At 42.1% G+C, this 101,740-nt stretch overlaps 1 protein-coding gene across 2 annotated transcripts; it reads left to right on the forward strand.

The window, feature by feature from the left end:
* Positions 1-27,275: 27,275 nt before the first annotated feature.
* Positions 27,276-88,696, forward strand: ACER3 (alkaline ceramidase 3). Of its 2 annotated transcripts, XM_050891833.1 has the most exons (11): positions 27,276-27,378; positions 48,297-48,407; positions 58,159-58,211; positions 62,389-62,441; positions 64,634-64,715; positions 65,876-65,911; positions 74,033-74,091; positions 77,412-77,513; positions 80,272-80,376; positions 82,078-82,123; positions 82,352-88,696. In XM_050891833.1, the coding sequence occupies exons 1-11, from the start codon at positions 27,276-27,278 to the stop codon at positions 82,403-82,405; spliced, it is 804 nt and encodes a 267-aa protein (XP_050747790.1). In that variant the 3' UTR covers positions 82,406-88,696. The 2 variants fall into 2 exon arrangements, with proteins under 2 accessions (XP_050747790.1, XP_050747798.1); XM_050891841.1 differs by lacking the exon at positions 48,297-48,407.
* The last annotated feature ends 13,044 nt before the right edge of the window (positions 88,697-101,740 follow it).

Consider the following 101,740-nt stretch of genomic DNA (forward strand, 5'->3'; position numbering starts at 1 on the left):
GCCTATGACCAGCTCATTCATATTGTACGGTTTCCTTCCTGCTTTGGGTTGGACCTACTCTAAAGAATGGCCTCGCTGAACCTGGGCCATAGTCCAAAGTAACTTAATTGACTGTTAACACAATTGCAACTGATAGCAGAAGGCATTTCTCGGTCTCCCCTGAAGGTCCCATGCCTCTCTCTGCACCCATCTTCTCCGCCTACCTACTGCTGTACCTGGGTGGTCACACCAGCCTGCCTCCCCATCGGTCTCCTGCAGCAGAGCTTTGCACGAGGGGAATTTTCCCCATAAACCCACTTGTCTGCAAGCATTTCTGCCATCAGACTTTATCCTGAGAAAGACAGAAAGAGCTCAAACATGTGATGGAGATGAACTGGGGGGACCTCTGAGCAACAGAATGGAGAAAGACCAAAGAGCATATGGCAGTCAGAGAAAGAGACCAGCAGAAATAGGGTGGGCAAAGGAGTGATTGTGCATACGTGGAAGGAAAAAGTGAGAGCAAACACACGACTGTGGGAGGGAACAGCACAAAAGTGTGTGTTTGAAGGAAAGCAATCCCAAAACCCCATCCCAATTTGTTTCACACCAATTTCTCCCCACTCTTGTTAGAAGGGAGCACTCGGGAGCTGCCCTCCAGCATGCAGTGGCAACCAGCCACTGACGTTGCATGAGTTAAGCAAGCCACCAAACAACTCTCCCAGGGAGGACAATCATTGTAGATCTAATTAAAGCTTGTCACGCAGCTCTGCTCAGCTGACCAGCCTCCGTGTGAATGAGAGGACCTCCGTTAATTTTATCTGACAACGATCGTTGCATCAGGGCCAAATCCCTACATGGGACTCAACACCCGCCAAGAGATGGACGCAACAGCCGGAGCTCTGAAGGTGCAGGAGACAAGGAGGACCTGGAAACCCCAGTTGTGTACATGGATGGGTCTGGCTGTCTCTTGTCCCAAGGGGCTGAGGATGCTGCCTGCTGCCACGTGTGTCAGTTGGTGAGACAGCAGGCTGGCAGAGCAGAGCAGAGCAGAGCAGAGCAGGCAGACATGGCTGGAAAACTGGGTCTCCTCTATGCAAAAGCATCATCAGCCCTCTTCTAGAAACATGGGACCGCCTCCCACTGTCATTCAACTCCACCGGTGCAGCCTTTCAGAGAGGAGGTGGTTATTTTTAAACGATAAATCTACTTAGATGTGGAACGAAATATAAAGTTATGACTTACACTTTGCTAATAATCACTGTGCGGAAGTCTCTGTCTCCCTACCAGCCTCTGGAAAGGATTTTAAGGCACATGTCTCCTCTCCACCCAGGGCTGCAAGCAGTGCGGCTGTGTTCCTGTACCTGTCCCTGCACAGAGTTGTGTCAGGGCTCAGCACCGTGCTAACCATCTCCTGGTGGCCCCAGACAGCTTGGAACACCAGGGGAAATAGCAAAAGGCTGGTCTAAGAGAAGCTGTCCAGCATGGCAGAGATATAAATGCCTATGACATTGTGATACAGCCCCTGCATCTCTGCCTGTGCTCCCTGACGGTCAGCAGATGGAGGGATGAACGTCACTGACCTCAGCTGCCTATTGGGAATGGTTCCTGCCCCACGTTATCCCTTGAAACCTGCTCAGAAATTCAGCAGAGGTGTGAGCCAAGCCACAGACCAGTCTGGCAACGTAGCAAGAGATAATTGAATGGATGTTGCAGGCCCCAGAGCATGCCCTGGCGCTAATTAATTGATTAATCCTGAAAACTGGGAGTAGATTTTTGATCAAATTGTCCTTCATAAGATCCCTGAAGGAATGAGACTTGCATGAATGAGAGAGGAATCTCATTAACCGATGTCGCTTATTAGTAGCATTTAAATAATCTCTCTGAAGACACATGTACCCCTTAGGAACAACAAAGGACCAGGAAACTGCTGTGCATCTGGTGGCAAACACAGGCCTGGGTGACCTCTGGGAATTCGATAGATCTGTAGTGCATCTGAGGTTGAATCAGTGTGATGGACTTAAAACTGTCACAAATTCCCAGGTAAATAACAGGGAACACAAAAAAAGCATTACTCTGTGTGGCAGCAAGACCGAACTGAAAACCTCAGAGAGCACCTGACAACACGAGGTCTCAGCTTGTTATTCTCTTGTTAGAATGTAATTGCCTTTTTAATATAAAAGCTTTTTTAATATAAAAGCTTTTAAAATCATTTTCTTGGAGTCGCAATGCGGAGCCTGCATAAATCTCTCAGGATCGCATTGTCTTGTCCTCCACACCAGCATCCATAATTCTCCTCGATCAAAAAAAGAACCGCATTGCCCAAATCCAACGTTCTCATTAGCATGATCAGTTAATTAGCGCTCATCTCCCTGCGATTAATTTAACAGGTGTCTGTTGCACAGCGAACGCTTCACCTGCTCTCTTTCCTCTCTGCTTGCAACTGAAGGTCCCACTTGTGAAGGGGCTCAGCATCTGGACCACAAGCTGCTCTGCTGGCTCACACATCGATTGGATGCAGCAGCTGTATCTCCAAGCCATCCTGCCAGGTGGGCACTCAGCTGGTTTGTGTGACACCCATGGCCTGGGTTTTTATAGCACAACCTTGAGTATGAGAAACTGCAGCTGAAAGTTGATTAAATCTGGTAGTTTCCTCTCCGTGTCCATCTCTGTTCTCATTGCTGATGGAAACAGACAGTTTGCTGTTACTGCATATGGCGTCATTACAGATGATCTGGTCTTGGAATCCAGAATCCATGGGGATAATCTGGGGGGCTTCTTCTTTTGTTTTGGGTAGACACTCAGAGCAATCTGGTCTTGGAATCCAGGTTGCATCTGGTGAAGCAACAACTGATCTCATCAAGACACGGCCATCAAACTGTGGGGTCTCGTCCATCTAGGATGCGAGTGCATTATTCCTTGAGCTCATTTAAGCTGGTACAGGAAGATGAGAGCCTCGGGAATGTCTCAGGAATGACATGAAGACGGGAATGACATGAATGACATGAAGACCTTGGAAAAACATGAAGACCGCAAGGTGTGGAGCAATGCTCAGTTGCTTAGCTCAGGCAAAGTCACTTGACTATAGCAACATTTTTCTGACTCCTGATTATCTGTCTGAGAGTGAAATAATGAAATATTTTAAAGTCAACCAGTCTGAGAGGATCCTATGCATCCATTCAGATCCAGGTATTTGTGAGGCAGGGCACAGCAATTAGCGGGTACTTTGATGCTTCTGAAAGGGATTTTAAGAAGGCAGGTAAAACCTGTTATTGAAGAAGGTCTCCTGAGAAGCCAGCCTCCAAGAAGGTTGATTTGAAGCTCATTCCTTGGTGATGGTGATAGCCAAGATGGAAGACACCCAAGTTAAGTCTTTGATATGAAAGTAGGTAAACAATCAAAGGAAAGAATTTGGGAGGGAGGCAGGGGGTTTGCCGAAAACAATGGGCTAGATTCTTTGTTTAATCAGAACAATAGTCCCAGTTAAATCAATAGCTTTAGCTTTTACCTTACTGGTAAACCAACCAGTTTACCTCATCTGAAGATCCAGCCATATGATGCTACTCAGGCATCAAGCCACAATACTGCAATGGAAAATCAAGGCCACTTAATGCTGTTAGGTTTTATTACAGCAAAAATGTTCCTTTGAGTTGGAATTACAACAAAGATATTCATGTTCTGATCTGACTCCTCCAGCTCAATGTATTATCTCTGGAAGATAAAAAGATATTAATTCTATGTGTAAAGAATGTCTGGTAAACTGCCAAGTTTTCTTTTTTTCTTTTAATTACTGAAAAGGAAGATGGGGAACTGGCTCCCTACCTAAGATCTGGAGCTAAAAGCATTTCATGATGAGAAATAACTTGAGCAAACATCTTTCCCCTTATCTCTCACAGTTCCTCTAGGCTCATTTTGATTTATTTTTTCTTAAGAGCAAATCCTGTGTAGTTAATAAGCAGGGTGATAAAAAGAAATCAATGCTCCGTATCCAAACTGATGTACTTCTGCTCTGAGCACAATTTTGCCAGCATGCCTCTTAAGGTCTCAGTCGTCTTTCTCTCTGTTTTGTCTTTTCTTTGGTGGTCGCACATGAAATAAAAAGGGGAGAAAGGAAAATCAGGCTGAGAGGTGGCATGTAAGATGCTGAGACGTAGAGAAGGAAAGGTACAGGGCACGGTGCCTGCAGACGGGCTGAGGGAGAGGCAGCAATGGTCTGCAATAGGCATTGGTTTGCAAGCGTGAGAATTTCACAGTCGCTGCACTTGCCATCTATCCCAGCCCTGTCCCGGTGTTTAATGTCTCAACCTGCCACGACTCTGCCCTTGGGGTGAACAGGCGTTTTATATCATTATTGATGCCATTGATTGAGCCTTGTGCATTTCAGCTTTGAGTTCCTCTGTCTTTTCAGTGCTTGCATGAATTATTCCCCTAGGAACAGAAGGAGACTCCAGGGCATAAAGGGATGAGCTCCTACGTGGTGTGGAGGGGTCACCCCCAATTTGCTGCTGGCTTTGGGCTTGCATCTGTCTTCCATGAAGGTTCCCCACAAAGTGGTTATTGGTCTCAGAGCACATGGGCTAGCAGCCTCTACACGAGGACTTAAGACTCCTTCTTTGCTTTTGCTTTCAACCCCCAAATAAACAAGCAGCCACAGATGTCATGTCCCTAATGCCTCAAGACACGAGCACAAGGTCACGTTACTCTGTCTTGAGATACTGCTCATCAGCTGCCTGCGTGTGCTTTCCAGCCTACAGATAATGAGAGGTAATCTAGTTTAGGCTCATCCTCTCCGCTCATGAGCTAAGCTCAGACGAATAACAGTGCTTTTGCACTGGCGATGAGTTTACACCCAAGAAATTGCTGTGGCTCAGCTGATCTGTTGTAATCTGCTCACGCAACAAGCACCAACCATTTCCAAAGCTGTTGTAACAGCTTGCTCCAAGGACAGCAGTTACAGTTTGACAGTGAGACCATTTAACTTTAAAGCATAAGCTCCTCCAGGCTCCTCGAAGAGCACTGCTGTCTTTAAGGCTGGTAGTAATAGGCTCTTGACCTCCATTTGGTTCAACAGCTATCGCGGAGAAGAAATAGGACTCTAGTGCGGCGCAACGGATTGGAGATGCTGCATTCAGATGGTCCCTTTGCAGCAGGGATGTTTATGGAGCAGGGGGCAATACATGGAAACGTCACCCCTTTGTTTAATTCAGACTGTAAAATGAGAGCAGTTTCTTGCCTGCATTTTCATGAGCAGGCATTTCTGACTCGAGTGAATTAATGAGTTTCATTTTGTTCTCCTGCACATTTGATATCACATTGTCCTAGGGCATTTAAAGGAATTAGGTTGGGTGGCTGTTATTTTTTTTTTCTCCACAAGAAAGAGACGTGTCGCCTCTTTCTTTATCTTTGATTTCACCACAGGTTTCCATTTGTTCAGCCTATTAAAATCCAGCAAAGGGAGGCATTTGAAAACTCTGTTGTGCCTTGCAGAGCTCGGTCGCAGTGGATTTCACAGGCCATGCTGCCCCTATAAAAGAGGAACGGGGTTTAGTCTCGCAAGACCTTGCTGAAATCCATCAGTTTAATTAGGGACTATTTTGCAAGGGTGGAAAATAATTATTATGCATACAAAGTGGAAATGACCAAAAATCGCCTCATTAACGTTGATTCATTGTAGCCGGCACATAATGAGTAGAGACCGGAGCCCCTTGATGAATGGCGCTCCCTCCACACCAACACGCTCCACATCCAGAACGGCTGAACACGGCTCATTTTATGGGAGCAACGGTGCAGAGAGGAGGCAGGGCCACAGGCAGGCAACCTGCACACGGATCAACACGGGGGTGCCACCCGGCTCCTGTGTAGGAGCCCAGAGGTCGGAGCTTGGGCCATCTCTGAGGGGATGGCTCTTCCAACTCACAGTCCCCTACCCCAGCCTGGGGTCTGCCCTGGGGATGGGGCAAGAGCAGCAAATTAAGGGAAGGGGAAAATTTGGGGATTAAAATTGGGAATTGTCTCCAGTGAGGTCTTGGCTGCCCTTTTATTACCACTGGCCTCAGATACAAATTTTCCCTGGGTCAGGAGTCTCCGACCACTCTATAAGTCTTGGCCCATGGCTCAGGGATGGCACATGGTCCACAGCGCCTTTCAGCATCAGGCATAGGCCACACTGGGGAGGACACACCACCACCCCACACATGCTTCTCCCAGATGGACAAATCAATGTGCCCTGGGTATACAGCTGCAATGAACAGCAAGAACCAACACCCTCAACTCTGAATCATGATGGAGGACAGCGATTGCCATCATCAACCGACTTTAACACAGATGTCAGGACAGCCTAGAAGAGGACATGTCCTCTGACAGTGGTTTTCAACCCAGACTGGACAAATTCCTCCATGGAGCTACAGACTCTTGTATAACAGCTGAGACGGCTAAGCCTGTTGTTTCTACTTTCCACCAGCCCTTTGGGAGGTCTCATGGACTCACAAGCATCTGCAGACCAGAGGATTAAACTACTCTCCTGGTACACCGCACGGGAGTGTGACCTTCAGAGAAAATCAAAGCACTGCCCAATATGTCTGGGGTTAATATTTGTGTTAAATTGATCTTTATCTACATTCTTAAATGCTTGGGGAAAAATCCTTTTGCTGATTAGGCACATAAGGCTCGGTGAAGTTTTAGTGGGGCTGTATCTCAATCCTTTATAATTGGCATAGGCAACTCAAGTCAGTGAGGAGTTGTCTCATTTTATTTTAGAGGCACAATACATCATCTGACTTATCCTAAGGCAGGCACCTAAAATAGGTTGGGGAATTGCTTTAGCAGTGGCCATTTCTCTTCTGTGAGTAAAAAATGGGAGCTGAGGGTGACTCAATCAAATGGAGACGTTTCCATTTAGGTGTGTGAAGGAAAATGAAGTTAATCCCACCCTGTGATGGACGCGGCTTGTGTATAGCAACACAAGGATGGTGGGTAGGGTCAGGAAAAGGAGACCGACTGCACAAAACACGGTCAGTGCTCAAACTGCAGAGCTGCTGCTTACCCTGTCTGTCCAAGGGCTCAGAAACACTCCCCAAAAGAGTACAAGACAGCACTCAGACATCTCCTCCCTGCTTGCTAGACCACAGCTGACTCCTAATGCTCAGGCTTCAAAACGTGATCAAATGCCTGTGTTTGGGTCTGCTGGCACTCGCTGGCTGGATTTTGCCCTGCTAATTAACCCCCAGTGTTGTAATGACTACTGCAAACAGGAATAATAATAAAGACTCTTGTATTGTATGTATATATCACGGAAGAAGATGGAGATTGTATCAAGAAAGCAGAGGGCAAAGCAGGAAAGAAGAAAGGAGCGATGCAGCCTGCAGACCGCACTCACAGTCACCCAATGAGCCAACTGATCGCATTTGGAGCCCTTTTTGCCATTCAAATCATTGCAGCTGCAATTCAGTCTGAGTAACAACCAGGGCATCTTTATGACCCTTAATGGGTGGTTGCCCCTTTACTCTACGAAATAATGTCACCTTCTGCTGCAGCACAGCAAAGGAAATGTCTCTACTGCAAGCAGTTTACTGGGTACCTGTTTTCCTCCCTTCTTTCTTCTGAAATTAATTCAGCAAAAGAGACATCCTGGATAACGACCAGCACAAGCCTCGAGAACAGCTGAAATAAGCAGTGAGCTGCACTCTCCTCTCAGGACCAAAGTTCATCCGTAATCAGAAAAAGCAGAACTGGAGGGACTTTTTTTCCAGGGACTGAGTGTGATCTGAAAGCCTGGATCCCTCAAAATCCCTGAGGTCAGTACAAAGGTCAGTACACACCAGACCAGTCTGACACAGAAATTTTTAGCAGTAAAATAAAATCTTCCTGTCCATCCCTGAGCAAAATGTTTCCTTACCCAAGGAGAAGACCACTAATTTTCAGGCTAGTGATATTTTTTTATTTTGGGTTTTGAGCAATGGCAAGGAAGAATAAAAATGAGGAGAGCTTGCTGGCTGCACTTCTAAGTGAGCAGTTTCGGATCAGCTCTCTGTCTGATGACCTCCTCAGATGGATATGCCCTTTTGGAAAAAGCTATCCTTTCTCTTTTCCCAAGGAATGAATCAAAATGGGAACTCCACTTTAAATCGAATTCTTTCTAACTTTCTTCCTCTGAAGAGAAGGAAACCAATTTTCCTGTGTAGACAGGGTTTTATACACACACAGGCATCCAGAGCAGCCGACAATAACCCAACCGTCTCTAGTTTTCAGGCTCTACATGTCAGTCATGTGTTCAAAAATATCCACAGAAAAGAACAATTTTACATCGGGATGCTTAGAAAAGAGCTCTCTTTCTGCCCTGTTGGGAACTGGGTGGTGCTGGCAGGCCAGCAAGACCCTTTTCATCTCAAACATCTACGTTTCCATCTCTTTGCACATGTAATTTTGCACCTCATTGCTCCTAATTGAGTGGTTTTGAAAACCCATCCCATAGAGCTATCCATTACTCTGCCACGGCCACAGTGTCAAAGAAAATAAGTTCTCAGACACTTCTGTCTATAAATAATTCTGCTGTCATGAGGCTATCCACAGGGAGTGTTGACAGCTATCTCATTACTGGCGTATTTCTCCGTTTTCTATCAAATTGCTTGTTTCTTCCCCCAGCCTCTTCCCAAAAGCAAAGGTGCAGGAGGATTGCAGGGCTTCCTAAGCAGCATTTCCAGCATCTTCTTCCTCCCGCGATGGATGCCACAGCCACCGCGGGAGCTGTCATCTCCAGGATGGGACTCAGGAACGAGATTCATGTTCACCTGAAATCCTTCACAGCAATTTTCTGGAGTGAAAGGATGTTAGCTCTAGTCACACAGCCAAACTCCAGCTCTGGTAATTATATCCTGCTAACCCAAATTCCCCCTTACAGTTTCAGGAGGACGCATGAGTCTTCTTTGCTAAGCAGTTGCACAGCGTTAAACCCCTGCTATGGGTTATGTCAGAGACAGCTGCATTTTGGTGGGGAAAAGTGATTTCTGTAGATTTGGCCATGAAAACCAGTTGCAAGTTTTGGAGCAAACACCATAGTGTCGGCTTTTCTTGGGTAAGCATCAGCAGCTTGGTTTCCAGCCAGGAAGAGTTGTTACTGAAACGGGAGCTTGGGGGATCCCCCCTCAAATAGTAAATGTATTCATATCAGCTATTGAACAGAAGGACTCAGAAGCTGCAAGGGCACAAAACTTTCTGTCTGACCTCCCAGCCCAAACACCCACGCAACCATGCCCCAGGTAATGCAGGCAAACCTTCACCTCTTGCTATCGCTTCGCCGCAAATCATCGCCATAAAGCAAACAGTAGTGCAGCACAAATTTAAAGTTTCTACACTGCTTTTGTGCCAAGGCGTCAAGTACTTGCACGCTCTGATCTCTACCACCGTTATATTTAGTCCATAATTAAACAAGCAAGGGACATAAATAGCTGACAGCTTGAAAGCACTTTCTTACACTCTTGTTCTTGCTTTGTAAACACAGACCTTACTTCTCCCATAAACTACGGAGCACAGCTGTAACTCACTCTCCCCAGCACTGCCTTTTTCTGCCTGAGTCCAGGGTATATTGTCATCAGCCGAACGGCTTTTTTTGCCCTGAAATTTGTCTTTTTTATCAGAAGATGGCTTTGTCCACCCCTGAGGATTGCTGGGTACACCTCTGAGCTGGAACAGTCTCATCAAAGCACTGTCCTCAAGTCAATGCGGTACAAGGATATGCCAATAAGATGCGGGCCACAGTTTTTTATGAGCAAGTTAGAGGAAAGAATTAGTTGAGCTTCTCCAGAACAGATCAACTCTGATGAAAGAAGTTAGCGTCATTTTGTCGTAGCTTGGAAATCCCCCCCTGCCAAGGAAAAATGCTACTGGTACAAAAGGCCCTGGGGGATGGATGGAGCTAGAAGGTGTTATAACATGCATAACTTTGAAACTTCATCTTGAGCATTTGGCCCTACAGAAGCTTCAAGGTGCAGCGCTCAGGGTGGGAAAGGCTTGAGCAAAGAGGGTGCTGTGGAGTGCTTGTGCCCTGGGATGTGGGGCAGAAGAGCTAAATTTGGGGTCTTAGAGCACCATCTGCTGGCACCTTCCCCCAGAAGGAGCCGGGGTGGGCTCAGAGCCAGCCTTCACCACGGCCAGGACTGCTGAGGAGGCATTGCTGAGAGCAGAGGAAGGCTGCTGGAGAAACCCCAAGGTCTCCTTTGAGCCTCCATGGGGGAATGGAGCAAGGGAAAACAGGCAAAACCCACTCCTTTCGCTGCCATCGGAACAAGCATTGAGGTGGGGTGGGTGTCATCTCCCCGGCAGAGAGGGCAAGAGATAGAGAAGGGGATGATGGCTCCTGCCACACAGCAGGGAGGACCAGACCAGGCTTGTCTGGGTGAGCCCACTATCCCAGCAAGGATTTTGGATTGTTTCAGTAGTGCATCTTTGCTGTTGACTTGCTGGGCATCACTGGGAGGAGGGTAGACTGTTTCCACCCCATCCTGGGAACCAGCAGGCTGTTGGTAGGCAGATCTCCCAGGTCTGGGTAGAAATCCTTGCTGGAAGGGGAAGAAGTTGAATCTCTGGCTTTCCAAGGTGTTTCTGACCTCCGGGGCAGTAGATAAAGGGTGGAAAGAAAGCAACCACCTCCCTGCCTGCTCCACTTTGGGAGAGCACCCAGGCTCTATGTACCGTGTGAGGCAGACTCAGTGTGGCACATCTATCCCACAGATCAGGGGATTTTGCCCCGTGCAGCCGTGCTGCCTGCTGCCTGGCTCAGTGGTTCCCATTTTGTACTGCCTGCCTGCCCTCCCACTGCATGGGGATCCAGGTTTCCCCACTCTGCCAAGGTGACCTGACATCTGAGCCCTCTTCTGTGGCCCTTAGCATCAGTGTTGGCTTTCCTCTTCCAAGATTTTCCTGTTCCAAGATTTAGATATCTAAATTAGGTGTCTACATGCGCTGTTTTGGCCATTAGGTGCTTCAAAGCAGCTCATTCTCCACAGGGCATTCTCAATCATTTCCTCAACCATCTTTTCTCTCCTCTGCTCCCTTTCCATGCATCTCTCGCCTCTATCCTGTTTTTAAGGCCGCAATCCCACAGGCCATAGTGGCTTTCAACAACAGTTTGGCTCTTCAGCCAATAGTCTACTGTGGGGCAGATCAGATAGGACAGGTCTATATAAGGGATTCTTGACTGCTGGATCTCATCTTGCCCTCACCTGTTCCACCACACCTCCAAGACAGAGGTCTACGAACACCTCACAGTTGAGGTGTATGGTCAAAATTTGGTTCTCAGAAAAGCTTAGGTCTGTGTAAATAGAGAGGATATCCTTGTCCATGGGGACCGGTACTCTGTTTTCACAAGCCACGCATCTTGTAATATCCGTCATAAATCCTTTTCTCGCACCTATAATTTAGATGGGGCCATAATGTTGGAGCATTTCTTGCGTTCATGCAGAAAATAGCATTCTGCTTGAAGGAGGTAAACTTTCTGCACGTAATAGCAGAGCAGAAGTGTCTGGGATGACAGTCAGAGAGGATATGTAAGCGGCATATTGATTTTTACATGCTGCAAATAGCAAAAGGCAGTTGTCTCTTGATACACTTGGATTAACAAAGCACAACATTTGGCACTGGAAGCGTTGCTGCCACAAAGCAGAAGGGACCGTAGTCTCTCTGCCTTAGACACAAAGCGGGCTGAAGCAGTTAAACTACTGCAGTCCCATGTAAAGCTGGTTGTGAGGCATTCATCAAATATGAGTCACCAAATCATCATCTATTGAGCCTTTCACTGTTTTCATCTTCCTTTGTGTTACTGTGCATCCTACACTGCGGGAAGGTGAGGAGGCAGGGCTGGAAGGGGGGTGAGTCCCAGCGCTTGGGATTGTGTGAATACAGGGGATTCTCAGTCTGAATTTTTAAGTGCATTTCTAACTGTCTCGGCTGTGGGAAAAAAAAAAAGTTTGAAAATGAGAACCTGCTGCACCTCTTATGGGGGAAAAAAAAAGGAAGAGAAGTCCTACAGAATTTACTGGTGTTTTAATCTCATAACTGGCAAGGGGAAGCATGGCTTGAGTTGAGAACCAGTGAGCTGCTTCAACGACCTCTGTTGAGCTGAGATATGGTAGGAAGCAAAACCCCAGTTCACCCAGCTCTTCTGCAATGTGGGACATGGGTGTCAGCTCCTCTAAGATTAAGGTGGCGAGTAAGAAGAACTGTCCCAGGACCTGGGGCTCATATGGTGGCCACCGACAGACCATCCTGAAAGCACATCTGAAGCAGCAGAAGAGGAAACATGGAGAAGAACGTGTGCCGTTGGTTGGATGAGACTGGGCATCAGAGACAAAAGCTCTGGTCTTTTGGTCACTTGACTTGCTGTGTAGCGCAGGGGTGGATAACCCTATCTCCATGGATGTCCTGTCCCCCCTCACCTCTGTCTTTTCTGTCAAACCATACACTTTTGGCAGGAGGGACTACCTGTACATTGACCAGCTCAGTAAGACTCTGAGCTTAGATGCAAATGCTGGTCTTCAGTGCAAATAAAAAACAGTTCTAAGAAATGTTATGCAATTTTAGATGAATAAGTGCCTTTTCAGGAATCCACACCAGCCTTTGAGATGCACAGAGGGTTGTCCAATAATCAGTAAACAGTCCAGCAATATCGCATCATTAATATGACCACCTTCACAAGTGGTCCTGTCCCAACACAGGGCATTTCTTGCCGAAACACTCCTATTGGCAACTCTTTTGTATTTCCTGCTAGCCAATTTTAGACCTAACGCAGGCAAAAATACTTTCCCACTTAGCACAAAGGAGCTTTTGTTTGAAGCAAAGGTGGACTAACTAAACACCTCTGAATCAGCAGAGTAGAGCTCAATTAATCCTTAGTGGATTTAAACCACAAACAAATCTGATTCAGTGTGCTTTATCCTCATTATCCTACGGGAGAGCTTTCAGGTAACTATCCTCTACCTACCTGCTCACAGAATATTTTTAACTGTTGCAGTGTTACAGCATTTTTGCAATCTCTCTTTGTATCACTGCAGCAACCACAAGTCACAATTCAGTCCCTAGGGGAAGGTACCACGTAAAGTTACAGGCAGGGCCTGTCCTGAAGACCTATACATTGTGTAGGTGAGGGATATGTAAAGATTCAAGGCTATGAATGTGCCCAAGGTCAAACAGAAGGTTTTGTGGCTGAGATGGTGACAGACTCGAGAGCTTCTGACTGCCAGCGTTCACTGCATCACCCCACGATCATCTGCAATCCAAATTTCCCTGTGCATCTGTCCCTCCCCTAATTCACTCCATTTGTCTGTTTAATTAGAAAACGGAATGTGGGACAATTGATTAACACAGGCTGCACTGCGAAATGGCTGCTCTCCACTGCAAATTTCAATTTCAAATTAAAAAGGAAAGGAAAAGTTGTGGGTTTTCCTGTTTCAGTGAACAGTTGCCTTTTCATGCAAAGAAACTCTCTTGGAGGAAAGGCCTTTGGGTTCTCCCTGCCTGACTGCACTGGTAAAAGATGTTCAGCAGGGTCGTTTTCAGTTGCTAGCCTTGCTATCAGTTGCAGTGCACTGGGACCCATTCTCCATCCATAGGGTAATGCACATGGAAGATGTAAGCCATCCTGAGGGCTCCTGCTTGATGCTAGCCCTAAACCAGGAAGGGATGATGAACGGCAGGAGGAATGCAGGGTGGAAACCGCAGCCTCATGGAGAAATGAAGGCTCCAGAGACGTGGAAGATGTCTTGGGATGTGGAAGATGTCCTGAGATGCAGAAGATGCCAGAATTCAAAGCCTGATCTCTGAGCTGAACTACCTCTACTCCATCTACGCATGCTGCAGGGGGGTCCTCCAATATGGTGCTTTCTTCTGACAAGGCACTTGGAGTACCAGCATGAAAGATAAGCCCCTTATAATAGGAACCCATTTTCACAGGTAACAAGTGATAGGACAAGAGGAAAAGGCCTCAAGTTGCGCCAGGGGAGGTTTCGATCGGATATTAGGAAAAATTTATTCACTGAAAGGGTTGTCAAGCACTGGACCAGGCTGCCCAGGGAAGTGGCTGAGTCACCATCCCTGGAGGTATTGAAAAGATGTGTAGATGTGGCGCTTAGGGACTTGGGTTAGTGGTGGACTTGGTAGTGTTAGGTTAACGGTTGGATTCGATGATCTTAAGGGTCCTTTCCAACCTAAATGATTCTATGATTCTGTGATTCTATGATAAATCAGGGTCCAGCAGGGGCCCTGGAGAAGGGCTGTAAGGTCTGAATCAGACCAGGGCCAGGGCAGCAGGTCTTATCAGCCAGCAAAGGGAGTAAAGTAAATACACCCAATAAATGAACAGTGAGGGACTGATATGTTCAGTGAGAGATGCTTCAGATGGGTAGGAAATGATCTTCAAAGCCTCAGCTCCAGCCTAGACACACTCGTATGCATGTCCTTCCCTGGAATTGCATCCGTTAGCACAGACAAGCTGGTTTGTTGATGTGGCAGCTCTCTGTAACATCAGTGTCTCAATGGTCTTGGAAAGGAATAGTGTTTTCTGAGTATCAGGTCTTTTTAGGTGCCTCAGATTAGATAACTAACTGAAAAGTCACGCTAACAAATTCAGCCTGATATTAGGAAACTGAATGCAAGCGGAGCTGTTGCTGTCGTTCACCGGCATAGCTATGCCTATGCTGCTCAGGGTGTCAGCTGCAGCCTACATTCGCATCCAAATTCACTTATTTAAATAAAAGACCATGTTCTGGTGTTGGCTTGAGGAAACCTTGAGGAGATCCTAGCTTCCCAAATGGGGCCTGACCCCACTTGTTAGCTGCCTGGTCAGCTGCTTCTGCATGCCCCTTCTGCCCTTGCAGCAACACTACATGATCAATGGATCGCTCTGGGAAGGGTTTCCAGGATCCCCTGTCTCAAGGACGCCGCAGGTCTGCAGACAAAATCGTGTGAAGTCAGAACAGTGTGCACATCTGGGCTGGATTCACATCATTTCAAGACATCTGAAGTCTTAAACCAATTCCGTCTAAGCTAGTCAGCCTGGGTTCTGTGTATAATTAACAGAAAAAAAGGAGACAGTTTTACAGCATGATTCATCTGACCCCTTTTTAGACTTCTACTTTAAGATTAAATTATAGTCTCTGCTGACAATAATGGGCATCTGTGGTAACCAGCTTGGATGGCAACACCTACTCTGTAGATATTTGTATTCATCAAAAAAAATCAACCTCTGAAGTGTTATAATCCACATGTTGTGCAAGGGCAAAGAGGAAGCACACCATATATATAGGTAAAGCCAAGAACTTATTGTTAATAGAATTGAAAACTTAACTGTCTAATTCAAGACTCATTACCAGTCTCAATCTAATTATTAGAGAAAAAGAAAGAATAACAATTCCATACAGAGTAATTCTATACAGAAACAGTTTCAATAATAGTTATAATACAATTAAAATTGCATTATTTTAGTTTCTATCCCTTTTTCTGGTGTTACGCTCACTCTTCCATCGCTCCACTGGGTCTTAAAATCAGTAACTTTGGACTGCTGGAGAGGGTAACACCATAAGTCATCAGCCTCTGGTGTGCTTCATTGGGAAGAATATGCTGTTTATGTTACTGGTTTATCCTTTCTCACTCTAAAATCCACTCTGAGTCATTTTTATATCCTTGTTAATATGCCTTTACACCTTCCTCTTTCTTCATGAGTCTACAGATACAGGTTACATCCGAAATTACTATACGTATGTTATGTACCTTAGATACTATTTCTTTGTTTTCTTTGTTACCCCTAAAACTATTTTTGTCCAGATCCAGGTCTGCATTTCTGTAACTACCCATGGGTGAGCTGTTTATAGCCACAAGGTCTCCAGTCCCAGCCCATGCCTCATCTTCTCTCACACCACGCCTGCACTCCTCAGCGCCGCATCCTGTATCTCCGCTTCTCAAGGTCTCTGCTATCATACCAGCCCTGTATTTCTCTCTAATACATCATTGTGTTAGAGCTGTGTCTTGTTCTTCATAGAATAACTGCTTGTTACTGCTACTCATGTGAACTATGGTTATACAAAAGTATAGCAAATTAGCCATAGGCACCTGGTCAATCAGAGAAAGCGTTGTCACAGCTAAACCACGTAAAACAAAGTTTAGGCAGGTGAAAAAAAGTTCAGACAGAAAACCTGGCAAGGCTCCGTCCCAAGGCCTTGCAAACTCAATACCAAGCTGATGGTCTGTTGCTACCAACAGCAATACTGGATCACAGCGCACCTTTACAGAAGACAAGAAACCCCAGTGGCACTACGATGCCCAGAGTCCAGCAGAGCACTGGGCTCTGGTCTGCTTCATCCTACAGCATCCCAATATCTGAGAACAGAAAACCAAGGTGGACCAAGGCCCCCTGATGAGCCAGATCATCTTCCTGGACCACCAGTTAGTGCTCCAGAGAGTATTTCACAAATGCCGATTTAAAACACCCTCGAGTTAACTCTGAGCATTTTGGAAGACAGCTCGTGTGAAAGTCTCTGTATAAAATAAAGTGAGATCCCCTGTGGCAGCCCCTTGTTAGCAGCAGCATAGTGCAGCAAAGGGAGGAAATTGCAGGGTATTTTTCCTAATTTGAGACACCCACGCGGCACAGAACACAAGCTTGTCCTAACTACGCTCCCAAGAACAATGATGGGGGCTCCAGGGAGCCGCTTGTTTCAGCTCGCCCACCCGGCTGAACAGGTAGCTGCAGCAATTTCCTTGCCTCCAAAAGAAGCTGTTCCCCTGGAGTTCTCCCAAACACTTCCAAAAAAGCATATTCTTGCCTTTGGGAGAGCTCAGGCTATAGCAGCTTGCAGGTTTTTCTTGGGAACCCCAGGAAAAGAGGTCCTGCTGTGCATGGAAGTGCTCCCAGGGCTGACCTAGACTCAGATGGGATGTAAAGTTGTCCTACTTTCCTCCCTCACCAGCACAAGCCAGCAGGAACTAGTGCCCCTACTAAGCAGCAGAAAGATGAAGAGAAATCACAGCCGAGCCCAGAACAGCTCATTCAATACAGGAGCCTCATGTCCCTCTCCCTTACAGTGGTGGCACGTCCAAGTTATTCTGCTAACACCTAAACCAGCTATTTCTGACATATCTTTGTGAGCAAAAGGAGTTTCATGCTCCAGCTGTGGATCTGCTTCGTCACAAGATTTAGGAATACTGAAGGTCTTCGTCTCTACATGCGTTGCTCTTGTCCTGCGTATAAATAGTCCCAAAGACTGTTGGGTTTAAGCCCATTTTCAGGACCAGGCTGATACCCAATGTTCTTCACATACGTATGCACAGCCTGGGGCACAGCTGTGAAAGGAAGGCTAGAGCCCACGTTGGGTGTAGCCATGCAGGTCCCAGCTCTTGTTCACATTACCCAGAGGAGGACACGGGAACTGGCAAGGGAGCAGTTTTCTCGGCTCAGCTATTCCTAAACATGGCGTGGAAGTTTTGAACTGCTGCTGCGGGCAGGCTCAGAGCCAGCAAAGTGCCCCCACTGCCAGACTTATGAGTCCGAGTCCTCTTTTCAGAGAGCAAGCACAGCTCAGGAACTGCTTCAGCCTTGCAGCCGGACCCGTCGAGGACCACTCACCACCGCTAAACGAATGCAATCGTAAAACAGGTACCACGGAACAGCGGGGGTGGCCGGGGTGGGTGTTGTTATGCACAACGGTACCTGTTTGGTTTGTGCAGCGGTGTCCCACCTTTGAAAAAGAAGTAGGACTGTTCATTTAGTGACGCGCTATCTTTTTGAGAGGGGTATTGCAAACAGCAAGATAATCTGTTTTCCTATCTTACCAGAACCCCTAGAGAATTAGACATTAATCTTTCATCCCAGATTGCTGAAACAGGAGGTTTCCCGCATGCTGGCAGCAATCCCCTCCCTCCTACGACCACTTTCTCTGGGATAATAAGTAAGGCCCATTAAGAAAATCCCCAGACTCTGCTTCCTCGACTCCTGCTCCGATGCATAGCTGAGCTATAAGCCCCAGCCACCTCCTCCTGCTCAGCCAAGGGCAAACCATACTTTTCATGAGCTAAGGCAAAAATAAAAATCAGCTTTTACACCATGGCTCCCCCTCTCCTCTGCCTCCCTGTACCCAAGGTTCCTCACCGCGCTTTGAATTAGGAGGTATGTCAGGCTTGTGGAGCCAAGCCCAAACTTTCCTGAGAAAACACGAGAGTCAAAGGCATGTTTTGAAAATAAATATCAAAGCTGGCAAGCGAAGGCGACAGAAGACGGAACCGGCATTGTTAGAAGCTGGTAGGAGCAAAACGAGAGGGGCTCTGCACGGCAGTTTCACACAGGACTCAGCCTCCTGCCAACAATATCTGGGGAATATTGCTCAAAGAGCAAAAGAAAGAGCATTGAGTCTCGAGCAGGGAAGAAATTAGAAGTGTCTGTCTCTGCCACTCCGATAACATGAGGAATAATAATAGAGTGGGAGAAATCAGTGTGGAGGAAGGGGTTGAAAAAAAAAAGATCGAGGAGAAACTGGGCAACAGAAAAGCATGTCAGAGTTATAAAAAGAGATAGAGAAGGGAATTTTATTCATGAGCTTTCCAAACGCATTTGCCATTATTGCCGGCATGAGAATATTATTCTGCTGCTGTCAGGGGGCATGTGACTGGGGCTCCAGCCGTCAGAAAATCACTGCCAGCTGTCAGAGGGCCAAGCCATTAAGGGCGATGGGCCAACACCAATCACACTGTCAAGAAATACACTTGCTTGTCAAGAGATTAGCAGTCTGGCCTCCAAAGCCTTCAGAGAGTGTTGACTTCAAAAATGGAGATGGTCATGTGAATAGTGCAGTCTCTGGCAACGGGAGCAATGGGTAGAAATGCTCCTTTTAAAAGGGGAATACAAGAAGGAAGGTGTTAAACTGTTTCTGGTTGGCTCTGGTACATCAGGAGCACTGAGTAGTAGATAGCATCTTTGCTGTGATGGCATTTTTAAAAAAATTAATTCATCCAGAAACACTGCTTAGCCTTTGATCGAATGGGCTGATGTACAACACCGACCTCTGAGCGCATCGTAACTAACTTTCCTTGGGAAGACTGGCATGAGAGAGCAGCCAATCTGCGCTGGAGTCTTACTGAATTTTATTCCCGTTTCGTTCAAGCATCAGCAGTCCCCTAACCTATGTCAGTCGTACCTGTTCATGAAGGGGGCATGTGGTTTGGGTAGCAGAAGTGATGCAGACAATTCAGTCCTAGAGTAGTATAGTTCCCCAGCCTTGTTCAGCGATGGTCCTAGAGAAAAGCCAGCCCCGGGACCAGCAGTGCTTATTCTATGGGCCCTTTTCTTATTTTACAGGTGATAAACCTAGACTTGTTTTTTAAAGTCTAGCCTACAAGGGAGTCACTGTATCCCTTTCCTGAGACAGTCACACTCCAGGTTCTACCAGAAAGCTACAAAGCTATTAATGTGGATCACAGAAACAACTCAGCGTTCACAGAGGCTGCTCTAGGGTTTGTGCTAAGCATATTGGGTCAAGTTTAAACCACATATTAGCGTTGCCTAACTTTTAGGTCACACCTACTGTGGCATTTGAACTCAGAAAACCACTGAGTGATTCAGACCATCCACAGCTGCCATGCTCAGCACTCGGTACAAAGAGAATCATAGAATCATAGAATGGTTTGGGTTGGAAGGGACCTTAAAGATCATCTGATGCCAACCCCCCTACCATGGGCAGGGACACCTTCCACTAGACCAGGTCGCTCAAAGCCCCATCCAACCTGGCCCTGAACACTTCCAGGGATGGGGCATCTAAAACTTCTCTGGGCAACCTGTTCCAGTGCCTCACCACCCTCATAGTGAAGAATTTCTTCTTAATATCTAATCTAAATCTACCCTCTTGCAGTTTAAAACCGTTGCCCCTTGTCCTATCACTACAAGTTGCCTCAGACAGTAATTAAGTATTATATCACGTTGACTTACCATTGCAGCCATAATGCTTTAACACAGACAGAATTCAGAATATGATTCATGCACATGATGTAGCTTCATATGTTGTAATTAGGTAATTCACACTGTAATTAAATAATTATGTCACACTTCTGGATGAAACTTTTCAGAAAAGTGTGTCACGATGGACCAACTCTCATCTACAGTTTTGGTAGGACAGATGTATGAAGTTTGGTGTGTCAAACACATGGACACTACCATGCCAGAAGCCAACTCTCTTTCATATGAATACATGAAGCGTGAGGGCCTCACCAAGGTGGCTAAAGCAACGGCTTTCTGCAATAGAAGCTAAAGTGACTCACTTCTTGGGAGCTGATGCCACCAAGAAAGTAGGGTCAGTGGTACAAAAGCTCCAGAAAACTTCATTCTTTCTCTGTCTAGTAATGAGCTCTCCTACTGAGGTTGATCATCAAAAAATTAACTGCAGGAATGACCGTGGGACACAAGTCACCCCAGAAGAAAGTTGCATGTGGAAATGTATTACTGTATTTCCTTGTGTTTCCTTTTATCCCCCTTTTAGTTCACAGGTCTGAAATATCCAAGCTATGCTAATAAGTCAATTTGAACTGTCTGAGCAGTCTTCTTTATTAATGACTTGTTAAAGGAAAGCGTTTGGCTGAGGTGTAAGTTGATTAGCTCACTGGTAATTAACTGATAGCCAGAAAAGTAACAAAGATTTTTGCCAAGTAAATAATGACTTGATCTCTTTCCTCTCTTCCTCCTTCCTGCAGTAAATGAGAGAAATATAACAATGGTTTCTTTACATGAGCAGAACGTGCTAGGTAGAAAAATTTGCATCTGTTTGGGGTAAATATGCCATTTTCCCCGAGATCAAGGAAGAAAATAGCAGCTGCCTTCCCTACTGTAGGAGCAGTGCAACTGAAGGTATTTCAGGTGTTCAATTTTTTAAAAATTCTTTTAACATTTGACATTTTAATATATCTGTATCTGCTTACCACTGAGACTTTCTGCTTGCTCCTAGTGGTTTTCCCCTTTTGTTGCAGAGGTTTCCAAGAGCAGCAATACGAGGAAATTGCTTTCCCTATCCATGAGACCAAGTGCCAAGCAGGGCACAATTGGACGGGCAAGGGTTTTATAGAGCACAGGGTGGGATATATCGCCTTCCAGGTTCAGACACTAATTGATTCATTACACAAGATACAGTGAACGAATGGTTTGTGGGTGCTTTCTTCCCTAAACTGAAAGTTATAAGAAAAGGGTAAGACACTGGCAATAGCTAGTTCCTCTAAATCCATTCCCACTGGGGTTTTGGGGTAAAAAAGCTTCAGCCCTTATCCCTCACAGACTTCAGATTAGCCTGTCTTCCAGCCAATTTCTTGCTTCTTGACAATATTTTGCCTTCAAAATTTGCCTTAAGTCACCCTTATACCGTTGGGACTTCCATTCCTGCAGTAGGTGGTCACTGATCAGTCTTTGCCCAGTCTCCATCTGATCATACACCCAAAATGGTATGAGTAGGAAGGACGGATACACACCAGGAGCTGGCACTTGAAATCAGCGGTGCCAGAAACTTTAGCAGCACGAATGTAGAGGGGAGGAGGCCCCAGCTTGAGGAGCTTTAGCTAGACAGGTTAGCAAACTGATGCTGACACCCAAAAGCTTGCTATTTATGGCCACGTGTCTGCACAAGGTAGCTGCTATTACCAGGAGAGTCCTGCCTAATTCACCCAGTGGCTTCGGACACTGTCAAGTCACATAAAACATGGAGACTTCAAAATATTTCCTGCAGGGTTGAAAATATGTTTGGTGTACAACAACTGTGTTTCCTCTGTGCCATAGCAATATCATGCTACTACGTACAGATTCTTATTTTAACTGCAAGCTGCCAGTCGGCACTGGCAGAGAGAACCAGCGATGTGTTCTCCTCCGAACCCTTTCTCAGCTCCATTCATGGGGAGGGAGCTAGGATAGGAACAAAAAGAGAGGAGCACTGCTCCTGTTCTCACCATGTGAAAAAGGCTACTGCCATTTTTTGAGTCCCAAACGGACTCAGTGCTGCCTCTTCAAGTGCTGGAGAGAGCCAATGTTTTGTGGCTCTCGTCCTCCGGTATGTCTCTCCTCCCAGATTTTGTATAGGGAGCTTATGTCCTAAGGACAGGTGACTCCAATGAGTGGTATAATATCCAGAAATAAGGCTGCTTCCCATAAATGCCTCAATTCCAGCTAACTGAGGTCAAAGCAACTCCAAGAGTCGATTAGGTATGTACCTTCCATGGACGCTCTGAGTACAGAAAACGTAAGAGGCGCTTCACTGACCTCAAACCAGAGTGGAGTGCTCTTCAGAGAGAGTAAGGAGTTGGGATCCATGACCTCATCCAACTTCATGCAGCCAAAAAAGCCAGACACCTAAGCTCAATTCAGTTGCTAAAACATAGACATTTAGTGCTCTTGGACACAAAGCAGCTGAGAGCCATATGGGTTATGACACTGGATCTAGGGAAGATCCAGTGACCCCAGGGCATCCTGCCTGGCCTTCAGCTGCTGCTCTGAAAGAATCTCAAATGACACAAGATGCCAGCATTTAAGGAAGTGAACCGAGCCTTTAAGGCAGGATCCAAATTGAGATTAACACACTTAAATGTTGTTACAAAGATCATGCAAGTCTCTTCATATTGAGCTCTGTGTATGTAAATTAGCAGGCAGAAAAAGACAACTTGCTATATTTTTCCTAAAGAGAAAGCTGTTTACAAGTGTAGACAATGAATTGTTACGGCATTTGCTTTTGCTTTTTTAAAGCATGAGAAGAATTCCAAAACACAAAGGCAGACCAATTCCCAGATTCCTTTGAAAGTCAATGAGATTGAGGCATATGCCATTTGTGCTTTTGGAAAGTCTTCCTCCCATGATAGATTTTCATTTGAGATTTCAGCTTAAACTGGTATATATTTACCACAGACATTTTGCAGCTGATAAGGGCTCTGATTCACATATAAGGCTCAATTAAACTCAGATGACTGGAAAAGTTACTAAGCTGAGCTCTCCTTCCACTCTCTTCCCACTGTCAACTGCTTCTCCCTCGGGAATGGCTGAACAGCAGGTTTATCTCCTCCTGGACCAATTTGAGCCCTGCAAATTAGTGCAAACTGACATCAGTTTTATTTCATGCTAATACAATGGGTTGAAAGCTGCAGGTGCTTAGAGAGATCTACGCATGCTGTCTGCGTTCAGGGTAGTAACCACTGGGTGCAGATAAGCTTCAGCTTAATCCACTGCTACAAGAAAGCAAACATCCTGATTTTGGTAAAATGGGACCTGCTGTGGATGGTATCACCTGCTTCAGCTTTTGATTTGAAATGTTTTGGGATACATCTTGATAGACCCGATCAGATAGGCTTGTGCTAGGAAAAGGGTGGAGAAGAAAAATGCCTCCCTAAAATCTGCTTTGCGGACTGGATATAGGACTGAACTGTCCTCTGCATGAAGGAACGTCCTGTCCTCCACAGGTCGCACCTCCCTTCCTAAATACCTGCGCTCAGCAGCCCCTGTTTTCATCAACCCTTTGTAACATCATTCAGGTTGTTGTATCCATATCTGAGCCCTTCAGTGCCGGACTCTCACAGCATCCACAGAGCTGAAATCTGTGATGCTGTCATTCACTGCCACAGCCATTTGCCAAAATGCATACAACAGCCTTGAAAATATGGCTAACAACAGCCATATGACACTGGCGAGTTTATGAATATTTATATGGCTCCAGACTCGAGTCCCTTTGATGATGCTTTACAAACGCATGACTCCATTTAACTCCAGCGCAGACATTTCTGCCGTACCTAGCTATGAATAGGGAATCAGTTCTGCTAAAGTCCGCTGAAGTTTCTTGGATCAGATCCTTCTTCACGTTAGGGAACGACTTCTCTTTTTCGCTCATTCAGGTGCCAATAGATTTCTGTGATATTGCTTCAGGCGTAATTATCATCATCCCAACGACAGTGCTCATAAAGAGCCCTTAAACTTCAAGGCACTTTACAAAGAGTCTGATTCAGCCTCTTATAATCCTGCTTTTAGCATCTTACTCATGCTATCTGCATATAAATCAATGGGATAAATTACATATTACACAGGATCAGGCTTGCAGGATCTAGAGGTGTTAATGACCTTTTTCTGTAACCAGTACGGACTAGACAATTACCAGAAAGCTGCCAATAATGACATTTTGAGCTGCAGTATTTGGCAACCGACATTATCATGGGATGTGAGACTTTAGAGCCGAGCGCCCTGACTCAGGATTCCATGCCTAAGATGTTGCATATGCTGTGACCCAATAAAATAAGATCCTAGAAGAGGCACAGGTTCATAATTAATGTAAAATTTGAACAGGCAATTTGTAGCACAAAATTCACCTTTATTTATGCGACTGATATCTTTATTTTAACATTATTAGAACCAAGTAGTGAAAACGCCTTCAAGATTCTGTGTCAATTTTATCTCCCCCTTCGCACGCATATACTGATGAGAGGGAGTACGTACAATCTTCTCCAACACACGTAGCCATAATGAGTTCTAATCAATCTGTTTGTTAGGTCTCATTTTATGCAGAAATTAAACAACTAGCAGCACAAACCGTGATAAAGTGTTTACACAGGGCAGGGATGGAGAAAAATGTTCTTCTTCCAGTGTCACTCCCTGAATTTCAGGGATCACAAAGAGAAACAGCTGAACACGTGCAATTTTTGAACGGCAGCCCTTTCCCATTCCCAAGCAAAAACCTATTGGATCCACATACTAAATTTACAGGACATATCCCTCTAGTAGTGTAAACTGACATGACTCAATTAACCTAACTGATCAGTTAAGCCATGAGGTTTCAGGGCAACATAAAACTGTATGGAAAGAAGATCTTTTGCCACAGGCAACCTGAGGCCACGGGAAATTACTCCATTGGCATGTCAAGTACATTTTTAGTAATACTGAAAATAAACATTTCAGGAGCTCTATGTTCGTTTCTCTTCTTGTTTTTTCAGCATCAAGACATTCCCTCCATAGGTCGTACAGATCAGACAAAGAAAATCCAACACCTGGACATAGGTAGGTTTGACCGTCTAGTCAGATAGACCACATTTAGATGCAAATAACTTCAGGCTGTCACATTATATCCAGTGCAGTAATGTACACTACAAAGTCTAGCTCAAGCTTACATAGGAAAAGTATTACTTTTAATATGTATTATTTTAACAGCTGAAACGATTAAAGTTGGTTTTGTGGAAGATGAATTTACCTTTACAGAACAGTTTTAGGACAAAAAAGCGTGTATTATAATGGTTTGTGGCTGCCACTTCAATACTATCCTTCTGAGTGCAATGACTGAAAGGTTTGCCAGAGTTCAAAAGCAGAGAACCAAACCACAGAATAAGTCAGAAGTAAATGCATATTGTGACGGAGAATACTACAGAAACGTGTCAAATAAATAAAAATTCCCCAAAGATTCAAATTAAGGGCTAGCTCTACATTTTTGCCTCTCTATCTAGAAAAAACAGAACAGGTAACAACCCACATTGTTGTTGTTGTTATCTACCCCATACAATCTTCCATTAGTTTATCTTGCCCGGTTTTAAAGCCAGTTTGATGTCTGACTTCTGTTTCTATCGCAGTTACAAATCTTCTCATGTCCAGCGTGCACGTGATGAGAAAAGAAACAAGCATCAATATTTTTAATTATTTATTTAAAGCCAACTGTAATTGAGTATTATACAAATTGCCTCGTTTTTCATATTGTTCCCATTTTGTGCTCCTGGTGCGCGAACGGGATATTTAACAGTTATTTCTTTAGTTTCTGAACTACTGCAATTTCAAACTTTGAATTATTTTTCTGCTAAGAACTTTGAATCTTAAAATGGTTAACCATGATAACAAAAGATAGATCAGAGCCCTACAAACTTCCTTACTACATAAACCGAACCTTCAAAAGTCCAAAAAGCTTAAGTGCATCAAGCAGGCTAGAATCCTCCTCATTATTTACAACCAGTTTTGTGTTTCTGAATCAGTTTGGTACTTTTCCAGACCTCAGCCTTGAAAGTCTAAATCTGGGGAGGATAATCTATATCTGAAAAAAATAAAGACAGGTCTGCATAAAAAAATGCACAGTGATTTTGATGACGTTTTGACAATCTAAGTATTTTATCATTGCCATCACTAAAATCAGTTTTGCTTTGAAGGCTTATATCAATACGAAAAATGTTAAATACATCTCTACCTGACGCTGAAAGCAATTATATACAAGCTGAACTGCAGAAGGCAGGTTATTCTTCACGACAGATGTATACATTATGAAATATCAGCATTTACACTAGGAAAGGTCTGTGTTTAGATTGGAGTTTTTTAGCTTACAGAAGGGGAGGTGAGGAGAAATAAGACGTGGAAAAAGAAGTCTGGGTGTTTATATGCAGGTATAATAAATTCTGCTGACCAGCAGGGTATCAGCACTGTGTCTAGCCCTCAAGGTCTGCCTGAAGCTTCTCATCAAGTCTTTGGACCTTTTTCTGAGACATAAAAAACACATGATATTATTAGGCCTCTACTTGTGCGTTTTATTCTTTTCCCATGCGTTTCAAGTCTTTCCCTTTTTAGACTGTACTTGCCTTTGGATACCAGCTCTGCTTGAAAAGCACTTTGCATATTACGGGTGTAAGTATAGTACGCGTAGTAAGCGCTGAGGAAACTAAATAAGGCATCAGATGAGAGAAACCCCCCCGTGTAGTAGGCAGTGCTATAAAAAACCTCCTTCCTCCTCCCAGCCCACGAGTACGAGCAACACTTGCCTCTCCATTTAAAAACGTGAAGCCAGCGCGCTGCCTCGCTCGCGTTACAAACCCTCCCTGCAGCCTACAAGGAAAAACAGAGAGGGGAAACCGCCTCAGCGCCTCCACACCCACCCGGGGGAGCGGATTCTGCCCGAAAAGCGGGCGAGGAGAGAGCGGCGGCGGCAGCGAGGCCATGACGGTGCCCGTCCTGCCTTCTCTCCATCGGGGCATCGCGCGGGCCCTCTAAGCCAAGCGTCCTCCCAGCCGGCCTTTCCCCCCCGGATTTTCCCTAAATCTGCCTTTTCCACCTCAACATTTTTCTCCAAGTTTCCCCTCAACGCGGCCCGGCCCGGCCTTCCCACCCCCGCAGGCCGCAGCCCATCGCCATGGCAACCCGGCCCCCCCCGCCGCCCCCCGCGGCTCCTCCCCCGGCCGGGCGGGCCTAGCGCCGGCCCCCGCCCGTCGCTGCCGCTGCCGCCGCTCACCGGGCCCGGCGCCCTTCTCCCTCCTCCCCTTTTCCCCTTGCTGCGTGCTGGCCTGAAGCGGGCGCCGCGATGGCTCCGGCCGCTGACCGGGAGGGCTACTGGGGCCCGCCGACCTCCACCTTGGAGTGGTGCGAGGAGAACTACGCCGTCTCCTACTACATCGCCGAGTTCTGTGAGTGGCCGCCCCGGCCCCTGCCCCGGTCGGCCGCGTCCCGCCGCCGCCTCAGTCACCCCCCCCCCCCAGCCCTCCGTGCCCTCACCTCACTGACTAGGCCCCGCGGCAGGGAAATCCCCCCTCTTCCATAGCCCCTCTTTCCTGAGGGGGGTAAATGGCGGGGTAACGGGGCCCCTGCCCCGCAGCCAGCCCCGGTGGGTGGAAATGGGTGTTTTCCTGCCCCTTCCCCCCGCAAATCCGTGTCTTTAAGGAGGGGGTGGTGTAGCCCCTCTTTCCCCGTGCCCTAGCGTGTTGTTTGCTTCCCCCCCCCCAAGTCTGTTCCTTCGGCCTGTGTCCGAAGTGATGGTAAGGGCAGGAGGAGGGTGTCCGGGGGCTTGGGGAGGCATCGAGGTGGGGTGGCCGGGTGAGGTGGGTCTCCGGGGGGGCTTGGCACTGGAGCAGGGGTGCTTGTGTGGCATGGCTGAAGAGGGGAGTTTTCACTGAAGTCGTGCTTGGGGTGCCACGCTGTAAAGCTGCACAGGTCTGCAGCTCTGCTCGCCTTCAGAGGAGGTGGGAGCATCTGCCCAGCCATGGCCGGTCAAACCAAGCAAAACTGTTCAGGGAGAGAGAAGGTATCTTTGTACGGAAGAGACATCTTCATCCAGGAGAGATGCCTTCGCCCAACTGGTCTTTGGTGGGTCTTGACCATCATCAGGTTGCTCTGTTGCAGGTAGCGGGAGTTAGAATAGCTCGAAGGGTTGCTCTGTTGCAGGTGGTGGTCTTTTAGGATAGCTCAGAGCAATGGCAAGAGAGCAGGCCGTTGTTTTGACCTCAAAACTCTGTTATTCAGAGGCAGTCAGGAATTTAGATATATTCAAGTGCATTTTAGGGAAAGAAGAAAGTGCTTTGACTGCAAGGTCATCCAGCAGGTGCTTGAGAAGGGAGTATATTGTGGTAGCTGGTAAAGGATCAAGCCTTCTGTCACTGATGTTTTGCTGAAAAATTAAATATTTTTGTATCCTGGGCAGTGACTTTAAAGGGTGTAGTAGTTGTAGTTATGTGCTGCCACCTGACAGACGCCCTGTCCTACAAAAAGCTTTCACACGTATAAGAGAGGCGGCTGCTTTTGAAGTGTTGAGACCCTAGGAAAATAGTACTAAAGTGAACCGGCTCACCTACCCTGAAGTGTTTGGAGCGGGCAATCTGAGGAGGCCTTTCACATAGCTGGGATGCTTCAGCAGCGCTTTGGAAGAGCTTGGCATGCAGGAGATGGAAGGTTCTGGGCATCTATGCCAGGCTGTGACTCCTGGTTACAAACACTGACGTGGGTGAAGGACCAAAATGAATAGTTGTGAAAGAGGTTTCAGAGTGTGGGAATGGGAAGGAGTACAGGATCTGAATAACAGTAGCATAGGCAGCATAGAAACTCGGAGGAAAAAGGAAGTTGGTGTGTAGATTTATGGCTGAGAAGAGGCAGGCCGGCTGAAGAGGGAACAGAATTAAATACTCTTAAAACAGGACAAACTTAGAAGTTTTTAAATAGAGTGAGACTTTTGCAGAGTATGTATTTTTGTGTTTTCCTCATGGTAAAAAGTAATTTGTGAGATAATCGTCATAGGGAAGAGGAAGCTCTGTTGCTTCACCCACGTAAAAATAAATTTGACTAGCATGTAAATTTTTGAAATAATCCCCACATTGTTGGCCGTGTGAACTGATACTTTTCATCCGCTTCTGGATTATGCAGGAGAAGGAAGATGAGGATGAGATCAGTGGTGGGAGGTGGAAAGGTGTGTGTTCTGAAGAAAAAGTGACTAATTATAGAAGGTCTGGTCCCTCCTTACGGTTTTGGTGTTTGGGACCACAGTTTGTTGGTCTGTCAGTTGCACTGAAAAAAATGGGTATAAGGGCTGTGCTGTAAATTAAAGCATTTAAATCGTCCAAGTTTAAAAAGCAAAACAGTAAATAAGCCCACTTTATTTTAGGGTTAGCTTAACAGTAGATAATTTCAGTTGAGATTTGTAACTGCACTGTCAGGGTCAGAGGAAATAATGTCTTTTGGGGTTTTTTTTTGATGATTTGAACCCGCTGCATTTAAATCTTAGCCAGCAAAAGTTGGTTGGCAATGTATCTTTCATAAAACAACTAAGGGGTCTTTCCCAACTTGCTCTAAAATACTTAATGTGAAGCTAATTACTTTGGAAAACCAGAGAGACGTTACCCTCAAATCTAGTTCCTTTAGCAGAAGAGCTGAGAGTATATTCAGGGTCTGTGTGGCCCAGTGGTCTTCTGTCAGTTGCTGTGCCTTTATGGCCTCCTTATTCTGTCAAAAAATCAAATTCAGAGAGCAAACCAGAAAGTACAAAAATATTTTTCGCATCTCTCTCAGACTTCTCATTGTGGCCATTTTTGATGTTGCTGACACTGTTTTTAAAACTCATGCACAGCCTGTATTATTTTAAGTGTCACCTTACAGACGAGTGAAAATCGGTTTCTGACTTCTCACTGTCTTGGTACCACTCAGTTAAGCTGACGGTATTTAAAATTTTTGCGTCAAATGTTTGTTATAAATAATTTATAAGAAACTATTGGAGGCCCGAAGCTTGAAGGATGCTGGCAGGTCCAAATCAAATATTATGTTTTCCTTAGGTTGCAGGCTGAAGAGCCAAACTGAAAGCTTGTTGTACAAATTACATCTTTGTGCCATTTAGGAATTTGTTTTTAATATGCTAATTTTAGTACAAATTGCTACATTGTGTTCCAGAAGCCTACATGCAGTTCTATGCCATTCACGCCTTAAAGAACTCGCGTAAATGATGGCAGCTAATCAATTGTATGTATTCAGAGATGTGAAGGTGAGGTAAGGTGTTTTTGTAGCACTTCGTATTTACATTCTCTTGATGTACCGCAAACACAATGACCTGTGTTCAAAGATTCATTTTTTTTAATAATGAAAAATGCGTTTCCTTGCCTTTTTGAGTCTGCAGCTAGCCAGTTTTCCTCCCTTGTGGAGGTGGATGACTAACTGCTCTACATCCTTCTGTAGAATATTAAACCAATTGAAATGGAAGACCAGTTGAAAAGAATTGTTTTGCCAGCTTAACTATGTTAAGCCCTAAAACGACTCTTATATCCCTCACTGATCAAATCTATTGTATGGTGTAGTAATTCCTTCTTCAGGGTTTCTCAGGAGTTTTGGATTGACTCCTGTATGCTAGAGGGCAAGTAGTAGAGATGCTTTTTTTTTTTTTTAACTAATCTTTTCCAGCTCCCAGTGCTTGTATGCTGAATTACCCAAGCTTTTGTACACCAACTTAAGCAAAATAATAATAATAAAGGAAAAAAACCCAGCGTTCTCTCACCCAAGTAAACAGAACAAGGTCAAATATAAGTGCTATTCTTTAACACTAAGTGCTTAAATGTTACAGTTTACTCCTTATTTTAGCAGGGTTGATGTTTCAGGCCAGTTCAGCCCACATAGTGTTCAGTTTTGGGGGTCTGTTTTGATGTGAATGTCTATATGACAAGTGCCTTACCCTTCTTGCGTTCACTGTCATCCCTGTAGGAAGGGTTTGTCTTACAGAATATGAGGAGTGGATATAACTAATCTTCATGGATATCCTTTGTTGAAAACATAGAGAGTAGTATCAATTTAAACAAATATTTTAAATTCAAAGGAGCCCTGTGTGGTACCCGAGGGATTATAATTCTCAGTCACGAGAATCATGGGGGCAAATTTGTTGTTGTGATCAGCTTAGTGCTGTGTTTCAGTTGGATCAAACTTGAGTGATGTTTCCAGGTATGTAAAATACTGCCTTGAGCTATCCTTGTGCATGAGTAATATGCATCATCTACAACATGACTGCTTTTGAGATAGTATATCCTTATGTTGGCATTTACGGCAGCAATCATCTGCAATATAGCTTGGGGCTTCTCAAGGAATTGGTGAAATAATTTCTTTTTTGGCTTCTGGTCCTGTCTCAGTATGTTCTGCTACCTATATAAGAAAAGGTTTGTTTGTTTGTTTGTTTATTTATTTATTTACCAGAGTTAAATCCATTGCTTTTTCTTTTTATTAGAGATCTGGTAAACAAATATTTGTAACTGCACTTTCCTTATGGGACCCTTATTTAGGAAAAAAAAAACCAAACAAAAAAACAGATCATGAGAATCTGCCTGTGTTTCTAGCCACTTTTGCTGCTCTTCCTTAAATCCTTCCTATTTTTGCTTCAGACAAGAGATAAGAGATTGAGATGACTGTTACCTGTGTTGTTAGATGTGAGATATCTCATTAACACGTACACTGCCATCCAAGCTTTCTCTACATTGTGAACAGTGACACAAAAATACTGGGGTTTTTTTTAAGCTTTGCTCAAAAAAGACAGCTGTCAAAGATGCACAGATCTCTGTTTTGCATGGGGGATCATTACTTTGGAACTTAACAACTTGCAAAACTTACTTAAAGTTATAGTAATGTCATTAATATTCGATTTCGACTGCCACATTAAGAGTCCTGCTGTATTTTGCCTCTTTTGCCAGAGGCTTTGGGCTAGGTACTATCTGTGTGAGTTAAAAAAATAAAATAAAGCCAACTCTGTCTGGCTTCAAGAGCTGTGTCTGTTCTTTCAATAATAAAGTGGCAGGTGAAGGAAGAATCATCAGGATTAATTGGGTGTGATCAGCCCGACTGCCTGGCTGTGGCTGAATCATTTAAAGACATCATGATGCAGATGAGTTCTAAAGTGCGATTTAAGAGAAGACAATGTCACAGCCTCACAGACTTTAAGACTGAAAGGGATTTGAGTGTGTAACTTTAATGACCTAATTGCAGGAAGCCACATCACAGGTTTCCTCTTTAAATTTATCAGGCTCCTTGAGGGAGCTCCCTCAACTTAGGGGGCACTACAGCCGAAAAGGTAAAGGGAACATTAAACTAATTGATGGTGACTATGAAGTCAAGTGGAGTGTACAGAACAGCGCTCAGCTGTGGGATGCTTTTTAAGATGAACACTTCGAGCTTGCTTTTTGTGCCGCGGACAAAAAGAAGTTGAAAGAAGGGTTCTTCCTTCAAAGAATAATATAGCAGAAGTAAACTCATAAGCCAGACGGATGGTCTCTGCTGTCATGCTTTCTTATTTCTTTAATGATTTTAAGTGATTTTGAGTCAGTGGCAAATACTGTTGCATTAATTTATTTCCCTTCCCAGGTTGTAAATGCATATACTTGACTTAAGCCTGAAGATAATCTTGTGGCACTGTTTTGATGCATTTTGCCACAATGAATGATTTATATATCTTTAAAAATTCTTCCTTTTTTTTTTTGTCTCTTTGCCACTTTCTAATCCATGATGCAACTCTACCTTTCATCTCATGACAGCTTAATTTTCTGTTTTACCAAGAGTTTTCATTGAAAGGCAGGGTCAAAGGCTTTTGGAAAGTCTACATTTGTCCAATCAACAGTTCTCATTTATCCATCACATTATGGATATGCTTAAAACTTGCCGGATGTTGTGGTAACGGACCACATGTGTGTTTATCTGCTAATACTTGTGTAGTTATTAAGTGACAATAAAATTCTTAAATATGGTTTAACAAAGCATTTGATTACTCTATAATTAGTGCCTCATACTCAGTACTTGTACAGTTGGCAATTGGACATCTGCCACTCCAAACGGTAACAGAGCAGTGGCATTTGTACAATTTAATTTTGCTTATGTGCAAACTAAGGCAGACAGGTTTATGAACTGCATGATGTGAATTTGTAGAATATATATTTGTAGCTAGAAATAGGAAGATTAATGTAAAATGAATTATGGTAAAGGACACTGCTGACTTTTAAATGCCTTTAAATGAGCCTTTAGTCACAGATAAAAATGACTGTTGTCATAATTGAAAGACAAAAATGTCTTTAGTCTGGGGTTTGTTGTGTCTGTCTGTGTGTGTGTGTGTGAAACTGCTGTTTATGTAATGCATTTTCTATATTTGCTGGAACCTTTCACAGATCAGTGGGGAAGACGTTTTTTAAACAAAAGAAAGATTTAATAATCGCTGCAAAAATGTTCAAAGGAACTCTGGGAGTTGTCTCCAGTCCCAACAGCTCAGCAGTATGTGGTCGTTTTATCTTGCAATGCATGCAAGTGCTAACACACTTGACTGTTTCTCTGACTATCTCGAAAGCTTAAAGAGGATCATAGAAAGATTCATGGATCATGAAAGGTTAAGAAAATGCAGAGTTCTCTTAATTCAAAATATTTATCAAAAAATGAAATTTATAATGCTAGAAGGGAACCCACTTACAAGTGGTTATCAGGGAAAAGCTACCTACCTTTGATTGCTTTGAGTTTTCTAGGTGTGGGGCTCTTTACACCTGCCTCATTAATTACAGCCATTTTTCAGTCCGTTAGCAGAGAAGCTGAGCTGCTGCATGAATTAAAGGTGCTTGGTTATTCTGTGGTTGTGGAAGTACTACAAGGAAGGTAGGTGTCAGGAAGAGAGAAGTTTCTGGAGAATGTTACAACTCAGAAAAAACAGAGCAGCACTGCATTAGTGTCAATCTTTTACCATTAATTGTTCTGAATATCCCCATATAGGCAAGCTCTGGGTAGAGTCCAAGTGATTTTGCTGGGCACCGTTTAGATTTAAGGTTTCAGGCACAGACCCTTTTGTGCACTTGAAAGTGCAGCTGTAAAATACTTGGGGTTTTTGTGCTAGCTCAAAAACCTAAGGTGTCTGACCAGGATGTTTTTTTTTCTATCTGTTTTTAAAAATTAATTTCCTTGAAGAAATATGCTGCATATGCACTGTGATCAGTGACTGAAAAACTGACATCTTCTAAGTGATCAGGGCAATCAGGATCTGCAGGATCTTTATCTCCTTTACAGTAAGGTCCATCGACCTGTGGCAGAGTACGTACTTCAGCGTGCGTGGAGTTTGGGAGGCAGAAGTAGCCCTCTCTGTCAGTCCCAGCGGGGAGATGCACCCTTTGTGCTCCCCCCCCAGCCTTACGAGGTTCCTCTCCAGTTCTTTGCCTTTCCAGCAACTGGTGACTCAACCTGCCCTCCACATTGCAGAGCCTTCCTGAGGGAAATTCCAAACTTTATTTCAAAATTGAGATTAGTGTCCAGCAGCGTATCTATTTCCCAGCTGTGTTCTGGGGCTTTATTTTATTTTATTTGGGTTTGCATTATTCCTTGGTTCCTTTGGACTTGTTTTCCATATCCAGTGTCCTTGGAGTGACCCTGGAATGATGTGTGCAGAGTGTGTCTCTTAAAGGAGCTCCAGCTGGCCTTGTGAGCAAGAGGGTATTTTCCGTTGCAGCCTAGTCCAGACGTTGCCCTGATTCTCCTCTCTAACCAGAGGAACTGGAGAAGGGGACAAGAGTGTGGGCTGGTTCAGCTGCACAAGGTTCAGGATGTTAGTTTGAGACCTGACTTTTAGGTTTGAGGAGAAGGCAAGGCTCAGTCTTCTTTAGGGAGGAAAGCAGACACGCAGAATTAGAAAAAGACGTGATGTTGGGGGTGAGCTGAATGTCTGCCTCTACCTAACAGCACGAGGTGTGAAGCCAGGACAGTGTACACAACTCACAGTAGCCGTGCCTCTCCCTCAGTTTCTTCCTTCACATCTGCTTTTCTGTGAGTCATGGATGTATGGCACAGGACACCAGCGTATATTTTGTATGAATTCCAACTAGTAGGATTTCAACGTATCAACTTTATAGTCATAAAACATGACCATGGAAGCTCTCTGATTTATACAGTGCTTTAATGAGCTCATTATTTGCAGTGGACGCTCAAGTTGCTACTACTCCATAGGCTGGATTTTTAGTGATTGCTAATTCCAGTTGGATAAGGATTTTAATTTGGACAAGATCCAGCATCTAGGAATCAGATGCAGTATTAGATCAAAGAAGTAGTCCTGTAGAGCTGTGTAGCATAGTTGAGCATTAAAAATAGTCTGAACACTGACAATCTTTGGACAGAGTATTTCTGTATTAGGTCTGTCATTTGTTCATCAGGTTTTCTTCATCTTCCGTGGTCAACACCATTCGTTTGTTCAGGCAGAGACCTGCTTCCCAACTGGAAAGCATGCTGCTGTGATCCCTTCTAATGGGTGTTTTGACCTTACAATGAGGAAACCCAGGATACCTGAAAAATTACTTACGTGTCTTTGAGAAATAGGATCTGCAGATCTGGCTTTCTGTGAAATCAAATGGGTCACCTACAACAGGGAGCTAAAATGACCCAAAGAACTGATTTTTATTGTCACAGAGTGGAATTCACGTTGTACTTTTCCTCTACAAGTACTTAGGGTTTACTGTGTAAGAAAGGGTATGTTTGTGTGATTCTCATTATGGGCTTGATTGCTCTTGGAGGGAGTTTCCAGTGCTCTCCTCCTGCCAGAGACTGCCAGGTCTAGTGCTGGCCCCAGACTGCAGCAAGCAAGCTGCGGAGCCTGCTCTGTGGGTTATTACACTCAGGAGGAGAGCTGCAGGGTGTATTTCTACAGATATTCTCTGCATTCCTTCCACAAGATACAGATTTTTTTTTTTTCAGGTTTTAAATCTTGTAGACTTAAGAAAAAAAATACAAAATATATAAACTCAGAGTTGCTCCAGGTGATATTTTGCTCATGAATGAAAACTGATGCCTTTATCTTTTTTTTTTTTTTCTCTTTGGGTTTTTCTTGGTTTTTTCCAAGTCCTTTTCACAGTTGTGGAAGTGAACCATATAAGCAGAGAGAACTACCTGTATGCAACGTGCTGACCAGTGCATGAGTAAACAGCCAGGAAAATTGGAGAAGCAACACATTTTTCTTTATTTTTTCAATTTAGTAACAGAAATTTATAAAGAAGGTTGGCAATGCACTTTTGTTCATAGTGCCCTGTACCTGCAGATCTGGCTTCTGCAAATGGGTCCAGTTTAATGGCATCTCCATAAAGCTGCAGCTACCAGCAGCAGTGTGGAAGTTTGTGGCTTTCTTTGCAGGTAGCAGAGTGAAAACCAGATGAGCGTTGCCGGTTTGTATCGCTTGTGCCGCTTTCGAGCTGGTGAGTGCAGTCTCTAATAAGAATCAGCTCAATTGAATTGTGTAGATGCCTTGGAAAGCAGCAGAGAAGTGCACTGTGGTAGTGAAATCATACAGCAGATGTTGTTTTCGTTCACTTAAACAAACTGCTATGGCTTTGTGATCTGTGATATCACAGTTGCTTTTCACTCAGAGGTTTGGGGTTTGGTGGCTGTTAAATCCTCCAAGGCCCAAGTTTTATCTTCCTGTGAGGCCCCTCAGAATATAGTCTTCAGCACAATGTCTAACATCAGCATAGTACTCAAATGCTAAAACTCTTGAGTCTATCCCAATTTAATTTTTCTTGTCCTTTTCTTCTTTCTCTGTTCTATAGGCTGCAGAGAAATATTTTAAAGCTATTTCCTTTTCTTAAACGCATTCCCTTCCAAGCTCTTCAGTTCTTTTTCCTGCCTTTAAACTCTTCCATGCTGATTTCCACGTGGCTTTTGTATTAACTTTTTTTTTTTTCTCCTTTATGGTACTTTTTCCACATTTGTCTCAAATCTGTCCTCTGAAAGTTTCCTCTGCCAGTCTTTGGGCCACCATTTGTGCTGGCAACTTGGTTGATTTTGTATTCAGGTTTTGACTGTTTATTATTCAGTAAAATTGACTTCTGCCCAAATGCTTGCCACTCACCTTATGAACTGTTATTGGGTAGGTACTGTATTAAGTTATATTTATAACAAAAAGGCAGTGTTTAAAGCTCGAATCTTCAATGTGTTGTGTATCTCTTTCTGTATTTGGTTTAGATTGTGAGATACTTAAGATTTGGACTTTGATCTTACTGTCTTTGTGGAGAACAAGCTTCGTTTTCCCTCTAGATAAACAGCTTTTGGCAAGGTTTGTGGGCAGATAGGCAACTACCAATTTTCTTCTTTTCATTTTTCAAGCAAGAACAAGAAAGTTGTCTTGAAATGACAGTTGGACAGTGACTAAAGAATAGAGTTGGAGTTAGAAGTTGCCGACCAGGAGACCTTCGAGTCTTGCGTTAGTGAATTAATTGCGTACTGGTGAAAGTTCTTGCTGGAGGTTGTCTTATTAACTGGAAAACATTATGAGACTTTAGAGAAAAGTAGTGCCTACGTAAAAGAGATAAAGTTGGGTATTTAGGAGTGAAGAAGAAGAGTCCAAGTAATTTCTGAGATCAGGTGCCTCTTATCACATGTTCAGGTAGCCTTAGGGTTTTTCATTTAAGGCAGTCCTGCAAAAAAAGATAGTTACAGATGGGATTTTCTATTAGTACTGCTGATAAGAGAGGGCATATCACCAATCAGTGTTTGAATGGTTGCTGTATATCTGAATCAGGCTGTGGTTGCTGACTAGTTTCATCCCCACGTGCTCTGTTTTACATTTGTCACGTAGCATCTCGCCTTTAATTTCCTACCATCCAAGTAGGGCAAAATGCAAAAGAATGACATGAGTCATTAGTAGAAGAGACTTTAATCGTTCTGGACACGCAGAGGAAATCCACACTGATAGCAAGAAAGGGAGGAAAGCGAGAGGATTTGGATTTTGAAGAAAGGCTACTCAAACTAAAGCTACAAATACCTGGAAAAGAGCACTGACACATTATTCTCTGCCACATTATTCTCTGCCATCCACCATCCAGTGAGCATATTGGGCTCCCCTAATGCATAGCTTTCATATGTGGAAGAGTCCTACCAGAGTCTCTGAGATGATACCCACAGGTTACTGTGCCTCAAGTTGGTATCTCTGTTTGTGGTCAGGACTGACAGATGCTGGGCTGGATGTGCTCTGGTAGCTCGAAACTGTCAGCTGCCAAAAGCTGTGCTTTCTGCTCTGGACAGACCCTTAGGCTTAGAGGAGTTGGTGCAGACACTAAACATGAAGGCAGGATGCTGACACCAGCATAGAAGAAAGGTTGGAAGGAGTTAAGTGTGATAAAAATTAAATGGATGATCACTGTAACATCATATTGGTCACTGCTTAGTTTTAGCAGTGGCTGAAGAGTAAGCTTCGTCATCTCGGTTGTTTCCTTCCAGTCTGACATCATCAACCTGTCTTAAAATAACATTTAAAATACGTTTTATTTTGTTTTCCAGTAAAGGCTATAATAGAAGCAAATCTGCCCTTCAGCAACAAGCTTATTGCATGTAATATTCTAACTTTACATCATCTCAGCCTAATCTCTTTAGACTTTGATTGCATTTTCCAGCTGTAAGCAGTTGCTTTTAGTGAGCTTTCTAGATTGATATTTCAAATGATCTGCCTATGTCAACTGTTTTTACTTTAAATTTACTTGCAAAATCCTTCCAGGTGTACTTCAAAGTAATTGGTCTGCTTGCTATCATCTTAGGTGCACGTTTATCAGGGAAATGACGCTTTCTTTTCCATAAGGCTTACCATACTCCAGGAAAGCAACATTAAAATATGACAGGATGCCATGTCAGCTAATTGTCATGCAAATTTATTCCTTGTAGTCCAGTTAATTGTGGATATCTTGGATTGGGAATAAAATGTCCTGTAAAGGAGCTGTGTACTATCATATTTGTCCAGGCTGCTTCCTGCAATCTCAAAAAATGGCCAAGGATAGATTCTAGCACTTTTGTTACATCCTTAAATACTGCTATTTTTTGTGTAATGGTCCCTTCAAAACCCGTTTATTTATGCTTCAGAGTGCCTTGCACTTGTGACAGGCATAGGTGTGATAGACATAGTTACAGCCACAGTAAAATAATTAGTAAAACTGGCTTCAAAAGTGAGGAACATGCGTTTTTGATTTAGCTGTTGTAGCTATCTTTATTCTGGCCTGTCACCTCAGAAAATTTTCCTTGCAATTGCTTTCATAATTATCTGTTAAACTTCACAGTTGATCCTCCACATTTTGTAATCTGCCCTATTAACCCTCTTCTGAGGAACAGCATCTCGTGCAGACCTTGGACTTCACTCATGAAAGGCTTCAAGACAGATCCCTCTGAAAAAAAAAAATCAGTCATCCTTCCTCAAAAAAACCATCAAGCCAAGTTCTGGGTCTTTAGACACTTTTTCTTCATTTGTGATAGCCTTTAAGAATTCCAGTAGGAGAAGGAGGACTCCATTATGCTAAACATAAGAATTGGTAACAAAAACATTGTTTCTGGAAAGTACCCAGTTCTTACTCTGATGTACTTTCTACTTTGAAACTTTATTTACGAGAGTTGGTGTGGTGAACTCATTCATTTTTATTGTGGCAGGTAAAGCTGGTCTAGTGGCTAGAAGAACACTTTGGTGTTTGAAAGTCCTGGCTTCAGTTTTATGCAGGTTTCTTTGTGCCTCAGGCACCCTCTTCTTGCAGGGATATTGAGGATAAGTACACAGAAGACTGGGGTTGCTCAGTCACTGCAGTAATGGAGACAAAATAGGTAACCAATGTTTTAGATTTGAGGGGCAAGAGCAAAAACTTCTTAGCCCAGCAATGAATGTTTCACCATCTAAGTTTAAATCTGCATTATGAATGCAAATGTTGGATTTCTGGGATTGTAAGGGTGTCAGTTTCTTATGAAGAAACATGCGGAGCTTTAAAATTTTGATTTGTGTAGCATTAGCTTTCACTCATTTAGTATAATATACATAAAAAGCAAGATCAGCGTTAGTACAGACTCCTGTTAGGTTCTAATTTTCTAGTGTCTTTACTACACAGTAGCAAAGCACTTTGCAGAGAGGTGAGGGTAAAGAAAAGGATAGCTTAATTGTAACCTAGGGCAATTCAGAGGCAGTTCAATAATAAATGCTTTTATAAGATGTGCATACCAAAGAGAGGCTTGTGCATTAAAAAATACACCCACACTTTACAGGTTTGAACTGAGCTTTCTTGTGTGTGCTTTGTTAGTCAGGAGTGTCAAGAGCTTTTTCTTCTAATTACCTTTTGATTGTTTTGAAGAATACAAATGTAACACGAAATACTGTAATCAGAGTAAAACCATCTACAAAAATATTAGCTGAACTAGTATGATAAATGCCAAGGGAATGAATTCTGCAGCTGAAATATAAAGTGTAAGGCCATAAATCAGAATGTATTACTTGACACAGCATGTTGGAACCACTCGTAAATGAGCACTGGGAATAAAAATCAAATTGTATTGTTAATAATTAATCTTTTTTTCCTCCTAAAATTACCTCATTACCCCTCCCCAATCCAGTAAATCACTGAAATGGTTTACCTGTGCCATTTTTGTTCAGAAGGATATCAGTGTACATTTACATATCCTGGAGAAATGGAGGCCCAGCAAGGGAGAAGCAGCCTAGAAGATCTAGAAGCGCTGCCCTGCATGCTGACTGTAAACACGAAAACCTCCCAGTTGGCCACCAGCTCTGCAGCAGCAATGCTTTAGTGTTTTTGGCCTTGTCCCAGCACTTTGATTTACTGGAAGCAGCGCTCTGTTGCGGCTGGGGCTGAGACGCGTCCGACTGGAATGCAGCATGCTCACACTAGTGGTATGCATCTGTGTTGATGCTAGCATTGAGGAAGAGGCTGTGTTCCTGCCTCGTTTGCTTCCTTTCTTTGCCCATGGTGGACTGTTTTCTTTGTGTGTCTTGCGGCGTGTTGTCCACTCTTGTTTGAAACTGTTCCAGGATTCATGGCTTCTTTTGGGAGATGTTGCTGCTGCCAAATAAACTTGATTTCTGGATGTTCTACCTAAGCTTCCCTTTTCCTTGTTTCAGTCTGTTAGTGCTGATCAGAATGCTCTTCTTTAGTAATACAAATAATATTTTTTTTCACTCCTTCCCTCATGTAAGTCTGTTGGATTCCATGTAGCTTTCTTGTAGCTGCTGCCTGGCCAAGATTTAGGTAGCTGTTCGTTTGGTTTGGTTTTTTTTTTTTTTTTTTAAGATATTTCTTTTCCATTGTAGGGCTGCTGGCTGCTGTATCTGACCCCTCCCTCTCATTTGTCCTTTACAGTTTTTCTCATAATAGTATGCCAACATCTATACGGAGCTAGATTAATGCAGCATTCCTTTGTAATGTACTCACTTTATCACATTTTTCTATGGTGTTTTATCTACCTTTTAATTTTATGATTCCTATGATCTATATGAACTTGCTCTTTAGATTTCTGATTTTATTTCAAATACCTAGGGAGATCTAATAGCCCCTCTAATAACCCATTAGTTTGAAGTGTTATTTATCTGTACCCATTTTTATAGTGCTTCAGGAAGCTTTCATACATAGCTTATACAGTTCAGTAATTGCTTCACTATTTGTTTCCTTCAGTATTTTTCCCATTTTGTTATTAGAAATGTGGTGGCTAATACAAGTTGCAGCTGAATTGCTGAAGTTGCAACTTCAGTTAATGTCCAGGTACACAAAATTAAGGCTTGCTTAGTATTTGGAAAGGAGAATTACAGGAGGTAAGAAATGGATCTTGTCGCTTAAAAATAAACTCTCTTAAACACCCCCTGCCCCCATTTTTTATTTATTTATTTTTTTAAGTCAGCATTGGTCCTGTGCTCCAGCCTGGAGTAATGCTGTGTTGTGTTTCACTGAGTAACAGGAAGTTTATATTGATCCTTCATGCACATTAGCAAGTAGGGAGTTTAGTAATTACATGTTGGCAAAATTCCCGTTGGGATGACTTGGTTTTCTCCCCTTGAGGTCCTTCTGAAATATCAAATGCAGACAGGAGTTTTCATTTCCTGACACTCTGAAGTGCAGTTATTGTAGACTTTGAAGTGGAAGATATTAAAAATGGCTGGTGGAAGTGAAAATCTAATTGCTATACTGCCCTTCTGGTGATAAGCCGTAAGCGAAAACAGCACAAGATTGAAGTTAGTGGCCAAAACAGCTGATTCTGTGCAGTTGGGTCTTCTGAACAATCATGAAGTGCCTGTATTTTGAAATGTCAGTGATACAGACCTCCTCTGGGCTCTGGCTTAGTTATTATTGACTGGTAATACATAGCATATACTGTATGGAAGCGTGTTGGATTTTATTCAAATTAATTCCTCTGTTGACACTTAGAATGCTGTGATAGGTGAACTATGAAGTACTTGTATCTTAGCAAGGATGCCCATATTAGATTTGAATGAGTTTCTTATTCTTATAAGGAAATACTCTAGATTCCTTCCCAGTCTTTAAGCTGTTAGGCTACCTACTCCTCCAGTTCAAATCTAATTTCCATATAGCTTTTTGTCTTTCATTGTTTCACCGTATCTGGTGCTGCTGGGCCACAGGACTACCCTTTTTACGCAAGCCTTTTGCTGTTATTCTCTCTGTGTGTTCATCTTTGGTTTCATACCCCTAGAGATCCTTCCAAGAGAAAAATCTTTCTTTAAAAGAGAGGGTACCTAATGGTAGATGGTTATGCTCTCAAATGTGCCTGAATTGCGTTGCTTCGCAATTTCTTTAAATTTGGTAAACCCTCTAACAATGAGCTGTAGTTTGCACCAGAGCTGCTTGAGATGATTCCAGAAACAAAAGCCATGAGATAGAATTCCTTATATCTGAAAGCAGCTAGAAGGATGATTCAGGTTTCACATGATGCCATCTGACAGGCTTTGTTTTTTATAATCATTTTTATTTTCTTCATGCAATGATGGAAAAAGAAAAAGCTACGTGATCCAGGAAGTGCGCTAAAATTGGCTGTGCAGAGCACCACAATATCCAGACAATGAAATGGATGTTTTCAGCCTCAAAATCTTGTTTGTTTGCTTGCTTGTTTTACTTAAAGGGACACTTTGACTTTATTGCAACTTAAGTATCTATTTTAGAAAATAGCAGCCACTTTCCTTTCTCCTGTTTCACAGTGAGGTACGGTTGTCCTTAAGGGGAGGCTGAAAGCCTGTAATGAATGTCGTGTTTGTTAGTCCTGATTTTAAATGAGCTTTTAATGTATAGTCAACTTTTTTAACTGCAAAAATTTTCTTCTTTGCCCTCTGAGGGTAACATCTATTTCTATTGGTTTTGAGTCTTGTAGAAACCATAACAGAGTGAAGAGTCTTCATTTGTTCGACAGAGAGAGAAAAAACATTTTAACATTTGAAAAGATCCTTGCAGTTGGTAAACCTTGCAGTCATTCTGTGTACAAACATAGGAGAAAGGATCTCTTAACACTGTGTAAATCACATTGGTCACCTTGTCAAAAGCTGAAGATGATGATTTTTGCTGCTTTTTTATAATAGCACTTTTCCTCCCTCACTGAAATCATCACCTATGTTCTAACTCCCGGTGTTGTGTTCCTGATGTTTTTACATTCTGCGTATTATTTCTTTATGACCATGTTCTGTTACAACTTGACTTATTTACAACTTTACTTGTTTTATCCTTTTGACTCCTCATCCAAATTTATTGTAGAAATTACTTTCTAATGTAGAATTAACTACGTCTTTGGGGAAATGGAAACTTTATGAAAGTAAGGTCCTTCAAATTTGTGTACTCTCTAACTGTACCAAGCTGTCTGTATAACAGTAAGCAGTATATTGTGCCTGTGTTTGCCTGTAAATACTATTTTCTCTTTAAGTTTATATTTTTTGTCTTTGAGGTGGTCAGTCTTTGTATAGATCTTTGTGCATTTATGATAATATGCATACTTTTTTAGGACCTGAAGATGGCTCTGAATGTATATGCATCGTAAAAAAGACTTGTCAGGTTTTGCTGTTGTATTTGTGGAGCAGGGTGCAGATGTGGTTTAACACTCTTACAGCTGTCCTTCCCATAGACAGAGGGCTGTTGAAATGACGTTTTGCATAAATTTGATTTTGTTCTGGTGCCGTATGGCATTCTCTCAATGAATAAAACAGTATTTTGAAACAACGGTTTGCATTAAAACAGTCTTGAAAGACTTCTATGAAAATTTGTAAGGTCTGCATTTATCATGATTAGACATTAATTTAGCACTTTACCTAGTACCATGTATAATCTTTGTGGACATAGACTGTTTTACTACTGTGATGGGCCACCACATTATGTAATCTGGCTTTTGAGCTTACTGAGCTTCACCCTGAAAGCAGGTAGGTTCATCATGCTGCCCATTTCTTTTGGGAAGCAGTTGTAAATATCTCCTCTTCAGTGGGAAGCTTTCCTCTTACTTCTAGCCCGCCTTTATTTAGGGTTAGTTTATACCTGTTTATTCTTTTGTCAGTATTATCCTTTAGTTCAAATAGCTCCCTTTCATCCTTGACATTTACCCATGGTGTATTTACAGAGCGCAGTTTTATTCCATCCAGCCGTTGTTTTGTTAGGCTAGGTGAGCTAAGCAATTTTTGTCCCTTCTGATGTTGTAAGCTCCCATTCATCACTCCCATCTGAGTGACGCTTCTCTGCGCCTGATGTGCTTTCTCTTTTCTTTTATCAGTAACTAGAGAACAGTGTATTCTACTATTGGCTTGCATGAAGACATTACTATTTTCCCTGCCTCTACTGGAAATAAATTTAGGGGGTTTGGTGCCTACAGTGATGGCTTATGGTCAGTCACCATGCGATCTTAATTCACTTTTCTGCCTCTTCAAATAGATTAATCCTATATTTAGAATAAGGATTCATATTCGCATTGAAAGGCATGTTCTTGGCCATCATATTTAATCCCGTTCCTGTCATTGCAGTCCGTGAGTTCATTCATTTCTTCCTCTGATAATCTAGTCCTCCTTTCTGTTGACAGACATGCTGAAGATAAAATGCTGAGAAGCAGTCTTTCTAAAGAAAAATTAGTTCACTCCCTGGACGAGTATTCAAGGAATCCAGTACTGAAATATAAGAATGCTGTACAGAGTTAAGCCCAGGTCCATCCACATGCATTCATCTAATTTCTGATATACTATATTTCTTACAGGCGTAACCAATAATCTCATCTTTAATTATTTTGCATACCTTCTGCCTCGTGCCTTAGTTGCAAATTCTCCCATCTCTGGTTTTCCCAAGGAGGTCTGCTGCATTATTTTTTTTTCCTTTTTTTAAAAACAGAAAAGCTGGTGAAAAAGAAAAAGATTAGGTTTCTTGACAGTTTGACCTTTTTTCCCATTTTCAACTTCCATATCTATTTCCTTCAAGACTTTTTTCACTTCCTTGTTTGTTAATTAACTTTCGAGTTATGGGTCTGTACTTGTGTCACCTTTTTCTTCTTTCTTGGTATTGTTTGCAACATGTTGTGCATATCCCACTGCCATTTTTTGATGGAATTAGTAAAAATCCCTTTTAATGAATTTATAAGCTATTCTATCTGAGGATAATCCTGTAAAGACTAGCTAGACTTTTATGAAATACGCATTCCTAGGGACCTTGGGTTTGAAAGAGGCCTTGTAGTTTTTGTTCTTGAAAGAAGTAATTTTGCTAGCAGCACGCCAGAGGACTTCATTGTTCCCCCACCCCCATTTCCCTTTTTAAAAAATTTGCACAGCTTTCAATAAGTATGTTTTGCAAATAGGCTTGCCTAATCCGTGCTATAAACGTTCTGAATAATATGGGCCAAAAAGTGCAGAGAAGGAGTGGCAGGAATTTACAGCTAGATTAGGTCTATGGTATTTCCTCTCTCAGCAAGATGGTCCTAGATTAAATGCTTGTAAATTTTCAATAATTTAACATAATTATAGCTTTACAAGAAGTGTTGAAACCTTCACTTTCCTACAGAAGAATCTCTTTTGTGCATTCTTACATCCATCTGAAGTTTGTTATCTTACTGCAACTCTCTTCTAGAGTCACGTGCCTTCCAGTTGTGGATAGACATAATGGTATTTCTTTTGTTCAGCATTTTCATATTTGAATTTTTGCTAGGTTTTTGACAGTTTCATAATGAAGTGACCTTGGACCGTGATATTTATATAATGTCTAATAACTTCTTTTGAAAATGGGCATAGTTGAGAACTGCTTTAGAAAGCCGAAGATGCACTATCCAGGCTACATAGCCTTTACTCTACTTTTCGAGGCTGGATGAAATCTTTGCACGATTTGTGGGAGGAGGTGGTAGTGGTCAGTGTACCACACAATACTGAGTTTTAGTGGATTTCTTCCAAACCTGGTCTCCACTGAAAGTGAATCACTGTCCATTGCAGCACTGTGGGAATGTGGTAAAAGGTTAATGATTCCCCAAAGAATTTAAGCATGAAAAAGGCCTTTTATATTGGTATAAACTTGTATGTCTTTGCAGAGCTGTTTTGATTTCTGCTGGGCTTCTTTCACATGGAGGAACTTACTACAGAGCTGACTAGGAGTAAGATCGCTGGCACGTCTCTGTTTTGCTTGTTATAACTTGGTGAAATTCATGGTTGTGCAGGAGATGATGTTAAATCGATGAGGAATTGATTTAAAGAAGGTCTGATAAAAATCAGATGTGATTTGTATCTGGTCGAGAAGACTGTTTCAAACTGAGATTTTAATGTATTTTGTGAGAATTTAGAAGAGCTAACTTGTTAAAGTTCACTAGGTGCACTTCTGCTTCCTGTGTTCTGAAATAACCTTTTTTCCATTTGGGTTTGAATTTTCTGTAAAGCTGTAAAGTATGGATTTTTGTTCCCAGAGGTGCTGCAATACTTTGGGGTTGTATGATCATAGTTTGGTAGTTTTCACTTTTCTTTGGGATGGATCTTGGGAAGTAGGACTCCTGAAAAATAGATGCTTGAATTAGGGGAATTATTCAGACATGGTCTGCTCACTCCTGTTCTTTGTTTTAGAAAGTGAAACTCTTCTGAGATTTTCTACTGAATAAAAAAGCCAGAAATAGTTTTTTTTGGCCTCTCCATAGCCTCATACGTTGTACTTTTCATTGAGATATTTGGAAATTAGAGTTTCAATTTTATATATATATAACTGATGGCGTGTGGAAGTGTGCATTTTAATTTATGTAAGCAACATTCTGCCTTTTTTAATAGAATTGCTCTTTTTTCCAAATTGCACGTCATTTTATTCTCATTACGTAACCTTTATTCTCAAAATTATGATTTGTGGTCAGGCTAAAAAGCTGAATCTGCATCCCTTCTGCTGAGAAATGTACCATTTCCTTATGTTTCACTTAAACTTCTCAATATTTCATTGTACTTTTGCACAGGCCAGGAGAGTTGGAAAAAAACATCTAAATCAGAGTGGGAGAGTAGTCTTAAAGAAAACAAAAAGAAAGGTTCCTTCATCTTCCCCAGTGCTGGAAGAGTCGTCATGCCCCTGGTATGAGAGCTGGGCTCTTGGCTTGTTCTTGCTTTCTCTGATCTCTGCAACACGTGTCATTTCTTTGCGTTGCATCCCAGCTTCAGCAGGAGGGATGGAGAGCAGTGGTGTCTTGCTGAAGTTCAGGCTCTTGATAAGCTTTGACAGTTGCCTATCATGCTGACCAGTAGTGCCATCTAACTTTTTGCTATTCCTTATCGTACGATCTGTGATGTAGCATCCCATCCGGCTTGTTCTGTGTGTGCACAGTGACTAGCACACTCATAGTAAAGATTGAACTGGTTTCATTTGGGAATGAGTCACTCGGTGACCTTAAAGTATCTGAAGGGAGTGTGGAGGAGAGAGTTCCAAGAATAGGTTTAAGAAAACAACACCCAAACACACAGCTCTCTTAAAATACCAGGCTTGAACTATTTGGGGCTTATATCTCCTTAAGGAACTGGGTTTTAATTCATGACCTGTGCAATCAAGGTAACTATTTTTCTGCCTCCTGCCAAGAAAGTAAGCACCATCTAAGTCAAACTTTTTAGCTAAATTAGTATTTTATTACTATCCATACGTGTGGAAAAAAAGACAAAAGAGTTAAAATGCTCTTAGCCTTCAAGTAGTTAACTGTGTTGTACCAAAATTTAACTTTGTATTATGTGTGAAAGCAGAAGACAACTTCTGAAAAGGTGTAGCTTTCTGGATGAAAACTGTTGAACCTGTCTTTATTGCGTGAACACAGCTTTATTTATTTAAAGTGCATAGTACCCAATTCTAAATCTCTGCTTTTGGTTTCTGTCCTACAGGGAACACAGTGAGTAACCTGATTTTCATTCTACCTCCAATCTATGGTGCGATTCAGACCTATAAAGATGGCCTTGAAAAACGGTATTTAGCTGCATATTTGTGTCTTACAGGTATGTGTAAAACTTAATTTGCTCTTTCATTATAAAGAGAGCTCAGATGTGCAATGAACAATATCCAAATATTAATAAACCAAGTAGTTAAATCCAAATACTGTGTGTGTGAAACATAAACCTCGATTTGTTATACTTGTTAACGTTTACAGAAAATTGGTGTTTGTTGGAAGGACGTGAAGTTAGAACTCACTAAATAACATTATGAGATTTTAAAGCGATCCTTTTCTGGCTTTAAGTCCTGCTCAGTGCATCTTAGCTTACTGTGTCCTTTTATGATGATTTACAGAAGATGTCTTGTGTGTCCTACTTCCAAACAGTTTCACACTATATTAATATTTTTGTGACGTTTGTATGGAACAGTAATACAAGAAATGGCCAAGATCTCGAAGGAACTGGAAAAGCATTCTTCATGAGTTTGAATTTGTTTTCAGTTCCTCTTTGGCATGTATCACCCAACAACTTAACTGCCATCATATCTGGGAAGTTTTGCAAAGATGGAAGAACAGTGTGACATTCGTGCATAGGTGAACTTAAGGGCAGTCTGTTTTTTCTAAAACAGCAGAGTCCAGAAAAGAACCAACTTCCTTTAAAATGTTAATTATGCAACTAGAAGTCACGTTCCTTATGAAAAAAGAAGATGTTTGAAGACGGTTCAGATTTGGCAGTCGGGTCTCAAAGTAGAAACACAGAAATTCTGTGAAATCACAGGATTTCTATGTTTGCTATAGCTCCTATCTCTGTGGAGGCTAGCTTCCCCAGTCTTCTCAGTGGTAAGAGATTGGTTTATTCTAAATGTTACTTAAGATTGGCATACTTATGTATTTAGACAAACATTGTCAAAAACCACATATCCATATGCTAAATATATTCTTGATGCCAATTAAACTGTAACATATACTAGGTACAACTTCATGGTTTTTCAGTTACCTCAGCTTTGCTGATATGTGTGAAGGATAAGCAACAACAATGTACAGCTTTGGATGCTGTCTGAACACTTTCCAAATAGCCATTTGGAGGCTTTTTATGGTTTTGAGTAATTATTCATTTTTGTCTCAGTATAAAATAGTTTGGCGGAAGGAATTCTTGAAGGTCAGGGTTTACTTTTAAAAAGACAGGGAAAGAAACGGTGTGTGTTTGCTGAAGTTGACTCTCTGCATGTTCTTGAATCAAAGTATCCTATACTGCCATTCTTTTGAAACGTAAAAAAAAAAAAAGTAAAACTCTGTGTTTGTGTATTGGGTTTGCATTGCAAGGTTTTGGTAGCGGGGGGGGCTACAGGGGTGGCTTCTGTCAGAAGCTGCTAGAAGCTTCCCCCATGTCCGACAGAGCCAATGCCAGCCGGCTCCAAGATGGACCCGCCGCTGGCCAAGGCCGAGCCTATCAGCAACAGTGGCAGCGCCTCTGGGGTAACATATGTAAGAAGGGGAAAAGTTACTGTGCAACAGTAATTGCAGCCGGAGAGAGGAGTGAGAAGATGTGAGAGGAACAGCTCTGCAGACACCAAGGGCAGGGAAGAAGGAGGGGGAGGAGGTGCTCCAGGCGCCGGAGCAGAGATTCCCCTGCAGCCCGTGGGGAAGACCATGGTGAGGCAGGCTGTCCCCGGCAGCCCATGGAGGTCCCGCAGCTCCACGCAGCCGTAGGCCAGGGAGCAGGGGGATGCCGAAGGAGGCTGTGGCCCCGTGGGAAGCCTGTGCTGGAGCAGGCTCCTGGCAGGACTGTGGACCCCATGGAGAGAGGAGCCCAGGCTGGAGCAGGTTTGCTGGCAGGACTTGTGACCCCGTGGGGGACCCACGCTGGAGCAGTCTGTTCCTGAAGGACTGCACCCGTGGAAGGGACCCACGCTGGAGCGGTTCGTGAAGAACTGCAGCCCGTGGGAAGGACTCACGTTGGAGAAGTTGGTGGAGGACTGTCTCCCGTGGGAGGGACCCCACGCTGGAGCAGGGGAAGAGTGTGAGGAGTCCTCCCCCTGAGGAGGAAGGAGCGGCAGAAACAACGTGTGATGAACTGACCCAAACCCCCATTCCCTGTCCCCCTGCGCCGCTCGGGGGGAGGAGGTAGAGAAAATTGGGAGCTAAGCCTGGGAAGAAGGGAGGGGTGGGGGGAAGGGGTTTTTGGGATTCGGTTTTATTTCTCATTATCCTACTCTGATTTGACTGGTAACAAATTAAATTAATTTTTTTCCCCAAGTCGAGTCTGTTTTGCCCATGACGGTAATTCGTGAGTGATCTCCCTGCCCTTATCTCGACCCACGAGCCTTTCGTTATATTTTCTCTCCCCTGTCCGGCTGCGGAGGGGGAGAGATAGAGCGGCTTTGGTGGGCACCTGGCATCCAGCCAGGGTCAACCCACCACAGTTTGAGACTCAGTCTTCACCATAACTTGTGGCTATCTCTGTCAGTGACGCTTCATGATGGACAAAGTGTGCCACTATCTGACCAGAATGTCAGGCTCTCACACCAAGACTGCCCTGAGTGGGCATTTCTCATATACGGTTCAATGTTTAAAATGTTTAAAAAAGAAAAAAAAAAGTCTGTCTTTGATCACAGTAAATACCATGGACTTCAGTTTTATACTGTTCTTCGTGTTCATGAAGGGGAGTTCAGCCTGCGTATTTGACAGCAGTGCTGGAGGGCAGTCCTGAGTTCCAGCTGGGCTCTGCTCATCTGTGACTGGGATGCCTTTGACTCCTGTCTGAAGTGATAAATGCTTGCATGGCTTGATTTTTATCTCATATGTTGGAACCTAACGTTAAAGGTCACTCCCCAAAATGTTTCTCTTCTGTTCTGTCTCTGCTTCAGTATTTGTAACGCTGGACTGTTTTACAGCAGTTGAAAGATGTAAAGGAATATAGGAGGCTTTATAGTTTCTCAGTGAAGAACAGGATGGTTTGGAATCACAAACCTCTTAACATTTGTTCTACTACAGAATAAAGGCAGCAAATGAGAAGATACACAGAATTTTAAATATAGTTGAAATGTGCCAGGAACATTGACATTCTTTCTGTGCGTGTGACTCAAATGAGAAGCATACTGAAGTGGAGATAGAGTAAGTGTACAGAAATTTCTTTTTGTAAGAAAGTACCAGAGAATTCTTTCCCTTACAGTAGTTTTATTTATTAACAGATTTTACTCTATTTACTTAATTTGTAACGAACAAGTATAGACTTAATCTGCAAAGGGATAGTGGATTTAACACAAACTTCTGATTTTACTTCAGGCACCGTGCTTCATTAAAGACCATATAGCAGAGCTTCTAACTAGCTAGCAGGGTCTAAGGGTTGTTTTGTTAAAGTAGAAATTCTTTAACAATTCTGCTATGAAGGTGGGGGTGGAAGGGAGGGTACTTTAGTTGGGTTTTAACAACTTTGAATCATTACTGAGATTTTACAAGATGTTAAAAGACAGCTGTCAAAGCGGACATTAAAATTAAATCTGTTAGCATTTGAGAACATAAGAAGTGTTGTTTCTAGACATTATTTTGATCCAAATCAGCTGTTTCTTTTGGATGCTTCCAGACATTTAGCTGATTGTCAGTTCCTTTGTGTTTTACCACTCCATGTTCACTGCTTCACTTTATACCCCACAATTTCTGTTGTTGACATTTATTTCCTCTTTGAACCAAATGCATTTTGAATTAGGGAAGCACTGTTCATTTCACATACATGCTAAGATCCAAAGTTGGCAGGACAAGAAAGGGGATTTCTAAATAACTGCTCAAATTTCTTGTTCATACTGGTGCTGAAACTGAGTTGCACTTTTCAGCAAGTTCTTTGAGATACAGCACACTGTTCTCAGCCCTTATTTCTGCTGCCTTTCAGCTCAAAGGGCATGTTGTCAATGAACTCAGTAGGAACTGGATATGATTTTTAAGCTTTAGAGAACTATTTAATCAACCTATAAATTATGAAGAATAATCTTAAGCAATTAGCATCTCATGAAGTAGGTGGAACAAATCATCGGACTGTCACTGCCTCAAAGAATAAGCAGTTGGTTTTGGATGGTTCCTTATGACGCTGTGGGATTGTATCAGGTTCTACCATATGTCATTTCCTCATGCGTCCTGGGAAAGTATGATTCCCAAATGATTCATATCCTAGAAGGGTCTGATTCTAAAAAAAAAATAAATATATATTGTCCTGGTTTTGGCTGGGATAGGGTTAATTTTCTTCTTAGTAGCTGGTACAGTGCTGTGTTTTGGATTTAGTCTGAGAATACTGTTGATAACACACAGATGTTTTAGTTGTTGCTAAGTAGCGCTTATCTTATGTTAAGGATTTTTTCAGTTTCCCATGCTCTGCCAGCAAGCATGTATGCCAGAAGCTGGGAGGACGCATGGCCAGGACAGCTGACCCGAACTAGCCAAAGGGCTATTCCATACCATAGAACATCATACCCAGTATATAAACTGGGGGGAGTTGGCCGGGAGGGGCGGATCGCTGCTGGGGCATCGGTCAGCGGGTGGTGAGCAATTGCATTGTGCATCACTTGTCTTTTCCTGGGTTTTATTTCTCCTTTTTTTTTTTTGTTATATTCCTTTTCATTACAATTATTATTTTATTATTATTAGATAGTATTATATTTTATTTTACTTTAGTTATTAAACTGTTCTTATCTCAACCCACAAGTTTTACTTCCCCCCCCCCCCAGTCCTCCTCCCCATTCCACTGGGTGGCGGGAAGGGTGAGTGGCTGCATGGTGCTTAGTTGCTGGCTGGGGTCAAACCACAACATATATATATATATATATAAAGAGTGTGTAACTGTTTTAGACCTAAGAAGATAAGAAAAAGCAGTCAATGGAGTTACACATATTAGATGCTTTACTTGAAATTTGGAAGGATTGTTCTGTTTTGTATTTCTTTGGCCTGTTTAATAGGGTTCAGTCATTTAAGCTGTGCCAAAGTGGAGGAAAAAAAGGATGCAAAAAGTCTTCTGTGTTAGACATAGCCATAGGAGCTCATAAACACCTTACTAAACTTCACTTCCAGTGAAACTCTGTGTCTGTGAAAATAGTTGTTAGAAGCCCTTCGGTCAAAGTTAATTCCCTTATTCTTACCTACCAGCTGTAGAGAAGATGCTTAGGCCATGTCAACGTTAGTAAATCAAATGTGCTCACAAACATTCCTGAGTGCTGAAGCCAAGTAGCATGGAACAGCCTGTGACTGTTCGTCTCAACCTCCAAAACAAGGTGACCGCATACAAATTCCCTGCTGGGCACAGGCCCTGGACTCTTCTGGCTGCTGGGCTGTGCCTGGGAGCTGCTCGGGGAGAGTGCCAGTTGGAACAGGCCAGATTCACGCCGCAGACTGTTCTAACAATTCGCTAGCGCAGACGGTTGCATTATAGTGTCTGGGAACAGTCCCAGCCATGCTCGAGTTTACTTGTAGAGCTGTACCCTTGGCGTAACCAGGGTCTCTCCTGTCTCCTACGCTGTGGAGGGAAACCATTATAAAACAAAATAATTCAATAAAAATTGTTCCTTTAATTCTACTTTTTCGTCTTGTTTCATTCTTTGACAGTTTATGATGCAGTATGATGTTGTTTATCTTTAGTTCAGTTCTATCATTGTAGGAAACCATAGGTGGAATTTAGGTCCAGATTCAAACACCTAAACATGTGTGTCTACCCGTGCAGAAGTGTCTGTCTCCCACTGCAGTCAGTAAAGCCTACAGAATCATTTGGCTCATCCTAAAATATCCCCTTATATTCGGCCAGCTGAATTACTCCTTATAATGCTGTTCTCTTTAGTGGAAGCTTTGACACCGAGTTCATGTGTAGATACCTAAAGAAAGGTGTTTGCATCTGGAGCGTCCTTCCTTCAGAATGTTTTCATACAGTGCCTGTACAGTTTAAAGTCAAGCCACGTCTATGAAATCCTAATAAACTGCTTTTTCTATAAAGGCTTTAGGCTTACGATAAGAATTTTGAATGCTGATGGATAGTCTTACATCGAAATGAATTATCACTGATTCTGTGATACTTCTGATTCTTCCTAAAACTATTGAAAAATTCGTAGAGGATATTTGTGTCCCTCTAGGGTTCAAATCCATATATGGTTCATATATGGAGCTGGATCTCATGTATAATGCCATATTATTTCTAGCATGGATATTGCCTTGAAGTCTTTGATGGTGTTGAAGCACAGTGAAATAACTGTGTATGAAGTAAAGTTTGCAGATGCATTGCTTTTACATCATCACTAACACAACTGTTTTATCAACTGGCAGTAACCACACATTGTGTTTGCTGCAGGACAAAAAAGACCATGTTAGTCTACATATAGCAGCTAACCTGACTTTGCATTTCCAGTCTTTTTAAGTGCTATTCTGATCTCATAATATTGTGACTTAATGCGTCTTCTGTGCTTAATACATAATTTATGTATATCCCCTGTAACTCGAGAGGTTCGTTGATGTAAAAATGCTGAGTGACTTGTAGTATCTATGAAAAGTGAGTTACAGTAGTTAGAGAGGAAATGGTATTGCTTCAGATGGTGTTAAAACTTCCCAACCGATATGCAGCTTTTAGTGGGTTAAGCTCCTTTGCAAAAGGAAGCAGCTAAAATGAAAACTGTAACCCCAAGATAAGGAGCAAATCTATTGCTCAGTTTGTCAATGGCTGTATGGGAAAGTTGCGTCTATTGAAAATTGGTGTAATTGCGGTGATCATGTTCACTCATATTTGGAAAAGTACAAAGCTGGTAGAATGCCTCATTGCAGTAATAGTTTTTGTGAAGTAAATATTCCTCAGAAATGTCTTGATCCTGAAGTTATGTGATGAGAAATATATCTAAAGATAGCTGCATTCCTGTAGAACTGCAGGTAGAAGCTACATGTGAAGACATTTGAGCTTAAGTATTAAACCACTATTTACTGGAGACAAATACATGTTAAGCCCCTTGTAAGTTTACAAGTTAGACTTCAAGTGTGACAAAAAGGTAATGTGCTCCAGGCATAGCAGAGGAAATAAAGATTTCCTTGCAATCCTTGGCATGTGATAGACGTTTCTTCTTTTTACTTTGCGATGTTTTCAGCACCAAACACTAACCCTGCATTAAGCCACGAGATAGCAACTCTGACTAGCACAGCTCTTGGCCCAGTGAGTGCGGGATTAGATATTAGTTCCCTTCTGCTGAAGTTTGCCAGTTATATAGTGATGTTAGTGAAGCAGAGTATGACACATGCTTCAGCTGCTGCAGTTCAGTTCATCATCTCTTAATGCAGTTTCCTTCTTCCTCCTTTTTGAACAGATTCATGAAGCTTTTTGCACAATTCTGTGTTAAGATATAACGTATGCTAAAGGTAGCAAATGAGAAACTTGATTCTTAGCTCATTCGATGTCTAGATGTAAAACATTTTTAAGTTATCCCTCTGCAATATAAAACATACCTTTTTAAGTTATGCGTCTGCAATAAGCAGGTATAAATGGGATATGTAAAGAATCACGTTGCATTCTTTAGTCTTCATTTAAACCATCTCTTCAAAAAGGTGCTGTTGTGCATAGTTACCACAGTAGTGTTTGAGGAAATGTTGTCTGTGCAGTCTTGAGAGGGAGAGTGTCATCTGATGAATAATCTAGTCACATAATTTCTAGTCATGTAACATCCTGGGTTATCTGCTGAATGCACTTAAATACCAGACAGACTTGACTGTGTTCATGAGCTCTGTCAAGATTGCAGCAAGCAGTATTACAGACTTTTCCAGTAGAGGTTTTTATTCTAGGAAGGACCATATGATGAGTCCCTGTAAAGTTTTCTTGTTTCAGGTAACTATTTTATTGCTACACAATATAGCTAAAGCATCGTTCTCCAATGCGTAGTAAAATTGCATAATCAAAGAAACTCCAAGTGTGATCGTTACACAGAAACAAGAGGATTTTTAGTATTTTTAGGAATTAATTGTAGTCGTGGGATTAATGACCTGAAACACTAATATCTGCAGCATTCTTGATTTTTGCAAAGACTGGAGAGGAAAAATAATCTAGAAATAAGTGCTCCTAATCATATAGGAGGAAGGGGAGTAGTTCAGTAGCTGATTGTTGAGATTTATTAACCCCAATAACATCAACAACCCCCCCCCCAAAAAAAAACCCAAAACCAACAACCCCCTCCAACAATATATTTAATTAAATTAAAATAATTTGAAACTTCTTAGGCAACAATTTTGCCCATATTTGAAAATTACACTTGTTACAAATTGTAAGAGTTTGTGTCATGAAGATGCTGAAATCACTGTGACAGCCAGGTTAATGGATGGTACTGTTTTAATGACAATCTTAATGGTTGTTTTTCTTCAGAATGAACAGTAGTTGTAATATATTCTGTATACATAGAAAAATGGCTATGAGAATTTCTCATTAAATTCTCAATGAAGGTGAAAAACAGTTATTGCTTATTGTTTGGAAAGATTTTTCAGAAGCAAAACAATTTAATCAGAACTTACAGAAGTGCATATGGTTGTTTATGTTCTGGTAGACAGCCATGCTTAATTCTCCCAGAGAATTAATGACATTAAAGTATTTGGCAATACGTTTTTAAATGTAGCTGTATTACAGTTTTATGTTTCAGTAAAGTTACATGCTTAGGTATTTCATTGAGTACGTGTAATAATCACAATTCTAGTCTAATAGCATCTAAAGAAACATCTCCAGACATGTCTATCAACTGTCTTGGGAATCCTTTACAAAATGCAGTTTGTTAGATAGAGGTCTGTTTATCCATCAGTGAAATCTAGCTGTTGTGTGTAGGAAAGGTTATGCTCTTGCAGCAATGCATGGCAGCACTACCCAGTGATCAAGGCTTGAGTGCAAATTACTTGGCTTTCTCTGAAACTAGAGTCTGAGGTAAGACATAATTTCTTGGAGGAAGACAAGACATCGCATTAATGTACTTGTTCTTGCAAAATAAAAATGAGCTAGTGCTTAATGAGAGTGTTTAACTGATAACATTTCAAAGTAATGAGTGATACATTAAATACTCTACCAGCTTTGCTCTAAACAGTGAAATCTAACTTCAAATAAAAATTGTCCTTGTCTAACTGAAAAAGCTGTGTATAGGTAAAGTATATATCTCATAAATTAATTTCAGAAGTAAATTCAGAGTTTAAAAATAAAGTATTTCAAATAAATAGAAATCATTACATGGAAGGATGAGCTTCCAAGAAGAAGGCTCGGAAATGGTGATCTTGTTTCACAAAACTAATCCATACTGTGTGGGTTTTGTTTGTTTACCCTGAATGTCTAGTTCTGAGTTCTATTAGCAATTCATTTCTGCTTCTAGAGCTGACAAAAAGCTCCTTGTAAAATTTACCTTTTAGAACGGGACAATATGCAGAAATATCACAGGTTTTCAGGAGTACTAGCAGTTGAATGAACCTTTGCGTTACAGAAGGATTGAGACAGATAAATCTTAATGTACTTAAAATAAAAAAAGAAAAAGAGAAATAGAATGATAATGTTCCATTCATTCTGGGTTCCCTCCACTCCTGTCCTCATTGAGATTACACCAGTTCACAGGAGACAGTATTGAGAGGAGGGAAAGAGGACACCCACCCCGCAAAAAGCATAATTCAAGGACATCACTGGGTGACTAAACTGTGAAGTAGAAGGCTGTGGAAAACTGGGAGTTTGCCCCTGAAATGGGATGCTGATGTTCTAATTTTCTTTCCCGGTAAAGTTCATGCATTTAAGTTAATGTACCTGAAAGTTTTAGATGTAGACTCTTATGCTAACCATAGTTTTGATTTGTTTTCAGCTGTGGGATTGGGATCCTGGTGCTTCCACATGACCCTGAAGTATGAAATGCAGGTGAGTATTGATAAGTAGCTGTGAATCATTTTGTGTGTGTATCTCACTATATAGTCATATTGCCATTTCTTGACTAGATGAAATTCATATGACATGAGCTAATCTACCTTAAGTATCATTTTACATGACTCCTGCTCTCAACAAGAGAGTAGCGCAGGTCTTGTTTCATTAGATATTTTCCACTGATAGATATACAGGAATATATACTTGCATCTAAAGTAAGAGCTATAATCAATTGCTTACGTTGGTAGAAGACACTTTATCCTTTGGGAAATCATACTATCTTTTTATTTGAGTTGTTATTTTAAAATTCGTACAGCTTTGGCTTAATAGCACGCAGTAGAGACTAGAGTTACTGTTATTTATTGTATCCTTTTTTCCATCTTAATGTTTTCTATTATGTTTTTTATTTATCTAGATGTACCTGTAGCATTAATACTGAAATCAGTATCTTCTGATAGCAATAGTTGAGTCTTCCTCTCTCTCTCTCTTATTCTCATGTAGAAGGCATTCTGTAACAAATTACTGGGCATAGGGATTTGGTCCTGGTATTTCCTGTTTTCAAAAGGGACACAAGGAGTCTTGTCATGTTGTCCTGTTTTAGGTCTGAGAAGATAAAGGAAATTAATTTTTGAATAAAAGTCAGGGTAAAGTGGGATTCAGTTCAAAATTAAGAAACCTGCATTTAAAAGTGTGTGCTGGAAGCCTGTGCTCCCACCGTAGTCAATGGAAGTACAGTTAAGTCAGTGGAGTTTAGAGAGCCAGTCAGCTGGGTTGCCTCATTCTCCAGACTCCATTGGCAGTCTTAACTTGAATAGTATTCATTTAGGTGTTTAGTGTCATTTTAGACCCTGTGAGTGTTCTGTCTGGCCTCCAGCTGCGATCCCTCAAAGGTGCAGGTCTCTTAGATCCCCCTGTCACATCTGCCAGTCTTGGATGGGTGTACTGGAGATGACAGAGCATCTCAGATGGCATTAGGCGCCTATGCCGTGGCAACTGAACTGAGTCCTGCATTTCTACTGATCATAATGGGACCTGAGACACTGCATGTGTGGACACCAAAAGTTAGATGTCTTAAACTTGAACTGAATTACAATCTGCAGTGATGTTTGCCTCCATAATGCTCTGTTTTGTATCTCTGGCATGTGCTGGTGACTGTCAGCCTGCATGGACCATACTGTTGCCACCATGTAAGAATATTTGGTGCTTTTCTTGGCATGAAAAAGGTGATTTCTCTATCCATTTCACCACTCCCTCCCAAATTGAGGTGTGATTTACCTATATTCTCTTCAGCGGTGAAACTGCCTTGAATTTCCACCTTTTCATCTCTCTTCCCTCAGCTGCTTGTTCCCAACCCTGCCAGTGTTTCAAATCCTCTTTCTTACACTGATGCAGAGGTGAGCAAGGCCACCCTGAAACCCAGATCATTAAAATGATCCAGGCTTAAAACATTCTTATGTGATTTTTTTTTTTTTTTTCCTTTGGTGTGGAGGCTATTTTAATCCAAGTCACTTTGATGCTACTTACCATGTAGTTCTGGTGTTGCATCAGAACAAGTAAGGGGCCTATGAACTGTGGTGAGTAAGGGGTGGGCAGAAGCGTATGAGAGGGGAGCAGGATTGTCTTGCATCATCTTTCCAACTGGTGTTGGCTTTGTGTGAGGCAGAGAAAGTACACTTATTTTGGCAGCCAAGTGAAATCAACCAGTGGCCCATAATTACTCTGCTAGCTCACGAATCACCATAGAGGAGACGTTTCAATCAGTAAATAGTCTTTTCTTATTCACTTTATCTCTTGTTGTGATTAAAAGTCAGCATTGATAGCTGTTTGAAGAGATTTTTTTTTACATTTGTTCTGCAATTTTAATACTGTAAATGGTCAATTCAGATTGCTGAAGAGAAATGTGAAAGCTTCTGTTCTTGAAAGCAGTTATTTAGAATACTTCTGAAGCGATCATCTCTCTTTCTCTTATTTTTATGGGAATCTGCTTGATTGTGCATTCCTCAAGAATCCAAAATACTTATTTAACCAGCAAAATCGGCTCACCAGGTTTCCTTCTATCCATGTTTCTTCATTGTTCAGACATGTTCAGACATGCTGTTGACAGTATTTGTGGAAGCATTAATTCCTTTGGATACAGAAGCCATTGTCTTTTGCAAGCAAATTCTAAGTAGGATCTTTTGAGAGGCTCTTTAATGTTACCATTATGTCCCTGAGATGCTGCCCGCATATGAACTTAAGAGTGGAATCAGCTGTCCAAATTTGAAAAATTTCGCTATATTGTATTTCTTATTCTTTTTTTACCCCCTTTTTCTTTTATGAGGCCTTAAATGACTCGCACTCTTAAAGAGCTGCATGAATTAATCCTGCAGCTGATTCCTGTCAGACTTGGTAAAGCATATCACTGAACTTATAACTGTTAGTATAAAGCTGAATTCAGCTATTGCTTCTATTTTTTCCTCTCTAAGGCATCACAGCAAAGATAAACTAATGTGATGGCAAGGTGCCACCTAACACGCCTGTTAGCTTCAGCTGCCATCTATGTTCCTGATACTTTGTTTGTGCTAGCTGTTGCGGTCTCTGACCCTATAATGCGTGGATTCAGGGATTTAGACCTTTTTCTGCAAGGTTAGTTGTGTGCTGGATCAGCTATTGGAACTGGTTCACCGTGGGTCAGATGAGCGTGACTGCCTCACTCGGGAGAAGGAGTGGGGGTGAAGAAGCAAGACCTGCCCTTTCAGTGGCAGCTAGTCAGTAGATCTGTTTAGCAGTATTGTGAAACATTTCCTGGAGTTTCTATGATCAAAACCACGAAAAGCTAATAGTTCACACTCAGGATAATACATCTCTCTCCTTCTGTAAAGAACTAGATCACTTTTTTTTTTCCCAATGTGAAATTTCAAAACTAAAAGAAAGGTTTTGCCTGTACAGTTAGAAAAGTTCTCCCAAACCAAGCAGAATCAGGCTGGCTTTATAAAAGAGTTTGTGTAAGCTGCTATTGCTCTTAACGTGTCTCATTATTCAGAAAAAGGTGGTTGTGAACTTGTTAAGTACCCTGAACCAGTAGTAGGAAGCTAACTTCTGTACAGGCATGGCCATCAACAACTTTCAGAGTGATGATGGAAAAAGATCAAAATCTTGTTTGCATACAGTTCTTGTTTTTCTTAGGAAAGAGTCAAACCTGGTGTAACAATTCTAAGATGCGTAACTATTAACGTTTGCTTAACATATTAGAAATCAGAGGTAGTGGATCTTCATTGATCTATTTGTATGCTTTTGCATTTTCATGATTTTCAGTCCTTCATAAAAGGAGGTAAGTTTAACTATATATTTATGAGCAGGAATTTGTTAATGTTCTTTGAGAAAAGTTTTAGAAGAAAATTATGCTATGATTTTTGGTTTTTTTTCCCTCTAAAGATAAGTAAATGACAATTTTGAGTGTACCTGTTCTTGAGAAATCACCTCTCTTGTGATTACTGTTTTAATTCCATCTCCATTAAGGTGGCAAGTTCCTGGAGAAATAACTGTTTTAGCTGTAACACGCCAGTCATCTCCCAAAGTATAAAAATTATTTAAGACAATAAAACATTATACGGCAGTCATAATTTGGGGAAAAAAAAAAACAAACTAAGAACCCCACAACAAACAAACAAAAAACCCCTGTCTCTGAATTAAAACAATGTGAGAAATTTCCAAAATTAGGAAGTAAACATGCGAGCACATTGCAAGGTACTTCCTAATGGGCTAAAGTTCTATTTTGTTATGGAAAAAACTTATTTCAGTTTCTCTGTGGTTTGTACAGAAGTAAGAAAATGCTACTGGCTGTATTGAGCCGGCTATAAATGGGGTGGTCTTATTCAATCTGACTTTACAAAACTGATTCTTATAAATGTTTCAAGAGGTATGAACAGCAAAAATGGCATGATTCTTTGAAGGCGTGGGCTTTTTATGAAACGTAATATTCAAAAGATTCAGAGTAATAAGCTTATTAATGCAGCAAGCTTTCAGTAGTTGAATAGGGTTTGATGCTGCTGCAGACTGAAGTACAGTCAAGAAGGTGGATATCCAAATGACTTAAAAACTCCTGTTTTCTTAAGACTTATCTTTCCTTATTTAACTTACACAAGCGTGTGAGTTAAAAGTAGTTTTCATGTTTTGATGTCTCTGCTTTTTGTAGCTGTTGGATGAACTGCCAATGATATACAGTTGTTGTGTGTTTGTCTACTGCCTGTAAGTATTTGTTAAATGTTTTTTTTCTGAGTATTTATGAAATCCTAACTTTTGAAATGTAGAATCTGTGAAGCCCAATCTAGTGTATAGTGAGGCTGACACTGAAGCTTCTGATGATTTCAGTGAGATCTCAGTTTTGCTAGCAGTACAGCATTATGACTTGGCCATTAGAGCACCAGGCTGGCTTTAGTCCGAGTTTTTGCTAATTTAGAGATGTTTTACCAGTGTTTTTTTAGCAGGAAAAAAAAATAATTCTTGTTAAAGGCTTTGTGTAGTATACAACCAGAGCTCAGTGTTACTTGGTATGTAAACAGCAGACATAATAAAATCAACTTCAGTAATGCCTACAAAATTATCAACTTTGTAATTTGTTTCAGCTGTATTTCTATGATGTAGTCTGACTCCAAATGCAAATTTCGGATTTCTGGTTAAACCTGCTTTCCACTCATCTGGAAAATTAAAGAAAAAAGACTTTATGAAGAGTTGAGTGCATATTTTATGGAGAGTATCTTGGAACATGCATGACAGCTTAATGCCATGCCAGGATGTTTTCTCCCATTTAATTTTGCGAGCAATGTAGCGTTTGGCCACTGTAAAGATACTGTAAGTTGGCTTTTTCTTGCCTGTTGCTGCGAGGCCTGGATTTAACATGATTTGTTCTGTCACTTGGAAAATCCAAATGATAAATCAACTTGTTGCAGACAAAAAGACAATTTTTTTTGTCTTTTTGCTTTTGAACATATCAAATATTCAGCTGTTGAAAACTGGAATATCTTTGGTGAAGATTACTCGTAGCTTGCAATGGAGATGGGATGCTATAGGACTAAACCCACATTCGTGGAAATCACCATCAGTTTGTGATTCATACATTAGTATGATTTGTGCAAACTCAGGACCAGAATCATAATGCCTCTGTTAGTGGAAATATTTCTATTGTAGCTCCCCATCTCCTTGAAATTGCCTTTGCATTTATTTTGTCTGATTTGAATGTGGTTGGGGAAAAGGATGAGAAGTGGCTATAAAAATCTGTTTAAAAAAATAACCACACTTATTTTGTGCAATGGTTACTCTATTATCTTCAAAAGCACTGAAGTCGGTTACTGCATTTATAGCTCTAATAAGATTCTGTGTATGTATGTTTGGTAGTAATTAAAGTGTTCTGAAGAATGAGCTAATGTTTAGTTTGGGAGGCCTTTAATAATCGTTTTGGTTTTCTTGAAGGTAGGTGGTGGGGTGGTTCTGCACAGGACATTCCCTTATACCTCATTCAGTCCTACTGACTCTCAAGCTGTGTAATTACTTTGGCAAGCCATTTTGCAATGTAGCACATAGTGCTGTCTTGTAGATTTTTTTTTTTCCCCCCCCAGATATTCCTACATGTTTTTTCTTCGTTTCCTTTTATTTATCCATTATGATGTCTGTTTCCAAAAGTTTATAAACAAATAAACTAGGCAGATGTAACTTGGAGTTATATAGACAACTTCCTCTAGCCCTAATGATTTTGTATTTTTCAAAGTTCATTTTTGTTGGTTTTTTTGGACCTTTTTTCTGATGGAGATACAGTCTGGGATGTGTGTGTGTAATTCCATCACAACTGTGACTGAAACGTGGTGTAGAGATTGTGAAGCTAATTTTAATGAGTTGTTTTACATACTGGGAGCAATTAGCTGTTTCTACCTTCCACTTCTACCAGTACCCAATCTAGCAAATTTACTGCACTACGACTGTAGTAAAGCCATAAACAATCTGCATTTTAACAAATCTCAAGAGTTCACTGTTTTGTAAGGCAGTCCCTTTCCCACGCTGCCTTTAGCTCACAGATGTGATGTTTTTTGGCAGCTGTATTGCATTTTAAACTCATTTCTAATTTGCCATCCATTATCACCCCTTAAGCACCTTCTGAAAATGCTTCTTCTTCCCAGACTCTTTCCACTGACTGAGTTTTTTTTATATGCATGAGCTTATTGGGGGGGGTTTTTTGCACTAGATGTTTTAAAAAACATTTATTGGTAAAAGTGTGAATTTTTATATCAAAATGACGCATCTTTATTGAAGGAGTTACAATTTCTTGAAGGGCCTAAGATTCATTTGGATCAATTTTCTCACAAATTTTGTGATAATATACCTTGAAAAATGTGTCCTTTATATAGTAAGTGATGAATGTTATCACTCTCCTCTATGTTCTGTTCCAGGTATGAATGTTTCAAATACAAGAACACAGTCAATCATCCACTGCTTTTCTTGTTAATAACATACAGCTTCGTAGTCAGCATAGTAAGTAACTTTTCCTAATACGGCATTTTCACCTGTAGGTTGACAGTTGTCCTGCCAGTGAAGGAATGTTATACAGGCAGTACTGAATCTCTCTCGCTTCCAGTCAAGACAGACAAATTATTCTTTTGTTGGGAGAATTACGTGCTGGCCAGAGAAACATGAAACCTTTCTGTCTAAACCAGTGTATAGAATAAATGAAGAAGAAAAGCAGTAATCCAGTTGCTAGAATAGGAATGTGAGAAAAACAGTCACCGTAGACTTGTTAAGAGACCTTGGACAAGCCGTGTTCCTCATCTTCCCTCACTTTAATTCATCTACAGAAATAAGAATAATTCTGCTCAACAGGCTTCAAAAAGTGAACTGTGATACACAGTCCAGGATATTGACTGGTGTTTTAAAACAACAGCCAGAATAAGAAAGGAACTTAGCTGTTAAAAGAAGTTAGAAGAATTTTAACTGTGTCATGGCTAACTTGATTCCCTTTCTCAGTGCAGTGTGCTCCCTTTATGAATGAAATGAGTTTTGTGCTGGCTGTCAACCACAGATGGAATCTCCTTCATTATTTTTATTGATAACCATTTCTTAAAAAAAAGGTCTTATATGGTATCTTCTGCCTTCAAAATACTTGCCTGTTCTCTTCTGTGCCTCCTAAAATTTTTTACACTTGTAGCACGTTATGCCTAAGGTCTAGTGCCCTTCTCTGTTCAAAAGCAGAAATTAAATGAACTGCATTAACAATAGGAAGAACTACTAGCTTTTTGTAAAATTAATTGAAATGTTAAAGCATTGTCAAAAACATTAATAAAAGCAAATCAAAGTAGAGTACGTTTTCTTCTTGCAACGCATATCAAGAATGTGTCTGGTAATTTCTGCATCCTAATTGTTTTTGTATGTGTTGCAACTCTATTAAATGAGGAGATTTTAGATGTTAATGTCTCTATTTGTGCTTCTTAATTTGAAATAATTCCACAGTAAAACCTCAGGTTTTGCCAGAGGAAACTTCAAATGTTTAATCAGCTTTAATGGTGCATGGATAGGCACTCATGTCTTGATTCTGACAGAAGTAGTCTTGGCAATATTTAGATGAATAATGTTATGATCGTTCTCTGTTGCAAATCATTTCTCTCTTTTTTTTTTTTTTTTTTTTTTAATCTTTCCAGGTTTACTTAAATTTGAAAGAGCCTGTATTCCATCAGGTAAATCTTGCTCTGTTGGAGAAGCTAATCTTGTTTTTAAACTATGCTGTTTTAGTGGAATGTTTTACAGGATTTTATAGCTGGAAGGAAGATAGAAGGCAAGCACAATTTGCCTTTTGGTTTTTCTTTAAACAGTATTGCTGCCTGTCATGTTACCATCCTCTCACTTGGTGACCTGAAAAACTAGAATGGTCTAATGCGTGTTGTGTTTTACCATTTGACCTAATATTTCACGTGGTTTTCATCAGTGGCGAGTGTAACAAGGTGACCCTTGCTGTGGGCTAAGGTGTGTGCGGGAGGGAAGGCTTAGTGAGTCCTTGTCCGCTTCTTTCCATTAGCAGCTGCTGTGAAACTATGACCTGACATCGTAACATGGCTTGGGTGACTTAGCGCCATGTTCTTCTCTCCACTTTAACGTACTAGTTTGTTGGCTTTTTTAACTGCTCAATTTTACTTTGTGTAAATTCAAGCTGGATTTAAACACAGAATGTCTTCTAGGGTTATGTAGCAGACTGGTTGTAACCCTACATAACATCTAGGGTTATGTAAGACTGGTCTTACAGGCTTAATGGCATATTTGGTACAGGTTCCTTTTGTAGCAGCCCAAGAGTATTAATACGCATCCACTGCCTGTGGGGATAGGACTTGTATCACTTGCCTCTTCACAGGAGGTTAGAAATCATGCTCGTTTATGTAGGCCATGAGTATTATTCCCTCATTTATGATTTTTTGATTAGGGATAACAGGTGAAAAATTGCCAAGCAGAAGCACTGAGCTCTTTGCAGGACAGAGCTTTAAAGCCTTAATTTCTGAAATTGGTAGTGCCATCGCTTGTCAAAATGTGCCTGCTGCATCAGCAGTTGTGAAAATGGTACGTGATTCTGTTGGTGGATTAGTGAAGCACTGATGAATAAAATAAATTCCCAGCTGCTCCAAATAATCTCTCCTAGAAACATGAATTGTTACTCTACCTATAGATAAAAAGAGAAACTCACAGGGTTTTTTTGATAATGTTAATTAAATCCTTTCTTTTTTTTCCCCCTACTTACATTTCCAGCAGGAAGATACTGGCTGGGGTGAAAGCGGCAATTTCTGATGCTTTTACTGAGCTGGTTATAACTGGTTTTGAATGAAGTGACTTAAAGTAATTTTATTAACAAGAGTGGCAGAATTTACTACTGATATTGGACTTCTATTTCTTTAATCGATTATCTACTCAGCCTACATTTATTGCAATAAATACATCACAGCTTCACTATATTCCAGTTTGATGCATTGGCATAGGTATTGTCCCATGTCACAAATACTAAGACAATAGATATTATGACTTGTCAGGAAAGAGGGAAATAGGGAAACTTTAAACTGTTGCCCCAGACCTTTAATTTTTTGCATCTGGTTTCTCTTAGGTTCAGAATATGAATTCCCTCTTATAACTGATACATGAGGAATCAATGTAGAAAAGATTTAGGTCCATAAAAGTGCTGGACCTTTTACAACAACTCTTTCCAAATTGATTTTTATGGCAAACATAGAGCTGTGGCCAAATTCCAAACGTTCAAGTACTGCACTCATTTTTTCACAATCTTTGCCAAATATGTTGTAAATCCAGAGGAAACATTTCTGTGACTGCACAGCTAAGCAAGGTTATTTTCTTAATACTTGTCCTTTATTTTTAGAGTGCACCAAAAAAAAAAAAATCTCAATATAATTTCAGTAAGTATTTTCCAACTGAATGGGTCGCATAGACTTGAAGTAAAGTTAAATATGCTCGTGCAATCATAGTTTAAATCACAGTCTCGCTCCCTAACTGTATTGGAAAGCAGCGTCAGGACATAAAGCAGCATTTGATTCCTCTAGGTATTTGTCTGTGATCATCATCATCATTTGTCAGCCTTGCAAAAAGGGGAATAACTACATGGACAGCTTTATATTGTTCATTGTTTCAGTGTGTCTTTTTCCCTGAAAGGAGAGCAATAAGAATGGAAAAGGAACCTGTTATATTTAGTAGCCGGGATCCAAGCCTCATTTTTCAGTGAATTACTTTCTACTTTCCTTCCCAACTTAGGCTCATAAATTGCTTACTGCCAGCAGGGCATGAAGGGGATTTCAGATTGTTATTCATGGCACTGTGGCAACAGAGACCAACTTCTTTTTCTCCATCCACATATTGCAGATCCTTAGGGGTCTTAGCGCTTTAACCATAGGAGGGATGAGATGCACGTTTTGGTCAGTTGGAGGCTACACATCATTAGAAGGAAAAAACCACTTTCCCTGCCTGACAACTGATCTGGTATTTTTTGCCGCCTCATCAATTAAATGAAAGATAGCAGTGGCCTTCACAAGCCTGTATTGTCTTGTTTATGTCAAAATCTCTCAGGCTAGAGCACTATTATTACTACTATTACTATTCCATGGTGCTAAACAACCCTACATCCCAGTTTCCTAGTTGTTTTTAAGCCAGCATCATAGTCAAAGAAAACAGCTATGCCTCTCCCCTCTTTCCCATCTGGCACACAAATTTACTCTCTGATGTGAATTTGATTGGGGAACTCAAGAGGTTAAAACTTTCCTCAGAATTAGTTTTAAATCAGATTAGTTACTCATCCCTGTTTACTGCATCTATATTTGTGCTTATAAAGGAAAGGGGTGGGGGAAGACTGGCTGCTGGTGTGGAGTGATCCATAGACACACAAATATAAGACAGCCCTGGAAGTAGAAGAAATTACCCGGCAGTTAAACTTTTAGACTCAAGTCTTACAAGTAGCCTTCTTTCTAATGTGATACGGCCCAGAAAGCTGTCACCTACAAAGCATTGTTTTCCATCCTGATTTGTTTACTTGCTACATACCATATGCCGGCCATACACTTGTAGTGATCAAAAACCTCATTCAGCTAGTGGGCCAAGTTATGTGAATAATGAAATAGATCTAAAAACCTGTTCTGTTTGCATAGTCATCTGCTGCAAGAGTTTGAAGCATATTTTGAGCAAACAAATAATTAAAAGGTAAATAGAAAATTAGATTAAATGGCTGTTTCTTCTACATTAGGAAATGTGATTTAAAAAATGTCTTTTGTATAGACATTCCAGAAGTGTGTTATGGTGTCCTATGAGAAACTAAGCAAGCTGGAGAAGTAGATCAGTGTGAGAATCACAAATAGGGTAAGGGAGCGACTAGTGGAAAATGACTAAAGGAGATGATGAAAGGCAGTCTCAGTCTGAACTTTCTCAGGATCAGTGGTGGAACTGCTTTTATTTAGCAACCTGGAGCAGGAAAAACAGAGTCATGTACTGATGATATTTGTGATGATACAAAGTTCAGAGGCATCAACTGAGTACAGAGGAGGAGATGAAGAGATAACAGGGAGACCTTGAGGCCTAGAATGACACATGATTCAAAATAGAAGAGCATGAACTGATGGGCAAATAGCACCTATTCTTGTTCTAAACTGCACACAGATCACCAAAGGAAGGAGGGAGAGAGTGCCTGGATGTGTTTGCTGATCACAGCATCATGATATGACCAGTGAATTTTCTGCAACAGTGATAAAGTAAAATACAAGTATTGGATTTACCAATTAAGGTGACTTTGGGTAAGAGGAGGAGTGAGCGTGGGAGAAAAAGGTATTTAATTTGCCTCAGTGAAAAAACTAATGAAATTGTTCTCCACAGGTGTTTTAAATATACAAATGCAAAGAAGAAAGTGAAATCACGATGAAATATGTATGTAGACATACATATGGGAGCCTGAAACGGCATGAAGAATATGTTATGTCAGGGCACAACCTGTTCAAACTTACAGGACTCCCCATTTTGGGGAATCTATGTGGACCCACTTGATGTCCTACAGCTCTACAGAGTCCCTCCTGCTGCTAAGGCAACAGGTAGTTGTAGGCTTGTGGCTTAATATATTGTGCCTTTTAGTGGAACGTGTTCTTAACTTTCTACATGTTCAGGTTGCCAAGCAGTCTTTTAAAAATTACCTTTTCAGGGCGTGCTTTCACCACAGAGTTTTTTTCTACTTGGGCATTGTCCTGCTGAAGACCACGTATAAAACTAATTTGAGTGAGATTTCACTCTGTTACACAGCTTGTTTGGGGATGTCTTCCAGAAAGCAAGTACAGCTTTCATTCTGGCTAGTACTTCTACCTGCACAATAGCTTAGGGAATGCGGAAGGATGTTCAGACTCTCCAAAGGATCAGCTCTACAAGTCATTGAAGGGGAAGCTCAGTTTACTGCTGCAGACAGTGTCCTAGAAGCTCTGGAGAGCTGCTCTGTGCCATGCAGCAGCAGTGACATGTGTGTTGCTTTGCCATCATGTACGTGCATCTAAACAGGACCAAACCTGAATTAGTTCATTCAGGAGCTGTCAAGGCAGCATGTAGTACTAAACAGCCGTAACTATGCCAAGTTACTCGCTGTTTCAGTGTTGTTGTGGGGATTGTCCTTGCTTTTTCTCTCTGCTCAGATTTCTTTTCCAAAAATCCAAGAACATGTAGAAGTCAGTTTTCTTTGTTGTAAATTGCAAATACAGTTTCCAACTTCAAGTACTTAGGCTAACCATCTTTTGATAGCTGGTTGGTCTATTAATAGATAAGCAGTGGTTGCCAAGAACCCAAAATCTCTCAGTGCAGTTCCCAATGTGTACACTAATATTTGAGGCTGATAAATTGACTTTATTAACCAAGGATGGGCAGAAGGCCAGGAGCAGAGGAAACAGAGAAGTGGGAATAACAGGCTATTGCTCCTTTCTGTACTAGAAGAGCAGATGAAGAACCAGTTTTATATGCTCCCCGCAGTGTGGACTACCAGCCTTGCCTCTGACTTGCATACGAAGTGAATCTATATGATTTGCTTAACTGCCTCCGCATCAAAAATGCTGCCAAACACTGAGCCCTGAAATGCTTACTTCCCATTTGTGAATTAGAATGGTGTTCATCATATTTGGCCTTCTTATCAGGTAATCCACTGTGTATTAATAAGACTTCGGGTTTTTCCCCATTGTAAAGATACAGGCTTCAAAGCTGAAATACGTGCAGCTTTGCTTGCATCTTAAACAGCAAAGAGGGAACTGTCTAGTGATAACAAAAGATGATTAGATTCTGTGGTTTCCTTTTGTTTCAGTTGTAGTGCAAGGGTGTTCTTTGGCTTACAATTTAAAGGCACTGTGAGACAAAATAGCACAAAACTTGCTTGGGTTTTCATCTGTCACTTAAGTGATGTGTTAGTTAAGGAAGAAGAACAAAGGGAGCTAAAGGAATTGAAAAATTTGAGTCAACTTGAATAAGGTAGATTTTTATTTTATTTTATTTTATACTTTATCCTTCTTTGGGTGGATGGATAATACCTAACAAATTTTTGGCACGATGAAAATAGTAAATCCATGGGTGGTAAAGGAGTAAAAGTAAGCACTGCTCCCTGAAGTATAAACTAAGTTGTGTAGCTCGGTTTATAGGCCTCTAGTAAGAAACAGCTGTAGCGAGACGTGCAGCTACAGTCTCTGCATATCACAGCAACACCTCCTCGATGCTTGCCTTCAGTGTGAAGAGGAGGATTGGAGCATGCAGAGCAGAACAGTTTGTTGTGCCAGTCTTTCACAGGCTTTTAAACACGAATGTGTTTTTACTGCTGACAACCTGTTTGTGTGGGGGAGCAGAACAGGCAAGAAATTGAAGTGTCAACTGTGGGCATATTTTTCTTCAGTCACTGCAAGGGTTTTTTTTATTTTTTTTTCCTTCCTCCCTCCATTAAGACTGTCCTTTTCTGCAAGCCATTAAGCAACTCACTAGGAGATACCAAGCCAGAGGCTTTACAAGGAAAGCTTTTCTTAGCTTTTGCTCTTTCCTGCTCTTAGCAGCTGCTGCAAAAAATAGCATTTTTAGCCTGTGTTTTACCTGGGCTTTGGGCTGCCTGTTAGCCATGTTTCTCTAGGCATAGTCTGAGACTATTTAACTCCTTGTACAAAGAACCCAAGAGCAAATCGGATAAAAGCATGAAGGTGGTCACACCTCTAACGAGTATGATAGAAATTTCTCTTCATGGCTAGGTTTTTCCTGTGTCTCTGCTGCAGAAGAGCATTTTAGCGGTGGAAATTGTAGGAAGGAGAAGATCAGCAAGGCAAGGGCATCAAATTGTGATTTGGGTTCCACAGGAGCCTTTCTATGAGTTTCTTCCTCCGTGCTATCCCTCTCTTAGAATAAATTACTAGATTGGATTAGAGAAATGAAACAGGCTGTTTTAAATGAGACTGATGAAGTAAAATGGCATTTAACTTTTAAATTTAGTTTGCATTTGTTGTATGGTGGGGTCTTTTTACACAAAATGTCAGTGATGAAGAATTGTACCAGCATGCAGCACCTAGCACACCTGAGCAGTCCCCTTTCTACCTTTAGCTTGGGACTGATAAGCACTTGATACTCAGGCTGTCTAGCAGGTTTTGTTGGGGGTTTTTTTCCCAATTTATGTGCTGTACCCCAGTAGGGGACTGGAATTAGCTAACAGTTTTGCATAAAGTACAAGCCAGAACCAATTAGCCTTTCAAATAGTTTTGCTTTGTTTAGCTCTACAGAGCAGAACACACAGTAGTAGTAGTTTAGTTACTGAAGTTATTTGATCTCACTCTGAATGCAAATAAAGAGCTGCTGTGCTGAATGACTTTGCATAGTCAATATTGGAGCTTACTTTTACCTGTTGTCAAACATAAGGGCTCTGTTGTCTGTCTTGTTCTGTATATATGCACTGATTATACGGTGTGTGCTACTGACCTCATCCTTAAAGCTAAAAGGAGTTTGAAAATTTGCCTTTATGGACTTTTGAAAGGTAGGTTTCACTTTGCGTTATTACAGCAATCTATTTTATGTCTGACGACTAGACGTGCATATGCTCTCAGGACAGCAATAGCTGAATGCCCCGGTTACAGCAGAGTAAGAGTTAGTCCTTGCCTTGAAGACAGTGTAGTCTAAAAGAAGGAAAGGTATGAGGAGGTCAGTAGAATGTGGTAAGGACACTGGCTTGTAAACACACCTCTGTGAGGTTTAGTGGCTTTTAAAAATAGGCAGCAAAGGTTTGTCATTTTTCTGTTTCATGTAAAACAAGGCAGCACTAGATAGGAGTTAACTGAAAGCAAAATGAGAAAGGAAAGTCAGTGAACAAGGAAGCAAAAAAATAGCGAGGGGCTTGTGGGCCACTGGAGAGAGGCAAAGAGCAAGGCACAGCCGTTTGGAACAAACTGCCTTTTGGCAGGAGGAAAACAGTGTTCGGAATAAAAAGCATGGAGAGTAATTTAATGTCACCGGTGTCTGAAAATCCTCCCTGCTGCAGTGGCTTCTGCATCACTTTTCAGGCATGACTGACCACATTTCTTCTCTTCTTTAGTCTGTACGTCTTGGAGATGGTGTTATGTGGCTCCTAAGCTTATGAATAAAAAAAGGGAGAGTGATTTAAAAATCACGAGGCAGAAAATAAATGATTACTTTGACTTTTTCTGTAAGTCAGGCGATTACATTCAAATTCATCAAGCCTACAGTGAGCCAGATTTTGCTCATGGATCTTTTCAGAGCGTGCAGCCTTCCCACTGTATAATTAGATTGAATCCCAACAATCTGTAATAGTTGGTTTTAAATGCTTCCTGGAAAGTTTCTTCCATACTGGTGCTCAGTGTAGGCATAGTGCATAGTCTATTCAGGTGTTTGCTTTCAGGAAAAAATATTAATCAGATGTCAGTGAAGGAAATATAGCTTTCAAAACCAGTTTTAGCTGATGCTTATGCAATGCTGGGCTAAAATGCACAGATACAGAAGAGATGATAGGAGTTAGTTACCATTTTGATTTCAGGATGCTTACTGAGTGCCATCTAGTGTTTGTTTTCTTATTCAAAAAAGTGAAACAGCGGTTTTACACAGCTAACTTTTCCTGTAATTGCATGAAGGGCATGGTTTATAATTATACTTTTATTTGAAACTTTTATGGAAGACTTTCTGGAGAGAAAGTTAGAGGGGTTACTATTTTCCTGACACTAAGAAATAAAAATCAACAGAGGCTTCAAAAATTTTTTACTCCTGTAACGTTTTGTAAAGTCTCTTGAATCCAACTGCTGAATTTTATCTCTGTTTTTTATTTCCAGATCATGTATGGAACACTAGTTTCCATTATAGTTCTACGATCTGTTTATATAGTATTATGGTAAGTAATGATTTAGTTCAGCATTCTAAGATATAACGTAGCGTTTGCATCTTTTTTTGGTGGGCTTAACGTGAGAAATTGGCAATGGCAAAATTTCTTTAATTAGGTACATAATGCTAGCTCATGTGCTCTGCTTGATTGAAAGGGAATGGCTCATCTCCTTGCATTTTTTTGAAGCCACTGGGATAACATTAAACAAAACTGAGGTTTCTGCACTTATGATCGGTGCTCACTGCCAGGTGTTCTGCTAGCGGCTTCAGCTGGTAGCCTGCGACTTCCAGGGGAATGGAGTTTCAGTCTTCATATTGCTGGGTAACATGTGAAATCTGTTGCCAGTGTCCAAACTCTAATGATGATACTTGGAGAGAGGTGAGAGTGAGACTGCAGAGCGGAACCATCAGTTAATATTTTCCATTCCTCTTCCCTACTCAAGTATCTAAAATTCAAATGTAAAAGATAATAACACAGAAGGTTAAATGATAGTTTTCCTTACAGTTTTGACTGGGTAAAGATAGGTATACATTAGGGAAATGTAAATAAAAACTATTTATAACAAACAAAAAGGTATTGGAAATTTTAGGAGACATTGGGAAGCATTAGAATCATCAGAGCGCCGACTTGGTGGGTAAAAGTGAAGAAAAAGGAATTGAATCAGTATTGGAGTAAACACATACCTTTAGCTCTCAAGGGGCTCAGTTGGTTGTCCCTTCCCGTCTCCCCCCTCTGAATAGTTGGTGTTCTCGTGTGTTTGGGGATTGCCCGTGAAAATTACTGATTTCTCTCTACTGTCTTCATTCTAAATGTGCTTTTTGTTAAACTTTGTTTCGAGTTACACACATATCAGTTCAGAAACACAAGGAAGAGTTTAACAAAAGGTGTGAATTTAAAGTAGATTCATTGAATCACCTTCCAATTGCAATTTCAGTTAATTTGGTGTGACTTTCCCAAAGAAACCTCCACAGACCAAGTGTAAATGTTCACAGACTTTTATTAAGCAAGAAGAACTTAAAACTGATAGCATGGTGCTTGCAGCTTTAGAAACAGTCATCAGTTTTAAGGCACTTTTCAAACCCCTGAACATGGAAATTTTAATCCTAACCTAGAGATCTTAAGTGATACTACCTTCATTCACTTCCAAGGGAAACTAAGTTGAATCAAGTTCAGGCCATTTTAATTTTTTTCTTATACAAGGATTTAGCACAGTTCTGGTCACTTAGATTAAATTTCTTTCTGTCTGTGTAGACAAACCCTTGGGCCTATTGTCTTTCCAGTTCTGCAAATTCCACTCACTTGTGCATTCTCATTATTTCTGAAGCATTTCGTTGTCTTCTGTCACTATCAGTAACACCACCAGCCTCCCTCACGGGGTATCATTCATTGTTTTCCTCCAGCAAAGTCTGTCGCTGAAGTTCCACCTACTTTTTCACTTCAATGTTAGGGGTTTGGAGTGTATTTTCTTAAGTAGCTAGATCACTTCATTGCAACATGGCCCGACAAAGACTTGCTTCCCCCTTTGGTTATATTATGCAAACTGGTTAGAAAGTTGGGATGGGGAGGGAAGTAGGTTTAAACTACTTCTGAATTTAAACTAAACTACTACTAATTTTAAATTACTTCTGCTAGAGAAGCTGTGCCAACCTGAAGGTACCCTTTCTTTTCTCTAAGTCATCCCCAAGTACACTTTTGGATTTACTTCCTCAGCGTTGCTAAAACATATTCCTGTCTTTCCATTGATAGTGCTAGCACTTGTCCAAGCCTGTTTCAACTTACATATCGACCTCGATTTCTGCTTATTTTGTTTCTTGCTTCCTTAATATATGTTAGCTTCCTATCACTCATGTTTCTTAGTGTGGGGCTTGAAGTCGCTCTGAGCTTGGAGTAGAAATCTCGAAGAACAGCATGTTATTCCTTCCAGGCTGCTACCTCCTCCTATCCTCATCGTTTGTTGCTGTTCCTGCCTGTTTCCCCCCACACTTTTCATCTCTTTCTTGTGTCTGCTTCCTTCCCAAGATTACAACTTGGCAAATGCTGTTCTCTGTTCACAAAGCATGTTCCCCATTAATAAGTGATGCCAGCCTCTCTCTCATTCCTTCACAAAACAACACCATTTATTCCCTGAACAATTCTAGCTATAATTACCTAATTACCAGCATGTATAACATACCATTTAGTGCTCTTTCATGTCCTGGGCTTGCTTATGTCTCTAGAGCACTGAGTCGGGAATATTACAGTGTAGTCTCTGCCATGTACTGCTTGGTGCTCCACACATTTATTAGACTAAACAAATAATAATTTTGCTAGTTTATATTGGCAGTACACTTGTTGTGAACATGTACAACTTGTATCTGGTTAGCTTGCCCTGTGGAAGCAGCTCTACCTGTCATGTTTTCCACACTTTGGATGCCAGTGCTCACAGCTCTGAAACGTGCGCTGTGTATAACACAGTAGAGAAAAAGCAACTCAGGAATGTGTTTTAACTGAGAATCTAAACTGTGCATTCATAATGCTTAAAAATAACTTGAACAGTATTTCATGGCAGCCTTTTAGGGTTGGAATTGGGTTTGCTTTTGGACTTACTAGTGGGAAAGGAGCAAATGCTACCAACTTCCATGTAGGAAGTTTACAATTCCATGGTCCAACCTGAATGCAGATAGTGAGGGTAGATTTATTAATGATGCACTTTCTTGCATCTGATTCTCCAGTGTGTTTCCTGTATCCTAAGGAGGCTTTTTTTTTTCTCCCAAAATGAAATTCACATTTTTCCATCCCCAATAGCACTCAACGATAAAATACAACATGAAATTACTGTTTTCTAAAACCATTCATTTGGTGAGTTGTTGGTCATGGTCGTCTACATTCACAAAAGACTACAGTCATTTTGAAAGACCTTATTTAAACAAGTGCCCTAGTACAGGGATATCATGTATTGGAAAAGAGCCTCTTCTTTTGGGAGAGTCCTAATTTGTAACACGGCTATCTTTTAACTGAAAGATAATACATGGGACTGAAGAATTAGTACCTTTTAGCCAATTTCAGTTTTCCCACTTGTTGTGTTAGGAGAGAGCAGTATTTAGGGGAACAATTAGAAATATAGAAGTACAACATTTAAAAGACCAGTCTCAGAGAATGTGAATTCAGGAGAGAGGGGAGGAGGTAAATACAATACTTAAATAGATGAGATTTGAAGTTGATCTTTTTCCTTTTGGGGAAAAAAAAAATCAATAAAGCAGTTTATTTGTATGTAATAGTATTTGTGTATGTTACAAGCTGCCTTTTAAGCATCTTGAACTAAACTTTGCCTTATTTCTCTCTCTCTCTAGGGTATACCCATGGCTTAGAGGTCTGGGCTATACATCTTTAACTGTGTTTTTAATGGGTTTTTTTCTCTGGAATGTGGACAACATTTTCTGTGATAAATTGAGGTGAGTTCTTTCACTTTGCCTGGATAGCTTCTAATAGTCTTTTGGCATAAAGCTTTGTTTTTTCTGTGGTGTATATTCAAGTCCATCTCATGGTATGTATGGTACGCTGTCTACAAAACATTCACGAGGATTTTATCCAGTTTGCTCATGACTAGATTCAGCACTTAACAGGGGTTTTTTAATGGTTTTTTTTTGTCCATAAACAGATTTATTTTTTTAAATAATAGATATTTCTCTTTAACTTCAATTTAAATTGAGAGAAAGTAATGTCACTGAAGTAATTTTGAGGATCTGTGGCTTACTAAAGCCTGCTATTCACACTTCATTTCATCTGAATGAGTTTTTTATCCTGCTTTTTTCTTTTTGGTGTCTGCTCTTGCCATTTCCCAGGAAAATATCAAAAGCAGCAGTTCTGCAGGTTAAAGAAATATCTATTGCAATATATCTGTCACCAATAAACAACAGCTGTTTCAGCGTCTCAGAAAGAACAGCAACTCTGTGAGCCAACACACCGTGCTTGGCTGTCATTATTAGCCTGAAGTCTTCTGCCTTAGCACTTGCAGAGGAGGCCAGGAAAGACTTCCTCTCTCTTTAGTGTATTGCCAAATGGGGTAAAAAAAGCCTCCAGAGGAAGCTTGTAGGAACCCACCATCTCGTCGTATGGCTAGATATCCTGTCCGTGCAAGAAAGAACACCAGTCTCTTTCCCAGTTCCAGAGGAACACACATTAACTGCGTTGTGGCACTTTTCTTTTGCTTAGTTGTGATGCTTGTGCTCCACCACAAGCTGGAGAAGATGGAAAGGTTGATGCCAGCATCCAGAAAATCCATTCTTGACTATCTGATACACTGTTATGCTGCTGAATCTGTGGTGTACAGAATTGTTCTAGTAGGTTGCTTTGTCAGGGTCAGATCATAGTGTGCTGTAAAGAAGTCTAGTGTTTTCCATCTGTCCCTTTTGGCTCTGTAGTCCCTGCATTAGGTTAGGCCAATTGAAATTCAACTCCAACAGAGTTTTCTTGAAACTTTTTTTTTTTTAAATAAAGGTGTACTGAATATAATACATGGTGCCTCATCCTTGGAAATGCTTGATACAGATGGGCTAGAAAAGTTACTTGCCAACACAAGTGGGTGGGTATACAGTGACTTTGCAAATATTGGCATCAGGGTTGATTTTTGCAGCTGCATCACATCACTGGTGAGATCATAACCCACCCCCAGTTCAGCAAGCCTGCTGGGCTGCTGCAGGTCCATGGGGCTTTTGAACTTGTTCCTAGACTCAAAGATTACACCAGCTGCTGAAGCACTTTTTTCGATCCTTATTTTGTAAAGGGGAAAAAAAAGTTAGCATACTTTCTGTAATACTTGTTTAGTTATGGTGCTGGAAAAAAAATAAATAACACTTGTTTACTAGCTTTAATCAGATATCTGCAGAGCCTTGAATTTCTCCAGGTGGTATTATAACTCAAACCTTTGGAGCAAATATATTCCAGTTCCTTGTAATTTTTTATTCTCTAAAGATCTAACTTGTGAATCATCCACTTACCTGCTCTTTTTGGTTTTAATGTTCAAAATTGTATTTTGGTTCAGGTTTTGTTTTTCCCTATTTCATTAAATCTGGAGCTTATTTAAAAAAAAAACAACCAAAAAAAAAACCCCAACAATAATCTATAGCACTCAGCTTCCCTAGTTGGATCCATGCACTTTTGAAGTTGAGCTTTGATATTTCCTGCCATCCAAAGGCTTGGTGGCTGTGCCAGGGTGACAGTCTGGGTGTTTCACTATGTCATTCCCGGGCTGCCTGAATCGAAGCTCTGTGTTCGTGTTCGTGACTGAGCAGCTCTGGAAACTAAGCAGTAGCTCAGGGATTAGCATTTAGTCAGGGGGGCTGAACACTATAACATCAAGCAGTAAATAAGTATTAGGGAAGCTGCAGATTTTTCTTCCTTAACACCTGCAATCATTGTTTTCCCTTTTTTGTTTTAACTGAATGTGAAATGAAAGTCAAAAAAGAAGACAGGCAGATGCAAACATTTGCTCCACCCTCAACCAACATAGGCATTATCTGCAGAAGCCTAGTGAGCAGGAGAAATCAGGGCAGTGTAGTTCCTTCGCTTTCTTTCTCTATCTGCATTCCTTAGCCTCTTCCCAAGTAGCTCACACCCCATAACTGTGCAAAATACAAAGTGTGTTGGTGGAGTATTTCAGATGCTCTGCTTTCATTGCTTCCTCGCTAAACACCCATTTTGACCCTGTTTTAGAGTACAACTGAGAGAGGCAAGCTAAGCCTCCATGGAGCTGGAGAATAGGTGGTGTGATTGCCAAGTGTAAAGTGGTGATGTCTGATGGATCCCATTTCCTCTCTCACATCTCAGCATTTCCATCCTATGGACAGTAGTTCGCAGGGTTTTGGGGAGGACAATGGTAGAACTCATTTGGGACTGTGGGATGCCGTAAATATATTCCCTGAAACTTAAGCCCAAAAGTAACTGATCGCTCATTGTATGAAGAAGTGTGTGCTTCCTTTAAATGTGTAAGAAAGCCAGTTTGCTAATGTCTTTCTATACTGGCAGTATAAGGTGTAACTGCTGTTCCTCACCTGCTGAAAGCCTGACTACGTGAAGCCTCACTCGTGAAGCACATGCCTGAGATACGGAAACAGTAATGTGTGATCTGACGATCAAGCACTGCGATTTGAAATTGCTTAGCTTGGGAAAAAAAAAAACAAAACAACATTGCATGGTGTTTCTTTCTTACAGAGCACTACGAGAGAAGATGCCTCCTGTTGTGGGAGCTGTGACGCAGTTTCATGCATGGTGGCATATTCTCACAGGCCTGGGCTCTTACCTTCATATCCTGCTAAGGTAGGAAATGTTTCCTAAACTGGATATTCATAAAGCAGTCTTAGGAATTTCCCCAGGTTCAGATTTACTTCAGAATGTTGTATCATCCAGAAGAGCAGGAAAATGACTTCTTACTAAACTGGTGGGAGTCTTTCTTTCCTCTTTGCAACTGATCTAAAAACTTTGTAATTTATATTCTTCAAAATGTAATCATTAATCTTTAAATAGTCATGGTTCTTCAGGAAAATGCAATTCAGAAATGGGAACCCTGTAGCAGTTAAACTGCAAAACTATTTGACAGTATATTAATTTCAAAATGGAAGCTATTAATACCTTTCTGTTCTTGAGCAGCAATCCTGAAGTACTTCAACATGTTTAATTTTAGAAGCATAACTAATCTTTTTGATAGGCACTGTCGCTCCTGAAAACTAGCAGGCATCGTGCTGTAGAGCAGAAGGGTGACGGCTGAAGTGGTTGGAGCAGAGCTGTTCCCAGAAGTGCGGGATATTAGTTTTAGAAGGAGACTTAAATGAGAGCCTAAGTTAGCAACTCTGCAGCCAGCAGATTTTTGTCTCTGTTTTTGCTCTATACCACCATCTAGTGGAACCAGGAGCAAAAATAGAATTTAAGCTGGAATCCGAAGAATTTCTGTAGTTTGTTCATTATGTAATGAAATAATGTTTTACCACTTAACCATAAAAGAATGTCTGTTTAACAGATACATTCTATGTAGTTGAGAAAACTTGATTACATACCAGTTTTTCTGCATCTAACATAGTATTATCCTTTTTTGTCAGAGGTTAAAATAGCTAGTAAAAGGAAAATGCAAGGAAAATAAGTACATTTCCAGTAGCTATTCTGATAGCTTTTTTTATATATACGCATAGGTATACATGTACATACATACATGTATATATGGATGTGTATCTATATGTACCTGTATATATATGTGTATATATAAAATATGTCATGGTATGTGGAAAACAGCAGTTCCGTTTTGGCTGACAGGTTGTCTGCTGCCCTAAACAGCTTGAGATAATCTTTTGAAGAAAATTCCTTACAGAAAGCTGATGCAGATGGTTTGGATAGCATAGACAAGGTTTTTCCAGCATGCTGCACAGAGAAAATAATTTGGGTTTGCATCCTCTGGCCCTTGGGGACTGTGCAGATGCCTGATTTGTCTGTCCTACCCCAATGAACTACATGCTTTCCCTGGAGTAGTTTCCCTAGTATTTTCTCAGCCACACAGTCGCATCACTATGTGCACTTAAAAAGTGAGGTCATACACAGGAGAACATCTACTGAGGGAAGAGGGTGTATAAGAACAAAAATGAGATACAGAATCAAGCTGTGCTGCTTCCCCACCCTGCCTTAACATCTGTATTTTGTGGTACACTGATTTAATTTCGTCCTTCCGAAATGACAGGCTCTAGTCCCTGTTTAGGCTTTTCCATAGTGGAGAGAGAATTTACTTCTCTGGGTTTCTTCTCTCTTTCTCCCCGCATAGGGTAGATTAGTTTGCTAGTCGTAGTCTAGCACAGAGGAATTTACTGTAGGCTAATGTCTCCTATTTTGTGTAAATCTAGGCAGAATGAGTAGCTCTGCAATCACAGAAGCAATTCTTTTCTAGTTGGAAAATAAAACTGGGCTTAGTACATCATTATTATTGTATATGCTGTCTTACACATGAAATTTTAAGCACACTTTTCTCCTTTTCCTCAGTTTATACACAAGGACACTTTTCCTGAAACACAGGCCAAAGGTGAAGGTAAGCAAGCAATATTTTCTGTCCATTAATGCACTGAACCATTCGGATATCTCGTGCTTTGAACTTGCATTGGGGCTCACTGATTATGCCTGTTAGGGTACTATCTTTGATTTCTGCTTACATCCCAAGAAATGCAGTTGAAATGATGGTTAACAGTGTTTGGTTTCTGTTCCAAGAGATATAATATTCCAGGAAATCTTTCCCCTTTTCCTATTTTTCTTTTAACAGTTTGTTTTTGGAATCTGGCCTGTTCTTCTTGTGGAGCCGCCCAAGAAGCTTTGACTGAGACCTAGGCAGTCCCATGCGATCACCTAGCCTGGCTGAATAAAGCGATTCAACAGTTATTATGGCTGAAGCGTCAAAATTATGGATCAATTCAAGTACCATTGCTATAAAAGGACTTCTCTGTGTTACTAGGTCAGCCGGCCAGAACAGAGCAAAGAGTTGGCACACTAGGGAAATAATGTTTAGTACAGCTTTATTCGAAGTTGTTAAAACAAAGATTAAGACACAATATTTTTATGTATATATTGTATAGCTGATGATACTGAGCTAATATTTCGTGCTGGTCACAGAAAACTAACCATTTTTGAAGTGGATTGCATACGTTTTTCATTCAGTTGTTGTTCTTTCTGTGGTTTAAACTAATGTTAGTAACTGAATGACAAAAACAGGCCATTGATGGCCAAGCTAAGCATTTGTGTGGCCTATAGTGAACTGAATGCTTAACCTGAACTACTTTAATCTTGCACTTTTATACAATTAATGAAGTATGTAATGATTGATTTAGGCCTTTATTCTATCTTGCTTTTCCACAGCCTCCTTTGCAATTTATATTTTAAGCAAAACGGTTGGGATACCTGTGCCATTTAGTTCATTTTGTACCAAGCTTCCATTTTCTCTTCAGTCCAACTGAGGTACATCGTGGAGGATGTTCCAGGGTGTGACCGGCAGAAGACATTTAAGATGGTGAAGCATTATAGGGGTTCTTGTTTGTGTGTGGAAACTGAATTCCTGATTTGTTTGACCAGTGATGCATCAGGAGACTGCAGGGTGACTGTATAAACACAAGAAACACTTTTTTTATTTTTTGTAATTATTATTTACATGCCTCCCTTTTCTATCCCTACTTTTTACTCCCCATGTCCCATTCATACTACAGATTGACAAACACCTTAGATGTGTGCGTGTTCAGCTTTGAATTCATCTCTTTCCCTTATTTTACAAGTCTTAAATATTGGTCTGACTTTCAGAAGCATCTTCTTATTCAGAAGTCTTGAAGAAAGAGTAAAGAACAAGATTGATGTTGAGGATACCCCAAAATACAATTGGCAGCACTTTGATTGCTTGCTCTTAATCTGTCCATCACACGGTTACTCTGTGGAAAGTTGACCGCCTTTTTAAAACCAAACTTTGGGGATTAATGGGGGGGACAAACCCTCTGGTTTCTGCAATTTTTATCTACCCAGCTGATGAAAGTTAATAAGAAAGCATAAAGAAAACATTGAACTAACACATTTTTTTCAAAATATACCTCATATTGGAGGCTGTGGTTTTGACTTTTCAGATCTTGGGGCAACTAACCGAGTCTGTCTCTGGGCCTCCTAGCTCTCATGCTATGCATTTTTTGTCTGCTTTTGATGCTCTGAGGAATTTATCCTTCTTGCCATGAAGGAAAAAAGGGAAATGCTCAGACTGATTGGAAATCCCATTCTGTATTGATTTAAAACTTGCCTACAGCAGCAAGGCACGGTGATGTAACTATAAAGCTGTCTCCCAGATCACAAAGTCCTGGCTATTGTATAATCAGCACTGACTAAAATGGTCTCCTCCCTTTAATGGCTTTTTTTCTGTTTGCAGCTTAGCTGCATCTTCGGTGTCCATCAGTCGCACTCCTGCTGATGTGAATCTCCAAATAAAATCATGGCTTTTGTTATGTGACTGACCCTGGACTCTTGGGATCAAATAGACCCAAACTCGGGTCTAGAAAAAGATACTTAACCTTGAGTAACTTCAGTGAGGTTTAAGCACATGCTGATAGCAGTGCATTTCAACCTGTAAACCACTATAAAGACTCCTGAACGATAATTTTAGAACAAAGGTCATTCTCAGTAGGCTCCAGTTCCATAGAAAAGCTCAGCATCTGCGTTGGGAAAATTGAGTGATCTTCAGACTGAAAGAGGTTGGAATAACTAGCATAGAGGTAGGAAAATGCTGTCTTGGATCAAGTGTCTTTAATTATCCAGAAGGCATATTTTTTTGTAAAGAGATTTGAGAACTGTTTTAAAAATGTAGCTTAAAAATAAGTGCCTGCCTATTCACCTCCAGGCTTTCTTAAGCATGCTTCTGCACACTGCATCCAATTTTCTTACTTAGTATGTTTACATGTTTTCATAAGTTCGGGAAAGAGTCCCATAATAGGAGCAGTGCAGCAACGAGACATCAACAGTCACTTGTGACATCTGCTAGGTATGGTAATATTTTTAAGAAAAGGAACAAAACATTTATTTTAGTGGCCTTAGTTTTGTTACTGGAGGATCTGGGGGCTCTGTTTGGTTTCCCTGTAATTGCAGGAACCAGAGCGTGCTGAAAAGCCACTTTCTTATTGATAAGACATCTCTGCAATGGTATATTTTAAAGAAATTTGTTGATCCTCCTGCACATTTGCAGCTAGGAAGTGTATGGGGTTTTCCACATCTTGTTGAATTAAATTGTCAGGATTTAAAAAAAAAAGTTGGAAAAGCTCTTGTTTTAATTTTATGCTGCTGTTACCTTTTCATTCACGTATCATTTGTCACTGATGTTTTTATCTTTAAAAAAATTACACTAATTGGCTTATTCCTTCATTCCAAACGACCAAAAACGTGCACACCTCTACCACCCTTCCAGCAGCCTTTCTTTCAGGTTGTGTTAGACCCTGAAGAATGTAATTTACATGTGTGTCCTTCTAAGCATAAATAATCTAAAATGATGGGTGCTTTGGCTTCACTGCCTTACTGATCTTGTGAGTGATATCAAAAATGGCAAGCCAGTTTTAACTGCATGTTACTGAAATTCAGACTGCCTTTTCTAGTGCCTGGAAAGACATACATCCTTACTCCTGTAATGTGTTAAATGTCTGTTAAATTGCTTTTTATTTATATCACTTGTATGACATGCTGATTTTTTTTCTACAAACCTTAGAGCAGCATATCCCAAACTTTTCTTGCACTACATCTTATAAGATGGGTCATCTTTGATCCTATTTTTTTAGTAGGATTCAGACAGCAGCTACTTTAAAGGGAATGAGGGAAGTAGCAGGTGTCTAATATGAATCCTGCAGGATGTGTTGAACAGACTTGATAGCAATGAACTCTTTATTTTTTAACATCCATGAAGAACCAGGAAATCTGCCACCTTTTGACCATCGGCTTGGCACAAATCTGCAGCAAGTAGTTCTGCATACTGTGAGCTGAAAAATTCTTCCTTGGAAACAAAAGAAAAACCTCAAAATTACTCTCCCAGTACAGATCAACACCGTACCTTATGCTGGGAATCTAGATTTTCTGGATACAGCTCAAGACATGCATTATCCAGATCTGAAGATAAGACATGATAAACAGAAATCTGCCGCCAGGACGAAACTCATCCGTGTTTTGAAGGCAGTGTTGTTAGCTAGCAGTATTAGTCATCTCCGGACTTCATTTTAGTGCTTTTTCTTTTAGCACAAGGAAGATGTGCTACCCGCGAGTGTTTAGAAGACTACCCCATAGTCAGAATTGCAATACGCAGTCTCTCACTTGCCGATCTACCTCTGTCATGTATTGTACAATACCTGTGCCCTTAATTATATCTGCCTGAAGGTGCAGACGTTAGAGCAGCCTGACTTAGACCATCCAGCCCCTGAGGTTGGCAACAGTATTGTATTGATCCGTGGCTGACTCCGTTCACTCTCCGTAAACATCCTGACTTGTTCGGTGTCTGTCATTTTAGGTTGTGCTCAGTCTGCTGTTCATCTGCGTGCAGAAGTCTGGCTGCTTTAGAAAGAGATATGAGTAGGAGGACTGTAATTCAGACAGGTGAAGTGAAACCTTTTTGGCAGTTAAGTTACATTTAAAGCTAAAATGCAAACAGATGCAATGGAAGATACTGTTTTATAATTAGTTTTAATTCTAATATTGTGCTGTCTTGTTTGGCTGAAGGGAAATTGTATGATTTTAAATGCAGTTGATTCTTTTGGCTGTAGTGCACTTGCTTCCAACACCTGGTTTCGAACAGCCGAATGAGTTTTTCAGCTAACTCCTCCATGTGAAACTCAGCAACAGAAAATCCTCCCAGGATCACGAGAGTTTCTCACAGTCACTACCACCTTGTTTAGTCTGCATTCAAGAATTCCGGTAATACCGTTTTCTTTTTTTTTAAGCCTGTTTCTCTCTGTGGATATATTTTTGGCATTTGATAGCAGGTGGTGAAACAATTCAACGTAACACTTCTCAGTGGAAGATGAGCTCTAACGAAGCAGCACTGCTGTTTTCTTCAGTAGACCTCAGAATCCAGGAACACACCTTAATTGTGGCGGAATGTGTGCCCCATAATTTAAATAAACATATTCAGGTAAAACAGTTGGTTTACTTTAAAGAAACCCCATCTGCACTTTATAAGTAGGTGGTGGGAGGCTTTAACTGCAAAGTACTGTTTAACTGTGAGACTTTAGTATGAAGAGGGATAAATGATGAAGTCTTATTACCCATGAGAAGTGAAAGCCAGAAGGAGATTAAGAAATCTTACATGGAAAGAGAATAACAAAAGATTAAGCACAGAATCCCGTAGTATTATGTCAGCCACCCTCCTGATAACTGCACTTTAGATACTTATGTAACAAGCTTGAATGTTTTGCTCTTCATACATTTAACTTTCTGTGCTGACTCGTCACTCTTTACCATAGAAGTGATGTAGACTCTGTTACATTCGGTTCATTGTAGATTATTCAGCTGTTTTTTTATGAGGATGGAACGTGACACGGATTGTTTCGTACATGAATGAGTACATTTCTTATCCATCTGGAACGTCCTCTGCCAGCTTTGTTTGAGAGTCCATAATGTAACTACAGAGAATATACTGTATAACTACTAAGATTGGGTTTGGGTTTCTTTGTTCAGTTTCTCGCTCGCAACTGCCTACGGCTGCCAAGTGCCTGATCTCTTTGATGCAAATCTTTTCTGAGAGCTGAGGCTGTGTTTTCTCCTGGGGTCCATAAGACAAGGTCCTTGGTAGGGTGGGAGGTCAGTTTGGTTTTTGTTAAAAATTCTCCTCCTGCAGGAGTCACAGCACTCTTTTTAGTCGCTTTCCAGAAACGTAGTTATCCAGTACGTGGCTGCCTCTGCTTGGCTCAAACTTGAGCCTGACTACCCCACGTCCCTGATGCTGTTGAATTTTTTCAGATTTTGAAAGCTGGTTGAGGGATTTAGCCCCACAGCGGGTGTTTATTTTAGTGTGTGTAGTTCAATGACAGGCAGCGTGAGGGCGCAGCAGTCAAGCAAGCACTTTATGCAGAGCCCCATTACTGGAGCTCCCAGCCAGATGCTCCAGAGAGGACTGGGGATACGGGGATTCATATGTACAATTTTGAGGGCAGGGTTGATGCCTGAACCTCTTTACTTCATTACTCTCCCTTTTCACTTGTTGAAAGTGTTTAGATTTGATTAAGCATGTAATTGCAGGTTTAAGAAGAACCGATTTCGGAATCCAGCTAATGCAAGACCCTAAACCAGTGCCTGCAAATTTTTTTTGCACATATTTCACACAAGTTGAACCTGCCTGATGTTTAGAGCAGATTGTTGATATTTTAAAAATGCAAAGATAAAGGGTCTTTTGATTATTTGTCCACAGGATTAGCTGTAAGCACAATCTCAGATTCATCCTTCTTTCCCCAAAGCTCTGGAACATACTTATGTTTCTCCAAAGGCAATGTTGAATAGAATGGGCTTTCACACATGCTCATAGCAAATCATGTACCAAAATTTTTTCTGAATTAAAGCCTTAGTTGTTGCAGAAGAATTTTGGTTGTGTATACTATTGCTCCCTGGATTTTGGAAGAGAGAGTTTCAAGCAGCATAAGCACTAGTTACTCCTTAGACTGAACAGGAACTGATTTTTCTCTTGATCTTCCAAATTCATGTTGACTATTTGAACTCAGCTTCATGCACTGATGATGTTTACTGTCTTAGCAAATAACATCTGTCCACCTGCAATGGACATGAAATATCCTGTGCGTTACGTGACCAAACTTTCTAACATTGACACTATTAGTTCTAACGTGTTTTTTTTCCTGAAATTCAGTATATTGTTGCAGATAGATAATGACACTGTGACAAATGAATAGCAGTTGTAAATCACAGCTGCATTGAGCAATGTTTATTGACAATTTTGATATACTGAACTGATTCTTCATACCAAACCAGCTGGTAACTAACATTAGGCTTATATGTATCAGCATATCTTGTTTTGCAAAGCACAGTAGCTTTGAAATATTTAATGTATTTCATTTGTTATTCATGCTGCAGTCAAGCACTAATTTGTGTCTTTATAGTTCAAATTATTAAAGAATTTTGTTTTAAATACAACTTTTCCCAGATGTTTCTTGGCTTTTGTGTTGCACAGGGCTGGCCAGTTTGCCTTGATGCTATTCAGTAGATGGGTGGTTGTATGTCTTGGCTAGTGGGTGCGCAAGTAGAGCAGCAGGATTTGTATGACCTGCAGTGACGGAGAAGCTGCCTGCCAGCAGCTACGACAGTCTGAGCCCCCATGGTAGCAGCACAAAGCTTGGTCATCTTGGCTTCTTGCCTGCAGCCATCCAGCAAACACAGAAAGGTTTTAAAATGAAGGGAGATGTAATTGCGTTCATTTTGAACTCCAGTGCAAGGCTCTGGGGTTCCCCAGTATTTACTGCCCTGTGCTTGGGGCCCTTTGAGCACTGGACCTTGCTCAGAGGTGTAGTGGTGACTGCAAATAGTGCAGGATCTTCTCACGTTCAAAGGCCTTCCTCGGCGCACACCAGTTAGAAGGGAATTCAGGTGCTTGACATGGGTGGGAGAGGAAAAGGCAGGAGTCAGGTGAACGTGCCGTCGGCTTGGAGCGTGCAGTTTGCACATCCTTTGCCTCATCCTTCTCCTGTTTCTTTCAGTGAGAGAGGAGGATAATCATTGCAGGGCAGAACCTCTCCAGGCACAAATTGTGGACCAGTAGGCACTTACCCAGCAAGTCTCATCACACCCCAGCAGCCAGGCTCAGGTAGTGACCATCAGGTATTTCCCCCACTTCGGGCAGCTCTCCTAGGTCCTCCTCAGAGACCCCATTTTCTCCTGCTCGTGTCTGTTGCAGCTGTGTCTCTGCAGGGACAACTTTGAACTAAATATTCGGGGGCCAAACCGCAGGGCAGGAAACCTCATAGCCAGTGGTGTAAATGTCTGGGGGAACCAGTGCCACCTTCCCTTGGTGCTTGCTCGGTGGTGCTGCACACAGAGGCACATCCAAACTCTGCAGACAAGCATTGCTTGAATGCTGGGCTGGGTGAAATCCAGCTTTGCATTTTGAGCTTGCGGCTAGCCTAGAATTGAGTAATACTTTGAAATTTCCCTGGGGATAAAAACATTGTGGTTCTGTCAAAGACCTCCTCCCAACCAGAAAATTCAATTTTTGAGCTTGACAGTCCCCTTTCAAGACTGCCAGCTTACTTGTAGCTTTATTAATTTCCCATTCCCTCTTGCCCCCCAACTCCCCCCTTGTTTTTTTCTTTATTCAGCCTGTTCAAAGGCTAAAACTGAAGCTCTATATTTGCAACGCTTTAATCCCAGTAGCTCTAACCAGAGACCTGGCTGTGCTCGGTGCTGTACCCACGATGGAGACAGTTGCTGCCAGTTTGGCAGAGGAGCTGGCAATCCAGCCTGGACCTTTGGTGCTACGTGCACGGAGATGGTGGAGATAATGGAGTCACTAATGGAGCTATGATGGATCTGTGTCCTCTGTGGGTCAGCAGGTGACTCCTTTTTACTGCAAATGTACCTCAGGCAGCCCAAGTGATTGTGGCTTGGCCCTTAGCCAGAGGGACCAAGCACTCAACATGCTACTGTTGAACATGCTTATGTTATCTCCTGGCCTTGTGGAAAACAAGACTTGAACTGGCCAGAGGTGATTTTGGTGATTTGGCACTACCCAGGAGAGCTCTGTGTCCTCAGAGAACATCTTCAGGGCCATCTGCCCTGTCTCTGCCTCCCCAAACAGCCCCTTCTCCAACAGCTAAGACAGGGCTAACTTGGGTTGCCTGAAGGGGTAGGTCCAACACCAGACTGAGGTTCAGCAGGGCTCCTCTGATGGGTCCCCATGGGGACAGGACAGACAGACAACTCCACCACGGTTGTGCTGGCATGGGAGAGAGGATCAACAGAGGCAGGACAAGGACAAATGTCTGGTTTCGGCCTCAGTCGCCTGAGAGGGGGTAATGTGGGTGAGACCTGGAGCTCAAGGAGGTCCCCTGCACCCTGAGCAGGAACAGAGCTGGGATGATGTCCTCATTCACCTTGTGCATGTGAGGGACCCTGTGTTTGCCAACACGGAACTAATGTTGTGCGGAGCACCATGTGTGATGGATAAAACATCCCAACCTACAAGCAGAAACTGCATGGACTTCCTTTAGACCTGTTCTGCAATCAATATAGTTAATTCAGCATCCTGGCTCCTCAGCTCCTTACCCCAAGCTGGGTATCTCACCTTGCTCACGTGCAAGGGTCTCGGTGCATGACACTTTCCAGCTGCTACGGCAATCCAAATAGCCACTGAAAAATGTCCAACCTCATTAATCTCCTTCACTGAGATCGACTTTGTAATTTGTATGCAAGAGGCACACACCGACTTAATGAAATTAGCAGTAATTAATGGCACTGACATGCACGTAGAGGCAGCACGGGGACCAGCCGGAGCTTGGTGTGTGCAGCTCCTGTGGACTGTACACCCACAGTACAGCACCCAGTGACTCCTTGAGACATCGAGGGCTCTGACTCAGTGGTTTCTCATCGCTGAGATCAGGTAGGTGAATGCTAACGAATAGCAGCTCGCATGATCCCACAGAAATTGAATTAATTGAGTTACTCTGCTGATGTAAACTGCTGTCAAACCCCGAATATTTATAGGCTGGCCAAGCATCAGAGCTGCAGTGATTTATGTGGATGCCTAACCTTAGCACTGCTTTTTCCTCATAGTTGGCATGTTGACTCACTGCCGAACAGCAGAACGGAGTAGATTTGTTAAAATATTGCGGAATTGTAGAAGCCTGGGGACAAGTACAACTTCTCCTCAGGTAAGAGAAGTGATGAACAGGACAGCCAAATCCACTCTGCACCCAGGCAAACCCGTCCAGGCACTTGTGAGTCATTGCTTAACAGGATTTTGTTCGTTTGGAGTCCTCCAAGGGTTTTGGTTTTCTTTTTTTTCTTTTTCTTTTTTTTTTTCCTATTTGTTTGGTTTTTTTCTTTAATCTTCTTGGTTTTAACGTCCCACCTCGGCTAGAATGAAAACAAGATTAAGTGCTAGTTACCAGATGAAAACCAGCAAGGAAGCTGCGAGCAACAGTGTGAAAGCAGAGCTGTTATGGAAGGAATATTTTTATACAGGTTATCTGAAAAGCAAGCAAACTCCAGCTGTGTTTTCTTGCTGCTGGCATTAATTGAAGCAGGAGGGCTGATTAGCATCGTGGACTTGTTTCTGCTGAAGATCTCTGCCACGTCCCCCTGAATTTGACAGTTTGCTATCAATTTGCTTTGCAGGCGATGCGCTCACATATGCCCCTCTGGAGCAGTTGTGGCTCTTCAGTGACACCCAGGACATCTGATACTCAGTGGGTTTGTCCATACGCTCACATCACGTGGTGTTCATGTTCAGGATGGAGTAAAAGACCTTTTTCCCCTACCATGATCCATGTTACATCCCAGCAAACCCCTTCCTCTCCAGTAAACATCACGGGGCACATCAGCAGCCCCATGTCAGGTTTGTACAACCATGACAGCAACAACCCCAGCCCAAACCCACGATGAGATCTTGGCATGGATCAGGCTTTAGGGGAAATCAATGTTTAAACACCACTCAGGACATACTGTTTTAAAGACAGAACACCAAATCAACATAAAAACCTGGCCATTCTTGCCTTAAGTAGATTTAACAGTACTAGACAGAGTGCTGGAGGCAATTACCTCCAGCAAGGGTGGTGATGAGTATCTGGAGCAGAAACATCCTCAGGTGGGAAGGGTGGAGGTGGAGGAGAACATCCCCTTAAAGCCTCCAATTTCAAATGAAACCCTGGTGTTTTCCTGCCTGAATCCATGCCTAGCTTGGCTATTTCTGCTTAGAGAGCTCTATTTTAATTATATGTATATATATATATACAGTCTGATAATATCAGAGATGGCTCCTGCAGCTTGAATTCAGAAGTCAGCCAATTAGGGAGAGCAGAAGGAGTCTCCAGTGTTATTCATTAAGGTGTGACAGTAGTTGTAAGTCTCATACATCAGTCCCAGAAAGAAACATATATCTGTATGAGCTGTGAAGGTATGGTCCATGTCAATGTGAAGAGTAAAACCCTACTGCACTTGCATTAAAGGCCTTGTTTCTTTTTTTTCTTGGCTTGGCTAATGAGAAATAGCCCACCCAGTTCTTCACAAGTGGCCGATGTGATTTTTGCAATCACTTGTGCTGACCCAGGTATGAGGCTGTGGGATTTCGCCCGGGTCTGTGGGATCAGACCCCAGTTTGACAACATCAGCTGTGGGTACGACTGGAGCACCACCTCCTCGATTAAGGTGCCAGGAGGAAGGGACGATGCCCCATGGCCCTGGCTGAGCTTTCACTGATTAACTCACCCCCTCCTCCAGATTAAAAACTGGCACACAGCTGTCCTGGTTTCGGCTGGGACAGAGTTAACTTTCTTTTTAGTAGCTGGTACAGTGCTGTGTTTTGGATTTAGTGTGAGAATGATGTTGATAACAGTCTGATGTTTTAGTTGTTGCTAAGTAGCGCTTATCTTAAGCCAAGGACTTTTCAGTTTCCCATGCTCTGCCAGCAAGCAGGTGTGCAAGGAGCTGGGAGGGAGCATGGCCAGGGCAGCTGACCCGAACTAGCCAAAGGGATATTCCATACCATGGAACGTCATGCCCAGTATATAAACTGGGGGGAGCTGGCCGGGCGGCGCGGATCGCGGTTCGGGAACTAACTGAGCATCGGTCAGCGGGTGGTGAGCAATTGCATTGTGCATCACTGGTTTTTTTCCTCCCCCCCCCTCTTTTTGTTGCATTCCTTTTCATTACTATTATTATTATATTTCCTTATTACTATTGTTAGTATTATCTTTTACTTTAGTTATTAAACTGTTCTTATCTCAACCCACGAGTTTTACTTTTTTTTCTTTCCTTTCCTCCTCCTCACCCCACTGGGAGGGGGAAGGGGAAACGGCTGCGTGGTGCTGAGTTGCTGGCTGGGGTTAAACCACGACAGCAGCGATGCTGTGGCAGTGGGAGCCATACCCAAAAGCACAGGGGTGCTTGTGCCTGGGGGTCACCCTGTTTCCCCTTGCTCGTGGGGGGGACAGGGTGAGCCAGTTAGGGTCAGCACGATGCTCTATCCCCCCAGCTGCAGCCCCCCCAGCTGCCATGCCCTAGCACAATGCAGCCTTTCCAAGGTGATGTTTGAAACCTCTAGGGACAGGGATGCTACAGCCTCCCCTGCCTGCCCGTTCCAAAGCTAGACTTGGAAAGTTTTCCCTAATATCTCAATTATATACAAGCCTTGTCCCTCCTTTGGGCTTTTCTCCTTGTAAGCAGCTGAATGTGAAGGGGATTTCCATCTTCCTTTTTTTCTCTATCAATGTCACTGAACTGGACTTTTTTTTAATATCACTGAACTGGATTATATTTTTTTTTCCCCCGTCTTCAGAGTTGAAATAGAAACTTTTCAAGCCTGAAACTCTTTTTCTGCTATCTCTTTTTGGCATCAGTGCCCTCTTTTTGGCAAAGACATACAGCTATGAAAAGACATTTCGTTGGCTGTGTATATCGTTACACTTAATAAAATACCATGTGCAAAGAGGAAACAATCTGGATGCTTTGGGATGGATTTATATCCTTGGGCAGTATGATTTCCCAGCCTCATACATGGCGATTGGTCTTTTTGTGCTATATGACCACTGCTGGGTCTGTTTTTTCTCTCTTTTTTCCCCTTTAAAACACAGGGATGCCCATGTGAGACAGTGCCATCCGCCTGGGAACCCTCTGAGCAAGACCAAAGGCTCCCGAAGGATGCAGCACCCGGGTCAGGCATCCCACACCCATCCCACTGGCCCCATGCAGCAGCGAGTATCTCCTTCCACAGCCCAGACCAGCTGAGGTCCGCTGAAAGCACCACGACAAGTCCCAGGGCTCGATTTAGGCTGCAAACACCCGCCCAGATCAAACAAGAGGCTCTGCTGAGAATTTAAGGCAAAGCTAATCATTTTGTCTTCGCTTTTCCTTACCAAATGCTTTGCACAATGCACTTGTTTGCTAATTAATACAGCCCTTGCTTTGCAGCTGGCAAGTAAGTGAGATTACTTGAGTTATTAAGAAATAAGGAGGACCTCGGGTTGTAAGGAGGACCATATAATTATCTAGCTGGCTGCTGTCCCCTGTTGCTAGCCTGGGATATTAATTATTTTCCTGCTGATTCAGAGGGAAGATAGCCAAGCTGTGAATCAGCCCTGCCGCTTCTTGCAACACCTGTCTTTTCCCTGGATCTCCTCTCCAAATCCCAGCCAGGTCTGGCAGCGCTTCGTTAACGAGATCAGGCGTAATTACAGCGTGAGCCGGTCGGGTTGCAGAGTCGGGAGAGAATTGGAGTAACTGCTTTTCCTTCCACATCACAAAAAAGAAAATGCTAACTGTGAGCTGGATATATTTTTCTCCGAAAGATGGATTACCAATTGCTTTTTTGCAGGATCAGAGGGTTCCTGGTTCCGTCTCCATTGCTCTTCCCACGGACTGCGCAATGCCAACTCCTTTAAGAAAACCACCGAGAATCTGAAACACAAAAAAAGCCCAAATTCTCAGCTCGTGTACACTGCCCAGCAGCCAAGACATGCATCCTTGTGTGAGTGACAGTAGATACAACACAGATTTAATGAGGCAACAGCCTCTTGGCAGCATGACAGGTCTGCTCAGAAACTGTATCGTTACTCATTTTCTTGACTAATGCAGTTGTGTTGTGCGAAAAGAGGGGGGAAAGCTATCTGGAGGGCTAAGTAAATGAGGTTTTAAGAAACAAACATAGCTAACTCAGCAGGGTTTGCTGAAGCTTAGGTGGGCCTTGGGCATATCGTAGTTTTGGGGTTGGTGGAGAAGCCTTTCCAGGAACCCTCTGAAGATTTAGGGGGCCTCAACACCACGTATGCAATGCCTGAGCCTGCACTGGCTACACAGAGCATTTAAAATTAGTGTCACGTTCTCCTCAAGATTTCTGATTGAGACATCCCTGTTCTCTAAAACTTGGAAAAAGAGGGGAATCGAGGCACACGAGATGCCATTGGTATCGTTGTCATCTGTATTACTGGTGTGTGAGGGGAGTATCTGCACAATGCAGATGATAACCAGCAGTCTCATCAGCAGTGCTAGATAATTGCCGTTTTTCCCAGTGCATGATAAAAAGGTGTATCCAGAGCTTTTAAAATGATGGTTGAGTCCATTTCACAAACTGGCAGCAATGAAAAACTACTGGTGTCAAAGATCTCTTTGAAAAAAGTACACTTGGGAACATCTCCTTCTCCTACACACTCTTTTTGGCTCCAGTACAGTATTTTCCCCTAAAATATAAAACTTTCAGAGGAGGAAGGGGCAGAAGCCAATTGCTAGACACTGCAAGAAAAGAGGATGATTTGTGAGCGTGCATTGAGGGGCTGTACCCAAGTCAAGGCTCTTGTGGACTCCCAAACACAGCAGCTGAATTACGATTCAGGGGTTAGACAAGGATGCTGAGCAGTGCCTTGCTGCTGGGATTTACAGAAAGAATTACATCGCTGCTGTTTTTTCCGACACCTTCGCCTCCACTTTTCCAGCCAGTCTGTACTGCAGCAAATAAATCTTGATTGCGCTAATTGTTTTATGCTTGCCTAGTGCTTGAAGCTAAGCCTGGATGAAGCTGAGATGTAGAGGTGACCTCTCTCATTAATACTCGGGCAACTTCCCCGAGCTCTGTAATCGGAGACAGTCTGGGAGCAGAGGTTGGAGCTGGCTTCCTCACCAACTGCAGGAGTCAGCACAAGTGCCGGAGTTGCTGCACGCTGATGTTGGGGTCAAGATTAGGCTGATGAGCAACACGTAGAAGGAAAATACTCTAGGAGCCTCCAGGACATGCCGTAGAGATGTTCCTTGCAGAAGGAGAGTAGCTTGTAGAGTGAAAATATCTGCCTTGGAAATGGTGGGGAAATTCCCAGATGCAAGTTCTCATGGGGTGAGAGTGATGGAAACATGAGTGCGTGGTTCCTGGTGCAGGGGGGTGAAGGGACTGTTGGGACACATGGCCACCACGGCAAATTATCCTCAGCCCCTCTGAAACCTCCGTTTCCTTGAAATGCAATGGATGTGAGTGGCCAACCCACAGGTCCTGGTGGGTGTTGGGGATAGCTCAGTCAGAAATACATTGCACAAAATGAGTAAACACCTGGAGAAATTTGTCCTTTCCGATCCACTGGCTACTCATCTTACTGTCTTGTCTTGTAGGGAATCATCTGAGTCATCTTTGTCGTCTACTTCTGGGAGCTTTGCTCTACATATGTGGTAGGAAGGACTTGGTCAAGGGTGTTCCCATGAGGTCCAACGTTTGCTTGCTCCTCCTCCCCGGAGCTGGCCACTCCAAAAGCCAAGGAGGGCAGTCCAAAAGTGACAGCTGAGGATCACCGTCCGGAAGGACAAAGTCTCTTCTGACACAGAAACCAAGCAGTGCTTTGATATATCTACACATTATAAACGGGCAGTATTGTTAGGCAACTGGGAAACAAGAGGGAACTCAAAACACAGTGGAGTTTTCTACAATTTGCTTAGGAAAAGCAAATCCCGCCTTTCTGTGAGTCCTTCAGAAACAAGCCACCGGTTTGCACAGCGAGCGTGACTGGAAGGAGAGGGAAGCTCTTACCCAGCAAAACTCGGTCTCAGTTACACCAGTGTAAATCCAAAGTCATTCCACCGATCCCAGCGTCGATTTAAGCTTGTGAAGCCAAGATCAGAATTTATCCTAATATCACAACAAGCTGCTTAATTGCAAGAAGAGTTGTGTGGAAGAGCCTTGATGTGCAGCTCTGCCTTGCCCAGCTCTCTGTATGCTCTTGGGAGCTGCTGGAAATGGGAGCTTCAGATGTCTCTCTGCTGGGAGCTGAAGGCAGAGATGGTGACAGAAGGGGAAAAAAAAACCCTGTATTTTTTTTTGTCTCTGGGGTGAAGAAGAGAATCGGCAGGAAAATTGCCTGAAAAGCTCTTGGCAGGCCTGTTTGGAGTCAGCATTTGTTAGGGCGGCTTCTGACCTGTCATAAATAAAGAACAGCTGAGAGGACAGCGGTGCCATGTTCTCTTTTCCTTCCTCTCTGCTCCAGGGAACGTGGGCTTGCTGGCAACCCGCTTGTTTTCCGAACCGTCTTGCTTCTCACTGTGGAAAACCCCATGGAAAAATCAAGGTCATCGACTGAACTCCTATAACGCTGTCTGCTCCCAAGCAGAAGTGCATCCCTGCCAAAGCAGCTGAGCCCTGGTCCCCTCCAGCTGGGTGGTCATGGCTGAACGATGGAGGGATTGTGGCCAGGAGACGGTATTGACTTCCAAGCGCTCCAGTGCTGCTTGTGCCATGAGGAACCCTGGCAAGGTGGAAGCTCTTGGCCAGCGCCTTTATCTGCTGATGTCTCAGGGCTTTGGCAGAGGGTAGCACCCGTAGGTCATTACTGAATGACCCCCGCCTGGTCCTGGCATTCCGTTGGGGTTTCAGGAAAGATTTTGTTCTTTTCAGTTGAGGAGGAACATAAGGAACCACGGTGGTGGGAGTTGTTATCTCCTTGTTTTCTATATTAGTCCAGCAAAAGGATGGATGGCAGGTAAGATGGAGGTTTACCATTGGCTGTTACTGAGTTCTCTGCTATTCCAAGGTCCATCAGCTTATGTCTGGAAGCCTTTAAAATCTGAGGTTTTCTCTGTTCTATTGGGAAGATTGGTTCAGGCTCTTTAAAAGCCCAGGAATAGAGGGGCCATGTCACACTCGGCTCCTGGAGCCCAGAAGGAATTACGGTGGATTAAAAGAGTGGGAAATGCTCACATCTGCATCCTCCAAGCTGCCCTTTAGGTGGTATCTCCCCATTCAGCACAGCAGTTTAGCTGTTCAGCTGCCGGGCTGCAAACCCAGCCGGGCTTTAGCCAGGACTCTTGCCCCAACCTCATCTCCTTAAGTGCAGATTACCCCAAAGTGCTGCAGGGCTGGGCTGGCACGTTTGAGTTTAATATTGCAGCACATCCCTAGACCAGGCTTTGCGACACCGTGTTTTTTTTTCAGCGCTTGGGCATTTTCCTCTGAAGTCGCTTATTCATAAGCAGGCGAGTACTCACGTAGGAGATCGGATTGATGCGGGGTAGGAAAGCCGTTAGAGTAAGGCCAGCTCTCCTCTAATTATGCACTGCTGAGCAAGAGGCTGCTCAGACTGCCAAGGGACTGGGGACCTGAGCCCCGTTTCCCACACTTGTGTCCCCTGGTGTCACCCCCAAGGATTCAAGGAGGATTCAGGATAGAGAAGAGTAAATGCTCAAGCAGCCCCGTGCTGCCGGAGCTTGGTTTGTCATACCTGAGTTACCTTCTGTAGATATAATCACGGATAACCTTTCCTCTGCTGATTTACCTTGCTAGCTTTTCAGGGGAAGACCAATCTCTTTAGCATCCCTCTGGGCCACGGCTCCCACCCTGATCTCAGCTGCAACATCAACTCTCTCCTCCAGTATAAACCCTGATGTCATGTTTTCATTCCTCTTCCAGCAAGCTTCTTGCTGTTTGACTTTTGTCTTGCTTAATAGCAGCCGGCCCATTAAAAAGCTGCCTGATTTGTGACTGTGCAGAAGTAAGCGCTGATCCAGACAATTAAGTGGAGCATTTAATGGTATGGATTTCCCAGCAGAGTTATCAATTGGCGCAAGCTGTTTGCCAGCCGGCCGCTGTGCGGATCACAGCGCGGGCGCATCCCGAGCCGTGGCCGATGGATTCACCAGGGCAGCGAGGCAGAGGGTGGGTTTCATTAGGGCTTATGGTTTCCACCTTGCATTTTATGCAGAAATGGGAAAAAAATGAGCCCTTTCATGATGAAAGGTTATGATACGGATCTTTGGATAGAAACCTCTTCTGGCCAGGTACTGCTGTCATTAAAGACCCGGCTGCCATGGTCATGCTGCTCTCCTGTGGAAGGACACGTAGTAAGCTACAAGGTGTGGATTTGTTAGCTCCCAGTGACTCCAGGTCATACCTGCCCAGTTTACTCACTGATTTTCCTGCCTTAGCTGGTCCATGGTAGTGCATGGTAGAGGAGAATGGAAAGGGAGGAGATGCCTGATGTTAGGGAGCTCTTAAACTAGGAGGAAAGGGATATTGCAAGGTCTAATAGCTGCAAGAAGAGGCTGGTGAAGTTCAAATGGGAAATGAAACACAAGTATTAACAGAAAGGAGATGCAGCTACTGGACCATCTGCCAAGAGAGGTGGCAAAATCTCGGGCAAGGACCTATCTGCATGAGTGACCAAAGTATCTCAGATGCCCTCTGAGACCTCCACCCCTGCTAAGCACCTCCCCAGCCGCTGCCCAAGCGTCTTTGTGGAAGGAGCATCACCAAATTCAGCCCCAAGATGGACTTTGCAACTCCCTGGCCCACGCCTCACGGGGCTCCACAGGGTCTCCGTCAGCATCACAACGCTGCCTCTCAATAGCCTCAACTTCTTCGTCGTGGGCAAGGACAGCAATATGGCTTCTCATCCAAGAGCTGCTTCTGCCAAAAAACATGAGGAGTTGCTATAGTTTCCCTTTTCGTTACCAACTGCTGATCCTTTGGTCACGATGACCCCCATAAATAAAACAGCTAATTAACGCCCTTCTCCTCCCCCTAGTGATTGACTATGACCTTGAGTGACCTTGCTTAATTTAACTTTCTCAACCAGCTGTTTTTGACAGCGAATAATTTAACATCCTTGTGACCCCAGTCTTGTCTCTCTCCTGCCAACTGGCTCTGCAGTTTAAATGAACAGCAATAAATAAATACATATCTGCAGAGGGACCTAAATGACTCCCATTACTGGAGCATCTGAAGGCCTGCTTAAATAAATCAAGTGGGTAGGAGATTATGCTGCAATCATGTGGAGAGGGAAAGGAGAGAATACATTACTGGTATTCCAGAGGCTGCAACCAGGGCGAACAACGTTGTAAAATTCAGAAAAATGAGGTTTAATTCAAGTGCAGATGGACGACCAGAGGAATCGTAGCAGGCTCATTTTCTGATACCTTCAAAGAGGAGCAGAAGACTGCAACCTGATGGGATCAACAGTGCTCAGATTGCTCTCACCAGGCAGCTCCTGCATTGGGGATGGGGCCGTCGGAGGTTGCTCCCTGCATCTCCATGGCGTGAAAATGAGGATATGGGCACCAGCCGCCCGCCTGCAGTCGTTTTCTCACTTTTCTCCCCCAAACATGCCCTCGGAGGGGGAGAGGCGGCCTCGTAGGAGCAGGGGTGGCAGGAGTGGGCAGTTCTTCACCTCTGTCCTGGTTTTGGCTGGAACAGAGTTAACTCTCTTCTTAGTAGCTGGTACAGTGCTGGGTTTTGGATTTAGTGTGAGAATGATGTTGATAACACGCTGATGTTTTAGTTGTTGCTAAGTAGCGCTTATCTTAAGCCAAGGACTTTTCAATTTCCCATGCTCTGCCAGCAAGGAGGGGTACAAGAAGCTGGGAGGGAGCAGAGCTGGGGCAGCTGACCTGAACTAGCCAAAGGGGTATTCCATACCATGGAACGTCATGCCCAGTATATAAACTGGGGGGAGTCGGCCGGGAGGCGCGGATTGTGGCTCGGGAACTAACTGGGCATTGGTCAGCGGGTGGTGAGCAATTGCATTGTGCATCACTGGGTTTTTTTCTCCCCCCCCCCCTTCCTTTTTTTGTTACATCCCTTTTCATTACTGTTATTATTATTATATTTCATTATTACTATTGTTAGTATTATATTTTACTTTAGTTATTAAACTGTTCTTATCTCAACCCACGATTTTTACTTTTTTTTCCTCTTTCCTTCTCCTCACCCCCCTGGGAGGGGAAGGGGGAAGGGGCTGCGTGGTGCTGAGTTGCTGACTGAGGTTAAACCACAACAACCTCCCACCGCCCTGGGCAGGCAGACCCTCACCTTGAACCACCCCAGGACCAAACCTCACCTTGGGGGTCCCCTGCATGAGCAAGAACAACAAATTATTCCCGGGAGGGAGGAAAACCTCACTAAGTCATCTGCTTTGAAATCCCAGAAGGAATAATGAAATCCCATTTGTTGGAGGAATCACCGGCTGCAATTTTCCTC

This window comes from Gymnogyps californianus, chromosome 1 (genome assembly GCF_018139145.2).
Source record: "Gymnogyps californianus isolate 813 chromosome 1, ASM1813914v2, whole genome shotgun sequence".
Lineage (NCBI taxonomy): Eukaryota > Metazoa > Chordata > Aves > Accipitriformes > Cathartidae > Gymnogyps > Gymnogyps californianus.

Excerpts from the sequence above, each read along its gene's own strand:
- ACER3 (XM_050891833.1), top strand. The coding sequence starts at position 27,276 with ATGGCTCCGGCCGCTGACCGGGAGGGCTACTGGGGCCCGCCGACCTCC. Across the intron at positions 27,379-48,296 it reads CTACTACATCGCCGAGTTCT|GGAACACAGTGAGTAACCTG; the intron begins GTGAGTGGCCGC and ends TCTGTCCTACAG. Across the intron at positions 48,408-58,158 it reads TGCATATTTGTGTCTTACAG|CTGTGGGATTGGGATCCTGG; the intron begins GTATGTGTAAAA and ends ATTTGTTTTCAG.